This window comes from Lithobates pipiens, unplaced genomic scaffold (assembly GCF_037356315.1).
Source record: "Lithobates pipiens isolate NorthernLeopardFrog02 unplaced genomic scaffold, aLitPip1_a1.2 Scaffold_8, whole genome shotgun sequence".
NCBI lineage: Eukaryota > Metazoa > Chordata > Amphibia > Anura > Ranidae > Lithobates > Lithobates pipiens.
This window is the reverse complement of record NW_027507903.1, coordinates 136,262,023-136,406,201: the sequence shown is the minus strand read 5'-3', so window position 1 is coordinate 136,406,201 and position 144,179 is coordinate 136,262,023. Positions and strand designations below refer to the sequence as shown.

General features: G+C 42.0%; 2 protein-coding genes and 1 pseudogene across 4 annotated transcripts; 2 read left to right on the top strand and 1 right to left on the bottom strand.

Annotated features, from left to right (window-relative positions):
- The first annotated feature begins 33,104 nt into the window (after positions 1 to 33,104).
- Positions 33,105 to 43,494, top strand: LOC143960908 (uncharacterized). The gene is made up of 3 exons (XM_077469924.1): positions 33,105 to 33,426; positions 37,857 to 37,940; positions 41,998 to 43,494. Exons 1-3 carry the CDS (start codon positions 33,111 to 33,113, stop codon positions 42,018 to 42,020), a joined length of 423 nt encoding a protein of 140 aa, XP_077326050.1. The 5' UTR covers positions 33,105 to 33,110; the 3' UTR covers positions 42,021 to 43,494.
- A 32,696-nt stretch (positions 43,495 to 76,190) lies between these two features.
- On the top strand, positions 76,191 to 136,121 carry LOC143962635 (NACHT, LRR and PYD domains-containing protein 1 homolog). Of its 3 annotated transcripts, XM_077471963.1 has the most exons (10): positions 76,200 to 76,275; positions 77,980 to 78,092; positions 91,493 to 91,571; positions 107,345 to 107,680; positions 108,166 to 108,282; positions 112,528 to 112,563; positions 114,706 to 116,401; positions 118,523 to 118,609; positions 123,097 to 123,288; positions 130,579 to 136,121. In XM_077471963.1, the coding sequence occupies exons 3-10, from the start codon at positions 91,505 to 91,507 to the stop codon at positions 130,883 to 130,885; spliced, it is 2,838 nt and encodes a 945-aa protein (XP_077328089.1). In that variant the 5' UTR covers positions 76,200 to 76,275; positions 77,980 to 78,092; positions 91,493 to 91,504; the 3' UTR covers positions 130,886 to 136,121. The 3 variants fall into 3 exon arrangements, with proteins under 3 accessions (XP_077328088.1, XP_077328089.1, XP_077328090.1); XM_077471962.1 differs by lacking the exon at positions 77,980 to 78,092 and having other exon boundaries at positions 76,191 to 76,275; XM_077471964.1 differs by lacking the exon at positions 77,980 to 78,092 and having other exon boundaries at positions 76,242 to 76,270.
- Positions 136,122 to 141,799: 5,678 nt separating this feature from the next.
- On the bottom strand, positions 141,800 to 141,994 carry LOC143964701 (small nucleolar RNA U3; annotated as a pseudogene).
- Positions 141,995 to 144,179: the final 2,185 nt, after the last annotated feature.

The window sequence follows — 144,179 nt, the reverse complement described above, 5'->3', positions numbered from 1 at the left end:
AGGGGGAGGATAGCGTGGACAGAGGGAGGGGGAGAGCATAGAAGTGGGGGGAAAGGAGAGAGTGGATAGAGGGGAGGATAGCCTGGACAGTAGGAGGGGGGAGAGGTGAGAGTGGACAGAGGGATGTAGGTAGAAAAGACAGAGGGGGAGAGGACAGAGGGAGAGAGAGGATGGGGCAAGTGAGGAAAGAAGAGAAAAGGGGGTGAAGCAAATAATGGAGGGATGGAAGGGGGGAGATAGGAGGGTTAGAGGGCAGAGGGAGGGGGTAGAGGGAACATGGGGGGTAGAAGGAGGAGAGGGGCTGAGATGTGGTAATTGGGATATGTGGAAACAGTGTATATATCAGGGTGTTCAGGGCTCCTCCTCACACTGCAAAGCCATCCAGACACGATATACTGAGAGTGGGACTGATACACTATGCTCCCTCCTCCAGCCTCACACTAAGTTAGTTGTTCGTCCTCCACAGACATGCTGGACATTGTAGTCCCACTCCCACAATGGGGCACACGGACACGGCAATCCCGCCCAGCCTCCGCCTCTATCACACACAGCTGGGCCCTCCACTCACCGAGCATGTATGTCTTCCAGGGCTGCTCCAGAGTCCTGCTACACCCGTCCGCAGGTCCTGTTCTCCTGTACCAGCACTTGATGTGATATGTCGGGCTGAGGTGACTCCGTCTGACAGGAGACTTTGTCAGATAATGGGCAGCCCACTGCAGCGATCTCACACCATGTTCAGTGCTGTGCTGTCAGTAATGTTGTGGTTCTCGTGGTTGGCTGGGGCATAGGACCCAGGGACAATGCGGGTTCACTGGCTGCCCATGCTACCCCAGTGCTCTCCCTCCTCCGGTAGGCAAAATAGGCAGCCTGCGAGGCCCCTTTGAGCGCGAGGCCTCAGGAAACCGCCTAATTTGCCTAATTAAAGAGCCGCCTCTGGGCCTGAATATGTGAGCAGTGGCATCATTTTCTCTATGGTAGAAAGTTTATCCTAAGAACTGACCACCAAACTTTAACTTCCTTGCTGTCAGCATTGGGTTGCCATCTAGATAAAGAAAGCCCCATGGACGTGGTATATCTGGATTTTGCAAAAGCATTTGGCACAGTTCCCCATAAACATTTACTGTACAAAATAAGGTCCGGTGTCATAGACCATAGGGTGAGTACATGGATTGAAAATCTCTTTTCCTCTAGACTTAAAGAGTGCCCACTTGTCCTCTGTGTTGACCTTAAAGTGAATAACTCAACACCAAGTTCACTGTATAGACCATATATCTGTACATGATCATATCCCCCTCAATCTCCTCTTCTCAAGAGAGAATAAATTCAGTTCCTCTAATCTTTCCTCATAGCTGAGTTCCTCCATGCCTCGTATCAGTTTGGTTGTCCTTCTCTGCAAACTTCTCCAGTTCCCCCATATCCTATTTGAGAACTGGTGCCCAAAACTGAACTGCATATACCAGATGAGGTCTTACTAATGATTTGTGCAGGGGCCAAATGATATCACTCTCTCTGGAGTCCATACCTCTCTTAACCTCCCTGGCGGTATGATTCAGTCTGGAATTAGGTGCTGAAAGTGGTACAATTATTTTGCATGGAAATCTGGCGTTTTATTTTGTAGTCCTGTAATTCTTAGGAATAACGCTCTTAAATCTCTTCAAACCAGAGTCTAGCAGACATCCCGGGTATGATAAAGTTTATAATATAATAAAGAATAATAAAAACTATTCAATAATGTAATCAAATCCTAAAACACTGAAAAAGGGACACTTTTTGGTTGCTATGGACAATCTCCAAATTCCAGGCAGAAAAAACAGTATTTATAATATAAAAGTGCATGCAGGACATTGCACAGACCACTAGGGACAAAGGGGTGTGTAATTTTTTAATACAGTACTGTAATCTGTAAGATTACAGTGCTGTGTGTGTTTTGTGTGTTTTTACTTTTTTGAATTTACCGCCGTTCTCCGCTCCCGTGCGCCGTAACGTCGCAGGGAACGGAGCTTGGCGGCATTCGGCACTGTGAATCGAGCGGAGGACAGCTCGATCACACAGCGCGGCGGACATCACTGGATCCAGGGGACAAGGTAAGTAAGTCTCCCTGTGTCCTCCCCTGCATCCAGCGAAGCGATCCCGAGTCTGGCTCAGGGTTACCGCTTCTATCAGTAAATTCCCAACCCGAGCCAGACTCGGGATTACCGCTAGGGAGGTTAATACAAGAAAGGACTTTGCTTTCTTTGGAAACTGCATGCTATTATTGAGCCTATGATCTACCAAACCCCCAGATCCTTCTCCACTAGGGATAAGCCGAACACCCCCCTGTTCGGTTCGCAGCAGAGCATGCGAACAGGCAAAACATTTGTGCGAACATGCGAACATCGTTAAAGTCTATAGGATACGAACATGAAAAATCAAAAGTGCTCATTTTAAAGGCTTACATGCAAGTTATTGCCATAAAAAGAGTATGGGGACCCGGGTGCGGCCCCAGGGGACATGTATCAATGCAATGCAAAAAAAAGTGATTTTAATAATGCTTAAAGTGAAACAATAAAATTGAGATATTCCTTTAAATATCGTGCCTGGGGGTCACCTTAGTCTGCATGTAAAGTAGCGCATCTTTCCCATGTTCATAACAGTCCCGCAGCAAAATGAAATTTCTAAAGGAAATCATTTCATTTACAACTTTTTGGGTTTCTGGGGACTGAAAACCATCCCTTGAAGTTTGCTGTGTGTTATCCTCTACGTCCATGCTGACACAATCCTCCTCCTCTTCTTCCTTTGTGTTTGGCGGCCCCTGCAGGAATGCTATCTGGATAAAGGGGGCCATGAGAGGAAAGGAAGTCCTCTTCCACCTGCTGTTCTGCCTCAAGTGCCCTGTCCATAATTTAATGAAGCGTGTGCTCCAGCAGGAAGACTAGAGGGACAGTGTAACTGATGCATACATTGTTGCTGCTCACCATTCTTGTGGAGAGGAGAGTGCATGCATCCTTGATCAGTAGCCACTGGCGTTACGAAAAGAAGCCAAGCTCCCCTGACCCTGTCCTGGCGCCTTACTTGCACAGGGACTCTTGGATGGCAGAGCCTGAGATAGGAGCACACATGCTCCAAATGTGCGCAGTGCCCGCTGACCCTGTACCCAGAAGTGACATCATCTCAGAGTATCTCTGTGTACCATTTACAGCTGATCTTCCTCCCAGCTTTCCGGAAGCGATGGGAGCCAACAGTGTGGCCGGATCACGGACAGCCACAACCGGACAGTGACACCAGGCAGGATCCTGGGACAGTGCGGATGATCTCTCTCTATAATGCTGGAATTTATCACTCATTGGTGAGTGCTTCTATATTTATTTTTAGTAATTAAAATGTCTACTGCTACACTTATAAGGCACTGCTTTTTGTTCCTTTCTATGTTCCAGATTCTCTTCTAGCTTTATTAGCTTGCACCCTTCCAAGGACAGCATACTTACTATCCTTACATGGAATCATTGTTATGGACTTAATTCATTGCCCCTAAGTGACCGTATCCCAATCCCCTGTCTAGCCATATCCAGAGTGCGCCATATCACCCCATTGTTTGTATGTACTCATTGATGGCCCACTGCTGCTGCAGCATTGCCATATATATATATATATATATTTATTTATTTACTCTGCATTCAGTGTAGCCTATATATACAGTGCATTTGGTGGTGTATAGTATATAATATAAAGTCTAGTGTGTGTGTGTGTGTATGTATGTATGTATGTATATATATATATATATATATATATATATATATATATATATATATATATATATATATATATATATATTAACCACTTGAGGACCGCCTCACGCTGATACACGTCGGCAGAATGGCACGGCTGGGCACAAGCATGTACAGGTATGTTGCCCTTTAGGAGGCCAGCACACTTGCGACTCTATCTTGAGCTCCATGACCGCGCCCGCGGGACCCATGGACCCGATCGCCGCTGGTGTCCTGTGATCGGGTCACAGAGCTGAAGAATGGGGAGAGGTAAGTGTAAACAAACCTCTCCCTGTGCTTCCTAATGAGCCTGTCACTGATCGTCTGTTCCCTGTCATAGGGAACGACGATCAGTGATGTCACACGCCAAGCCACGCCCCCCCTACAGTAATAAACACACATTAGGTCACACATAACTCCTTCACTGCCCCTAGGGTTAACCCCTTCATTGCCAGTGACATTTTTACAGTAATCAATGCATTTTTAATCGCACTGATCGCTGTATTAATGCCAATAGTCCCAAAAATGTGTCAAAATTGTCCGACGTGTCCACCATAATGTCGCAGTCACAATAAAAATCGCTGATCGCCGCCACTACTAGTAAAAAAAAATATTAATAAAAATGCCATAAAATGATCCCCTATTTTGTACACGCTATAACTTTTGCGCAAACCAATGAGTAAATGCTTATTGCGATTTTATTTACCAAAAATATGCAGAAGAATACATATCGGCCTAAACTGAGGAAAAATAAAAATAAAAACCGCAGAAGTGATCAAATACCACCAAAAGAAAGCTCTATTTGTGGGAAAAACAGGTCACCAATTTTGTTTGGGAGCCATGTCGCATGACCGCGCAATTGTCAGTTAAATCGACGCAGTGCTGATTCGCAAAAAGGGGCCTGGTCCTTTAGCTGCAAAATGGCCCGGGGCTTAAGTGGTTAATACACCACCTGAAGTGTATTAGAAACTGTACACACTGTATTAGATACTATGTACACCGCCTACACTGCATTAGAAACTGTACAATGGCTGCATTGTATTATATACTGTCTACACCACCTGAAGTGTATTAGATAATGTACAACCTGTATTATATACTGCGTACTTCACCTGGTGTATTAGAAACTGTACACACTGTATGATATACTGTGTACACCGCCTGAACTGTATTAGAAACTGTACAATGGTTGCAGTGTATTATATACTGTGTACATCACCTGAAGTGTATTAGAAACTGTACACACTGTATTACATACTGTGTACACTGGCTGCACTGTATTAGAAACTGTACAACGGCTGCACTGTATTATATACTTGAACATCAAGCTCATCCCTATTCTCCACTATGGATCTTCCCAGTTGTACTCCCTCTAGTATGTATGATGCATAACTTTACATTTATCAACATTAAACATCATCTGCCACATAGTCGCCCAATTAGACAGTGCATTGAGATTGGCTTGAAAATTGGAGACATTCTGTAAGGACGTTATTCCACTGCATAGTTTGGTGTCATCTGCAAAGACTGAAATGGTACTTTTAATCCCAGACCCTATATCATTTATAAACAATATAATATATGATAAAAAATCATAAATTACAGTGCCACATTAACACAAAACAGTGCCCACAGTACCTATCAGTGCCATCTGTCCCCAGTGCTATCTATCAATGCCATCTGTCCCCCATTGCCACATATCTGTGCCAACTGTCCCCAGTGCCACCTATGAGTGCCAGCTATCCCCAGTGCCACCTGTCCCCAGTGCCACCTATCAGTACCATCTGTCCCCAATGCTACCTGTCAGTGCCTTCTTTCCCCAGTGCCACCTATCAGTGCAACCTGTCCCCAGTGCCACCTGTCTCCAGTGCCACCTGTCAGTGTCATGTGCCATCTGTTATCAGTGTCATGTGTCATTAGTGCCGCGTATCAGTGCCATCTGTCGTCAGTGCCACCTGACAGTGTCATGTGCCATCTGTTATAGTGTCACATGTCATCAGTGCCACGTATCAGTGCCACTTGTCATCAGTGCCACATCAGTGTCACGTGTCATCAGAGCCACATGTTAGCGCCATCTGTCATCAGTGCCACGTATTAGTGCCATCTGTCATCAGTGCCACATATTAGTGCCATCTGTCATCAGTGCCACATCAGTGTCATGTGCCATCAGTGCCACGTATCAGTGGCATCTGTCATCAGTGTCACGTGTCATTGTCCTGGTGCTCCAGGGCCTTCAAAAGTGTAATAGGTAGTCAACAAGTTAGATGTGTAATTTATGCTCCTAGAACACGTGATGATGCTCCCTGCATGTTGGGCCTCTCTATGTGGCTAGGCTGTGAAAAAGTCCCACACGTGTGGTATCATAATACTCAAGAGGAGTAGCAGAATGTATTTTGGGGTGTCATTTGTGGTATACACATGCCACGTGAGAGAAATAACCTATTACAATGACAATTTTGTGGAAAAAAAAATATTAATGTTTCAAAGAATTGTGGGAAAAATGACAACATCAAAAACCTCACTCTGCATCTTACTAAATACCTTGGAATGTCTACTTTCAAAAAAGGGGTAATTTGGGGGGTATTTGGACTTTCCTGGCTTGTTCGGGGTGCAAGAATTGAGATCGGCCACCAGTACATCAGGTGTGATAAATTTTTAATGATTTGCACCACAGATTGTAGACTCTCTTTCACAAAGACCAAATAATATCCACTACTTTGGGTTATTTTTACCAAAGATATGTAGCAGTATAAATTGCTGGCAAAATGTATAAAGAGACATTTGTAATTTGCAAAATTTTACCACAGAAACAAAAAAAAATGTGTTTTTTTCAAAATTTTCGGTTTTCTTTCATTTATAGTGCAAAAAATAAAAACCCAGAGGCGTTCAAATGCCATCAAAAGAAAGCTCTATTTGTAGGAAAAAAGCACAGCAAATTCATTTTGGTACAGTATTACATGACTGAGTAATTGTCATTCAAAGTGTGAGAGCACTGAAAGCTGAAAATTGGTCTGGGCAGAAGGGGGGTTTAAGTGCCCAGTAGACAAGTGGTTAAAATATTTTTTATTAAACTCTCCACACTCTCTCTCACTCTTCACAACTATAGAAGTAAAACTAAAGCCCCATACACACTATCAGATTTTCTGCTGATTCTATCCTTCGGATTTACCAAAACCATATAATATGAGGTCAAATCTTAGGAGTTTCAATTTGTATGCAATCAGGCAGGCCGTTGCACTACATCAGGGATATGCAATTAGCGGACCTCCAGCTGTTACAGAACTGCAAGTCCCATGAGGCATAACAAGACTCTGACAGCCACAAGCATGACACCCAGAGGCAGAGCATGATGGGATTTGTCGTTTTTCAAAAGCTGGCTGTCCGCTAATTGCAGATACCTGCACTACATGGTTTTGGTAAATCCGAAGGAAAAAATCAGCAGAAAATCTGATAGTGTGTATGGGGCTTAAAAGGTCTATAGTTACTTGGTAAAGACTTAGTTCCCTTTTTAAATACAGGCAACACATTGGCCCTGCGCCAATCCAGTGGTACTATTCCCGTCATTAACAAGTCTCTAAAAATTAGATACAATGGCTTTGAAATGACAGAGCTAAATGCTTTTAGGATCCATGTGTGGATGCCATCTGGTCCAGGTGCTTTATCATCCTTTATTCTGTCTAAATATTTCTGGACTATATCACCTTTGAGCCACTGTGAATCATTTGGGGTTGTGCCAATACCATCCCCATTATGGTCATGAGCTCCCCCATGCTCCTTTGTATAAACAGAACTGAAGAATTTATTTGCCTTCTCTTTGTCCCCAGTCACCCATTCTAGATTATTTTGCAAAGGGCCTACATGCTCAGACCTGACCTTTTTACTATATTACTATTACTTTTTATTATATTACTATATATTACTATATATTTGAAGAATATACTTGGATGGACTAACTTTTAAAAATGCACATATATCTGTGTATTTTTTTAGTTCTAATTATGATAATAATTATAAATAAATAATAATAATAAATAATTAATTATACAATTACCCTCAGCCCAACCCTTCAGTCTCCTTACATCACTAATTTAGTAACTGACATATCAGTATTGATGTTGCATCACTTCCTCAAACTAAATTTGTTAAAATTGGTCACCCTCACTCTCCCAAAACCAACCAGGCATTGGCCTCCCAAACATCCAAAAATACTACTGGGTCTGCCGCCTCTCCCAAATGGTGGACTGGTTGATTCACATTGCTTTAAGGGACTGGGTGACATTTGAACAGACTTTCATGTAAACCCTCCTTCAAGTCTGGCTGTAGCTACATAAACCCGATATACCACAACTGGTGGATTCACATCCCTTGCTCAAAGCCACCCTGCACTTTTACAAGTCGTTATGTTAAAAATATGCACTAACCATGGAGTATAACCCACTGACCCCCCCATACGCCAAAATTCAGAGTTTCCCCCAGGAAACATGGTGTCTTTTTTGCAAACACGGTGGGCCTCCCTTTTACTGCTAGCTCAGAAATGTCTTTTGCATCCCTCAATACCTCCAGGAGACAGACCGAACCATGTCATTCCCTAGATTGACTTATTTTCAGATATGGCACATTCTTAATGATCCAAACAGGCATATACACAATATCAGATGTTTAACAGAGTTCAAATGGCTAACGCCTCCCCACATCATTTAATATCAAGACTTTTCCCTGCTCATCACTCCAGCAAAGACGCTGAAGTTTGGAATAGGGACTTGGAAACAAACCTTTCGGAAGATGATCCCAAATAAAACATCAATCTTCTGAAGGGCTCCATTAACATGAATATTCTGAAAACAAATTACAAACTACTCAGTTGATGGTATCACACCCAAATACGTCACCACACCAGTGGACCTTCCATACCTGACACCTGCTGGTGCTGCCAGGCTGACCATGGAACTCTATTGCATATTTGGTAGTCCTGCCCCCTGATATGCTCTTACTGGACCCAAAATTCATCTACCAATAGGAAAAATAACAGACCGTGGACTCCCTTTTGACCAAGCCACCTTCTCTTTTCTTCACACTGACTTATCCCCTCTAAATACAAGCATTCTCTCAAAATACACCTACTGAATGCTGCCAAAACGCTTATTCCTAGATTCAGGAAATACTAAAATACAAGAGATAGTTGAAGGTTTCACTGCATAAACCAAGTGAAAGAGATGGAGGAATTAGTGCACATCAGCAGAGAAACCATATCCTCATACACCTTGAATTAAAAGACAAGCTTTTGGAGTTTTTCAAAAGAAAAAAAAACGTGAACACGAAGAACAGAAGCAATTATTGAAGGCCACCACTTCATTAAATGTGTCTGTGCTGAAAACATCATTCTCTCTTAGCTAACCACATCACTAAAGCTAAGAAACCCTTTACTATTGGTGAAGAGTTGATATTGCCTTCTGCTAAGGACATTTGTCATGAAATTTTAGAAAAGGCTGCAGTTCAAAAGGTGGCATGTGTTTCTCTTGATTGAAATAGAAGAGGATATTGAGGCATAATTGTTAGAGAGTACATCGATACCTCGGTTCACAAACATAATTCTTCCACAACTCTGGTTGTGAACCGAATTGGTCGTGTATAGAGGCAAATTTTCCCATAGGGTTCAATGTAAATCAGGTTAATCCGTTCTGAACTTCGTTTGCTTTTGAACCACAAAAAATATGAAACAAAGTACAGTACAATATGAAAAGAGAGAACACTAACGCCGCGTACACAGGACCGGACTTTCCAGCAGACTAGGTCCGACGGAATCAGTCCGTCGGACAATACGAACATGTGTGGGCTAATCCGATCGTTTTTTTTTTTAAATCCGACAGACCTAGAAATATAACATGTTTCATATCTGTCCGACAGACACAATTAATATTGGGAAAACCGTTCGTCTGTATGCTGGTCCGACGGATCAAATACGAGGCAAGGGAAGATATTGGCTACTGGCTATTGAACTTCCTTTTTTAGTCCCGTCTTACATCATCACGTTCAAAACTAACGGACTTTCGAATGGACTTAGTCTGTTTGTGTGTGGCCAAGTCCGTTCGTTCAGAAAGTCCGTCATAACTCCGCCGAAAGTCCGTCGGGAAGACTGTTGGACTTAGTCTGCCAGAAAGTCCAGTTGTGTGTATGTGGCATAACACTAACCTAGCTTGAGACGATTTCTGGTGTGGGGAGGAAGGTGGGTTCTTGTCACCTTCATTACAGATCTGTACATTCTTGTCACCTTCATTACCGCTCTGCACTTTCTTTTCAACAACATGGTTGCTCTGAACAGTCTTGTCACCTTCATTACTGTTCTGCAATTTCTTCTTACCACCATGCTTGCTCTGAATCTTCTTTGGAGCTATACTGGATGTTTGGTACAGTACAGTGTGTGATAAAAAGCACACAAAATAGTGTGCACAGGGACGTACAATACAGTACTGTACATTATGTGCTAAAAAGCACCCTAAAGAGCTTTTCAATACTGTAAGTGTCTTCATAATACACTTTCAGTGTCTCTCTGTGACCAGGATCTCACCTACAGGAAGTCACGACCTCATGTTCGTGAACTGAAGTGGAGTTCGATTACCAAAGCAAATTTTTGTGGACTCTTTTGTTTGTGAACTGAGATGTTCATGAACCGAGGTTTCACTGTATATTTTTCAGGAGGATGTGTATGAGGATATGTTATGTGCACTTTTGTTGACAACCAACAACACAGCTGCAGAACTATTCAAGTCTTTGAATGATTAAGTACCAGAAAAACAGAAATGGTAATTTTTCATTGGTATATGCATGGACTGAGGGGCTGTCATGACTGGACAACTTTCTGGTTTATGACGGACTACTCGGGTCAAGAAGGTCACTTCTGAATGTAAGTCTATGCATTGTGTCCTCCATAGAGAAATCCTGGCTAGATGAAGAATGTCACCTGAACTGAACAACGTTTTGCAAGATGTGATTAAAATGATCAACCACATTAACCTTTTCGCTGCCAGAGCCATGTTTGTGTTTTTTGCACATGTTTAAAAAATAACTTTATGCCTGAAGATAGCTCAAAACACCAAAACATTATATATTTTCTGAAAGCAGGCACCCTATTGAATATAAAAACAAAAAATGCAGCAACAGTCAAAAGTCCTGAAAGTTAATATCTGTCTGCCGACAGAAGATGATAAACTAGTAGATATGAAATCCCATCACCAGCAAAGATGGAAAGGAATAGAATGTACTCGTCACCTCCATGCATAAAGGGGCAAACCTGCTTACCAAAAAATGTTGACACTTAAGTTATAAAGAGTCAACCTTGCATGTAAAAGAAAGCTGAACCCTCCATCAGGCTCCTACCACAAAGACTTTCCCCAGTAATACGAGGACCCAGACTGCCCAATCCTGGAGCCAGAAGCTCGGAGCAACAGCGATGAGAAGTGCACCAGTCAATCTTTCCCTCAAAGGATAAAGAGTATCACAATAGTATAATATTTTTTTTTAAAACCAACTTTAATAAAACTTGAATGCACTTACATTTCAGATGATAAAAGCAAACGTATCTGTGTACAAATAAACCACGGTAGAGGCGTGCCTATGTCGTCCTGTTCCGCCTTACATGTTACCTGATTTGTTCAGACTCTTAGCAGGAAGACATAGCGTAAGCATGCTATTTATGTAGAACGAGCTGGAAATGATCACCCGTAAATACTTACATACTATGATTCCACACACAAGAAAATAACCCATTGCGAGGCACACATGACTCCCTATAAGCCTATAAGGGAGAACAAAAGGACTAAGCTAACTGAAATATTTCAGTAATATAAAAAATAAAAAATAAATAAGTCCAAATTTATTCAGATTTATAAGTGGAGCTATAAACACAACCTCCCAAATAATAAAAATATTACATATTCGTTGTCGTGCATAGTGAAAGCGCCATCTAGTGAACATCACAAATGCATCACATAACAATAATACACTGAACCAACAGTTAAAAGCACAGAACTTATAAAAAAGGGAAATAACTTGGCACATAGCACACTTCCTACAGGAGTAGAAACCTTTAAGGTCACCAAAAAAGGAAATTTTCTTGGGGTTGTCCACAACATTGGGAGCTAGATGTAATCTTAGGGGTGGTACTCCTTGATAGACTACCTGAGGGTTGTCTGTAAGTCTAGGACCTATAATTTTTAAGGACCTTACAGTGTCGGGTAAAAATATGATTAATATCCTGAAATTAGTTAGAATATGTTGAATATGTTGGAATAGAGGAAAAACCAAATTAGTTCATATCCCTCTCAATTTTTGTTCTAGAGAATAAAATAGTGGCAGTTCAAATTTTTTATGTCACACGATATTAGCGCAAAGGTCTAGGGAACACAACATTTCAGTAAAAAAAAACACCAAAATAAATTTTGGGGCATACAAACACAAACTCCCCATATTTTTGGTAAAATATAAAAGGTTGCACTGAGTAAATAGATACCCAACATGTCAAACCTTAAAATTGTGTGTGACAATGAAATAGGCGACTAACTTCTATACCCTCTAGTTTCTACAGGTAACGCTTCAAAAGTCCCCTATAGGTATCAGTTTAGTCTTACGAAAGAGGTATTCAGGTCAGATTTATTGCTCTCACTCTGGCGTGTGTGGCAATATGTATCGTGTATTACAATTAATGGTTTCACATGTAGGAGCGCTTGATGTATGTGTTTACGTTCGTACCTGTGTATATATGGGGGTGGTGGGCCTCAACATTTTTTGGGGAGGATTTTATGTGCTTGAGTATAACTTTCTTTTTTTGCATTTTTTTTCATCACATAGGGGACAAAAAGTCTCCTATGTGGTGCTTTTAGGTGACAGGTTTCCTTTAATGAGACATGCAGGGTCTAAAAGACAGATCGCGATGCAGATCGCGATGCAATACATCCCTTCCCGGTTGAGCTAGCCGAGGATATGGAAAGGCTGACCAGGAAGTGATGTCATAGACGTCACTTTCTGGGTCACAACAAGAAGGGGAGGAGAACAGACGTGTGTATTGAGTTACAAGAGCCGCACCACTATTTTTTTCAGAAAAACAGTCATCACTGGCCACAAATTTTATCGACACAGAATAGGTTGCAAAACTTGCTTACTTGTGTGACATATTATTCAACCTGCTCATCAAACTCAACATGTCTCTTTAGTGGAGAACCACAACTGTGTTCAAGTCGACAGATAAAGTGACTACATTCAAAGCCAAATTGGAATTATGGAGGCAATGAGTGAACATTGGGATTATCATATCCAGGACCTTCTTTCACCCAGCTGGTGTATGATCACTATATCTCAGCTTTCAAAAGAGTTTGTGCATTACTTTCCAACCACAAACGACCCCAGATCTATAAAGGAATGGATCCATGACCCGTTTGTGAATCAGTCAGGTGAATCTACTTTATCTGTGCTAGAAGAGGATCAACTGCTTGAGATTCCAAACGACGATGGCCTTAAAACGACGTCAAATCTCCATAAATTAAAGCCGAGATGGAATATCCTGCAAGTGCCACAAAAGCACTGAAAAGCCTGCTTCCATTTCCAACATCCTATCTTTGTGAAGACAGGTTTTCTCAACACAGGTTTTATTTAAAGAGGAAGTAAACCCTGATGGGTTTTACTTCATCTTTGTTTCCCTGCAAAGGTAAAGCATAATGGGCTACTATGCACTGCATAGTAGCTCATTATGTGACACTTACCTGCAGGAGAAAACTACGATGTCCCCGTCTTCCTCGCTAGCAGCGAGCATCCATTCTTCACCCCTCTTCCTTCCAGGGCTGCGAACTCCGGCTCTGTGACTGGCCGGAGTTGCGTGACATCACTCCCACGCATGTGCGCTGGAGCCGCCAGTCACTGCATGACCCGAGCTAGGAACGGCACAGCGGGCCCTTTCTAACTCCGGCGCATGCACAGAAGAAATTGCCGTACAGCAATTTGCAAATATCTCCTAGACCATGTAGGTCTAGGAGATATTTCAAGCACCTACAGGTAAGCCTTAATCTAGGCTTACCTGTAGGTTAAAGGGGTCTGTAAGGGTTTACAACCACTTAAATCTACTGTCTATAGTGTTCTCTCTGTTTCAAGCTACCTTTTCCTATTCATTCTTCACATGCTACCTAATTGTCACCCTAAACACATTTGGAAAGGAAGAGTGGCCATTTTGATAAGGGCTCCCGGTGTGAAGTAGAATTTCCTGATAGTGACACAACTTGTCTCCTTCTTGTCACCTAAACTTTCCTTTCAGTCAGTGAAGCAGCCAGTCATTGGGAAAGGCTGATATGAACATATGGAGGCTGGAAGTAACAACCAGCTCTGACACTACTTGGAAATGTCAACAATTTTCTTGTCAGGTTAACACAGAAAGTTATTAGAAACTGCTGTATGTCCTGGAACATCTAGGTTTTTATGACAAGGTCTCATTAAATAACAATGCTAAAGTGAACATTTGCCCATTAAAAAGCTCACTGAAGGGGGCGCATGCGCGGAAGCGTCCAAGATGGCCGCATAGACCGGGAGCTCCGCGCCACCCTGGCCTAACGTCCGCCGCCACGACCTTCTGAGCCCTCGTTTCCGCCGGTAAACGGTCGCATCTGATTGGGGAAACCTCAGGCTTCACACGAATGCCCGGCTCTAAGTCCCGTCGGAACCCCAAACCCGCGCTTTCTACAGCGTTAGCGATGTCAGGCCGATCCAAGATGGCCGCCGTTACCTCACAACACACAGCCTGCAATGAGGATTCCATAGCGGGCCAGGACCACACAGCTAAGCACCTCTCTTCAACTTCAAACGGCACAGTGAGTGAAACTCAACCCGGAGCCCCATCCCCAGCATCCACTGACCCCCTCCTGAGACATATTGGGGGGGAAAGTAATCCCTCCACACAGCATATGTTACCTATCAGCTTTGCTCCATGGGACATAGTTCCTAGAGATTCGCCTTCTCCTCCCACTGACTTTGCATCCATGATGAACGCATTCTCTCAAATGTTGTCTAGAGGTTTATCTCAAACTGCTACACAGATCACAGCTTCCATTTATGCTGATCTGCAACAATTAGGAACCAGGATTGATGCAATAGAGCTACAATCGGATCAGTCATGTCTACGTATTAACCAAAATACAGCCAGGATACAAGAACTTCAGGATCATTTAGAAACAGCCACAGCTAAAATTGACGACCTCGAAAATAGGTCAAGGAGATATAATTTCCGTGTCAGAGGCATTCCTGAATCTATCAAGGACACTCATCTCGCTATCCAAGACCTCATCAAAAGTTTAATTCCCACAATTTCACAGGATCGTCTAGAATTAGACAGGGCTCACAGGGCTCTGCAACCTCTTCGCTCAGATTGACTTCCTAGAGACATTATAGTGAAACCTCACTACTACTCAGTGAAAGAAGAGATAATGAGAGTTTCCAGAACCTCAGATTCTCTGACATTTCAGGATCATTCCATACAAATTTTTACCGATTTGTCACCATACACAGTCCAAAAACGACGAGCACTTAAACCACTACTTCAAGTTCTGACGAGCAGAGAAATCCCTTACAGATGGGCCTTTCCTCTCCGCCTGAATTTCTCATATAACAATAAACCATACCACTTCTCGACGTTCCAAGATGGAGAACGACTTCTGCTTCAACTGGGATTGATCAACCAGGAACTTCCTCAGACTTCTACACCGAAAGGAACCTCTTCGTCCAAACGCCCCTCACCGACCAGCCCCTTGACGCAAATATGGCAGAAACAGATGCCCAAGAGATCGAGGGAATCTCCACCAACCTGAATATATACCTAATCTGTCCAATTTTTGTTGAAAAATTGACTTCCTTACGGTTTGTCCTCAGGGCCGAACCTTTACCCGGGCCGGGTTGACCATAGGTCCTGTTTTCCCTGGTAACTTCTCCAGGTGTTTTCCCACAGAAGACATTATTTTTTCACTTTTTTTTGCTTCTAATGTGGAAAATGTAATAATATTTTTCCTTTTTGACATATACTTTTACTGTATTGCCTGTATTAGCCTCCTCTTCCTCTATAATTTTATTATTTATTTCTCTCTCCAACTGACCTTTTGGCTTTATATTTGATGGGTTTTTTTTTTCTTATAATGGCTCTTTTTGCCATTAAGTCATGGTCACACATTTCGTAGAGTAAGAGGGGGGCAGTTGCTCATTATTTATATATCCCCTATGTTTATTTTAGTCTGGGCTCAGATTATTTGTTTTAGTGCCTATGAGATAATCAACCTCTGCGGCGGGGTTGTCCAGGGTGGGTACAATGCACCCCCCTTTTTACTTCGATAGGAGAACTTACTCTCCTACCGGGGTTCTTTACAGCGTCCCTTTTGGGCCGCTTTGGGATTTTTTCCCTTTCTATTTTATTTATTGTATACATTACAAATTTTTTTGTCTTGAATTGTTATTTTATATAATGCATATTCTGATGTACTTCTATTTTATTTCCTCTTTTTCTAACTCTATTCTCTCCTTACCTTCTTCTTTCTCCCTTCCATCCTCCCTTTCTTACCCTTCCCAGTCTAACCACATCCTCCTTCCCATATCCCTTGTACAGGATCAGGGCCTGGTTGGATTCTCCTCGTTTTTTTCTCACAAGCATATCTTCAGAAGAACAGGTGTCATCTCCTATCTGCCAGGGATCACTACAAAGACAGGTACTCCTTTTGCACATAGCATGAATTTTTCCATGCTCTTCCTATGACCTCTACCTCACCGGTACAATCCAATCTCCGTATAATGTCCAATAATGTTCAAGGCCTTAATTCCCCAGTGAAAAGGCGTAAAATCATGCAACAATTTCATGCCCACAAAGCTGATGTTATCATGATGCAGGAGACGCACTTCCCCATTTCTTATAACCCCATTTTCCTACACAAAAACTTTTCTCAATTTTATCTGGCTAATGCTTCAAATAAAACAAGAGGGGTTGCGATTTGCTTTGCCAACAAAATTCATTTTCAACATTCCAAAACGATTAGAGACCCAGAAGGCCGTTACATCCTGGTCTCTGGGACAATTAATACAGTAACATACACGTTTGTTTCCTACTATGCTCCAAACTCCCGCCAGGACCATTTTTTTGAAAAGACTCTCATGACGCTGAAATCCCATCTGAAGGGAATTATTATCCTGGCGGGAGATTCGAACATCCCATTTGACCTTTCCTCAGACAGATCTAACCCTACGAAACCAATGCCCAAAAGACCTCCTAAATGCAGTCTTAGGGTTGCACATTCCATCCAATCAGCAGGCCTGATAAACATATGGAGAGAAATGAATCCCCGATCCAAAGACTACACTCACTTTTCTATCCCTCATAATACATTAACCAGAATAGACCATATCTTTATTCCTCCACAATTCATCTCTTTGGTTGAATCCTCAAAAATTTATGATTCCTCTCTCTCTGACCATTCCATCGTTTTATTAATTATTCGAGGGGGAGGAGGAGATAAACGACCGTTCCAATGGCGGCTTAATGAGTCTCTACTAAACAATCAAGCTCACTGTGCGGTATTAGAATCAGCCCTTTCGGACTACTTTACAGACAATAATACAGATTCAATTTCGCCAGGCTCCCTGTGGGCGGCACACAAGGCGGTCATGCGGGGTAAAATAATTCAACTCTCAGCCCGTCTCAAAAAGGAACACTCCACAGAGCTTATACGACTCAAAGAGGAATTCCGATCACTTAGCAAAAGTCACAAACGACATCCTACCCCAGATAGCCTGGCTGAACTTGATAGGGCACGCATTGCACTTAATCTTTTACTCACCACCTCTGCGGAAAAACATCTGCGATGGACAGGAGCTCGCTTCTATTATCAAAAAGATAAAGATGTGCCAAACTCGCGAGTAAATTATGTTCTCGAACTCGCACCTTGGTCTTCCCCAAAATTAGACAATCTTCGGGTACCCTTACACAAAATCCGGTAGAAATATTGAAATCATTTCATGATTTTTATAAAAACCTCTACACTGAGACAACTCATACACATTCCAAAGCTAGGAAGCAGTTCCTGGATCACCTCGATTTACCATACATACATCAAACTCATAAAGATCTAATGGATGAATCCTTCTCCCCTGCCGAAATACTTGACGTCATAAAAGCCCTTAAATCAGAATCTGCACCAGGCCCCGACGGTTTCCCAGTTAGATATTATAAGACTTTTGGATCAAAATTAGCTCCCTACATGGCCCGGTTCTTTAATTCTCTCTGGGATGGAGCCCCCCTCCCGAATGATTCTAATACCGCATTTATCTCTGTTATTCCGAAACCTGGTAAAGATACTTGTGAAGTGGGAAATTACAGACCCATTTCGCTGATCAATAATGATCTTAAAATTATGACTAAGATATTAGCCAACAGAATGTCCAGTTTTATATCTAACTATATCCATAAGGATCAGGTGGGCTTCATCCCGGGGAGACAGGGAGCGGATCAGGTGAGAAGGGCAATTGACTTAATATCACTCTTGAAATCGCAATGGGACGGGGGCCCGGCACAAGAAGGCCTTCTGCTGTCTTTGGACTTGCAGAAGGCATTTGATACTGTTTCATGGCCATATCTGTTTGAAATTCTCACCAGATGGGGTTTCGGAGCAAATTTTTTGAACATTATACAATCCCTATATTCAACCCCCTCTGCTCAAGTACGTCTATTAGGCCATCTCTCTCAACCATTAGATATCTGTAGAGGTACTAGACAGGGTTGTCCCTTGTCACTGTTAATCTTTACTATAGCTATAGAAACCCTAGCCATCGCCATTAGAGCAGATATAAATATTAAAGGTGTTCGCTGTGGTTTAGAAGAGCATAAATGTGCTCTCTTTGCTGATGATATGCTTATATTTCTGACCTCGCCCCTAATCTCCACCCCCAACTTACTTCATCTTCTTCGGGACTTTGGAACTATTTCAGGTCTCCAAGTTAATACCTCAAAGTCAGTTGCTCTCAATATTTCAGTTCCCTCATTAACTATCTCCCGACTTACGCCCTTTTTTCCCTTCTCCTGGGCTTCAGATAGGATTCCCTATTTGGGTATTTCTCTCACCAAATGTGTCAGTACCTTATACAATGCTAATTATCCACCCGCCTTCAGATCTTTAGAAGCAGATCTTACTAAATGGTCTAAAGAAGGATTGTCTTGGCTGGGCAGGCTCAATGCAGTTAAGATGAACTTATTTCCTCGAATTTTGTATTTATTTAGAGCCCTCCCCATACCTATTAAAAAGTCGACCCTCAATAAATTCCAATCAAAAGTGGTTGGATTTGTCTGGGGAAAACAGGGACATAGACTAGCGCGTGACATCCTGTTCCGCCGGACAAACCAAGGTGGCTTAGGTCTTCCTAACCTCTTTTTATATTATCAAGCAGCACAACTAGCACAATTTTCAGCAATATATTCTAAAACCAATAGTCCAGATTGGGTTTCTATTGAGAACCAGGCAGTAACTGACTACACATTAGATCATCTACTATGGAGACCAACGAAGCAAAGACCTACCATATTGTCTCCCACGCTTTCTCAATCCCTAGCACTATGTGATAGACTATACAAAAGCGAACACCTGATTTCCCCACTGAAACCTCTCGTTCATTTATTTCATAATCCTGATTTTCCTCCTGGTCTGAACATCCAAGATTTTCAATGGTGGTTGAACAAGGGCCTTTTCAGAATTGGACATTTCATTACACCAAATGGACCCATTTCAATGGGCCACTGCTACTCCAAACTAGAGATGCCCGATTCAGAACAATTGAGACTCTCTCAGATTAAACGTTTTATACAATCTCTTGAACTTGATAAATCAAATAGTTACCAGGTTACGATTTACAAGCAATGGTGCTTAAAACAAGGCCTCCGCAAAGGAGGTATTTCCCTCATCTACTCGTCCCTGGCAGATAGGAATGATAAACCGACATATGCTCGTTCTTGGGAAGAAGACTTGGACATCCAACTAGATACGGAAATGTGGTTTCAAGTTTTTAGACGATCATCTAAAGGTATTTTGAATATTTCCTTAATCGAAGCTAATGTCAAAATTCTAACGAAATGGTATTATGTTCCTGTGAGACTTTCAAAGATGTACCCAGAGATTTCACCGCTCTGTTTCAGAGGATGTGGTCATTTAGGTACTATGTTACATATTTGGTGGACGTGTCCCCGCATACGAAACTTTTGGAATAACTTTATTCATCTAGTACGGAAGGTCACGAAAGCCCCAATTCCACTAGATCCTTCATATATCCTTCTGAACCGCAGGTTACATAATACCCCTAAACATACTCTACAACTAATCTTTTTTATGTGCTTGGGAGCCAAGATTTCTTTAGCAAAAGCTTGGAAAACTTCTAGAGTTTCTCTCGGGGCTACCAGGCTCCTGGATTATGGTTTAGGAACAAATAGTAGCTAAATTACGGAATACCACACAACAATTTGAATTGATATGGGATCCATGGGCCCAACACATCAAAGTACAATTGTTTCCAGGACACCTTCTGTCTTAAATTTTACATGGATGGAGCCAGGACCCTGAATCCTGTACAACCCTCCCTTCCTTACCCTCCCTCTTCTCTCCTGAATACACTTTCTTTTTTTCCTTTTTTTTGCTTTTCTTTACGCAGGATTTCTCATATTTAGTTATTGATCCGATGTTACCTTATTCTACTGCATTAATCCTCAGTTAATCTTTGTGGTTCTGACCGGAGTTTACTAGTTCTAAAGAGATTATTTGGTATAGACTTGGGAACTCTAAGGTTTGACCGTTCGCTTCCCTCCGGGGAGCACAAATTCTGGGTGCTGTCCGGGGGTTTGAAGGGACGGAGGTGGGGGGTTCTTCGGCGGGAATTCCCCGAGCTATCCCACTCCACAGTGTGAGCCCATTGGGGTGGAGTGGTGATCTCGGGGGTTTCTGTAGAAGTTGCCGCTACGTCTACGAATTAAATCTTCTACCCCCCCCCCAGTCAAGCTTTAATTAAGTTTTTGTTTTTTTTTCCTTTTCTTTTCTCTATGTATATATATATATATATATATATATATATATATATATTTTTTTTTTTTCCTTATTTATATATTATTAATATAAATTTCATATTTGTATTTTACGAAGTCTCTTAATGAATAGATAACAAACATACGGAGAGCAGACTGGACTATAGCGATTTCGTGAAGGTCTTATTTACTTACTCCTAGGCTGTCTGCCTTATAGAAGTTTTTATGGAAATTTATTTTCCATATAATGCTTTTCGTTTTTTTTTTTTTTTTTTTTTTTTTTTTAGAGGTTGTAAATCTAAAAGAAGTGCATCCTTACTTTCCAAGTCTTTCATGTCATATAATAGTCCCAGATATAATTGTATAAGATACCTTGTATAACTTGTCTTTTACTGATTGATGAATCCTGCCTTATTTAAACTTTATGTCTTTTCTGTTATGTTTTTGCTTTACATCTATTTTTTGATGATACATGATGTATTTATCTAAGATTTAAATTCAATAAAAATTTTGAAAGAAAAAAAAAAGCTCACTGAATATCAGGCATTCTCATGAGCATTCCACTTGCTCTCCCAGTTATCTCATTTAGACAGGTGAATGCATATCTATTGATTGAATGTACAAATTCTGAGGAGTGACTGTGGTCTGTTTAAAATATTTTTTTTTTTAGGTTTCTAACAAAATGGGTGTCATTTATGTTCAGTGTCTCATAGGAGGATCATTTTGGATTAGTCAGTGAGGTCACTGCAGTAAGGTTTTCTTGGGCGGTCCTTAAAAGGTGGTGCAGATTAAAAGGCCACACCATTCAACCTTACAGTTTCATTACTGCAGAACTGGATCTGAATTTGTATGGACTATTTGGCAATGAAGATTACATGCTTCTTCACAACGTTCACTCTGCTGTGGATTGCATTACATATTGGTACGTTTTTAGTATAATTCTTAAAACTTAGGCTATCACTAACGCAAGCGGTGGCAGTATATAGGTTATGACTTACATTTCCATAGGCTATATTCCATCATTAAAGAAAATCAGTTTTTTACATGCATGGTGCTGTTTTTTCCAATGCTTTCTAGAACTCTGGCTATCATTTGAACTTTGTGTGTGTGTGTGTGTGTATCTATGTGTATGTGTGTGTTTATGTGTATTTATATATATATATATATATATATATATACTGTATATGCATTTATGTTTAAAGTATTTCAAATTGTCAATTATTATAGCATTATTATTCAGGATTTGTATTGTGCCAACAGCTCACGCTGCACTTTATAATATAAAGGGGGACAGTACAGTTACTCTACAATTGAAGACAAGAGGTTTGGCAGGACCCTGCTCATGAGCCATGAGAGCTTATAATCATATTGGGAGGTCACATGGTACAAAAGGTAATAATTGTGTGGGATGAGTTGATTAAAACCTAGAAGTTGATTGGTTACTATGCACAGCTGCACCAGATTCGGTGTGCACCTGTTTAGAACCTCTTAAAGGGCCAGGAGGCAGCAGTTGGAAGGGGTTAATCACTATACTCTTAAAATAATCATGAACTGAAAAAATATGAGGTCTACTGTTTCTGACCTCTCCTTTTTTAAATGGTAGTTGTCTGGCTGTACTTGCCCAAAGCCTTGAATACTTTCCTAGAAAAAGTATGTAGATTAGCAGTTCTGACATCATTAGCTTCAAAAGGCCATATATTTATGAAATGGGGCATTTCTAATACTATTTTTTTTTTTTACATGGGCCTTTATAAAACATGACTGGGAGTATTGTCTTACAGCTAAACATTTACTTGTTTTAGAATGAGTGACAGTAAAATGTTGATAATGTTGAAAATGTTGATAAAACGCACCAATCCAAACTGAATTGCCTATACAATTTTTACATAAAGACACACTCACATCTGATAGATAATCTGTACAAAAAGTTATTGTTTGGATCACTAAACAAAATTGGGTATCAGTTATTTTTGTTTTTTCTAGATCAGTTTTTATATTACTAAAGCTCGCCGCCTCCAAAGCTGCATGGTTTTTAGTGCAACTTTGGAGTCTGACTTTGAAGTGACTTTGATAAGACTTTTACTCTCTCTGGCATTGAAGCTGTGTCCAGGTCAGATCAAAGTAGTGCAGGAATCTTTTCTGAGGTCATAGCGACTTCAGTAGTGTCAATTGGAACGGCTCTCATAGAGACACATGGCATTTCACATGTCTTGCGACTTTGGGTCTCACACGTCGGATCCTAAGTCACAAGAATGTGAACTGAGGATAAGGTTTGCGGAGCAGCTTTCCAACAGAATTTATCAGTAATCAGTTACAAGAAGAAGATTGTTGTTGTTGAATGTTGTAGTTGAATGTTGTAGTAATTGCTCTAGAGAGATTTCAAAATGTAAACATCATTAATTTTATTGGAATACTTCCAATATGACTGTTCTTACATCTTGAAGAAATTTTTGTTCTGCTTTAAATTACTAGGTCTATCCATAGCAGCTTCCCAGCAGAGTTCATCATCAGTAGTCACTGTAACAAGAGGAAACCGTGTTGTGCTGAATTGCTCTATAGATATTTCAAAACTTAAACGCTATTCTTTGTACTGGTATATTTACAATAAAAAAGGACACCAAATAGAACAATTACATTGCTCACAAAACTCTTCAACACATTGCAATTTTAAAAACTTTCCACTGGTGATTGAAAAAACTAAAATTGCTGACAATGGAGTTTACAACTGTTCCATCACAAGAACTCTACCACCTCCTACAAAGATTTTTTTTGGTCCTTCAATTCAGATCTGTGTTCAAGGTAAGATAATGGGTGCCTATATGTGTAAGGGGTGTTGTTAATCTTAGGGGTTGTTGTCAATTGCTTTCGCCGGCCCGCTCTGTGATTGTTATATTTCCCCAATCAAGAGAGAAGGTGCATTTTGTGTGTTGGTTCAGTTGAGAGGAAACCTAAAGGTAAGAGGTTATGTCTTAAATATCACTAGAGCAGAAGCTGGCAATAGGTCAGTTGCAACCTAGCTATTGATTGTGGCCATGTGATGGATAGTGTCACGCACCTAGTAGTTGTGCCTGGAATGCAGGGAGCGGCCCCTCGTATCCCCTGGCTAATGAACCCCTGGAGATGGAGACAGGTATTCAAAAGTTCAGGGGGCACAAGTGCCTGGTGGATAAGACCGGTCCGGATAAACAGCAGGGCACCGACAGCGAGTAGGTAGAGCTGATGGTACTTGACTGTAGCAGGCAGGCACAAGTGGGCAGACTGGCAGGCAGGTGGACGTCAGGAAATACAGGAACCCCAACAGGTAAGCAGGAACAGCAGGGTCAGGTGCAGGCCGGGTCAGCAGGAATCGATCAGCAAGGTACAAGAGGATGAGGCAGAGACGTGGTCAGACAAGCAGAGGTCGTAGGCAGGCAGCAACGGATCAGGGTCAAGGAACAAGCCGGGTATCAGGAACCAAGGTAACAGGTACAGGTACAGGAAGCAAGGTCACGGACACGCTGTAGACTGGACAGCACGGATGGAAGGGAGCAAGTGCCTTAAGAAGACCTTAGGGCGCCAAAACGGTCGTACGACGGGTCAGCGCGCCCCCGCGAGTAGACGTGCGCCCGTTCGTGACCCCACGTGCGTGCGTGCGCTCGTTCATGTTGACGTGAGTGCGTTCATTCGCTTTAGCGCGCGTCAAGGGGAAACGACGGGTTCTCCACGACAGGTTTCTACGGGTAAGTCTCCTGTGTACGGCCGAAACGCCAGAGTGATCGTGACAGATAGATTATTTCTCTGTCGTGCCAAACCTCCATCAAAAGTGCTCTCCCCACATATGCAGAGAAGCACTAGGAAGCAGAATCCTGTTCTGCTACACTAGTCCCTGTGATGCTCCTCTCGTGACCATCACATTTTGTTGCATGTCATGTTGCACAGTGAAAAAGTGGATAGGCGAGGACTAACGTGGCAGAACAGGTAGCTATGTCCCACCACCGCTTCCCTGCACTGTGCTGCAAATGGGGGTAAGAATAAGAAAGCATTTCAGACAGGAGACATGATGATGACACTGGTGGGACATAATGGTCATACTGGGGATACATAATGTTATGATTGGGGGGACATAAGGGAGGCACTGGGGTGAAAAGGTGGTACTGGGAGGACATAATAGCGGCACCAAAGGTACTTACTAATACTATAAGAAAGACCAACACTATAATGAGGAGCAGAATAATGGAGGTATTATGATGCAGGTTCACTAGCTACCAGTGTAAGAGGGGATGTTACTGGGGCTCCTGACTGGCAACTAATGTAAGAAGGGATGTTAATATGGCTTTCCTCTGACCACCAATGTAAGGACAGCATTACTTATCACCCTATCATCCCAGACAACACCCACTTGAATTTAGTTCAAAAGATGCTCTTGCCTCCCCCACCCCAGTGATTCTTGGTTACCTTCATGTTTTCAGTGTAGATCTCCACCTCTCTGGGGTTGTCTACCCCTGCTCTAGAGAGCTGGTGATGGACAAGCTGCCATGTCACAAGGTGAGTATGTCACTGTTGGCTTTATTCCTACCGGAGCTAATTATCTGAGGTGAAGAAGAAAAATCATTGAGCCTACATGTGAAGTAAAAGTTAAAAAAGCATTCCTGTGCAAACTTTAATAATGATGTCAAATTGATCCAAAAACACCATAAAAGAACATCTGGTTTTAAGGTTACTTAAGGAGTGGAAGGGACTGGCACATACTACAGAGAGGTTGAGAGTGCAAAGATGGTCAGGATAAGCAGCTGGGACCTGAAAACCTGAGTGCCATGATTGGTAACAATGACGTTTAAAAATGTCCTCTCTTCAGAGCTTTACCATCACCTACAAAGTTATTTTGGTTAGTTAATTCAGCTAATTGTCCAAAGTAATAAAGAATAGTCATGCAGATTTGAGAGCTCCCATTTTTTTTTCATTTTATAATCTTTTTTGTTTCTACCACCATGCCACCTCCTTCAAATGGATAACTTGAGTAGTGTACATAATTATTTGACCTTCACAAAATATTGTTGTACTATTATAAACACAAAAACTGAAATTATTGCATGGATTATGTCTACTTTAGTACATGCACAGAAATTGATAGTAGTTTGCAGAACAAATGGTTGTTTCTCAAATATAATTGTTCTACAGGTGTATGTAGGGGTTTTGGGAAGTTGTGATCATGTTTTTTCTCATGTTTTTTTTAAAACAAGACATGGGGCTGTATTTAAGTACAATATATTTATACATAGTTATATATACAGTTGATATAAAATGTCTACACACCCCTGTTAAAAAGTCAGATTGTTGTGATGTAAAAAATGAGACAACGATAAATAATTTCAGAACTTTTTCCAACTTTAATATAACCTATAAACTGTGCAACTCAATAAAAAAAAAACTGAAATATTTTATGTGTTCAGAATAAGGCAATACCATTCAAACGTATGTTAAATAGGAGTCAGTACACACCTGCCTTCATTTAAAGTGCCTCTAATTAACCCCAAATAAAGTTCAGCTGTTCTAGTAGGTCTTTCCTGACATTTTCTTAGTCGTATCCTACAGCAAAAGCTATGGTTCGCAGAGAGCTTCCAAAACAGCAGAGGGATCTCATTGTTAAAGAGGATGTAAACCCTGATGGGTTTACTTCCTCTTTGATTCCCTGCAAAGGTAAAGCATAATGGACTTCTATGCATCGCATAATAGTCCATTATGTGTCACTTACCTGACACAGGAGCCAGCAAAGTCACTGCTGTCCCCTGTAGTCCAGAGCATCCATCTTCTTGGTGGGTCTCGCTGCTCCGCCGCTGTCATTCGACGAAGCCGCAATGAAGTCACTCCCGCGCATGCGCACGGGAGCCGCCACTCATGGCATATCGCCATTGACAGCGGCGCGCTCAGTGCATACGCCGTAGACCAGCGGTGCCTGTCTTTTGGCAAATATCTCCTAAACCGTGTAGGTTTAGGAGATATTTCTTGGACCTACAGGTAAGCCTTAATCTAGGCTTACCTGTAGGTCAAAGTTGATTGTAAGGGTTTACAACCACTTTAAAAGGTATCAGTCAGGAGAAGAATACAAAAGAATTTACAAGGCATTAGATATACCATTGAACACATTGAAGACAGTCATCATCAAGTGGAGAAAATATGGCACAACAGTGACATTACCAAAAACTGGACATCCCTCCAAAATTTATGAAAAGTCAAGAAGAAAACTGATCAGGGAGGCTGCCAAGAGGTCTACAGCAACCATAAAGGAGCTGCAGGAATATCTGGCAAGTACTGGCTGTGTGGTGACAACAATCTCCTGTATTCTTCATATATCTGGGTTATGGGGTAGAATGGCAAGATGAAAGCCTTTTCTTACGAAGAAAAACATCCAAGCCCATATAAATTTTGCAAAACCACATCTTAAGTCTCCCAAAAGCACATGGGAAAAGGTGTTATGGTCTGATGAAACCAAGGTTGAACTTTTTGGGCATAATTCCAAAAGATATGTTTTGCGCACACGAATGAACATGTGATGCATGGTGGTGGCAGCATCATGCTTTGGTGCTGTTTCGCTTCAGCTGGAACAGGGGCCTTAGTCAAGGTAGAGGGAATTATGAACAGTTTCAAATACTAGTCAATATTGGCACAAAACCTTCAGGCTTCTGCTAGAAAGCTGAACATGAAGAGGAACTTCATGTTTCAGCATGACAACGACCCAAAGCATAATTTCAAATCAACAAAGGAATGGCTTCACCAGAATAAGATTAAAGTTTTGGAATGGCCCAGCCAGAGCCGAGATCTGAATACGATTGAAAATCTGTGGGGTGATCTGAAGAGGGCTTTGCACAGGAGATGCCCTCGCAATCTGACAGATTTGGAATGTTTTTGCAAAGAAGAGTGTTTTTGCAGAGTGTCAAAATGTGCCATGCTGATAGACTAATACCCAAAAGACTGAGTGTTGTAATAAAATCAAAATGTGCTTCAACAAAGTATTAGTTTAGGGTGTGCACACTTATGCCATCTTTTTTTTTTTTTTTTTTACTTCCCTCCAACTCCAGGGGGCGGGGCTGAGTCCTGCATTTGGCGTCTATGGACGCCGAATGCTGGACTCGGGAGCGCACCCACAAGGTAAACCCCCGGGAGAGCGCTTCTCCCAGGTGGTTGTGTGATGTGAGGAGGAGCCGAGAGAGACGCAGAGGGACCCCAGAAGACCAGGATCGGGGCCACTCTGTGCAAAACAAGCTGCACAGTGGAGGAAAGTATGACATGTTTGTTATTAAAAAATAAAAATAAAATTACCTTTAGTGTCACTTTAACCACTTCAGCCCCGGAAGGATTTTCCCCTTTAATGACCAGGCCATTTCTTGCGATACGGCACTGTGTTGCTTTAACTGACAATTGCACGATCGTGCGATGCTGTAACCAAACAAAACTTAATTTTTTCCCCACAAATAGACTTTTTTTTGGTGGTATTTGATTAACTCTGTGGTTTTTATTTTTTTACGCTATAAAAAAATAATGTATTCATCAGTTTAGGCCAATCTATATTCTTCTACATATTTTTAGTAAAAATCGCAATAGGCGTATATTGACTGGTTTGCGCAAAAGTAATAGCGTCTACAAAATAGTGGATAGATTTATGGCATTTTTATTATTATTATTTTTTTTACTAGTAAAGGCAGTGATCTGTGATTTTTAGCAGGACTGCGACATTGTGGCAGACAGATTGGACACTTGCCACTTTTTTGGGACCTTTGACAGATCACCATTCTGACAGGAGACACGACAGAGATCTACTGTTCCCAGTGATCAGGAACAGTGATCTCTGTCATATTCCTGCCAGCCCATCCCCTCTACAGTTAGAACACGTTGAGGGAGACATTTATACAGCGATCAGTGATATAAATAGCCACTGATTACTGTATAAATGTCTCCCTCAGCGTGTTCTAACTGTAGAGGGGATTGGCTGGCAGGAATATAACAGAGATCACTGTTCCTGATCACTGGGAACAGTAGATCTCTGTTATGTCTCCTGTCAGAATGGTGATCTGCCTTGTTTACAAAGACAGATCCCCATTCTGCCTCTGTATACCGCGATCGAGGGTCACTGGCGAACACCGAGTCTGCGCGAACCATGGGCATGCTTCCATAGCGTGAAGCCCGGTGCCCATCTGCTATCGCTCCTGCACGAGCCGCCGTACAGCTACGGCGATTTGTGCAGGAGAGCTGACCCATATAACGTCAGCAGCTGGTCAGCAAGCGGTTAAAGGTGGAAAAAGTTCTGAAATGATTTATCATTGTGGAATTTTTTTTTACAAAGTTACCTTGTAAAGAGGTCCAAACCTACTACAATGCTTTTGTAAAAACCAAGATCACCATTCACACTCTGAGTTTCCTAATGAACATTGTGACTAGACCCCATTATTATATTGAATATTGTGACTGAAATCCTACTCATTTTAGTAATTTACTAACAGAAAATATAGCAGTTACAATATTTGAAAATAGCGAAGTTCTATAACAATGAGAGACAGAGAGCATTTTGTAAACCTTAGGGCTTATTTAATATAATACTAATTTCTGCTCTTCCCCCACTGGAAGCTAGTGATGAGCCAAATGTACCTGGGTTCGGTTTGAGTAGGGGTCAGCCAACATGGCTAAAGTTTGGGAGCTTAACTCAAATCCCTTAGTCAATGGGAGTCGAATGGTAAAAAAGTTCTGGCCATTTTCTGGGTTAATAGGCAAGGGATTATCAAACAAATGTTGTCATCAAGAAATCAAAAATGAGTCTCCCCCCAAAAAAATACCAAATTCTTACTGAAGCATGCAGCCTTGCAGGCCAGTAAAGGGAGAAAATCATCTGTCCCCCAACCTTAACCATACCAGTCCACATACCCTAAACACAAGGGAGGCATCTTGTCCCCATGTTGATGAGGACTATTCCCCACAACCCTGGCTTAGTGGTTGTAGGGTCTGTGGGAAGGGGCTTATCGGAATCAGGCAATTGGCATCATGATACACATGGATCTGCATCACTGGACAACATGATTAATGATGCATATACATTGTGCAGCTTTTCTTTTTTTTTTCTTTTCAATAAAGTAAAAAACTGTGTTTGTAATTGTGTTTACTGTTTACATTTTTTTATGAATGAGTAAGGCTATGTACCCCTTTCTCATTCACATGGAGGGACCAGTATTTGCATGCCACCTTATTGTTAAAAGGGGCATCCAGATTCTGTTAAGCCAACCACCAGGCAAGGGTTGTTGGTAAGAGGCTCTTGTCCTCGTCAACTTCAGCAAGTCCCCCACCCCAGCAAGCCCCCCCCCATGTTAAAGACACATGACTGGTATAGCCTGACAGGCTGCATGCTCAGATAGAGGTCTGGTATGGAATATTGGGATGCTTCTTTGTTTACATGAATCTTCATAAATTGCAGACCCTTATCCTATATGAGGGTCTAATATAGATGTTAATGGGACACAAGAAAAATGTCAGGATTTTCCCCTCAAATTCTCTATCAGATCCTTTGGGTGTGGAATGGATTTCAAGAGCCTACCCTTTGCAAAAATCAAGAAAAAGAGCATGAGGCCCTCCCAAAAATACATACCAGAACCTTTTCTGAGCATGCAGCCTGGCAGGCCAAGAGAGGGGTTGATGAACAAGCGCCCCCACTTTCTGAATCATGTCAGGCCACATGTTGGGTTCCTGGCCAAGGCGAGAAAAGCACCTTGTCCCCATGTTATTGAGGACGCTTCCCAAATAACCCTGGCCCAGTGGTTGAGGGGGTCTGTGGGGAAGGACATTATCAGAATCTGGAGGTGATCTTCAATAATAAGGTGGCCAGAATGGTGTAAAAGTAAGGGGATCCCATGCTGTCAATGACCATATATGGTCATGTCCATCTATTGTCAATTATGTCACCTGTGAGACTCTGTCCCTAGCAATCATTGGATTCAGACCTGTGTCTATGGGTGTCTTTTTTTTTCATTTAGGCGGTGGGCCTTGGGCATCGTAATTGACGTGAATCTACATTGCTAGGTTACATGATTAACCTCCCTGGCGGTATGATTATTTCAGATTTTTGGTGCTGAAAGCGGTACAATTATTTTGTATGTAAATTTGCCATTTTATATTGTAGGCCTGTAATTCTTAGGAATAACTCACCTAACTCTGCCCAAACCAGAATCTAGTAGACATCCCGGGTATGATAAAGTTTGAAAAAGGAATCGTAAATTATAATATAATACATAACTATAAATAATTATAACAAATCATAATAATAAAAATTATTCAATAATGTAATCAAATCAAAAACACTGACATTTGCTCAGTTGCAGAATTGTCACTGTCATTAGATTTAGTGTTTGATGATGAATTTCACCACAAATCATTATCGCACAATTCTGCAAGTTATTCTAATTTATTATCTGTTTTCTAGCTGGTCTAAAACCACTTTTGACATAAAGGGACACTTTTCGGTTGCTATGGACAATCTCCAAATTCCAAAAAACAGTATTTAATATACATACAAGTGCATGCAGGGCACTGGACAGACCACTAGGGACAAAGGGGATGTGTAATTTTTTTATACAGTACTGTAATCTGTAAGATTACAGTGTACTGTATATGTACTGTGTTTTTACTTTTTTGAATTTGGCGTCGTTCTTCGTCCCCATGTGTTGCAACGCTCGCAGGGGACAGAGCCCGGCGGAACTCGCCACTGTGTGAATCGAGTGAGGAGACAGTTCGCACACACTGCGGGGAGACATCGCAGGATCCAGGGGACAAGGTAAGTAAATTTCCCTGTATCCTACGATGCGAACCCGAGTCTGTTACCGCTAATTCTACTGAAATTCCACCCCGGGCCAGACTTGGGAATAGAGCCAGGGAGGTTAATAATGGATGTACATCAAGGTAATTTTTTTTTCTTTTTAATAAAAGGCAAAAACTGTGCTTTCATTTTTATTTACTGTTTACATTTTTTTTGCAACTGACTATGGGTACTATGTCCCCTTCCAGATTCTGATAACCCCCCACAACCAACCACCAGGCCATGGTTGTGAGGAAGAGGTTTTCATCAGCATTGGGATAAGATGCTTTGCCAGAGGGGTCCCTTCTAGCAAGGTACCCTGCCCCTGTTAAGGTCATGTGGCCTGGTATGGTCTCCTCCACAGCCATCTGGACCCCGGGAGACACACTGGACTGTGGCAGCCTTTGGGGATGATGATTCCTTAACACAATACATGTGTTCTGCCTATATCCTGTAAGTGCGATGTATTTTGTGCAATAAAATGTGTTACTAATACTACACTTAGATGCGCCTCCCTCTCCCTTCCTTTTCTGACATTTTCTAAAGAAGTTTTAGACATGGCTGACACCTAAAACCATATGTTGTGTGCCTGGTTGTTTCTACTTTTAATACTGTATCTATATGTAACTAAAATTTGCTAAATAAAAGCTATTTATATATTGTGGTAAACTGTGGATATGGATTTGGTCTTTATATTGTGTACTTGCTTAGACAACTGATTCCAAGCATGGGCCTATTCGAATTCTGAAGGCCACACTTTGTATTACCAAATATATTATATATTTTTGACTGAGTACTGGAAATGTTTATTTCTAAGTTACCGGGTGCTGGAAATGTTGTGGCCTGTTCTTAAGGTGGTTACATCGTATACACTGCACTGAAACACATTTGTAACTGCCTAAGTAGAAATAGGATATTTATTATTGGTTCACTCACCTTCATTTTACATTGTTATCCCACATAGTGTGACAGATTTTTTGTATGAATTATGAAGTAGAAATATAGCAAACTTGAGTTTAATTCACATTTTCAGTGAAATTAAGAAGAAATCATATTATATATTCTCTTTTATGTATTTGGATGTTTGAAAAGAACAATGACTGGCTTTACCTACACAATGCTTACACATATAGCTTCCTATATATCAGAATGAACAGCATCAGTGGGAATCTAGATTGATATGATTTAGAATTGACGCAAGCTGCCTCTTGCTTTGTTTACGTTCCCTGTTTTTGTAGGTTCATTCTTATATGTATGTATGAGATACTCATTTAGAGAAATCCTGAATATGGTGAATTACTTTGTACTTGTAAGAAATAAAAATTGCTCTTACAAAAAAATGTACAGAATCACATATTACTAATCACAACAGCCAGAGAGCTTTATATGAGACATTTTGATAGATAAATATGTCTATAATGCGATTGCATAAAAAAAAAAAATAATAACATTATTGTATTTTTTCTATTTATATTTAGCTTCTCCAAAAATGCTGGTTAAATATTTTCAGAATGGTAAACATGAAGTTACTGTAGTTTGCATTCTGCTTGAATTTTATCCAGAAGATGTGAGAGTAGAGTTGACTATGACTTGTGGAGAAGTTCTGAAGCTGTTGAACAACTTTACCCTTGTAAGAAATGCAGACGGATCTTTTGATGCTACCCACAAGTTCTGGGTGAATATTACCAGCTGTTCCAATAATTCATTAATCACTTGTGAGGCTAATCATGTAACTGGCGTGGTCAAAAATTCAACTAATCTCATCCCAAAAATCTGGCAACATTACCCTACACTCACAAGTACAGGTAATGTATCCCAAGTAATATATGTAACAACTCTTTTTTATATCATATTTGGATTGGTCTAATCTGAAGTGGATGAGCATACAATTAGAATTTTTATTTACTTTTCAAAAAGTTTTTTACTAGCTGGCTTGTTAAACTCATAACACTGGTGAATTCAAACATTTAAATATTCTCTTTAGTTCTTCACAACCTCACTTTACGCCTACAAGTGATGGTAAAGCATTACAGGAATCCCATATTTTTTAACATTTTATAACTTTCCTTCTCTAGTTTAAAAATGTACAAATGAGTTATTTGATTAAACTGCCATCGGATACAACCTCATTCATTTGAATCCATGTGAGTGTTTCAATACAACAATCTCAGTGATGTACCAAGGAATTGTAGTATACCATCTATCTACCTAAAGTGGTATTAAACACAAAACTAAAACCTGCCAGGTGCATTAAGTGCTCCTGATCTTTGATAGCTACTTGTCTTATTCCAGCATCCTGGTTTTGGCTGTGATACATTCTCACTGTCTGTTTGTCCACCTGCAAAGTGTTTTGCTGTGGCCGGTTTCTGGATGGAGACCAGGCCTGACTTAAGCCACCCAAGCCTGCAGTCTTATGCTTCTGATAGCATGTGTAATACATGCTCAAGCTCCCTGTCTGTCTGTCCTGCTCTGCTGTTTGGATTTCCCTGTTTATGACCTTGGATTGGATATCGACTATTCTCTGAACTCTGGCTGCCTTTTGACTGGATTGGACCCTGACTACTCTGGACCTTGCCTGCTTTATACCTGGACTGTCATTGAACCACCCTGCCTATCTTCAAACCACAAATACCTGTTTGCTTTTCTCAGTTTGCACCTGCCCCAGAGAGGTTGCCAGACACTAAAGCATTGTGTATAAGTCCTGGGGGCAACCGAGTACCAGTAGGCCTCCTTCCCTTATGGAAAAAAAAAAAAAGAAAGCAAAGGAAGAGGCGACTCTGGGTGTAGAGATAACACACTTTAATTAAAAAAACGCATTTATTTCAGGCAACTCACATTTTGGATGTGGTCTATGAGCATTCAGTCACTTTAAAAGCTGAGCATGGATGTGGTCATCTAGTAGTCCATCAAGCTGAGGCACTGTAGCCGCTAGTGGCCAGGAAGTGGCACAGACGCGGAGAGAGATGACATCATGAGGTGGGTGCGACCGGTTTCGTGAGCGTACAGGCTGAGGTTGTTTGACAGCCGCGCTCCTTCATCAAGAGCATCCTTGATGAAGGAGCGCGGCTGTCAAACAACCTCAGCCTGTACGCTCACGAAACCGGTCGCACCCACCTCATGATGTCATCTCTCTCCGCGTCTGTGCCACTTCCTGGCCACTAGCGGCTACAGTGCCTCAGCTTGATGGACTACTAGATGACCACATCCATGCTCAGCTTTTAAAGTGACTGAATGCTCATAGACCACATCCAAAATGTGAGTTGCCTGAAATAAATGCGTTTTTTTAATTAAAGTGTGTTATCTCTACACCCAGAGGCGCCTCTTCCTTTGCTTTTTTTCACAGACTTTGGAACATGGTTTCTGTCCTTCACTGATGGCAGCCCTGGATATGGAGCTCCTGGTTTTAAATGCTTTCCTTTGTTCTACTGGACAGTAGCTTTTATATTTATAACCATACGGATCTTTTCATAATATGGACTCTCATTCATTTAATTGGATCTTTGGTTTCAATTGGTGAGAGACTGGTGGACATTGGGAAAAACTTTGACCCTGTTTTTGCGCATTTACTTGTGTATTGTACTCCTTCCCTTATGGGAAAGGGGGCTGCTATAGGTGAAGAATACAGAAGCCAGCTAAAGTGTCAGACTACCTGTGTTAGGGTTACGCGTGACAAAAACAAAAATGTGATGTATTGCAGCTTACCAATTATTCGATGTGGTGGCACTATTAGTTTTAATTTTTATGCTTTTTTACCTCTATTTTCCCCTGGTGATCAGGCCTGGAACACACTTCCTGTACTAGAATGCCCCCACTCTGAATGAAGGAGCACCGGTGGCCGATTCTGACAGCAGCATTGTTATTCTGGAGGAGGGGAGTGTTAAAGCAGATTTAGCTGCATTAACATATTAAAGCCAAACTCCAGTTAATACTTTATTTTCTGTTACAGCTACAATTCTTGCATTTGGGATACAGATTTTACATAAATAAATAAACACTGATCATTTTAAGCCCTGCTTTAAGCAGCCTCAGTGTTAAATGGTCTGGCTCATCCCTATAACTGTAAAAGACTTACTGGCTGGACCACAAGAGGAAATAGAAGAAAGAAAGCCTAAAAAATGAAACTGTCACAGCCATCACATCTAAGGATTGGTAAGCTGCAATATAATAAATGTTCGCGTTTCGGTTTATTACTGCTTTAAATAGCAAAAATGGGTCTAGTCATATATGCTTGTACTGTATATCATAATGTTTTAATGAAGTTGATTATTTGATTTCAGTTGTACAGATATTTTACAACCATTTTCTCTCCTTAAGATTTAGGTTTGCATTTATTTAATTTAAATGGATATTAAAACTAAACTTCAGACAACTCTTTTTTACTTTTGGATGGAGATGGGTGCAGGAGGAAGTGCCAAGAAAGCTCCCTATCAGGCTTGGTTCACACTGCTGTGACTTCAAAGTCACGCAACTTCAAAGCTGTAATCCCAGCGTGACTTCGGCACGACTGGCATATGACTTCTTTAACATACATCAATGCAACTCATGCTGAAGTCCCACCAAAGAAGTGCAGGAACCTTTTTTCTAAGTCGGAGCGACTCAAGTCCAGTGGTTCCATCGCACTTAATGGGTCGCGATTTGTCATGCCACTTGTGCTCTCAAAGTGTGAGCGCATGTTGCACCAGTATGAGCTAGGCCTCAGGGATTGGTCCTGTTGGAAAATGTTCCCGTTCTGGCTCTCGTGCCCGCCGATCATGGGTGGCTGCTGTGGCTCTTAAAGGAGCCATGTTCGGGTGCGTTGTTTCGCAGGAACGAACCACTTTGCCAACGCCAATGTGCGTCAGCTGTTCGGCAAGTGGTTAAGTTGCTGCCTCTTTTTGGAAATATCTTTTCTGTATATATATATATATATATATATATATATATATATGTATATATGTAGCACTGACCCCCGAAGGAGCTGCTGGTTTTATTGGGCTTACCGTTACCTCCTTGTTTGCTTCTCCGTCTAGGGATTCCCGTGGTAGATGGCCCAAAGAATGTGGAAACTGACCCTGAATCTTCTTTTGGGTTATTTATTTGTAACAGAAACAGACTCTTTCAATACTTTCTTGTTTTTAGTGTGACATGCCATTTACAGGTATATAACAGCTTCATTGTTAAAACAAGGGTTGTAAGGACACATAAGGACAATTAAAATATACAGTGAAACTATTAGTTTGTAAAAAAAATTACAGTAGTCCGGATCCTATATTTGTAACACACAAAGCCAAAATTAAAAGAGAGCGAGATAGAGAAAAAAAATCAAAAAGCCAAGTGGATGTAGGGAAGCAATCCTAATGTGGGTGGGATGAGGAAATGTGGAGGTATAATAAGTAGAAGAAATAACTCAAAGTAAAGATTGAGGAGAAAAAAAAGAAAAGACTTGGAATGCATAAGAACAGAGGGGAAGGTAAGCTGAGATGATTATTTTGAAATCGGAAGCAAATACACAACTCAAATAGGTATACTCTCCTATTTTTTATTGTAATACTGTTTGTAATATAAAAAATATACCATTTAGATAAGAACAACTATAAGGCCGCGTACACACGCGGGTACTGTTCGCCCAACTTTGTCCGTCAAACAGTTTCGGCAAACAGTCCGCTCAAAATTAGCATGGACGGACATGGCCACACACGACGTACGAACAGTTTGCTGAAACCGTGCGCGATGACGTGAACGGCACGTACGACGGGACGAAAAATACGACGTCCTATACACTGCATTATAACTTTCGGCGTGTAAATCCTTTCTGAGCATGCGCGGAACTTAGTTTGACGAACAAGCCTACACACGAGGGGACTGTTCGCTGAAACCAAGTTTCAGCGGACAGTTTTACGGAAATTCCGAAAAACTTTGTTCGTCAGACTGTCCGCTGAAACTGTCTGCTGAAAGCCCACACACGAGCGGACTGTCCGCTGAAACACTGTTCAGCGGACAAAGTTGGGCGAACAGTCCGCCCGTGTGTACGCGGCCTAAGGGTTACAGTTTTCAACTTTTCAAGCAGGAACATAGCCAACATATCTGATGATAACTTGATTAAAGATGAGAGATTTCATCTCAGTGGATTTTTAAAACAACATCCAACAAGACTAGTTTTTCATAAAGGTCTCTGTTCTATTATTAGATACTACCAGCTTTTTCGCCAGCATAATTGCATTCATGACAATTTCAAGTTCTCTGTTTATTTCTACAGGTATCTCCCAAACCACTATACTGATAATAAAATCCTCATTGATGATTCTTCTTTTCATCGTTTTTGTGGCAGCTATTACAGTTAGTAAGTATTGACACTTTTGTTTCCAATTGACCTTTTTTTGACTGTGCTTACAGTTAGAGGGTATAAAACTCAAGAAGAAACATGGCCAAAGCTCTTTTGGTCATACTTCTCCTGTGGGTCACAGGGGTGCACTTAGTTCTGCCCTCCTGTGACCCAGATTCATCTGATAGCTAAATGTTTTCCCTTATCATTTCTTCTTCTTCGCTGTTATTACCATTACTTGCAATTATCGACTGTCAAAATGACAGCCGGGAATTGCTATGTATAATATTTAAAAAGCAACTTTCAAAATACAGATGCTCCTGTGTAAAATATAGTCTGCAAGTGTTCTTGAATACTACAGAGTAATAATATATTTATACATTGTATTTACTATTTTATTGATAAGTAGAAAAGGTGTGAACTTTGGTCTTTATATGAACATAGGTAAATAAATCTTAAAAAAAAGTAAAACAAATTGTATTCCTTTTCACCCTAAAGCTCAGGGCACACAATGAGATTATCGGATGAATGATTGTAAGTTTTTATTTTTGCATGCTAATCTCAGATCGAATCTGAAGAGTTTACTCTAAGTCACGAAAATTCTCGTACGACAGAATAAAAATTAGAAAGTGATGTCATGTGTTGTAATACATTTGTATTAAAAATTGCATTTTCAAATCACAGCTGTACTGATTAACTAGTTGCCGCCCATCAAATGACGGCGGGGCAGTGCAGTTCTCATATGACGGTGTCCCAGAATGGCCGCTCTTGTGCGCCTGCGGGGGCATGCAGCGCGGCGATCACAGTCGCGCCATGTTGCTAGGACAGGGCATGACCCCGATCTCTGTTAACATGTGATAGGCCGTGTCCAATCACAGCCGATCACATGTAAACATGGAGATGCCGGTAATCAACGTCAAAACAGCGACAGTGACGGTGGGGCGGTGCGGCTCTTGTTCTGGGACACCGTCATATAACGGCGTCCCAGAACGACCACTCTTGTCCTAGCACCATGTTGCTAGGACATGGCACCACCCCGATCTCTGTTAACATGTGATCGGCTGTGTCCACGCAGGGGGACATCTAGGCATGTAATCAGGGCACTGATCAATAGTGCCCTGATTACAATATAGATCCAGCAATGTCATCAATCAGTGCCCACCATTTCCCACCAGTGCCAGCAATCAGTGCCCACCAGTGCCAGCAATCAGTGCCCACCACTGCCCACAAGTGCCACCAACCAGTGCCCATTAGCGATGCCAGTCATTGCTGGCTATCAGTGCTGCCTATCAGTGCTGCCCATCAATGCCCATCACTGCTGTCGATCAGTGCCCATCAGTATCACCCATCAGTGTCACATATCAGTGCCCATCAGTACCGCCTATCCGTGCCACCTATCAGTGCCCACCAGTGCCACCTATCAGTGCCCACCAGTGCCACCTATTAGTGCCCATCAGTGCCACTTAACAGTGCCCATCAGTGCTGCCTATCAGTGCCCATCAGTGCCACATATCAGTGCCACCTATCAGTGCCCATCAGTATCACCCATCAGTGTCACATATCAGTGCCCATCAGTACCGCCTATCCGTGCCACCTATCAGTGCCCACCAGTGCCACCTATCAGTGCCCACCAGTGCCACCTATTAGTGCCCATCAGTGCCACTTAACAGTGCCCATCAGTGCTGCCTATCAGTGCCCATCAGTGCCACATATCAGTGCCACCTATCAGTGCCCATAAGTGAGGCATATTAGTGCCTCCTCATCAGTGCCACCTAGTCAGTGCCAATAAGTGCCACCTCATCAATGCCCACCAGTTCAGCCTATCAGTGCCCATCAGTGCAGCTTCATCAGCGCACATCAGTGAAGGAGAAAAATTACTTAGTTGCAAAATTTACTGACAGAAACTTAGTAAAAAAAAAAAAAAAAACAGCAGTGATTAAATAACCACCAAAAGAAAGCTCTATTTGTGTGAAGAAAATAATAAAAAATTTGTTTGGGTACAGTGTAGCATGACACTGTGAATTGTCATTCAAAGTGCGACAACACTGAAAGCTAAAAAATGACCTGGGCAGGAAGGGGGTGTAAGTGCCCTGTAACCAAGTGGTTAAACGAAAACAAAATTTCATGCATGTCCGATCAAATAATATCGGATGAACTGTCCTGATTGGCTCTCGAAAGATCTGTACTAACGATTTGATTATCGTACAATTGCTTCGAAAGCGGTATTTTTTGCATGATTTTCTGATCGTGTGTGCATAGTGAATGCCTTTCTCCACTTTTTCCCTTAAATTTTGTTTAAAATTTTTTTTTTAATATATATATATTTACGTTTTGTTATTTGTTTAGAGTTGCATAAAAATATTGCCAAAAGAAAGCCAAGGTTGTCCCCATTTAATGCAACCAGTACACCAAAGACTACTAGCTGCATTAACTTACATTTTAGGTTTTGAGTTTAGATACACTTCAATGGCTACTGCACAGTAATAGAGAGAGGATAGTCAGCAGCACTGCACAAAATAACTTGGGGTTTTCTGCAACCTAGAACATTTAAATTGCTAACTAAATAAGCAATAAAACCAAACTAATTAGAACAACTGCAAAAAATTGTATTCCCAAGTATAAAAACTATTTTTTTATTTAGTATGGGAATGTTACATGTAGTAGGGCAGTAGTATATATTTTTTATTTATTATGACAATGCTACAAGCTTTTTCACAGTAGAGCTGCACGATTAATCATTAAGAATCAAAATTGCGATTCTTTTCCCTTCCCGATCTTCAAAACAGCATGTCACGATTTTTTCTAACAAGTGCAGAGAGTTCTCTCAGCTGAAAGCAAAAAATCCAGGCAACCTGACAAGTTTTATCACAACATCCTGAATAATGTAAACAAAGTAAATTTTCTTCTTAGATCAAAAGAATTAACTTCTGTGTGTAGGTGAGCGAAGTTTATCCACTTAAACACTTATTAAAGTCAAGCTGAACTTGAAAATGATCTCTAAACATTTTTTTCTGGCACTTGCTGCTTACAAGTTAAAATCAATATTTATTGATAGAAAATTACTCAGAACATTATACATATATATTTTTTAGCAGAGACCCCAGAGAATAAAATGGTGGTTGTTGCAATATTTTGTGCCCCACTGTATTTGCGCAGCGGTCTTTCAAATGCATTTACATGTGACACGTCACTGATCTCTGCTCCCGATCACAGGGAGCAGAGATCAGTGACACTGTCACTAGGCAGAATGGGGAAATGCTTGTTTACATCAAGTACACGGGACCCATGATCTGACTCACGGAGGTCCCGGAGGTGCACACGCGATGGCATGGCAGCAAATTTAAAGGGATGTACAGGTATTACATTTGCCCAGCCATGTCGACGTACATCGGGAACCGGTTAAAGACAACAAAATCTACTTTTGTTTCTCCTTCCACTAAGGTTAGATCCAGGACTGTGAATAAAATATTCTTATAGCTTTGGAAGAGGTGTTTTTTAGTATGCCATGCTTCAGACGTCTCGCCTCACAGCCCTGCCTTCACCATTCGTCCTTCCGTACCTGGCCTCCATCTGTTGTTTAATATATCTGGTACTTTGGAGCTGCTCCTTCTCCAATCTCTTCTCAGGTTCACTTTTTAAGCCCAGGTTCGCACTAAGCTGCAGGAATGAAGCCGTGTGAGTTCAGCTGAACTTTTACGATTTCACTCCCGCATATCAGTCACGATTTTGGACGCGATTTCAGAGATATCTGTGCAGGTTTCTGTACAGATGTCAATGTAAATCGCAGCCCGAAATCGCAAAAAGTAGTACAGAAACGACTTTTTGAAATGCAACGTCGCACCGATAAGGATGGTCCCATTGCCGGCAACTGCCGCTGATTTGACATTTCAAATCATACCAATGGGAACCAGGGCAGTCTAGGTTATGTATTTTCTTTACTGTTTTCATTGTTTCACTTGTGGTTTATTCATTTTTATTAATTTATCAGGATTACATATGATATTGTTGCTTGATAAATTTGTTAATTTTATTACACAATAATTAGGTAAAGCCAGTTGTTCATTTTTCTCTACAGCTCATATTTGGATTGTACGATAAATTATAGACATTCCAGGCATCAAGTCTATGGAAGATACTGTTCCGAAAACTGGTTTCTAATGTTTACAATAATAAACCTTGTGCATTTGTATTTCCAGAAATATTTATACTAGCTTTATTTGTTTTATTTGCTTATGCTTATGTGTATTTCAAATTACTGTTCATTGTTCTAATTGTTTTTCACTTCATGTTGGTGATTTCAAAACATTATTAATCAGAGAAAAAATGTGTATACAGGCTTATACAGTTAAGCACTGCAGAGGTCAATGTCTTATGGAAAGTGCAGTAATCCATATCAAATAATTAGATTCCGGTTAAAGTAGACCTGAACTCTAAAGTTGAGTAGAGTGATCCATTAGGCAGACATTGAAGAGAAGAGGAGATGTGCTGTACTCCAGCAGACAAGAACTCCAGCAGGAATGAGCTTTCCTGCTTGTGTTTTTAAAAGCGTGATTTAGACGTGTTTCTGTGTGTCACGCAAAGTGCAGCCTATTCCCTCCAATGGGCTGCTCTATACGCATTTGTCGTCCAAAAGAAGCTCCTGCCCATGATTCCAAATCGCCTAATGAAAACGGGGGCCTTATATAATAATAATAATTTAAGACTAAGGCTGGGTCACACTATTAAGAATTGGATGCGGCTTTCCCTGCATCCAATTCACATGACAGGAAATTGTGACCTGCCCACTATGGAGCTTGTTCACACATCTGCGGGGCGTCTTTGGGTCAATTTCAGGGCTTAATTCAGGAAAAAATGTGTCCCTGAAATGGAGAACAGGGATGCACCAGACCACTGCTGCGAGCCACATCCGTCTGAAGTGTGAACCAAGCTTAAATGTTTACAGTAGATTCTTACAAAATGCCCAGTTGTAACTGTTTTTTTTTAAGTAAACCTAAAAAGTGAGTGAAATATGAGGGCTGCAATTACTGGCCTTCCAATAAAAATGCTAGTTTCTTGGAACACTTGACCTTGTTTCTGTTCATCCTTTTCTGCACTTCACAATTTTACCCAGTTACTTTTCCTTATATTGTCTCTATTTTGCCCTTAGTTACATAGGTGGTCATTTCTCATATTATTTTTTAAGGAAATAACAAAGCTATTGGTAATATTCACATGCATATGGTTTATTTGCAGCATATTTGAAGAGGCAGTTCACACAAATTCAAAGTCGCCCCACACAGCACGACCTCAGTGCGGCTTGTAAACGACTTCTGTAATAGAAGTCAATGCAAGACGCTCTGAAGTCACCCAAAAGTAGTGCAGGAACCTTTTTCTAAGTCAGAGCGACTTGAGTTGCTCCTATTAGAACGGTTCCATTGCAGTTTATGGAGCATGACTTGTTGCCCCTGTGTGAACCAGGGCTCAGGGTTTTTTTCCTTGATTGCTATATATTGCTGTATTTGGTAATGCCTATCTATGTAGTTTCTGTTTGCACATCAGTATATATGTTTGCACTGTACCATATTGTTATATGTGTCTGATACTATAAGGGGGGGGGGGGGGGGTATGTTTTCCTAATCAGGGGAACCTATTATCCAACTATTTGCTATAAGAAGTTTATAGTTATAATGAATGTGTTTTATAAAATATTTAAAAATGATCAGGTTTGCATTAAATGTGTTGTATTAAACATGATATTTTGACCACTCCAGTAGTTGTTGTGGACTTCATTGCTGGGTATTTTCATTCTGCTTTTTTTTCTTTATATATGATCCAGTAAAGGCAGTCCCCAAGTTACAAACATCCAACTTAGGCTGCTTTCACACTGGGGCGGGAGCGGCGTCGGCGGTAAAGCGCCGCTATTTTTAGCGGCGCTTTACCGTCGTTTTAGCGGCGGTCTGCGGGCACTAGCCGGCGGTATTGCCGCGGTATCCCATTGATTTCAATGGGTAGGAGTGGTTTAGGAGCGGTGAATACACCGCTCCTTCACCGCTCCAAAGATGCGGCTAGCAGGACTTTTTTCACCATCCTACCAGAGCATCGCGCCAGTGTGAAAGCCCTCCGGCTTTCACACTAGAGGGAAAGGGGCCGGTTTTTTTCAGGCGCTACACAGGCGCTATTTTTAGCACTGTAACGCCTGAATACCGCCCCAGTGTGAAAGCAGCCTTACACATGATTCATATTTAAGAACGGAGGTAGTGCCATATCGCGCTGGTCCTGGAAACCGCCAGGCGGCCATAATTTTTGGGCTGGAGTTACACTTAAAAAAATGTACCTGTTCCAACTTACATACAAAATCAACTCAAGAACAAATGTACAGAACCTTCTTGTTTGTAACCCGGGGACTGCCTGTAGATATATAACAGGTAGAATGCTTATTATGACTCCATTGTACATTCCTTTTAAAGATGGCATGAAATATCATAGTACTGTAATAGAAATTGTACAGACTTCCTTATTTATAAACTGATCCAAGATTAAAAAGAAACTTGAAACAAGTACTGACTAAAGATTTTTTAGCTGAAAAACTGTTTATGGACTGTCATCACTTCGAGCTCAGGTGGCTCTCCTGCACAGGATCGCGTGACTAGTACACGATCCTGCACTTCCGGGTCTGGGGTGCACATAATCGCCCCCGGCGACCTGCTTCCACTGATTAGACACAGCAGGAGCCGATCTTTGGGTACCGCAAACTCGATCTCCACTGGCACCTGCCAATCATTAGGCAGAGAGCCAGAACGGCGATTTGTCTATGTAAGCAAAGGAGAGAGAGAGGGGGTGGGGGCGAACCACAGCTCCGTTTCTGAATGGATAACGGAGCTGCAGCTCTGCTCAGGTGCCCCCATAGCAAGCTGCTTGCTGTGAGGGCACTCAACAAGAGGGAGGAGCCAGCAGCTCCAGCCAGGGACTTGAGAAGAGGAGGATCGGGGCTGCCCTGGGCAAAACCACTGCATAGAGCAGCTAAGTATAACATGTTTGTTATTTTAATAGAAAAATCCAGAGCCTTTACAATCACTTTAAAGAGGAGCTGCACAAAAAAAAAAAAATATTAAAAGCCAGCAGCTACTAATATTGCAGCTGCTGACTTTTAATAATATCACACTTACCTGTCCCAGGTTCCAGCGATGTCGGCGGCAGATGACGAGCGATCGCTCGTCTCGCTGCAGCCACCGCCGCCATCCTCTGTCAGGGAATCGGGAAGTGAAGCAAGAGGGCTTCACTGCCCGGTTCCCTACTGCGCATGCGCGAGTCGCGCTGCGCTGGTTCCCTGCTGTGTCTCTGGGAACTGTGTGTTTCCCAGAACACAACGGGGGGCGGAGCCATGCGGCGGTGGGCGGAGCCATGCGGCGGTCTGGCCGGAAGTGGGTGCAGTTACCTGGATTATCCAGGTAACTGCACCCCCTCCCCCCCGAAAGGTGCCGATTGTGGCACCGGAGGGGGGGAGGGATAATACTAGCGGAACTTCCCCTTTAGGGTGAAGAACCGCTTTAAGTGTTCACTCGTGCGAGGGCCGTGTTTGCCTGCATGGGATGCACAGGTGTTCAATGCATCCCTGTGCAGTCATTTCCATTCCACAAGGACATAGCCGGTGTTATCCATTGGCCATCTTTTTATTTTTGTTTATGCCAATAAAGAGAGAGGGCCCGCCCAGCTTTCCACCGGCCAGCCCCCTTTTGCTATTTAGAGGACAGGCTATGGTGAGTTTGTTTGCTGGAGCCCAGACACCTTGCTGGATGTCTGCAGACCTTCCTTTGGTGGGGTTTGGACACCCATGTATGGGATTATCATTGACTCTCTCATCTTTAGACTTTCTGTTTGAATGTGATACTTGTTTTGGTCCTTACTGGTTCTTTGAAATCTCTGGAGTGATCATTACTTTATAATTTTTCTGGCATCTAATGACAAAAAGAATTTATATATCTGGTGTGACTATCAGCTTTTTTCCAGATGAATAAGTGCATGTCATGAAGCTAGGTTGCCGTTTATGGTCTCCCCTTAGCCTCAATGCAACCAATGTACCCAAAACGTATGTCCAGTCAGATGTGGAGACCGAAGACTTGAAGAAGCCGTTTATACCGCAAAACATATAGGCAAGCTCTATGCTAAATCAGACAGTTCTTCTTACATTTGATTTAATATATGTGGGCTTGTTGATGCCCTATGGATGTTATTTCCTGTTTTAAGCAACTTTTTTGTACTAATAAAAATAGCCTATTTTGATACATTTGTGTATATTTTATGGGATTACATATATCTAGAGACCACCGAGTGCCCATTTTCTATGTTCTCTTTTACGTTGACTTCCGGGTTGGTGTTCTCTCAATATAAGGCCGCGTACACACGGGCGGATTATCTGTCCAACTTAGTCCGCTGAACAGTGTTTCAGCGGACAATCTGCTCGTGTGTGGGCTTCAGCGGACTTTTTCAGCGGACAGTCTGACGAACAAAGTCTTACGGAATTTCCGTAAGACAGTCCGTTCAAACTTGGTTTTGTCCGTCCAAACTTGGTTTCAGCGGACAGTCCGCTCGTGTGTAGGCAAGTTGGACGGACTAAGTATGGCGCATGCTCAGAAAGGGTTTACACGGCCGAAGGTTGCATTGCAGTGTATAGGACGTCGTTTTTCTAGTCCCGTCGTACGTGCTGTACACGTCATCACGCACGCTTTCAGCGGACTGTCTGCTCATCGTGTGTGGTCAAGTCCGTTCATGCAAATTTTGAACGGACTGTCTGTCGGATTGTCTGCCGAACTTAGTTGGGCAGACAATCCGCCCGTGTGTACGCGGCCTAAGGCTGTTTTAGAATCTCAATTATGTCCTTTTTTCATACCATAATCACCTACATTTTCTTCATTTTCATTAATGTCAACTCCTTTTCTGCACGGACACAGCCACTGCTCCCAATTTGACATCTGTGCGGGTGCGGGTACATGGCCATGAACTCACACCTTCTACTTCAAATTGTTTCCTAATGAACATAACATATCTATATCATCAAAAACAGCTGTGAGATCACACGTCGGTCACTGTTACAGTTTATTTTAATAGACAACAGACTGATGCTGTTTTGACTGGAATGCATGTACAATATCTCACAAAAGTGAGTACACCCCTCACATTTTTGTAAGTATTTTATTATATCTTTTGAAAACACTAAAGAAATGATACTTTGCTACCATGTAAAGTAGTTAGGGTACAGCTTGTATAACAGTGTAAATTTTCTGTCCCCTCAAAATAACTCAACAAAACAGCCATTAACGTCTAAACCGCTGGCAAAAAGTGTGAGTACACCCCTAAGTAAAAATGTTCAAAATAGGCCCAATTAGCCATTTTCCCTCCCCGGTGTCATGTGACTCGTTATTATTACAAGGTCTCAGGGGTGAATGGGGAGCAGGTGTGTTAAATTTGCTGTTATCACTCTCACTCTCTCATACTGGTCACTGGAAGTTCAACATGGCACCTCATAGCAAAGAACTCTCTGGGGATCTGAAAAAAAGAATTGTTGCTGTACATAAAGACGGCCTAGGCCAGTGATGGCGAACTTTGGCACCCCAGATGTTTTGGAACTACATTTCCCATGATGCTCAACTACACTGCAGAGTGCAGGAGCATCATGGGAAATGTAGTTCTGAAACATCTGGGGTGCCGAGGTTCGCCATCACTGGCCTAGGCTATAAGTAGATTGCCAAGACCCTGACACTGAGCCGCGGCAAGTGGCCAAGACCATACAGAGGTTTAATAGGACAGGTTCCACTCAGAACAGGCCTCACCATGATCGACCAAAGAAGTTGAGTGCACTTGAGTGCTCAGCGTCATATGCAGAGGTTGTCTTTGGGAAATAGACGTGCTGCAGAGGTTAAAGGGGGGGGGGGGGGGGGGTCAGCTTGTCACTGCTGAACCATACACTGCACACTGCATCAAATTGGTCTGCATGGCTGTGGTCCCAAAAGGAAGCCTCTTCTAAAGATGATGCAAAAGAAAGCCCACAAACAGTTTGCTGAAGACAAACATACTAAGGACATGGATTACTGGAACTATGTCCTGTGGTCTGATAAGACTAAGATAAACTTAATTCATTCAGATGGTATCAAGCATGCGTGGGGGCAACCAGGGGAGGAGTAAAAGTGTGTTCTGCCCACAGTCAAGCACGATAGTGGGAGTGTCATCGTCTGGAGCTGCATGAGTGCTGCCGGCACTGGGGAGCTACAGTTCATTGAAGAACCATGGATGCAAACATGTACTGGGACATACTGAAGCAGAGCATGATCCTCTCCCTTCAGAGACTGGGCAGCAGGGCAGTATTACAACATGATAATGACCACAAACACACCTCCAAGACGACCACTGCCTTGCTAAATAAGCTGAGGGTAAAGGTGATGGACTGGCCAAGCATGTCTCCAAACCTAAACTCTATTGAGCATCTGTGGGGCATCCTGAAAACGGAAGGTGGAGGAGCACAAGGTCTCTAACATCCACCAGCTCCCTGATGTCATCATGGAGGAGTGGAAAAGGACTCCAGTGGCAACCTGTGAAGCTCTAGTGAACTCCATGCCCAAGAGGGTTAAGGCAGTGCTGGAAAATAATGGTGGCCACACAAATTATTGACACTTTGGGTCCAATTTCGACATTTTCATGTAGGGGTGTATTTACTTTTGTTGCCAGTGGTTTAGACATTAATGGCTGTGTTGAGTTATTTTGAGGGGACAGCAAATTTACACTGTTATACAAGCTGTACACTCACTACTTTACATTGTAGCAAAGTGTCATTTCTTCAGTGTTGTCACATGAAAAGATATAATAAACTTTTTGCAAAAATGTGAGGGGTGTACTCACTTTTGTGAGATTCTGTATTAGTTTACATTACCACCAAATCCACACAGCAAGTTCACACACATATATATTTAGGTCATATCATTTTAATAAATGAGTAATTCCGGTTTGTACATATTCCTAGTCTTAAATAGGTTAACCATGGTCAAAAAGTAGGCCACAGAGAAGTGAAACGTGCAAATTGACCATTCACAAAGTAAATATTTTTATATTAGGATAGACCTAAGTTGTCAGTTTAGGTCTATATGAACACTAGCTGAAAGAAAGATGTCTGTGTTGTGTCACCAATTTTGATCTGAACTATATAGTTGTATATAAAATGCAGTACATACCTATCAAAAAGTGTTTCCCAGTGCTAAATCTTTCATCTAGTTATTAAATGACCGCATTTGTAAATTTTAAAAGCCAATATAAGGAAATAGTAGTGGTAAAAAAAGCACTTGTGGGTTTAACCCATCTTTTTAATAAAAGGTATAATTTACCTTTAAGCCCTTGTACACACAGTCGAACATTCCGACCACAAAATCCGTCAGATTTTTTCAGACGGATTTTGTCCGAAACTGGTGTTGCATACACACGGTAGGACAAAGTTATCGTAAAATCCGATCGTTCAGAACGTGATGACGTTTGTTCGTTACAATGGGACTACATTCAGGCTAGTAGCCAATAGCTTTGGTCTTGTAATTTGATCTGAGCATGCGTGGCACTTTGTCCGATCGGAATTCTCTACAAACGATTGGACAAAGTCTGATCGGATCATGTTGTCGGAAAATTTTATATCCAGCTCTCAAACCTTGTTGGTTGGACATTCCGACGGAAAAAGGCCAATGGAGCCCACATACGGTCGGATTATCTGACAACACGGTCCGATCGGACATTTACCGTCGGAATGTCCGACCGTGTGTACAAGGGCTAAGAGATGTGTGGCAAGGGGTGTATCCTATACCTACATACTTTTGCTAATAGGTGTCCTTCATTTCCATCTGAGAAAGTTGGGCGGTATACAGTTCTTTGTCACACTATTGCTTATTAACCACTTAACAACCGCCCATAGTCGATTAAGGGCTTCAGGGCGGTTGTTTAACTCTGAGAGGCCGTTAATTAACGGCCTCCCAGAATTCTGCTCTCGCGCGCCCCCTGGGGCACGCACATGAGAGTATCCGTGATAGCATCACGGATCATCGCGACCATTTATCACGTGATCGCTCCGTCAAATGACGGAGTGATCACTTGTAAACAAACCGGCGTCATGTTATGACGCCGGTTCCTCCCTCCCCTCTCTGTACCGATCAGTACAGTGGAGGGCGAAGAGATCGGTGTCAGCAGTGCTGTGGGCTGCATCTGCAGTGCCCACATCGCTGCTCACCGAATTTAACCCCTCAATACCCTGGCAATACTCTGCAATACCCTGCCAATACTCTGCAATACCAGCCAATACTCTGCAATACCAGCCAATACTCTCCAATACCCTGCCAATACTCTCCAATACCCGCCAATACTCTGCAATACCCCGCCAATACTCTGCAATACTAGACAATACTCTGCAATACCCGCCAATACTCTGCAATACCCGCCAATACTCTGCAATACTAGCCAATGCTCTGCAATACCCGCCAATACTCTGCAATACCCGCCAATACTCTGCAATACTAGCCAATGCTCTGCAATACCCGCCAATACTCTGCAATACCAGCCAATACCCGCCAATACTCTGCAATACCAGCCAATACCCGCCAATACTCTGCAATACCCACCAATACTCTGCAATACCCTGCCAATACTCTGCAATACCCCGCCAATACTCTGCAATACCCTGCCATAAATTGCCATACCCAGCCATACTTGGAGATACCCTGCAATACCCAGTCATACACAGAGATACCCAGCCATACTCGGAGATACCCAGCCATACTCGGTGATACCCTGCAATACCCAGCCATTGACGCCCCCCCCCCCCCCCCGACGCCCTCCGGTGCTTCTACCAACTCGCCAATACGATCAAAGCCAGAATCTTTTTATTTATTTTTTAATTTTTATTTCAGGCTTCCCAGCCTAGAGGTGAGATGTGGGGTCTTATTGACCCCATATCTCACTGTAAAGAGGACCTGTCACCCCATATTCCTATTACAAGGGATGTTTACATTCCTTGTAATAGGAATAAAAGTGATCAAAAATTTATTTTTGGGGAAAAAAAGTCAAACTAAAATAAATAAAGTAAAATGAACAATAAAAAAATAAAATAAAATTTAAAGCGCCCCTTTCCCCATGTGCTCACATGCAGATGCGAATGCATACGTAAGCCTCGCCCACATATGAAAACGGTGTTTAAACCACACATGTGAGGTATCGCCATGAACGTTAGAGCGAGAGAAATAATTCTAGCCCTAGACCTCCTCTGTAACTCAAAACATGTAACCAGTAAAAACAATTTAAAGCGTCGCCTATGGGGATTTTTAAGTAGCGACCTTTGGCGACATTCCACGGGCATGTGCAATTTTGAAGAGTGACATGTTAGGTATCTATTTACTCAGCATAACTTCATCTTTCACTTCATGCAAAAATTGGGCTAACTTTACTGTTTTTTTTTTAAGCACAAAACTGTTTTTTTTCCCCAAAATAACACGATCGAAAAATTGCTGCGCAAATACCGTGTGAGATAAAAATTTGCAACGACCACCATTGTATTCTCCAGGGTCTTTGCTAAAAAAATATATATAATGTTTTGGGGTTCTATGTAATTTTCTAGCAAATAAATGATGATTTTTACATGTAGAAGAGAAATGTCAGAATTGTCCTGGGTGCTCCAGAACGCCTGATGGCGCTCCCTGCATTTTGGGCCTCTGTATGTGGCCACGCTGTGTAAAAATCTCACACATGTGGTATCGCCGTACTCGAGAATAATAGCAGAATGTGTTTTGGGGTGCAATTTGTGGTATGCATATGCTGTGTGTGAGAAATAAACTGATAATATGAAAATTTTGTGAAAAAAAAAAAAAGGAAAAAAAAATCTTGATTTTGCAAAGAATTGTGGGAAAAAATGACAACTTAAAAAAACTCATCATGTCTCTTACTAAATACCTTGGAGTGTCTTCTTTCCAAAAAGGGGTCATTTGGGGGGTATTTGTAATTTTATGGCATGTTAGGGTCTCAAGAATTGAAATAGGCCGTCAGTACTTCAGGTGTGATCAATTTTGAGATATTGGCACCATAGCTTGTGGACTCTATAATTTTCACAAAGACCAAATAATATCCACCAAAAATTCATTTTTTTACAGAATTTTCGGTCTTTTTTATAGCACAAAAAATAAAAAGAGAGGTGATTAAATACCACCAAAAGAAAGCTCTATTTGTGTGAAAAAAAGGACAAAAATTTCATATGGGTCCAGTGTTGCATGACTGAGTAATTGTCATTCAAAATGTGGGAGCACCAAAAGCTGAAAAGTGGTCTGGTTATTAAGGGGGTTTAAGTGCCCAGTGGTCAAGTGGTTAAATTCCCATTATAATTTTACATGAGAAAAATGTTGGCCTGTCTTAAGCTGGGTACACACTACAGCTCCAGTCAGGAGCCAGTGTACTAACCATGCAAGGTTCCAATTTAGATGCCATGCCCAAACGATCTGCATCTAGTGTGAATCCAGGCGAAATTGCAGCAAAAGGTTTATTATTTTTTGAGCTGCACACCCCTGTGGATACCTTCCTCGTAACAACAGTACAGTCTACATGCATTATATGGCCCCCTTGTGGCCCAGTGTGGAGATCACTGCTTCCTAGGTGGCTGTGGCTGTAGCTGAGGACCCCCTGGTGGCTGGGAACGAAAGTGGAGGTGGTCTGCCTGGTTTGATGTGCCTATTTTTCTACACTTGAAGGTGAGAGTTCTGAGAGCCTTTAGCCCCTGGATTTTATAAAACTGCTTTTACCTGCATTTTCACTACTGGTGCCAGTGAATTAGACGTTGACATCCACCATATGGACTTCTGTATTTTGCTGGCTTTCTATATACTTTAAGTTTTGGGTTTACATTTATTTATATTTTATTAGCACTTAGCACTTCATATAGGACTTTTGACAGATTTGCGCAGGACTCACTGTTCACTTTTATTTTTGTTAGATAGTTTGTGTATGCTATCAGGTTCAGCTGCATTTCTAGCACCTTATTGTGCACTTTTGTTTATGACCCATTGTATGCATTTTTTTATATTGATTTTTATATACACTGATTTTTTATGAAGAGGTATATTCACCCTGCTTATTAGTTTTACCTGTTAAATAGTAGCGCGAAGGCCCTTTTCACTATTAACCATGCAAGGTTAGTCCAAGGATCTCCCCCATTGAGCTGTTGTATTCTGAACACTCTGATCAGTGCTCTCATCCATTGGCTGGGAGCGCTGATCGGGAGTCGGTCAGCTGCTGGTTTTCCAGCATGCACGTCCGACATACACACGGGCAGAATGTCGGCCGTTTTTTTTTTCACCGGCAAATTTCTCCTGACTTTCTGCCTTTGCGCACAGGGCTTTGGAGGCATTAGCACAGTCAATAATGTCCAGTCTGTAAAGCTGATTTACTAAAAGGAGTAATACACTAGTAAATTTTGAAACGGAAATTTGTACAGAGGTGTACTAAGTAGGGGGCGGAGGGTGCGGGCCGCCCCGGGTACTACACACTGGGGGGGGTGTCAGGCCAGCACTCCCCTCCACGATTATTGCTGTGGCAGCGCTCCGGGATAGCACAGTGACAGGCGCAGGGAGAGGAGAGGCAAGCTTATCTATCTAGTTGTGATGCAAGGGGGAGGGGGTGTGCGGGGGGTGCAGGGTGACACAGGTTCTTCTTCCATCCCCTCCTCTCACAGCCGCGGGCTGTCTGTCTGTGCGATCACGGATGTCACACAGGCAGGCACAGCCGAGCAGCTGCCTCCCCCTCCTCTCTGTTTATGTGTAAGGGGATCTACTGACTCAGATCCCCACCCAGTGCTGAGCATGTGCTGCCGCGCTGATCTGAGGTACTGAAAGGGGGGGCTAGACTGAAGAGGGGGCATCACTGAAGAGGGGGGGCTAGACTGAAGGGGGGGCTAGACTGAAGAGGGGGGCTAGACTGAAGGGGGGCTGCACTGAATGGGGGCTACACTGAAGAGGGGGGCTAGACTGAAGAGGGGGCTGCACTGAATGGGGGGCTACACTGAAGAGGGGGGCTGCACTGAACGGGGGCTACACTGAACGGGGGGGGGCTGCACTGAACAGGGGGCTACACTGAAGAGGGGGGCTGCACTGAATGGGGGGCTGCACTGAACGGGGGCTACACTGAAAGGGGGCTGCACTGAATGGGGGCTACACTGAAGGGAGTCTGCACTGAATGGGGGCTACACTGAATGGGGGGTCTGCACTGAAGGGGGGGTCTGTGTAACATGCAGGGGGTCCAGAGCTGCAGGGTGCTGTGTAATGTAAAGGGGTCCAGAGCATCAGGGTGTTGTGTAATGTAAAGGGGCCAAGAGGCGCAGGGGGCTGTGTAATGTAAAGGGGTCAAGAGATGCAGGGTGTTGTGTAATGTAAAGGGGTCCAGAGGTACAGGGTCTTGTGTAATGTAAAGGGGTCCAGAGGGGCAGGGTGTTGTGTAATGTAAAGGGGTCCAGAGGTTCAGGGTCTTGTGTAATGTAAAGGGATCCAGAGGGGCAGGGTGTTGTGTAATGTAAAGGGGTCCAGAGGTGCAGGGTGCTGTGTAATGTAAAGGGGTCCAGAGCTACAGGATGATGTGTAATGTAAACGGGGGCTGAACGGGGGCTACACTGAAGAGGGGGGCTGCACTGAATGGGGGCTACACTGAATGGGGGGGCTGCACTGAACGGGGGGCTACACTGAAGAGGGGGGCTGCACTGAATGGGGGCTACACTGAAGGGAGTCTGCACTGAATGGAGGCTACACTGAATGGGGGTCTGCACTGAAGGGGGGTCTGTGTAACATGCAGGGGGTCCAGAGCTGCAGGGTGCTGTGTAATGTAAAGGGGTCCAGAGGATCAGGGTGTTGTGTAATGTAAAGGGGCCAAGAGACGCAGGGGGCTGTGTAATGTAAAGGGGTCAAGAGATGCAGGGTGTTGTGTAATGTAAAGGGGTCCAGAGGTACAGGGTCTTGTGTAATGTAAAGGGGTCCAGAGGGGCAGAGTGTTGTGTAATGTAAAGGGGTCCAGAGGTTCAGGGTCTTGTGTAATGTAAAGGGGTCCAGAGGGGCAGGGTGTTGTGTAATGTAAAGAGGTCCAGAGGTTCAGGGTCTTGTGTAATGTAAAGGGGTCCAGAGGGGCAGGGTGTTGTGTAATGTAAAGGGGTCCAGAGGTGCTGTGTAATGTAAAGGGGTCCAGAGCTACAGGATGATGTGTAATGTAAACGGGGGCTGAACGGGGGCTACACTGAAGAGGGGGGCTGCACTGAACAGGGGCTACACTGAACGGGGGCTACACTAAACGGGGGGGCTACACTGAAGAGGGGGGCTGCACTGAACGGGGGGGGGGGTGCACTGAATGGGGGGCTACACTGAAGAGGGGGGCTGCACTGAATGGGGGCTACACTGAAGGGAGTCTGCACTGAATGGGGGCTACACTGATTGGGGGGTCTGCACTGAAGGGGCGGTCTGTGTAACATGCAGGGGGTCCAGAGCTGCAGGGTGCTGTGTAATGTAAAGGGATCCAGAGGATCAGGGTGTTGTGTAATGTAAAGGGGCCAAGAGGTGCAGGGGGCTGTGTAATGTAAAGGGGTCAAGAGATGCAGGGTGTTGTGTAATGTAAAGGGGTCCAGAGGTACAGGGTCTTGTGTAATGTAAAGGGGTCCAGAGGGGCAGGGTGTTGTGTAATGTAAAAGGGTCCAGAGGTTCAGGGTCTTGTGTAATGTAAAGGGGTCCAGAGGGGCAGGGTGTTGTGTAATGTAAAGGGGTCCAGAGGTTCAGGGTCTTGTGTAATGTAAAGGGGTCCAGAGGGGCAGGGTGTTGTGTAATGTAAAGGGGTCCAGAGGTTCAGGGTCTTGTGTAATGTAAAGGGGTCCAGAGGGGCAGGGTGTTGTGTAATGTAAAGGGGTCCAGAGGTGCAGGGTGCTGTGTAATGTAAAGGGGTCCAGGGGTTCAGGGTGCTATGTAATGTAAAGAGGTCCAGGAGGGCAGGGTGCTATGTAATGTAAAGGGGTCCCAAGGTGCAGGGTGCTGTGTAATGTAAAGGGGTTCAGAGGTGCAGGGTGCTGTGTAATGTAAAGGGGTCCAGAGGTTCAGGGTGCTATGTAATGTAAAGGGGTCCAGAAGGGCAGGGTGCTATGTAATCTAAAGGGGCCCAGAGCTGCAGGGTGTTGTGTAATGTAAAGGGGCCCAGAGATGCAGGGTGCTGTGTAATGTAAAGGGGCCCAGAGATGCAGGGTGCTTTGTAATGTAAAGGGGTCCAGAGGTGCAGTTGTGGAGAGAGGGTACACAGTAGTGACAAAGAGAAATTGAAGGATGCAGGGGGCACAGTGGGGCATTTTTTAAATTTTAATGGGGGGGGGTGCCAGATATAGGATCCGCCCCGGGTGCCAAATGCTCCAGGTATGCCCCTGTCCCAGTATATTAGACAGTTTGATGACTGTCATTTGAAATTTGGAATTTGCTTTTAACATTCAATTTTGGAATGAATCTAATTTCCCGATCGAAAATCATATACTCCATCCTGCTCCTTCAAATTTTGTCACTGTTGTCGAAAATAAACATCCATTTTTGTTTTTTAATATGTGGGCTTTTTTCGCTTATATCACAAAAAATAAAAAACCCAGTGGTGATCAAATACCAACAAAAAAGCTCTATTTATATGAAAAAAATATACAATTATAATTTGGGTACAGTATTGCGTGATGACACAATTACCAGTTAAAGGAGCACAGTGCTAAATGAAGAGGGAAAAAACTTTCGGAGCTGAGGTGGTAAAAGGAGAAGTTTGGGACTAGAAATGAACAAAGATATATACTCACCTCCATGCTGCAGCATTAGTCTGATGCTACAGCTATCCCCTGCCAGCTCCAAAGCCCTGTACACACGATCAGAAAATCGTATGAAAAATATCACCTTGAGGCTGGGTTCACACTGCTGCGGGGGGAGATCCGGATGTGATTCGCACAGCAAATCACATCCGATCTCCGTAGCACTGCGAGTTCAGCCATACAGATAGTATGGCTGAACTCGCAGCTGTCCCGCAGCAAACTCGCACAGGACCCTTTTTTGGGTCCGCAACGGAATCGGATCGCATGGGGGTTCACACCATGCGATCCGATTCCTGTGCGAGTCGGCAGATCGCACTGCGATATGCCGACGGATCTGGGGGTGTCATTAACATAACATTGACACCCCCAGCCGTCCGCATAGGGCAGTGTGAACTGCCGGCGGGAGGTGAGCGATGCGGGAAAACGCCGCGGATTCGCGGCGTTCCCGCATCGCAATAGTGTGAACCTAGCCTCAAAGCGATTGTAGGATAATAGGATTGTTAGTACAGAGCTTTCGAGAGCCAATCATGAGAGTTCATCCAATATTATTCTATCGGACATGCACAAATTTTTTTTTCGTACGATGCCAGATCGAACGATTTTCATTTAATCAGTACAGCTGTCCTTTAAAAATGCAATACAAATGCATTACAACACATGACATCACTTCAGAATTTTTATTCAGATGTATGAGAATTTTTGTTTAGTAAACTCTTCAGATTCGATCTGAGATTAGCATGCAAAAAAAAAAACGGACGATCATTCATCCAATGAGCTCACCATGTGTTCCGGACATGACCGCGGATCACTCGGTTCTCAGTGTGCTTGGAGAGCAGGGATCGTCAGTCCAGGTCTCTGCTCTGCCTCTCGATTGCTCAATGGAGTGCCAGACTGGGCGCAACTGGCTCCGGCTCTCAGATGCTCCCTGAGAGACTGGGCCAGCTGCCAGTCAGGTTCTGGTTGGATCCTGACAATATAGTCAGGATCCTTCCATAACCTGGAGCAGTTCTATGACATCAGTCAACAGCGGGCTTCAAAATGTGACTTTTCTTTACTCCCAAGAGCAAGAGACCTAAGACCCCTTGCACACGGACACCTAAAAACACCACATTTTTAGGTATTTAGGCATTTTTTTATTTATCTATATGCAATGAAATGTAAAATGTAAACTTGTGCTGCATAAAGCTCAGTAAAAAAATACAAAAATCTGCTTTGTTGGACATCATTTTACACACGTATATGCACAAATATGTGTATATATACACATATAGATAGTATGACAGCCCCAAAAATTCACCAAGATACCATCGTCCCAAAAAGTATATATAGAAAACTAAGCATAGAGCTCAGAACATCAAGGAAAGACAACTCAACGAGAGTATTTCCTAGTAGTTCAGTGGGAACAGGGACTATTGCGGTATCGTATACTTAATCAGAAAAATTCAGTAAAATTCAATCATATTTTATTATAAATTAATCCACAACAGTAGATAACAAACAAACAATTATACAAAACATAAATTCAATTCAATAAAGGACCGAATCAGCTCAAAAAGGATTATAACATTGTTTCCAAACAAAGAGGTTTTGTTACGGAAATGCAGAATTGACGTATAAATCCGACCGGTTTCGCAGTACTAGAAACGCCGCTTCATCAGGGAACGTCACTTTACAAATCTAATATGTACAGAGAAATTTGATTTTTAATACATACAATACATGAAAACTTTTTATCACCATAATACAGATTATACACAAAATACGGTCAAAAGACAGGATTAATACAAACGTAATAAACACAACAGTAGATCATGACTCACCCCTGGAATTCCCAACCCCTCAACAACCAAGCGACCGACTTCGAGACACCCTCAGATCAGGGTGCCCCCCCTGGGGGCGGACATGGGGGGTATGTAAATAGGTAGAGGGACACTGAAACAGCGAGTGAAAGGACTAGGAGGAAATAGATAAAAATAGTCCATTTTAAAAAAATGCACAATATATAAAAGAGGAGATCTGAGACCATGGACAGAAAAATGTTTAAGAATTACACTGTTTAGTAGATAGATAGATAGATAGAATCTATCACACCAAAGAAAGCACCCAGTGGTCCATGGTCTATGCTGCTAGGTGTGACTAAAAAAAGGCATGGCCATTAAACAAAACATACCCCCACTCTTATCTGGTTACTGGACAATCAGTTGTCAAGTAAAGATCCTGGCAGGTCTTCAATAAACAGTGCCAACAGGTTCAAATGGTGAGTTTCCTGGTTATCAGTTTAAAGATAAATATATAGGGATAGATCAGCAAGGAACACCACTATAGCCTGGCCAATTCTAATTCTGTGTGAAGGAATAGCCGATTGGGAAGCCGGCCTCCCGCGTCCTTAACAATCATGAGTCATCATCTGTCAGCGGGCTTCCCCACTGACAGATGAATGTAAAGAAAAGAAGGCCGGCATTTGCCCGGCAATAGAAAAATGCCTGGCAATAGAAAAATTTTAAAAATAATAAGGGCATAGGGTCCCCCCCAGTCCTTACCAGGCACTTCGGTTCTGGTATGGATTTTTAAGGGAACTCCACGCACAAAAAAAACAAAAAAACAAAATCCATACCAGACTCTTATCCGAACATGCAGCCTGGCTGGATACTTGGATTCCAGGCCACATGCCCTCAACATGGGTGAGTGGGTGCATGTGGCGGGGGGGCTCTGCTCCCCCCACCTCAAAACACCTTGTCCCCATGTTGATGGGGACAAGGGCCTCTTTCCGACTACCATGGACTGTGGCTGTCTGCGTCTGCGGGTGGGGGGCTTAATAGCCCACTTTAATAGGGGTCACATGTGATGTCAGAAGGGGGCGGTTCCACTTGGTGATGTAACTGGGTGGCCCCACCCTTGCCTATAAAACAGCTGTCAAACATGGAGATAGCTCATAAGTTGGGAGACCTCTTAGGAGGCGAAGCGTCTTTTCAATTTTTTTCTATTTTTCGGGCAGCGTGATTGTCGGTGGATGGACATCGAGGGACACTGTTTTTTTCTTTAAGGATTTGTCAAATACTGTTCATTGTTTTTCTTACTTTTTGACACTTTTTGTGGTGAATGGGTACAATACCCATTCACATGGGGGGGGGGTCAGGATCTGGGGGTTCCCTTGTTAAAGGGGGCTTCTAAGTTCCGATAAGCCCCCCACCTGCAGACTCCAACAACCACAGCCCACAGTTGTATAGAAGAGGCCCTTGTCCCCATGTTGAGGGCCTGTGGCCTGGTATGGTTCAGGAGGGGGGTGGCGCTTGCTCGCCCCCCCCTTTTCCTGACCATCCAGGCTGCATACTCGGATAAGGGTCTGGTATGGAATTTGGGGGGGACCCCACGCCGTTGTTTTTTTACATTTTGGCGTGGGCTTCCCCTTAAAATCCATACCAGACCCATAGAGCCTGGTATGGACTTGGGAGGGGGACCAAATGTCATTTTATTTTTTTTATTCTATTGCATTCATCTGTCAGCGGGGAAGCCAGCTGACAGGTGATGACTCATGGTTGTTAAGAATGCGGGTGGCTGGCCTCCAGGCCCTTGGCTAACACCCAGCTATTTCTTCACACAGAATTCGTTTTTCGACCGATTTAAATTCTAATTGTTGTGAAAAGTTGGAATTCGCAAGAAAACAAATAAACAAAACAAATAACAGATTTCAGTGAAATTAGTTACTACGTGTTACTATTTCATTCAGAGATTCGGATACATCCGAATCTCCGAATAACCAAAAATGTATCCGAAAGAAATTTATTTCTTTCAGAGTTTGGAAAATAGATAAAAAAATTCAGGTGAATTTTGTAGCAAATTTTACTGAAGCCAATCAGAGTGCTATCTCCCCAACTCCCACAACCTACCACTGCATAAGTAAGATAAACTTTATCTTATATTTAGTCAGTTTAACCACTTGCTTAACGGGCACTTAAACCCCCTTCCTGCCCAGACCAATTTTCTGCTTTCGCCACTGTCGCACTTTGAATGACAATTGCGCAGTCATACAACACTGTACCCAAATACAATTTTTATAATTTTTTCACACAAATAGAGCTTTCTTTTGGTGGTATTTAATCACTGCATGGTGGACACTGGTAGGTGACATGGTGGGCACTGGTAGCTGGCACTGGTGGGCACAGATGAGGCAGCCACAGCTCTCTGTGTGAGGGGCCGATGTCTTTCTGAAAGAAGCCGGCGATCAGCTTTTTTGTTCCCCCTCACGCTGACATTACAGGCTAAAAATACAGATTATTGATCTTCTGTTTACATCACGTGATTAGCTGTCATTGGCAAACCGCAGGCCTGCGCTGTAGCTGTCTTGGAGCTATAGCATGGGCAGGAAGCAGTTAAACCGGAACTTTACCCATAACAACTTGATAAAAAAACAAAAACAAACCTCTCTTTAGCAAGAAACATACATTCCACATTAATAATTATGCAACCAAAACTAGTGTGTGCTGTAAATTGCCTCCAGCATTGCTCCTGTTTCTTCTTGCTGGAGGCTACCATTTTACTGAATCCCAGCGGAAGAGGAACTAAACCCATCAATGTAATGGGTTCAAAAAACAGTTACATTCTTGGAATGCAGGAATTTCTAACTGTCAAATTTGCTTGTGTCCTCAACCAAACTGTCAAACCATGAAATGACTGGTGTCATAACTGGTCACATGTGCAGCACCATGGCAGTTGTGGAACAAACAAAAGCAGCTTCCTTGGATATAAAATAAAAGAAGGGCTTAATTCAGCTTTAAGGCTGTTAGCAGATTGGTCTCAACAAACTCAGCAGTGCCTAAAAATGGAGAGCAACTGAGCATGTGCAGAGCAGGGTGAGACAGTGTATTACTGCATTTAAACAGCATAGACACTTATTTTTAATGTTTTACATAGCTATACCTGCAAAAGAGGCCAGCCTGAAGTCATCTAGCAGGACTTAAAGTTCCAGGCAGGAGGAAGGACTCAAGGGTTTAAGAAAATATCTCTTGGTTGGCTTAACGGCCTTACACTAAAACATACTGCTTGAGTCATGTACAGACTCTGGATAGATCTGGAGATCATGTGTATAATGCCTCGTACACTCGATCAGACTTTCCAACAACAAAACCGTGGATTTTTGCACGAAGGTTGTTGGCTCAAACTTGTCTTGCATACACACGGTCACTCAAATGTTGGGCAACAATTATGAACATAGTGATGTACAAGACGTACAGCAAGCCGATAAAAAGGAAGTTCAATAGTCATGCACCACCCTTTGGGCTCCTTCTGCTAATTTTGTGTTTGGTGAGCATTGATTCCGAGCATGTGTGAACTTTTGTGTGACAGACTTGTGTACACACGATCGGACATATAGCAATGTGGTGTGACCAAATCCCCATCATTTTTGAAAATGTTTAGGTGTTTTAAATAGCCTTGCAGGAGGTAAATGTCTTTTTTGCATGTGTGCGCTATAATATTTTGCTCTGTTGTATGGTCTTATGGCTGCACCATCTTTAACCACCTCCCGCCCGCCCTATAGCCGAATGACGGCCGTAGAGCAGGCGGGTTCCTTCGCTTGGCCGTCCCTGGACATCCTTGTGTTTACTTCCGCAATGCGCGCCGCCGGGGGCGCGCATCGCGGAAGTTTTGTATTCGCCGTGTCTCCCGGAGACAGGCAAACATAGATCGCCGTGAACGGCCAATCAAAGCGGCCGTTCACAGCGCGATCGCAGCTGCCAATGGGAGATGATCTCAAATGTAAACATATGAGATCATCTCCCATTGCCGTGTCTCTCCCTCCTCACACAGAGACAGCGTGTGAGGAGAGAGAGGATCTGTGAGTGATACATTGTTACACTGTCAGCCCCAGTGCCAACTGTCAGCCCCAGTGCCATCTGTCAGCCCCAGTGCCATCTGTCAGCTCCAGTGCCAGTGCCATCTGTCAGCCCAGTGCCATCTGTCAGCCCAGTGCCATCTGCCAGTAGTGCCAGTGCCGCCAGTGCCACCTGCCAGCGCCAGTGCCACCTGCCAGTGCCAGTGCCACCTGCCAGTGCCAGTGCCACCTGCCAGCGCCAGTGCCACCTGCCAGCGCCAGTGCCATCCGTCAGCCCCAGTGCCGTCAGCCCCAGTGCCGTCAGCGCCAGTGCCGCCAGTGCCAGTGCCGCCAGTGCCAGTGCCACCTGCCAGTGCCAGTGCCACCTGCCAGCACCAGTGCCACCTGCCAGTGCCATCTGTCAGCCCCAGTGCCGTCAGCCCCAGTGCCGCCAGTGCCACGTGCCAGTGCCACGTGCCAGTGCCACCTGCCAGTGCCACCTGCCAGTGCCAGTGCCACCTGCCAGCGCCAGTGCCACCTGCCAGCGCCAGTGCCATCCTTCAGCCCCAGTGCCGTCGGTGCCAGTGCCGCCAGTGCCACTTGCCAGTGCCAGTGCCACCTGCCAGCGCCAGTGCCACCTGCCAGCCCCAGTGCCATCCTTCAGCCCCAGTGCCGTCAGCCCCAGTGCCGTCAGTGCCAGTGCCGCCAGTGCCAGTGCCACCTGCCAGTGCCACCTGCCAGCGCCAGTGCCATCTGCCAGCCGCAGTGCCATCTGCCAGCCCCATTTGCCAGAGCAATTAGCCAGAGCAAATAGCCAGCACCATCTGCCAGTGCCAGTGCCATCTGCCAGTGCCAGCCCCAGTGCCATCTGTCAGCGACATCTGCCAGCGACATCTGTCAGCGACATCTGCCAGCGACATCTGTCAGCCCCATCTGTCAGCCCCATCTGCCTCCAGTGCCATCTGCCTCCAGTGCCATCTGCCTCCAGTGCCATGTGTCAGTGCCACGTGTCGTCAGTGCCACGTGTTGTCAGTGCCACGTGTCGTGAGTGCCACCTGCCACGTCAGTGTCACCTGTGATCAGCGTCACCTGTCAGTGTCACCTGCCACATCAGCGTCACCTGTCAGTGTCATCTGCCAAATCAGCGTCACCTGTCAGTGTCATCTGCCAGATCAGCGTCACCTGTCAGTGCCATTTGTGATAAATAAAAATGTCACAAAGATTGTATTCAGCTGAGGAGGCATATGATATTCTTGCAGCCGACGAGAGCAACGGGGAGGTTTCCGCTTCGGATTCCTCCTCATATTCAGATTGTGACTCTGACATGGACTACGAGCCTGTCCTCAGCAGCGGTACCATGACAGCCTCAGAGGAGGAAGATGATAGTCCGCCCTTCAGGCGAAGGCGCACTGGTGAGGAGGCGGTACCATCCACCAGCACCGCAGAGCCACCCACCGGCAACCCAGTGCCATCCACCGGCACCACAGTACCTCGGCAAAGGCCACGTACAAGTGGGGTGTCAACTCGGCCCCAAAGGGTTAGGTCCCATGCCAGCCTTCCCTATTCCCTCCAGAACCCCTTGTGGCTTCCTCCTAACTCAGGAGAAGCTAACGTTCCCCCTTTCACTGCCAACCCAGGAGTCCAGGTGGACACACACAATTTTTCCCTGATGGACTTTTTCCACCTAATTTTTACAGAGGACATGCTTGAATCCATTGTGGTCCAGTCCAACCTATATGCCCAACAATTTATTGAAAGCAACCCAACGTCCTCTTATGCCCGTCCCTACAAGTGGAGAGCCCTAACAGTGGAGGAGTTTAACATTTTTTTGGGCCTCACATTTTGTATGGGACTAAACAATAAAAATGAAATATGTGCATATTGGTCATCCCGTCCCATCTATCACATGCCCATCTTTTCCTCAATAATGTCCCGGACCAGATATCTAATGATAATGAGATTCCTACACTTTAACGACAATACCCAGTGCCTTCCCCGGAATGACCCAAATTTTGATAAACTTTACAAAATTCGGCTGCTAATAAATAATTTTTCTGAGATCTTCCCCCAGTTGTTTACCCCAGACCAACACATATGTATGGATGAGTCCCTGATCAAATTTTCTGGCAGGCTGGGCCTAAAGCAATTTATTCCCTCCAAAAGGGCCCGCTATGGGGTGAAAATGTATAAATTGTATGATCGAGCCACAGGGTATACATATTCCTTCATGGTATACAAAGGGAAGGACACCCAGCTACATCCCCCTAATTGCCCCGAATACATCGGATCGTGTGGGAAAGTTGTTTGGGAACTCATAAACCCACTCCTGGAGAAAGGCTACCATCTGTATGTGGACAATTTTTATACCAGTTTACCCCTGTTCCGCAACCTCCATAGAAAGCAAACTCCAGCATGTGGCACCGTAAGAACGAACCGGAAGGGCTTTCCCCAAAGCCTCGTCAACAAAAGGCTAAGAAAAGGCGAAGCGGCGAGTTTACGGAACGAGGAAATTTTGGCTGTGAAGTGGAGGGACAGAAGGGATGTCTACATGCTTTCTTCGATCCACAACAACACTTTTGTTGAGATCACCAGGAGGGATGGCCCAATACAAAAACCCACTTGTATCCATGAGTACAACATGTTCATGGGGGGTGTCGACTTGAACGACCAGATGCTCGAACCCTATCTTGCCACGAGAAGAACATACAAGTGGTATAAAAAAATTTCAATTTATTTCTTTAATTTGGCCATATACAACACATATGTAATTTATCGTAAATCCACAGAAAGACCCATACCCTTCCTTGGCTACCAGGAGGAAATCACCACTGCCCTTATATACCCCAACGGCCCACCACAAAACATTCGATCCGATGTAATTAGCAGACTCTCTGAACGCCACTTTCCTGATAAAATCCCTCCCAGACCAACAGGCCGAAGACATCAGAAAAAATGTCGGGTGTGCAGCAAAGGAGGATTGAGAAGAGACACCACTTATCATTGTGCCCAATGCCCTTCCCAACCAGGCCTCTGCATAGGTGACTGTTTCCGCCGTTACCATACTTCAGTGAATTATTAGTGAAGTATGGTAACCATAACCCTCACTTCCTGCCATTTACCTTCAAACCCCTTATGCCTCTGCTTGCTCTGTAACTGACCCTGGCTTGTTATTCGACCACGCTTCTGCCTACTGATTCTGTTTATGCCTCTGCCTGATCTGGAACTGACCCTGGACTGTTATTCGACCATGCTTCTGCCTTCTGATTCTGTACATACCTCTGCCTGATCTGGAACTGACCCTGGACTGTTTGACCATGCCTTTTGCCTGCCTCTTGGACTGATCTTGTACCCTCTCAGTGGACTAGTGGGATTCATAACAGGGGTCTCACATATGTGAGGGGCTCCAGAATAGTTTTTTTGGATGAAGAAGACAATTTCCTTTGTTTTCTCATTCCTAGATTAGGGTCTGGAGACTCGGAGGCTTCAAAGAGATTTGGATGGGAGAAGCCTCTACCCCTATCCCCATTCTGTCCTGAACAAGGCCCTACTTCTGCCTGCTGCCTGTAGGACCTATACCATCATGCCTCTGCCTGTCGCATGAACTGACCACACCACATGGATGGACCATGTTCCTGCCTACTACCAGGACCAATATTTTGGCAATGCTGACGATCTCTGCCTGCACTGACCTTGGACTGTATATGGACAGTATCCCTGCCTGCTGCCAATATTGACTATGGACAGTATACCTGCCTGTTGCCTGGAAAATTGTGTTCACTTTTGCTGACCAAGTCCCTGCCTGCTGCCTGGACCAGTGCTATCATCCTGTGGACAACTGCGCTGCTAAAACCACAGGTAATCTTTTGTTTACTCTTTTCTCAGCAGAATGTATTTTGGGGTGTAATTCTTGGTATGTGCATGCTATGTGTCCCTGGAACACCTAATGGTGTTCCTTGCATGTTGGGCCTCTGTATGTGGCCAAGCTGTGTAAAAGTCTCACATATTTGGTATTGCCATACTCAGGAGGAGTAGCAGAATGTATTTTGGGGTGTCATTTTTGCTATGTACATGCTATGTGTTGGAAATATCTTATAAATTGACAACTTTGCGTAAAAAAAAATGCGTTTTAATTTTTTTCCACATTTTCCTGAAACTTCTGGAAAAAAATAAACCATTTAAAAGACTCAATATGCCTCATAGATTATACATTGGGGTGTTAGCTTTCCAAAATGGGTTCACTTTGTGGGCATTTCCATTGTCCTGGTGCTCCAGGGCCTTCAAAAATGTAATAGGTGGTTGAGAAATGAGATGTGTAATTTATGCTCCTAGAACGCCTAATGGTGCTATTTCAATATTGGGCCTCTGTATGTGGCCAGGCTGTGTAAAAGTCTCACACATTTGGTATTGTTATACTCAGGAGGAGTAGTAGAACATATTTTGGGGTGTCATTTTTTCTATGTACATGCTATGTGTTGGAAATATCTTATAAATGGACAACTTTGCGTAAAAAAAAATGCGTTTTCATTTTTTTTCCACATTTTCCCAAAACTTCTGGAAAAAAAATGAACCATTCAAACGACTCAATATGCCTCATAGATTATACGTTGGGGTGTTAGCTTTCCAAAATGGGGTCACTTTGTGGACATTTCCATTGTCCTGGTGCTCCAGGGCCTTCAAAACTGTAATAGGTGGTTGAGAAATAAGATGTGTAATTTATGCTCCTAGAACGCCTGATGGTGCTATTTCAATATTGGGCCTCTGTATGTGGCCAGGCTGTGTAAAAGTCTCACACATTTGGTATCGTTATACTCAGGAGGAGTAGTAGAACGTATTTTGGGGTGTCATTTTTGCTATGTACATGCTATGTGTTGGAAATATCTTATAAATGGACAACTTTGCGTAAAAAAAATGCGTTTTCATTTTTTTTCCACATTTTCCAAAAACTTCTGGAAAAAAATGAACCATTCAAACGACTCAATATGCCTCATAGATTATACGTTGGGGTGTTAGCTTTCCAAAATGGGGTCACTTTGTGGGCATTTCCATTGTCCTGGTGCTCCAGGGCCTTCAAAACTGTAATAGGTGGTTGAGAAATAAGATGTGTAATTTATGCTCCTAGAACGCCTGATGGTGCTATTTCAATATTGGGCCTCTGTATGTGGCCAGGCTGTGTAAAAGTCTCACACATTTGGTATCGTTATACTCAGGAGGAGTAGTAGAACGTATTTTGGGGTGTCATTTTTGCTATGTACATGCTATGTGTTGGAAATATCTTATAAATGGACAACTTTGCGTAAAAAAAATGCGTTTTCATTTTTTTTCCACATTTTCCAAAAACTTCTGGAAAAAAAATGAACCATTCAAACGACTCAATATGCCTCATGGATTATACGTTGGGGTGTTAGCTTTCCAAAATGGGGTCACTTTGTGGGCATTTCCATTGTCCTGGTGCTCCAGGGTCTTCAAAACTGTAATAGGTGGTTGAGAAATGAAATGTGTAATTTATGCTCCTAGAACGCCTGATGGTGCTATTTCAATATTGGGCCTCTGTATGTGGCCAGGCTGTGTAAAAGTCTCACACATTTGGTATCGTAATACTCAGAAGGAGTAGCAGAACATATTTTGGGGTGTCATTTGTGGTATACACATGCCATGTGAGAGAAATAACCTATTACATTGAAAATTTTGTGAGAAAAAAAAAAAAAATCTTCATTTTGCAAAGAATTGTGGGAAAAAGATGACAACATCAAAAACCTCACCATGCATCTTAGTAAATACCTTGGAATGTCTACTTTCAAAAAAGGGGTAATTTGGGGGGTATTTGTACTTTCCTGACTTGTTCGGGTCGCAAGAAATGAGATAGGCCACCAGTACATCAGGTGTGATCAATTTTTTATGATTCGCACCACAGCTTGTAGACTCTCTAACTTTCACAAAGACCAAATAATATCCACTAATTTGGGTTATTTTTTACCAAAGATATGTAGCAGTATAAATTGTGGCCAAAATTTATGAAAAAATAATTATAATTTGCAAAATTTTATCACAGAAACAAAGAAATATGCGTTTTTTTTTCAAAATTTTCGGTCTTTTTTCAATTATAGCGCAAAAAATAAAAACCCCAGAGGTGATCAAATACCACCAAAAGAAAGCTCTATTTGTGGGAAAAAAAGGACACAAAATTCATTTGGGTACAGTGTTGTGCCAGCCCCAGTGCCATCTGTCAGCGACATCTGCCAGCGACATCTGTCAGCGACATCTGCCAGCGACATCTGTCAGCCCCATCTGTCAGCCCCATCTGCCTCCAGTGCCATCTGCCTCCAGTGCCATCTGCCTCCAGTGCCATGTGTCAGTGCCACGTGTCGTCAGTGCCACGTGTTGTCAGTGCCACGTGTCGTGAGTGCCACCTGCCACGTCAGTGTCACCTGTGATCAGCGTCACCTGTCAGTGTCACCTGCCACATCAGCGTCACCTGTCAGTGTCATCTGCCAAATCAGCGTCACCTGTCAGTGTCATCTGCCAGATCAGCGTCACCTGTCAGTGCCATTTGTGATAAATAAAAATGTCACAAAGATTGTATTCAGCTGAGGAGGCATATGATATTCTTGCAGCCGACGAGAGCAACGGGGAGGTTTCCGCTTCGGATTCCTCCTCATATTCAGATTGTGACTCTGACATGGACTACGAGCCTGTCCTCAGCAGCGGTACCATGACAGCCTCAGAGGAGGAAGATGATAGTCCGCCCTTCAGGCGAAGGCGCACTGGTGAGGAGGCGGTACCATCCACCAGCACCGCAGAGCCACCCACCGGCAACCCAGTGCCATCCACCGGCACCACAGTACCTCGGCAAAGGCCACGTACAAGTGGGGTGTCAACTCGGCCCCAAAGGGTTAGGTCCCATGCCAGCCTTCCCTATTCCCTCCAGAACCCCTTGTGGCTTCCTCCTAACTCAGGAGAAGCTAACGTTCCCCCTTTCACTGCCAACCCAGGAGTCCAGGTGGACACACACAATTTTTCCCTGATGGACTTTTTCCACCTAATTTTTACAGAGGACATGCTTGAATCCATTGTGGTCCAGTCCAACCTATATGCCCAACAATTTATTGAAAGCAACCCAACGTCCTCTTATGCCCGTCCCTACAAGTGGAGAGCCCTAACAGTGGAGGAGTTTAACATTTTTTTGGGCCTCACATTTTGTATGGGACTAAACAATAAAAATGAAATATGTGCATATTGGTCATCCCGTCCCATCTATCACATGCCCATCTTTTCCTCAATAATGTCCCGGACCAGATATCTAATGATAATGAGATTCCTACACTTTAACGACAATACCCAGTGCCTTCCCCGGAATGACCCAAATTTTGATAAACTTTACAAAATTCGGCTGCTAATAAATAATTTTTCTGAGATCTTCCCCCAGTTGTTTACCCCAGACCAACACATATGTATGGATGAGTCCCTGATCAAATTTTCTGGCAGGCTGGGCCTAAAGCAATTTATTCCCTCCAAAAGGGCCCGCTATGGGGTGAAAATGTATAAATTGTATGATCGAGCCACAGGGTATACATATTCCTTCATGGTATACAAAGGGAAGGACACCCAGCTACATCCCCCTAATTGCCCCGAATACATCGGATCGTGTGGGAAAGTTGTTTGGGAACTCATAAACCCACTCCTGGAGAAAGGCTACCATCTGTATGTGGACAATTTTTATACCAGTTTACCCCTGTTCCGCAACCTCCATAGAAAGCAAACTCCAGCATGTGGCACCGTAAGAACGAACCGGAAGGGCTTTCCCCAAAGCCTCGTCAACAAAAGGCTAAGAAAAGGCGAAGCGGCGAGTTTACGGAACGAGGAAATTTTGGCTGTGAAGTGGAGGGACAGAAGGGATGTCTACATGCTTTCTTCGATCCACAACAACACTTTTGTTGAGATCACCAGGAGGGATGGCCCAATACAAAAACCCACTTGTATCCATGAGTACAACATGTTCATGGGGGGTGTCGACTTGAACGACCAGATGCTCGAACCCTATCTTGCCACGAGAAGAACATACAAGTGGTATAAAAAAATTTCAATTTATTTCTTTAATTTGGCCATATACAACACATATGTAATTTATCGTAAATCCACAGAAAGACCCATACCCTTCCTTGGCTACCAGGAGGAAATCACCACTGCCCTTATATACCCCAACGGCCCACCACAAAACATTCGATCCGATGTAATTAGCAGACTCTCTGAACGCCACTTTCCTGATAAAATCCCTCCCAGACCAACAGGCCGAAGACATCAGAAAAAATGTCGGGTGTGCAGCAAAGGAGGATTGAGAAGAGACACCACTTATCATTGTGCCCAATGCCCTTCCCAACCAGGCCTCTGCATAGGTGACTGTTTCCGCCGTTACCATACTTCAGTGAATTATTAGTGAAGTATGGTAACCATAACCCTCACTTCCTGCCATTTACCTTCAAACCCCTTATGCCTCTGCTTGCTCTGTAACTGACCCTGGCTTGTTATTCGACCACGCTTCTGCCTACTGATTCTGTTTATGCCTCTGCCTGATCTGGAACTGACCCTGGACTGTTATTCGACCATGCTTCTGCCTTCTGATTCTGTACATACCTCTGCCTGATCTGGAACTGACCCTGGACTGTTTGACCATGCCTTTTGCCTGCCTCTTGGACTGATCTTGTACCCTCTCAGTGGACTAGTGGGATTCATAACAGGGGTCTCACATATGTGAGGGGCTCCAGAATAGTTTTTTTGGATGAAGAAGACAATTTCCTTTGTTTTCTCATTCCTAGATTAGGGTCTGGAGACTCGGAGGCTTCAAAGAGATTTGGATGGGAGAAGCCTCTACCCCTATCCCCATTCTGTCCTGAACAAGGCCCTACTTCTGCCTGCTGCCTGTAGGACCTATACCATCATGCCTCTGCCTGTCGCATGAACTGACCACACCACATGGATGGACCATGTTCCTGCCTACTACCAGGACCAATATTTTGGCAATGCTGACGATCTCTGCCTGCACTGACCTTGGACTGTATATGGACAGTATCCCTGCCTGCTGCCAATATTGACTATGGACAGTATACCTGCCTGTTGCCTGGAAAATTGTGTTCACTTTTGCTGACCAAGTCCCTGCCTGCTGCCTGGACCAGTGCTATCATCCTGTGGACAACTGCGCTGCTAAAACCACAGGTAATCTTTTGTTTACTCTTTTCTCAGCAGAATGTATTTTGGGGTGTAATTCTTGGTATGTGCATGCTATGTGTCCCTGGAACACCTAATGGTGTTCCTTGCATGTTGGGCCTCTGTATGTGGCCAAGCTGTGTAAAAGTCTCACATATTTGGTATTGCCATACTCAGGAGGAGTAGCAGAATGTATTTTGGGGTGTCATTTTTGCTATGTACATGCTATGTGTTGGAAATATCTTATAAATTGACAACTTTGCGTAAAAAAAAATGCGTTTTAATTTTTTTCCACATTTTCCTGAAACTTCTGGAAAAAAATAAACCATTTAAAAGACTCAATATGCCTCATAGATTATACATTGGGGTGTTAGCTTTCCAAAATGGGTTCACTTTGTGGGCATTTCCATTGTCCTGGTGCTCCAGGGCCTTCAAAAATGTAATAGGTGGTTGAGAAATGAGATGTGTAATTTATGCTCCTAGAACGCCTAATGGTGCTATTTCAATATTGGGCCTCTGTATGTGGCCAGGCTGTGTAAAAGTCTCACACATTTGGTATTGTTATACTCAGGAGGAGTAGTAGAACATATTTTGGGGTGTCATTTTTTCTATGTACATGCTATGTGTTGGAAATATCTTATAAATGGACAACTTTGCGTAAAAAAAAATGCGTTTTCATTTTTTTTCCACATTTTCCCAAAACTTCTGGAAAAAAAATGAACCATTCAAACGACTCAATATGCCTCATAGATTATACGTTGGGGTGTTAGCTTTCCAAAATGGGGTCACTTTGTGGACATTTCCATTGTCCTGGTGCTCCAGGGCCTTCAAAACTGTAATAGGTGGTTGAGAAATAAGATGTGTAATTTATGCTCCTAGAACGCCTGATGGTGCTATTTCAATATTGGGCCTCTGTATGTGGCCAGGCTGTGTAAAAGTCTCACACATTTGGTATCGTTATACTCAGGAGGAGTAGTAGAACGTATTTTGGGGTGTCATTTTTGCTATGTACATGCTATGTGTTGGAAATATCTTATAAATGGACAACTTTGCGTAAAAAAAATGCGTTTTCATTTTTTTTCCACATTTTCCAAAAACTTCTGGAAAAAAATGAACCATTCAAACGACTCAATATGCCTCATAGATTATACGTTGGGGTGTTAGCTTTCCAAAATGGGGTCACTTTGTGGGCATTTCCATTGTCCTGGTGCTCCAGGGCCTTCAAAACTGTAATAGGTGGTTGAGAAATAAGATGTGTAATTTATGCTCCTAGAACGCCTGATGGTGCTATTTCAATATTGGGCCTCTGTATGTGGCCAGGCTGTGTAAAAGTCTCACACATTTGGTATCGTTATACTCAGGAGGAGTAGTAGAACGTATTTTGGGGTGTCATTTTTGCTATGTACATGCTATGTGTTGGAAATATCTTATAAATGGACAACTTTGCGTAAAAAAAATGCGTTTTCATTTTTTTTCCACATTTTCCAAAAACTTCTGGAAAAAAAATGAACCATTCAAACGACTCAATATGCCTCATGGATTATACGTTGGGGTGTTAGCTTTCCAAAATGGGGTCACTTTGTGGGCATTTCCATTGTCCTGGTGCTCCAGGGTCTTCAAAACTGTAATAGGTGGTTGAGAAATGAAATGTGTAATTTATGCTCCTAGAACGCCTGATGGTGCTATTTCAATATTGGGCCTCTGTATGTGGCCAGGCTGTGTAAAAGTCTCACACATTTGGTATCGTAATACTCAGAAGGAGTAGCAGAACATATTTTGGGGTGTCATTTGTGGTATACACATGCCATGTGAGAGAAATAACCTATTACATTGAAAATTTTGTGAGAAAAAAAAAAAAAATCTTCATTTTGCAAAGAATTGTGGGAAAAAGATGACAACATCAAAAACCTCACCATGCATCTTAGTAAATACCTTGGAATGTCTACTTTCAAAAAAGGGGTAATTTGGGGGGTATTTGTACTTTCCTGACTTGTTCGGGTCGCAAGAAATGAGATAGGCCACCAGTACATCAGGTGTGATCAATTTTTTATGATTCGCACCACAGCTTGTAGACTCTCTAACTTTCACAAAGACCAAATAATATCCACTAATTTGGGTTATTTTTTACCAAAGATATGTAGCAGTATAAATTGTGGCCAAAATTTATGAAAAAATAATTATAATTTGCAAAATTTTATCACAGAAACAAAGAAATATGCGTTTTTTTTTCAAAATTTTCGGTCTTTTTTCAATTATAGCGCAAAAAATAAAAACCCCAGAGGTGATCAAATACCACCAAAAGAAAGCTCTATTTGTGGGAAAAAAAGGACACAAAATTCATTTGGGTACAGTGTTGTATGACTGAGTAATTGTCATTCAAAATGTGAGAGCACCAAAAGCTGAAAATTGGTCTGGTCAGGAAGGGTGTTTAAGTGCCCAGTAAGCAAGTGGTTAATGCATCTTTTAGGGTTTGCCCCCCAAATATCATGTTTCCCTATTGTATGGATTCTGACCAAATCCTTTTGGGCAGGAGCACCCCACTCCCTAACCAGTGCCTCTCATTAGTGTCCACCTGTGTCATAAGTGGAGTCCTTTAGTTCTCCCATATAGAGGAGTGTATGGCTCCCATGGTTAACAGAAGCAGGATCTCATATTCTATGGATAGCATAGGATGCACTAATCATGGGGTACTTTGTCACAGTAAGTGGGCTTAAAGCGGTGTTCCAGCCTCAATTTTAGCACTGTAGCTGCTGACTTTTAATGAGGACACTTACCTGTCCAGGGAGCCCACGGTGTTGGCCCCCGAAACGATCTGTCCATGGGATCGGGTGTCTGCGCCGCCATCATAACGAAGGGAAACAGGCAGTGGAGCCTTGTGGCTTCATTACCCGTTTCCCACTGCACATGCGTGAGTCACGTGATGCTTTGTGAATGGCCCTGTTGATTTCTGGGACACACACATGTCCCAGAAGACAACGGGGCAGCTCGCCGAAGAGGCGGAAGTGAAGGAACAGCTGAATAGGAAGAGGCAGATTAGGAAGACTGCCTAGCAACAGGAGTTTCTAGTAAGTAAAATAAAACATTTTTCAAATTTTTTTTAGATTTTTTTTGAGAATATTAATGTCATTTTTTATTTTATGGTGGCCGCTTTAAGCACCCTATAGCAATATGGTGTGACCAAATCCCCATATTTTTTGACAATGCTTTTTGAAAATGTTTAGGTGTTTTAAATAGCATTGCAGGAGGTAAATGTCTCTTTTGCATGTGTGCGCTGTAATATTTTGTTCTACTAACGAGTCACATGACACCGGGGAGGGGAAATGGCTAATTGGACCCAATTTGGACATTTTCACTTAGGGGTGTACTCACCTTTGCTGCCAGCGGTTTCAACATTAATGGCTTGTGTGTTGAACACTCACTACTTTACATTGTAGCAAAGTGTAATTCCCTCATTGTTGTCACATGAAAAGATATAATAAAATATTTACAAAAATGTCCACTCACTTTTGTGAGATACTGTATATATATATATATATATATATATATATATATATATATATATATATATATATATATATATATATATATAGGTTTTGGGTTTAATACTGCTTTAAATCGCACACACTCTAAAACTGAACCACTTCCTGCCCGCCGTTTATAAATGTCCTCAGAGGGGAAGGGTGATATCTTGGTCATCGTTGCAGCTGCAGCTATGATCAAGATATAATTCTCTTGGGCCAGCGATCTGCACAAAGTAAAAGTAATCCGAGCAGCTAACAAGCCACTGGATTTTTTTAACAGGTGACAGAAAATCTATCAAAGGTGTATTTTTAAATAAAAAATTGCATTTGAAAAAACGCTGTGCAAATATCGTGTGACATATAAATATACAATCCTCATCATTGTAATCTACAAGGCCTCTGCTAAAAAAAAAAAAAAAAAATACAATATTTGGGAGTTCTAATTTGTTTTCTAGCAAACAATTATGTTTGTTTACATGTGGGTGAGGAATGTCAGAATTGCCCTGGACTGGAAGTGGTTAAATGAAAACAACCCTCCATCAATAAGAACAGAAACAAGCAGCAAAGGGGATGTTTGTCTAAGGGCTAGCAATACAATTTGTTGCTGACATATACAGTAGTTATTTTACACACACTGACTCTATTGGCAGCCCTCAGTCCTTCCATTTATAGGAAAAGATATCCAGCCTCGCATTACTGTCTGTTTGGGTCTGCTGACCGGGCCAAAAGGATCCATAGGGTACTATGGGTGGAGGCTAAAATTTGTCTACTGTAAATCCATCTAAATTATGTCTGTTGTTTGCATCCTGGAAAATCTCCTCCTTGTTACATACTTGGTTTAAAAGAAGGAAGTACCTCATAAAATCTACGTGAACTTTGGTTTATGGTTAAATGATTTTCGCTGGTGTTTTTTCTTCATAATAAACAACTTGACTTCCTTCTCATATAGTCAGGACATTTCTGCATCTGATCTAATAAGGAGGTGCTGTAAGTATAAGAAAATTGGAGTAAACTTTGTTTCATATTGTTTCTGTATGTAAGTGGCCATATTTTAAGCAAAGGTTGTTTTCGGAAGTAGAGACTGTGCTTAATTATTTCTTAGTATTGTTTCTTAGTATTATTTCTCAGTAGTAGGCTGATAAACTACAGGAATTATTTTCAGACCTAGGATCCTATGCTTGCTTTAAATGTCCAATTTGGAGGAACCTACTATTATGTTTTTAAATTCCCGCAAACCTGATTGTGTAGTTAAAGTGAACCTGAATATATATATATATATATATATATATATATATATATATATATATATATATATATATATATATATATATATATATATATATATATATATATTCAATAGGTCAGCCCCTGCAAGATACTCATTGTTCCTAAAATCTTAATCTTGTTAACTTTTTTTATTTTCTGCAAGAACACAATGGTGAACATTGTCTGCTTCTGTAGAAAAAGGAAACATTTAATATTCTGATGTTCTACAAAATAACCAATCGCAATCAAAGTGTATTTTCTGCATCAGTTGTGAAACTATCAAGAAGAAACGAATTGGCTTTTATCTTTCACTTTTATAGAATATCCCCATTTACAGTTATAAACTATAACGTTTTGAATCAATTGGTTTATTTCCCATGTAATAGGGGGGATTTACTAAAACTGGAGAACACAGAATCTGGTGCAGTTGTGCATTGTAACCGATCAGCTTCTAAGTTTTGGCTCTTGCTCACACTGAAAATCCTTTCAAACCCGCATTTCAGTGAGAGTTTGGGGGCAATTTAAAAGACATCTGTGCAGGTTCATGCACAGATGTCTATTGCCCCCGAACTCACCAAAAGTAGTGCAAGAAGTACTTTTGGAAATCGGTGCGGTGCAGCGCAGCAAAGTCTGCATCACACCGATTGGGACAGTGCCATTGCCGGCAATTTGATTTGGCATGCAATTTGACATCAAATTGCATGCCAAATCGCAGCGAATTGCCGGCAATGGCACTGTCCCAATCGGTGTGATGCAGACTTTGCTGCACTGCACCGATTTCCAAAAGTACTTCTTGCACTACTATTGGTGAGTCAAATCGCGCAGATGTGAACGGGGGCTTATTGTCAAAGCTTGATTGAACAAGCTGAAGTTAGAAGCTGATTGGTTACTATGTACTATGTACAGCTGCACCATATTCTGTGTGCTCTGGTTTTATTAAATCTCCCCCTGAGTGGTTTGTGTGTCCAGTCATGTTTGTGAGCAGTGCTTTGGTACATAAATACAATTATTAGACCATAGAAGTCTCAGTTTTTACACGTTCCTTACATTAACTTTAAGGAGGAACTGTAGCCTTTCTGATTACATCCCTAACACATTTTTATAAAAAAAAAAAGGAGATTTAGAAAAACAAGGGTGGGATTTACAGCCCACTGACACATTTTTGAATTGTCATCTGAAATGTTGAATATGCCAAGGTAGGGTAGGTGTGGAGTAGTGCCACAGCATCTGCCCTTGTCTGATATACTGGGGCAGTGCAAAGGCAATAGGCTAAATTTATTAAAGGGGTTGTAAAGCTTTGTTTTTTATTTTTTTAAATAGGTTCCTTTAAGCTAGTGCATTGTTGGTTCACTTACCTTTTCCTTTGATTTCCCTTCTAAATTTTTTTTTCTTTGTCTGAATTTTTCACTTCCTGTTTCTCCTCAGTAAACTTCACACCATCATCCGAGCGGTGTTTAGCCAGCCAGAACAGCTTACTGAACAGCTTACTGAGGAGGAACAGGAAGTGAGAAATTCAGACAAAGAAAACAAAGAAAAAGGTGAACCAATAATGCACTAGCTTAAAGGAACCAATTTAGAAAATAAAAAAACCAACCTTTACAACCCCTTTAAACCATATTTCATGTGTCATTTAGCATAGCAACATTATTTTCGAAAGACGTGAGTGTTATTTGCTGATAATAATGGTTGTTATGGCAAATAACAGTCACTATAGCTTAGATATGTAGAAAGCATTGTGCAAAGGTATATAAAATATCAGCCAATTTTGCATATGTGAATTATCTCTGGAAATTGCAATTATGAGTACGATTAACCACTTACAGACCGGACCATTTTGCTGGTCAAAGACCAGACCACTTTTTGCGATTTGGCACTGTGTCGCTTTAACTGACAATTGCGCGGTCGTGCGACGTGGCTCCCAAACAAAATTGACGTCCTTTTTTTCCCACAAATAGAGCTTTCATTTGGTGGTATTTGATCACCTCTGCGGTTTTTATTTTTTGCGCTATAAACAAAAATAAAGCGACAATTTTGAAAAAAAATCATTATTTTTTGCTTTATGTTATAATAAATATCCCCCAAAAATATATAAAAAAACATTTTTTCCCTCAGTTTAGGCCGATACGTATTCTTCTACATATTTTTGGTAAAAAAAATCCTAATAAGCGATTATTGATTGGTTTGCGCAAAAGTTATAGCGTTTACAAAATAGGGGATAGTTTTATGGCATTTTTATTAATATTTTTTTTTTTTACTAGTAATGGCGGCGATCAGCGATTTTTATTGTGACTGCGACATTATGGCGGACATATCGGACATTTTTGACACATTTTTGGGACCATTGTCATTTCTACCGCAATCACTGCTATATAAATGCAGTGATTCCTGTGTAAATGACACTGGCAGTGAAGGGGTTAACCAGTGGGTGGCAGTGTAGGGGTTAAGTGTTCCTAGGGGTGTGTTACTAACTGTTGGGGGCTGGGCTTTAATTTAGTGAACACGGATCTCTGCTCCAATAACATGGAGCAGAGATCAGCGTCACTAGTTGCTAGGCAGAATGGAGAAATGCTGTTTACAATGGAATTTCTTCATTCGGCCCCTCCGTGAGACGATCGCGGGTATGCCCGCGGCGATCGAGTCCACGGGTCCCGCGACCGGACTCACGGGGGTCCCGACCAGCGCGGGAGCGCGCCGGCGGCGGCACAGTCCCGATGGCAGGGCGCCAAATTTAAAGGGATGTACAGGTACGCCCATTTGCCTGCCCGTGCCATTCTGCCGACGTACTTCGGCGTGCGCTGGTCGGCAACTGGTTAAATACGATTAAAAGAGAAGAATGGCCAACTAACAGGACCTGTGACCCAGAGTCAGTTTGGTAGCAAATATATGAGTATGTGAGAGAACCACCGTTCCAGGTAAGTCCACAAATCCAAGAAAACAGCTCCTCCAGGAATGGAGAAGCCCAGGTGCAGGCACGGCATATACTTGTTACATATAATTAAAGAACTCTGGATGGCCGCACTCCAAGATAAATTCAAATGCCTTTTATTCGTGAAGCAGAATCACACAAAAGTGGGTCCCATCAAAGCAACAAATCTAACGCGTATATATATCTAACAATAGCTAACACTAGCTATGAGTAAGCACTCTTGGTAGTGTGAAACGCGTTAGCTATTGTTGCTTTGGTGTGACCCACTTTTGTGTGATTCTGCTTCACGAATAAAAAGGCATTTAAATTTATCTTGGAGTGCGGCCATCCAGGGTTATTCAATTATTTGTAACAAATATATGAGTATGGATGTTTATTTTTTTTCATAAACTCCTTTAACCACCTCAAGACTGGACTGTTTGGCTCTTTTCCTGCCTAGGCCATTTTCAGGTTTTAGCACTGTTACTATTTGAATGACAGTTACTCTGTCATGCAACACTGTACCCAAATTAAATTTTTATCATTCTTGAGACAAATATAACTTTCTTTTGGTGTTATTCACTATGCTTTTTGTTTTTTGCTATATAAACAAAAAAAAATTATAACATTTTGCAAATAAATAATCTTTTTTCATAAATTTAGGTCAAAATGTATTATGCTATATTTCTTTGGTAAAATTATCCAAAGTTACACAGTTACATAGTTGGCAAGGTTGAAAAAAAGACACAAGCCCATCAATTCCAACCTGCATGTGCACACTTTTATGTCAGTATTACGCTATATCCCTGTATGTTGTGGTCCTTCAGGTGCCTATATAATAGGTTTTTGAAATTATCTATGCTCTCTGCTGAAACTACTGCTTGTGGAAGAGGATTCCACATTCTTACCGCTCTTACTGTAAAGAACCCTCCACACAGTCGCTTTTCCTCTAATTTTAGTGAATGGCCGTGAGTCTGTTTAAATGCCCTTTCATGGAAAAATGTTATCGCTATTGTGGGGTCACCAGTATGGCATATGTACATTGAAATCATATCCCCTCTCAAGCACCTCTCCCCCAGAGAGAATAAGTTCAGTGATAGTAATCTTTCCTCATAATTAATGTCCTCCAGTCCCTTTATTAGCTTTGTTACCCTTCTCTGTACTCTCTCCATTACCAGCACATTCTTCATGAGGACTGGTGCCCAGAACTGGACGGCATACTCCAGGTGCGGCCAGAAAAAAGTCTTGTAGATTGGGAGAATTATAGTTTTATCTCTGGAGTTAATTTCCTTTTTAATACATGCCAATATTCTATGGGCTTTGTTTGCAGCAGCCTGGCATTGCATGCCATTGCTGAGCCTGTCATCTGCTAAGACCCTCAGGTCCTTTTCCATCCTAAATTCCCCCAGAGTTTCTCCCCCTAGTGCAGGCATGTCCAAAGTCCGGCCCGCGCGCCAGTTACGGCCCGCGGTCCGGTTTTGAACGGCCCGCCTGGTCTTTCTCAATTTATTGTGCTGCGGGATCAGGGCTGTCAGATGAGCCCAATCCCCAGCACTGTGAGAAGCTCCGTGAGCTTCAAAAGTGAAAGTAAAGTGCAGAGGATTGTGCTGTGCTCTCTGCTTCCCCCTACAGTGCAGTACCCGACTGAATGAGGAAGCTGCAAAGGTATTGTACTATGCTACAAGCTAGATTAGTGTTAAAAAGGCCTTTATTCATGTGTGTGTATGTATGTATGTATGTGTATGGATGTGTCTGTATTTGTGTGCATGTATGTCTGTATGTGTGTGTGTATGTGCACATGTGTCTGTATGTGTGTACGCACATGTGTCTGTATGTGTGTGTGTGCACATGTGTCTGTATGTGTGTGTGCACATGTGTCTGTATGTGTGTGTGCACATGTGTCTGTATGTGTGTGTGTGTGTGCACATGTGTCTGTATGTGTGTGTGTGTGTGTGCACATGTGTCTGTATGTGTGTGTGCACATGTGTCTGTATGTGTGTGTGCACATGTGTCTATGTGTGTGCACATGTGTCTGTATGTGTGTGTGCACATGTGTCTGTATGTGTGTGTGTGCACATGTGTCTGTATGTGTGTGTGTGTGTGTGTGCACATGTGTCTGTATGTGTGTGTGTGTGTGTGTGTGTGCACATGTGTCTGTATGTATGTGTGTGTGCACATGTGTCTGTATGTGTGTGTGTGCACATGTGTCTGTATGTGTGTGTGTGCACATGTGTCTGTATGTATGTGTGTGTGTGCGCACATGTGTCTGTATGTGTGTGTGTGCACATGTGTCTGTATGTGTGTGTGTGCACATGTGTCTGTATGTGTGTGTGTGCACATGTGTGTGTGTGTGCACATGTGTCTGTATGTGTGTGTGTGTGCACATGTGTCTGTATGTGTGTGTGTGCGTGTGCGCACATGTGTCTGTGTGTGTATGTGTGTGTGTGTGTGCACATGTGTCTGTGTGTGTTTTTTTTTTTTTTATTGCACTGCACCAAAAGCACCCTACATTTTCCAATGTGTGGGGTACCATTAAGAATTAACGGTGCCCCCTAAAGTGCAGAGCATTCGTCTGTGTGTTGGGAACGAGTGCGACAAAGGCAAGAGAATTCTTGTTGGGCTGTGTATTAGTGCTCGGATGGACACAATGTTCAATGGTTCAAAGAATGTCAGGCAAAATGGTCGGCCCTCAGGCATGTTCACTTCATCAAATCTGGCCCACTTTGAAAAAAGTTTGGACACCCCTAGGGCCTAGTGAGTAGATTGCATTCATGTTTTTGACACCTAAATGCATTATTTTACCTTTTTCTACATTAAACCTCATTTGCCATGCAGTTGCCTATCCCATTAATCCAAATCATTGTTTAATATTTAGTCTGTTTGAAAGTTATAGTGTCTGCAAAGTATGGCATACATATATTTGAAGATTGATCAGTCCTAATGTACTGACTCATTTATTCAGGCCTTACAATGCAAGGACAGTACAAATATGCCCCAAATAACCCATTTCTGAAAAGTAGACAGTCCAAAGTATTTAGTAAGAGGCATGGAGAGTTTTTTGAAGTTGCTATTTTTTGTTACAATTGTTTGGAAAATTAAGTAATTAAATAAAAAAAAATTGTTGTCATTTTAATAGGCAAACTTACAATATAACCCCTTCCTGAGTATGGGAATACCACTGTGTGAGACAACCACACAGAGAGGTTCAAAATCCAAGGAGCATCTTTAGGCATTCCTGGGCTTAAATTAAACATCTAATATCCTGACTACCTATTACATTTGTGGAGGCCCTGGAGCACCAGGACAGTAAAAACACCCACAAATTACTCCATTTTGGAAAGCAAACACCTCGAGGTTATATTTTAAAAGGCATAGTGAGTCTTTTGAAACTTTAATTTTTGACACAAGTTTTTGGAAAATACAGGATAGAAAATGAAAATACATTTATTGTATACCAAGTTGTCAACTAATAGGATATTAACACACATCATATACATACTTAAAATTACACCCCAAAACACATTCTGTTTCTTCTTCTGAGAATTGTGACACCACATGTGTGTGACTTTCTCACAGTCTGGCCACATAGGGGGCTCACAATTCAAGGAGCACGTTGAGGAATTGTAGGAGCATACTGGGAATTATGCATCTAGTTTTCTGACATTTTTGGAGGCCCTGACGCACCAGGACATTCGAAACACCCACATTTTGAAGCGTAAATGCCCCAAGGTATTTTTAGAAGGTATGGTAAGTCTTTTGATGACTTTATTTTCTACCCACACGTTTTTAAAAATGCAGAAAAGAATTAAAATTATTTTTTAAAAGAAAGATATAAATATAATAAGATATTTTTTACACACAGCATGGGCATACTTAGAATTTCACTCGAAATACATTCTCCTACTATTCCAGAGTATGGGGATACCACACGTGTAAAACTTTTTCACTGTCTGGACTGTACCAGACATTGCATCCTGTATATAACACATCAACCGATTATGTCAAAACCAATGCACTGTAATGGTTTCCCCTGAATGACTGGTCAGGGAATATAGCTTAGTATAACATTACCTAAAGCAGTCCCTGTTCCCATAAGCCAAGCAAGCCTAGGCTATTGGTACATGTTTGCTCCTAGGTATGCCATGCTCAGTGGCCATAAAGTACAGGAGGCTAAAGAAAGGAAGAACAAAAGAGTTACAGAGGTTCCAGGAGTGCAGTTGTCAGCAGGGGATGCCTCGCAAGAACATAGTCAGCAAGATGTGTGGATGGGCCAGTTCAGGCCACAGGCAGAGACATGGTCAGCAAACAGGCAAAGGATTGGACCAGTTAGCAGGCAGAAACATAGTCAATAAATAGGCCACGTTCAGTACAGGCAACACTGCACTGGTGTGGTGGTGATCAGGAACACTATTGCTGGCTCCAATGTCCTGGTGACAGTGGGACTTGTGTAGTGGCGATCGAAAACACCAAAGCTGGCTTAAACGTGTCTTGTGACACTGAGGACTTGTGTGGCAGCAATCAGGACACTGCTGTTGACTTACACTAGTCTGGTGATACTGGAACTGGTGTAGCAACAATTAAGGAAGCCATTGCTGGCTTACACTGGTGTGGTGACACTTCTACTGGTGTGGCAGTGATAAGGAACACTGCTGATGGCATACACTGGTCTGATGACACTGGGACTGGTGTGATCAGGAAAACTGTTGCTACAATGGTTTAGTGTGATGTCAGTCAGGATTATAGTTACACTAGTCTGACTACATGTTGGCTGGTGTGGTGTTGATCGTGGTGGTGAACAAGTCCTTATTGTGACACTATGACTGATGTAGTGGTGATTAGGTACACTGACTGGTGTGGCCATGATAAGGAATACTGACTGGCAGCACTGGTCTGGTGATATTTTACCACTGTGTTGGTGATTATAGACAATGTCTAGTGGCAGTGACATACAATGATATCAGAGCAGCCAGCAATTGCACATGATTATTATAGTGACATTGCACTTGCTCCGGTGACAGTATGATTTCTTATACAGTCATGATCGCTGTATAAGTGATCATGTCTTTCACTGAAATTTTACTGACATTTTTCAAATAAAATAAGAGAGATAAAAAATCGGTACAGAAACAAAGTGTAACCATAAAGTATCAATACCCCTTATACAAATATTGCTCCCAAAATACAAGGAAAGAACGGCAGCAGTCTTATACTATAAACAGACATGGTTAGACTTACAGAGCATCAGAGGGGGGAAACAGGGAACTCAGTGGTTTTAAGCTGCAGCACGTAGAACCTTCACAGTTCTAGGAATCAGGAGGTCATTTAAGAAGATGGGAAGTGGTCCATCCAGGGTTGCCAAGTCCGTTGGAATTTGTCATACTTGTCCTCAAGGATCGCCATCAATCTTTCATTAATAAGCGTGCTGTGAACCCGGTTTTTAACCTCTTTAAAGCTAAGAAGTGTTTTTTGCGATAATTTCTAAATGTGTTTGCCATCATTCAATTCAATGCCATTTTTTTTACTGCTGTGATAGCTATGATTGGCAGGTATCACATGGTATAGGGCTGCTGTGATTAGTACCATACCATGCAATCGTTGTGACCATTCACAGAGATTACACAGTAGTTAACAGCGAATGACAGCTTTGTTTACTACTGCTGACTCTGATTGCAGTGATTGATCACAGCAATCATATGGTTTTGGGCCAAACACTGTGGCCCTTTACCCAGCTATATACAGCCAAGCAGGACAAGTATTCTTCTGGGAGGACATACTAGTAAAATCTTGTGTGACCTTGGGGCCACACAGTGGTGTGATCTGTGACTGTCTAAGGCCACGCACAAGTGTCTGTTCTGGGGGGATGTATGGGTACATCTCCTGAGAATGATACTTGTCCTGCCCGGCTGTATATATGCAGTGGCTGGGTGGGAAGTTGTTCATACATGTCCATATTTTATTTTATATACAGTCAAATCCTAGTAGCAGATAGAGTGATCACAAAGTGTGACTTGTTTTCCTATTCTCATGCACAGTTGATAAATCAACCTGCTAAGGTGGTCACAGGATTATGAAAGCAAACTGTAAAATGTCAGAAGGGCACCAATTTTGCCTTTATCTAGCTCAAACTTTTTTTTTTAAACGGGGTTAGTGCCAGGGAAGGTTAGAATCTGTCAGGTTTTTATTGCAGTCACTGGCAATAATGGGAAGATATTCCCTTACTTTCTGTTTTGATAACAACAATGTTGTCAACAGGACAGGAAGTGAGGTGACATCTCTCTAAAGGCAAAAAAAAACAAAAACATTATTTTGTCCTAGGGAAAATTCTTTTAGCTTTTAAAAATATATTTTAGTGCCAGTGTCATCAGACCAGTGTATGTCAACAACAGTGTTCTTTATCGCCACTACACAAGTCCCGGTGTCACCAGACCAGTGTAAGCCAGAAACAGTGTTCCTGATTGCTGCTACACCAGTCCTAATGTTGTTAGACCAGTGTAAGCTAGCAACAGTGTTCCCTGATCACTGCTACACCAGTGCCAGTGTTACCAGACCAGTTCAGGCATCAATAGTGTTCCTGATAGCTATCCACGCGAGTGCCAGTGTCACCATAGCCAGGCCAGCCATCAACAGTGTTCCTGATAGCTAACCACACCAGTACCAGTGTCTCCAGAGCCAGTGCAGCCATTAACAATGTCCCTGATCGACACCACATAAGTACAGTGTCACCAGTGCCAGTTCAACCAGTAACAGTGTTCTTGATTACCGCCACACTAGTGCAATGCCTGCCACCGGTACTGACCTTGGCCTGTTTATTGACCATGTTTTTGTTTGCTGTCTGAACCAATGCTTTGGCTGTTTGCTGATCATGTCTCTGCTTGTAGCCAGAATTACCCATTTTTCCCATGTTGCACTCACTAAATTCCTGTGAGACATGAGTCTCATCCATTGCCTGCACTCCTGGAACCACAGGAGCTCTTTTGTTCTTTCTTTCTTCAGCCTCCTGTACTTCACCTGACTTGTGACCATGGCATTCCTGGAGGTAGCCACGTACCAGTAGCCACGTCACTTCCGCACAGTATTGTTTATATATTTATAGTACTGATTACGATCCCCCGGAAGTGACGAGGCTTTATCGCGCCACTTCCTCAGATGACAATGTGCGTTCCAATGCATAATAGTGTAAAGGTGGTAAGAAGGATTGTAAAAGATTTTAGCATATATGTTTGGCGGCCACTTATATACTTATTTCCTATCTACAGAATAATTTGTGCCACGAGCACTGTTGTGGGTTGTACCGACATATAATGAAATAGAGGTGTGGAATGCAAGCCTGGCGGCCATTTTGGCCCTAAAAAAACGGAAGTGACACATGGTGACACATGAGGATAGAATCTTGCTTAATGGGCTTATGTGGGTATAAAAGTAAGTCTGGCTGCAGTGGATGGGCACCCCGGACGATGTCTATGAGGACAAAACGCGTCGGGAGGACTCCACTGCCGCCATTTTTTATTGAAAATGCTTGTTAAACGACATAAATGTGAGTTTGTTACTACATTTTTTTAAATAAATTTTAATTTTAAGTGGAATTACGCTATATGGCCTTATCTCTCCATTCTATGTGTTCATCACTCTGAGTTGGGCCTCTATGTAATTGGAGAAAACCTATGGTTACCATTTGTGTTTGGGAAAGACTGCCCTGTCGCCTTTGATATTTCAGCACCTGCGAGTTTGAGTCCCTACAGTTACTATAAGAGCGTGTACGACCCTTGGAATATACATTCTTTTGGGTCATATACATTCGGTAAGCCTGCATCTGCTGAGGGGGTGGTTTTGGCACATGGGTGTTCGCATGTCATCCTTCTAGGATTGGACGGTTTACTTGAAACTTAACTACGCACATGGGACTTGAATATTTTCTTTCAAGAAAAGAGACTTAATAATTATAATTTTCTTTTTATGTTCACTGTTTTTATTTTTATATACATGTGGATACATATAAACACAATTTCACATGAAATTGGTATAAGAATATTTTTTGGTGTTTATTAGTATAATACTTACCATAGGTATCACGAGAATTTACGTGGTCATATATGTGGATGTTATACAGTTTTCACAAAATTTGCACAATATTTTCTTAGCGCTACACTTCTTTACAAAAGGTAGCCAGGTACCAGTAGACCAGGCTTGCTTGGCTTATAGCAACAGGGACTGCTATATTTGACGCTATATTCCCTGACCACTCGTACAGAATCGACTATTATAATACACTGTTTTGGAAACAATTGGTTGATTTGTGTGATACACAAGATACGTCAAACATGTAAAAAGTGCTTTTCATTTTCTTTCAGAATTTTCCAAAAATTTGTGAGAAAAAAATGAAGTCTTCAAAAGACTCCTCATGCCTTTTAAAAATACCTTGGAGTGCTTACTTTAAAATGTGGTCATTCTGTGGGTGTTTCTACTGTCCTGGTGCTCCAGAGCCTCCAAAAATGTGATAGGTAGTCAGAAGATTAGATGCATAATTTTAGCTTCTAGAAAGCATTAAGGTTTCCTTGGATTTTGAACCTCTTTGCCCTTGTGCACACGGTCGGAGAATCCGTCGGAATGTGTCCTATCGGACCGTGTCGTCGGATAATCCGACTGTGTGTGGTATGCATCGGACTGATTCCGTCAGAATATCCGTCGGACCCAATTTTCCAACATGTTGGAAATATTTCCCGACCAACTGGGCCGATCGGACATACTCCGATCATGTGTAGAGAATTTTGATTGGACCAAGTGCCACGCATGCTCAGATCAAATTCCTACATCAAAGGAATATATTCAGGCTACCAGCCTGAATATAGTCCCATCGTAACGAAATTACGTCATCACGTTCTGAAAGATCGGATTTTTTGCCAACTTTGTCCGACCGTGTGTATGCAACAGTTTCGGACAAGATCCAATGGACAAAATCCGACGGGCAAAATCCGACGGATTTGGTTGTCGAAATCTCCTACCGTGTGTACAGGGGCTAAGTGTGGTTAGGCTGTGAAACATGTGGTATCAATATACTCAGGAGGAATAGGGTTTGCTTTTGGGGTGTAATTAAGTATGCTTATGATGCGTGTTAGAAACATCTTAGTAATAATCGACCTTGTGTAAAAAAAATAATTTTTATTTTTATTCCGCATTTTTCAAAAACTTGTGGCAAAAAAAGACTTACTATCTCTCTCACAGGATACCTTGAGGTGGTTGCTTTCTAAAATGTGGTCATTTGCGAGTGTTTCTCCTGTTATGGCACTTCATGGGCTCAATAACTATTATGGGATAGTCAGGAAATTAGATGCATAATTTATTCTCCTTGGATTTTGGGCCCCTCTATGCTTGCAGGCTGTGAAAAAGTCCTACATGTGTTGGTATCCGCATACTCGTGAGGAGTAACAAAAAATGTGTTGTGGTGTAATTGTAAGTGTGCTGGGCAATATCCCTTGCTCCCTATCCTGTATGTGGGGATCCGTGGGGCACGCCGTCCGCCCTGGCAGTGTTTACTTACTTGCCAGGATGGATGGCGCACTCCACAGATCCCCACATACAGGACAGGGAGCAATGGATATTACCCAGTACACTTTTTTCCCCTTATCTGAAGGATTGTAAACAGGCCTGACCTGGCCTATACTGGGAGACCATTCTATGATCAAGCAAGTTTCTACTACCAGCTCAACAAGCCTATTGTGTGGGGAAAGGCATATTGTATCTTCTGTGGAGCATTATAGGTTGAAAGGAGGCTAGACCAGACCTCCCTCTACGCCACTTATTGACAGCGACAATTCAGTCTCTGCCTGAATACTTGTACACCTGGGGCCTGCACTCTGCACGATTCATTTTATGCCGAAACATAAATTATCCTATATAAATATCCCTGACGAAAGGGCTTGCTAACCAGCTTCTTGTAAAGCATAATCCAGGAAAGTTTGTTTTTGGGAGCCACTATTTGAACAACTGGAGATTTTCAAGGCTTTAGCAAACCTTATTTTTGCTGCCAAAAACATGAATAATATTAAGGTCTGAGTGTGTCTGGGGATATCTGTTATTGGCTCATTCAGGAGTGCTGTTTTTGCGTATTTGGATATGTATTTGTTACAGATTAACCACTTCAGCCTTGGAAGGTTTTACCCTTTTAATGACCAGACCATTTTTGCGATACGGCACTGCATTATTTTTAACTAACAATTGCGCAGTCGTGCAACGCTGTACCCAAATAAAATCAATGTCCTTTTTTTTCCCTCGGTGGTATTTGATCACCTCTGCGTTTTTTATTTTTTGCGATATAAACAAAAAAGAGTGACAATTTTGCAAAAAAATGTAAAAAATGTTTTACTTTCTACTATAAATCACATCCAATAAAAAATGTAAAAAATCTAATTTCTTCATCAATGGATTCTGCTACATATGTTTGATAAAAAAATAAAAAAAAGACAAGCCTATATTGATTTGTTTGCATAAAAGTTATCATCTCCATAAACTATGGGAAATTTTTATGCCATTTTTATTTATTATTTTTTTTTACTAGTAATGCCGGCGATCATCGATTTTGACAAGATTTTTTCTTCCATCTCAGGTGATTTTTTTCAATTGAGATGCTATTTTTTTAGAGTGCTGCCCAGTTGGTGATAGGGGAGATATCTGAGGGATCATTATGTTAAAAAAAAAATATTTTACTTGCAGTTCAACATCAAAACACGTGGAAGGGTTACTCAAAAGAGATTAATTCGATTTTAATTAGAAGGGCCCTGTGCGCTTGCAGAGAGAGGGGAAGATTGCCAGAAGAAGTAAATGGTCAGACCAGGCCACGTTTACAAGCCTACTAAATCAGAATACTAGAACACTGAAGAAGGTGGTGAAGAGGTGGTCAATATGGGAATAGGCCCCATGCGCATTTGAATAGTGGGTATAATCTTTTTTGGATGCATTCAGATATTAACTAGGTCATGGTGCTAAATCATTTTTGCTAACTTGGTTCCTATCTTGGGAAAATGGTTCCTATCTTGCGACACTGGAGTCTAGGGGACTTTATGACCTATTCCTGGAAAGTTGATTTCCAGGAATAGGTCATAAAATAGGGTCCAGAAGAAATGGGGAAAAGTCACACCACTGCTTCCCTGGGGACCCCTACAGAATCTGTGGAGGAACATTGTTCCTCTCAGTCTCCACTCTGCTCAGTGGTACAACAACACACTGCCACCTATAGACTGGAGGATAAACTACACCTGGCAACAAGCTGCTGATCAAGATTTTTTTCCAACAAACCTGTTCAACAGAAGCCAATCATTAAACCAGCTTCTGAAAAGTGGGAGCAGCCAACTGAAATGTGGCTGGTCCCTGTTGAACATGCTGAATTTCAATCCACATATATCAAGATTCAGTCAGCCTACCAGGACGGACCTATACTCTTTCAATTTCTGAGGCAGTGTTGATACCTTTATATTGCCATCAACATAATGTCTGTACACCCCCACACAATAAATCCAATACTAAATATACAGCCCTAACCAGCGGTATAAAAACGCATTTCTGCTACACAAACATGAACATCCTGGAGGTAGACCACAGTAGCAAATAATAGCTACCAAAATTATTTACAAGAATTATACTTACAAAAATCTGTTCAAAGTATTCACTGAAACTGAAAATTACATGGTTTTATAATGTATTTACCACGGGCATAGTGTGAAGGACAAAGTGTAACATGAGTTATTGCTGTGAACTTTGATTTATTGCCATTATTAGTTTCATTATGCAAAACATTTAACCAATTATGTGTTGTAGATGTGAACATATTTATTTCAGTGAGGCAACAATAAAACACCAACCCTTATTGCAGGACTGCTCCTCCTAGTTACATAGTTAACAAGATCATTGTTTGTTTGTTTTTTTCACATTAATCAGTGTTGTTATTACTTGAAAACGTATTTTCTTAAAAATAAATTGGGTCACTCTATTGCTATAGGATAACTGTAATCATACTGAATTTCATGCATCTTTCATCCTCAGGTGATATTTAAGATGTTATCCGGACATCTTGGAAATTGGAATTCAGTGGTCCTCTGTATAATATGGATAACAGTGCCAGGTATGTTTTTTTTTTTTAATGTTATTTGACTTTCATTTTACTTTTTTTGAGGAACTGAAAAGGCTGCTAGAAAGCAGAAGGTCTTGGGAGAGGGGAAGAGAATGGTTTCATTGGTATTTTGAGACGAGGTTGGTGTAACTTAGGGTAGAGTTATGTATGGCTTTGTAGGTTGCCATTGGTATTTTTAATTTTATTGGGTGAGCAGAAGCTAATGACAGACATGAATAGCAGACACCAAACAGTTGGTAAGGTGGATGAGTCTGGCAGCAGCATTTATGCTGTACTGAAGGTGAGATAGATTATGTAAAGGTAGATGAACAAGGAAGAGATTGCAATAGTTGAGGCAGGAGATAACCAGGGAGTGAATTAGTAACTTTGTGGTATCATTGGGTAAGAAGGGGCAAATCATGGAGATCTTATGAACATTGAGGCAGCATGATTTGGATAGTGATTGGATGTGGGGTCAAGAGGAGAATTCATAATCAGGGAATACACTAGCATCCCGCCATGCAGGGATGATGGATTGATAGTTGTATTATTGATTTTTATGGAGAAGTCAGGGATTGGGCACGGTGGGTGGGGAGGGGACTTGGGGGGGCTGGGAATATTATCAGCTCAGATATGGAAAGATGGAGTTGAGAAAGTGTTAATACCTCCATACCAGTAGATTCATTAGTATATTCGTGATGTGTGACTAGACTGATGGGGTGGGCTGAGATGTAGAAAGATAGATTTGGGTGTCGTCAGCATCAAATTGGTATCAAGTTGGTACCCTCAAGTTGTAAAATGCTGCCTAAACTGTTGGCGCTATATAAAAATCCTGCATAATAATAATAATATCAGAAGCCATGGAAGGCTATCCAGCTGACCCAAGGAGGTATTGTAGATAGAGTTTAGAAGAGATCCAAGGATGGAACCTTGGGGGCCCCTGACAGAAAGAATGTGTGGTATAGGTGCAGTGAGATAAGTAACAGTTATTCTGCGTACACACGTAGCAGGCTATCCTGCGGACTTAGTCTGGCGGACTTTCCGCCGGACTTTCCCGAACGAGCTACCTGCCCACACACGGTACTTTTGCGGCGGACTAATACGGAGTACTAAGTCCGCCGGACTATACGCCATACTTTTGAAATGAACGGACACGCGGAGAAATGTCCGCTCATTTTGAGCGCGTCTCCAGGTAGCCGGGGCCAGCGAAGGAGGCGTTGCTGGACCCGTCACCTGGTATGGAGTTAAAGGGGAATCCCTACACCGGAAAATCGGCGTGGGGGTCCCCCCCGGTTCCATATCAGAGCCTTATCCGAGCACGCTACCTGGCCGGCCAGGAAAGGGGGTGGGGACGAGCGAGCCATACCAGGCCTCGTGCCCTCAACATGGGGGGTGCCTCACGGATTCTGATAAGCCCCCCGCCCACAGACCCTGACAACCAAAGGCCAGGGTTGTCGGGAAGAGACCCTTGTCCTCATCAACATGGGGACAAGATGCTTTGGGGTGGCATGTTGAGGGCACGCGGCCTGGTACGGCTCAGGAGGGGGGGGGCGCTCGCTTGTCCCCACCTCCTTTCCTGGCCGGCCGGGTAGCATGCTCGGATAAGGGTCTAAAAGGGACCTAGGGGGGGACCCCCACGCCGATTTTTCAGCGTATCGATTCCCCTTTAACTCCATACCAGGTGACGGGCCCAGCGACGCCTCCTTCGCTGGCCCTGGCTACCTGGAGACACGCTCAAGATGAGCGGACTTTTCTCCGGGCGGGAAAAGTCAGTTCATTTCAAAAGTACGGCAGACTGGCACACACACGGCCGGATTGTCCGCCGAAATGCGAGTCCGGCGGACAGATTGGAGTGCAAAAATACTTTCTTAGTCCGCCGGACTTTTGGGTAAAAAAAGTCCGCCGGAGCCCACACACGGGGGGATTGTCCGGCGGACTTGAGTCCGCCGGTCTTTTCCACCGGATTGTTTGATCGTGTGTATGAGGCAGAAGACTAACAAACAGCAAAGTCATGAAGGCCAAGGAAACAGAGTTTTTGAGGAGGAGGGGGTGGTCAACTGTATCAAGTGCAGCAAAGAGGTCTATGAGTAAGTGTGCAGAGTAGTGACCACTGGTTTTAGGAGTTTGTAAATTGTTAGTGAGTTTTAGGAGAGCAGTTTATGTGGAGTCTTGAAAATGAAATCCAGACTGAGGGTAGGTTCACAGCACCACCAAATCCCTCTGCTCCCCTTTAGTTTTCCCACTTTTTTGATCTGATGTACAGACTGATATAAAAATATAAAATGGAACTATCAAATGCATGGCATTATACTGAACATCTCCTCCAACGTCCAACTGATTGCATTTGTTATTTGCAAAGTAAGTATGATGGGAATTTGTGAAAAAAGCACTTATGGGTTTAACCAATCATTATTATCATATCATATGCTCCTGTTAGGTACAGCGCTAGAAACCCATCCAATTTCTCTAAATAAACGTAATCATCACCCCATTAACAATATTGGCAACAATAAACCCTAAATGTAAACATTAAATTGCTATAAATTGACTGTGCAAATACTCCAGCTGAAAGTGCAATAATACCCCTTGTTGTGCAATCCTTTAATTGCAGTAGTGCTTCTTTTGTCACAATATATAATCCACTCCAATGCACAGTTCACATCACTCAGTCCTTGGTAACTCCAACCTTCTATGATACACTTTATGCAATCCCACAGTGTATACATATTTGTGCTTAAAACAACCAAATATTATGCTCACCTTCTTGGATGAAAAAAAAAAAAGAAGGTCTAAATATACTCTTGTGCCCAAAATCCACCTCCCAGACACAACAAGTAGATCCACAGTGCTTTCCATCATGTGATAGTTTATTTAAAAACATAAAAATAATTAAAACCAAATAAATCTCATTATACAGTGTGCCTTATCCTGCCTCTCATACTCATACACTCATACTCATACTCATACACTGAGTTTAGGTGATGTTGCTACTGTGTCTTCAAACACACGTCCTACCTCATCCTACATGTGTGATGATGCCATTTTGATAGACTTTTGTCAAGGGCACACACTCTAGTGATGCTTCAGCCATACTTATTGTGTTTATATGTACAGGCTCTCCCCACTTAAAGACCAGGTTGTAATTTGCAAGTACAGAACACAAAGGAAAATTTCTGTACTGTACTGTACAATACAATGATGTACAGCACGTCATTTGGGTGGGGAGAGCTGGTCATAAGTCTGAGCGGTCGTTAAACAGGTAAGTCGTAAAAACAAAGAGTATCTGTATTGGAAAGTGTTACTAATATTTTTCTCAGTAGTTAAAAAGCTCTATACAGAACACCCTAATATCAATATAATAATTAACATTACACAATTTAAATCATATCTGTTCTCTTGTCCAATATTTTTTCTGTCTTTCTAAATTGTAGACCTGTTGGATCTTTGTTTTAATACATAGATAAAAATTAGGACACATTCAGGGTGTTCAATAAAGCACTATTGACTGTTTTCTGCCTCTATTAATGCACTTAATGTAAAAAAAAATTACTTCCAGTTTGTGGATTACAAAACTGGAGGTAATTAAGACCAAATCTAACTTGGTATACAGAGACGGACAAAGGGCCCTGTTCCAGTATGCATTGTAGCAGAGCGGCATATTTTGTCGCCACAACCTTCTTTCTTTTCAGTGGTTATTATTGAGGCTATTGACCTCCTAGCAACTAGTGATGCTGCAGCGGGTGAAGCCTGATGGGGAAGCTGAAGTACTAATTCCACAGCAGGTCCACTCTCGCCTGCAGTGGGCAGATTCTATGGCCAATAGAAGGCTGTCTATTGGCTAAAGATCTTAATATTGTAGTCTTTTTTACTAGGGTTCTGGTTGTTTATCCTACATATTGCAGGCCACAAGGGCACTGTGGTATGTATATCACCCCCCTCCCACCGTGTTACAGGAGATGGAATCCCTTATGAGATACCTTTTATTCGTTGTAGATATTGTAAAAGTTTATTTTTGTTTTGCAGTTTTGCATAACATCTGCTGTTTTTAATATGGGGGCTTTCACATATTTGTATGAAGTTTGATTTGTCAGATACTATAGATTATTTAATATGAACCAATGTTTGTTAACAATTTTGTTATATTGTACACTGTAGTCCATAACTAGTGCCAGTCCAATGTCATTGTTTTTATTGTTTTGTTTTACTTTATCCTGAATCAGTGTCTGTATAATCCATGTATCTTTCAAATTGTCCTACCTATGAACTCATTTGTATAGCCTTTCTAAATGAACCTTTTCCCCCAGTACCTGTGATTGTTTTATATAATCTTCATCCACTAATCTCATGAATTTAATTTTGGAGATATTAATCAGCCATGGGAATGATTGATGTCCATCTGGATATGCGATACTAACAGTTACCTTATCAGTAGATAGATGGTGCTGGTCTAACGCATAGAAATCACATGATAAGAATAGCACTGAGGGCAGTAATATAAGAAATACTGTATATCAGGAGGGAAATGGGGTGGAGGACTTAATGTTAATGTATTCGTTTTCAGTTTTCAGTTTTCAATCTAATGTGAGTTTGTCACTTTACAGTTTGTTTTTGTGAAGCAGATAGTCACCATGTGAACAATACACATATACAAAAGCAGAGCTGCTGTTAGACATCATGTGGCCCCATACAGCCTACCTGACAGAGCCCCCCTAAAAAAATATCAAAACAATATTTTTGCTAAAAATACACAAAAATCATTATTAGCAGACACAAACACAACATAACTTACAAACTTATGGGGGAACAGAAGGGTCATTTTCTATATGGGAAATCTATTCAGTTGAAAACTCAGCGCCACATACCTGGGTAGAAATATGCACAAAGCAAAAAAAGTTTGGACTTTAAAGGTGCGGAAAACCTCCTTAACTAGTTATATACCATGTAAAATTATAACATACCTTTATTGAATTTGTTAAAATGTGTCTCAAGAAACATAAGATGCTTAGGTATAACATAATGTAACATAATCTAACTACTAGACCCCATACATTCCCCCTAGTCTCCAAAAGGTAATGAACACTTTGGTATCTGATCAGATATAACATGGATATCAAAATCGAATCAGTCAGAGGAAATGGAACCAAGGAGACAACGTCAACCCAACACAATTCTCTTTTTTGGCTTCTTCAGTTTTTTTTTTGGAAGGCAGATGGGTATAATAGAGATGCTGTAAAAGAACTAGACAAACATAATATACATTCATAGATATACAAATGTATTTATTGAAAATCAGGCCATGCATTTAATGTAAACACTTACATTTAATATATATAGATTCTGGGGTGCCCTCCCCAAAAAAAGGGCAGAAACGCACTTCCACCAAGGCACTATATGTGAATCAGGTGTCCATCCAATAGCAAACGGGCATGCAGATAAACCCAAATGAGGGGAGACCCTCACCAAAATGAGCCAAGAGAAGGTCCAATGCATAAGGAAAGACAATTTTTCAAATGCCATTCAATATTCAAGAACAGGCACTAAAAATAAAAAAAAATTGAGTAAAAGTGGAATGAACCACCATAATATTCTTTCTTCCATAAAGATAGAAGGAAAGCCACTGGGCAAACTTATAACCAAACATACCTAACAAGCAGTGTCAGTTCAATCTAAGGATACTAGGCTAAGGTAAACTTCGATGACCAGGATGATAAGCACGGTATACAGATCTGGAATAACATAAAGAGTTATACTTATTTAAATTCCAGGATAACCGGTTTAACCATATCAGCTTAATGAAGCAATAAATGCCATAAAACATACCTTGTTTTCCTGCAAAGATATTCCTTTTGTTCTGTTCCAAATGAAAACCTGACTATGTCATAGAGAAGTGCCCCAAAACAAACATCCACATCTGACAGCACTCAAAACCTCCTTTAAATAGTGTGAGAATGGTGCCAAAATTGCCCTCCTATGATGCCAGCACTCAGCTGATTCAGCTGTGGAGCTGGCACTGCCAAATATGCTACCGTGCATGCACCAAATTTTCACGCATGCGTGGTAATGGTGGGACGTACAGCCGAAGCCTGACAGTGTACCGAAGACATCCCCCATTGCACCATTAGGGCAAATGGAGGGGTTTGGTCACCGGGGCATGTAATGCCTCCACGTCCCACCACAAGCCCAAATCTAGGTCAGTTAAAGCCATATACAATTAGAGAATCTAACAACACAGAAATCCTATGCATGTAGGTGGAAATATTGCCATCTACTGGTCCAATATATAATTCCACTGTCCATCATGACCACATAAATGGTTACTCATGATTGTCATCTTGTGTCAACATTCCAGGACATCAAGAAAAAACTATATATTGTTCATAATCTCACAGAAATCGATTATTCTAATGTATACATATTAAATCATATACAAACAGGAAAAAGAATAGTAAATAGAAGAATATTTGACCATTCATAAAAAGCATAAAAACCATCATCACCTTGAAATAAATATTGAATTTAAGGTAGGAATATCCCACCCCAAATCATTCATCTATATCAATCGTTACCTTACCAAAAGATAGAGAAAACAATGGGCTCACATATTCAATGGTCCTCCCTCTATGGCTAACTCTGAGCCCTCCAATCATAGGTAAAGAATGGAGGGTAACAGAATTTGAGAGGGACCCCTCAAGTGGGAGCCCACCACTCTACCCACAAAGCATAATAGACACAAACACCAGTATACCAGTATTCACTTACATTGTAAAGAGTGTGTTCCCAGATTTTTTAAGTTTTAATAGACCCAAGGATCCATTGTATGACCCTCATTCTGAATAAGTGTAGAGCATTGTCGCATGTTATAAAGAACCATAAATATGTGAACATCAATCATCCACATAGAATGTAATTACCAGTTCAAAGTGAGAAAAAAAACAAAATAAAATGCATCTGTAGGGGAACAGGAGGGTACAGTAAGGGGGGGGGGGCAGGATGGCATAAAACAGGGGGGGCGGCAGGCCACAATATGGGGGGGCAGGATCGTACTGGGCTAAATATACAAATGGAATGACAACTACCCCTCTGCCTTCCCCTCCAGAGTTTCTGTCTCTCTTCTGGTACTTTACAGGGGTTAAGGAAGAACCCGGAGGCAAAGCATGTTACTACTACTGCTGCTTGTGTGGGTGGGATGTGTACCTCACCAATCACATGAGATGAATAGAGGAGGAGGATAAGCAGGGATTGGCGCAGTACACATCCTGCCCACACAAGCAGCAGCTGTAATAACATGTTCCGCCTCAAGGTTCTTTCATATCCCCTGAAAAAAATGAGGGGGGTGGATGGAGATGGGAAACATGGGGTAGGGGAGAAAGAGGAAGGGGGGAAAAGCAGAGGTGGGCAGGAGATAGGGGATGTGTAGAGAACTGGAGTGAGACTGGGGGAATCCTGGTCTGCATAGGGATAAAAAAAAGGTGGAGGATTTGTGCTGGCATGAGGGAAAGGGAAAGGGAGGAGAGGCATATGGATTAGTGTCAAGGGGAATGGAAAGGGATGGTCAGGGATGGGCATTCAGAATACTGTTGGCTGGTGAGGAATAGCCATGGTATAATAAAAGCAAATAGACTGTCTGGCAGTGAGGGGGAGAGATCTCAATGAACTAGTAAAGAGAAAGTGTTGAGGGGGTGTGAAGGATGGGGGATTCCAGCCATTTGCAGTGTTTGCGCATAGGGGGGAGAACATACCTGTGTGAAGGTGAAGTGTCTGCAGAGAAGATGACTGGGAGGGGGGAGGGGAGTGAGGGAACTAGTGAGGGACTATTAAAGGGAAAGTGTCAGGAAAATTATTTCTGGACAGCTGAAGAAGAGGCCGCAAATTAGCAAGGCTGCTAGATATTTGTAAACCGGCTGGTAGAAGGAAGAGAGAGATAACAAAGATCTAGGAGAGAGGCAGAGTGACAGGCAGAGATAGACCTGTGTGAGGATTAGGTCTATCTTTGCCTGTCAAGGGGAGCAGGATGGGATAGTGGCTGAGGCAGGCAGGGAGGGAGAAAGACAGCTGGACATGAGGTAGATGAACTGAACTGACCTGTAGCAAAAGAGCTGGCCAAAGGTGACTACCAACAGCTGCTACCCCAGCCCTCGATCACCCCTATAGGGATCTAACTGTGACCGGGGGGGGGGGGGGGTAGGTGAGTGTGAGTATATTTGGTGTATGATAGGATAGGTTGGTGTATATTTTTGTAAGGATGAGACCACCTTAAAAGTTTTGGATTTGAGAACCTAGGTGCGATATTTGATGTCAATCATCAAGAGCCATATAGGGGTGCTTTCCTTTTGTAGGAAGCCAAGTAGGCCAATTTGCGTAAGTCAGGGTAGAGCAAAATAATCAGTTAAAGATGTGATTATGTGGGGTATAATGGTGGGAGGGGGAGAGAGGAAGGGAAAGAAGGGGGGCAGAGGTCTGTGTTGGGAACAATGGATGCAGAGAACAATGTCACTAGGTTGTGGAGGAGGTGTTATTATGTGGGCTGATATTCTGTGTAGATTCTTGAAAATGTGTCCAGCATGCCCAAGTTTTCGTGTACTTTGTTGGGTTGTCTTTGGCTTGGTGTATAAGATTTTCAATTTCTGCTATTCTATCCACCCTATGGAGCCATTCTGTAATAGTGGGAGGAGAGGTGCTTCTCCAGTGAACCGGGATGCAATGGTTGGCCGCATTAATGAGATGTAGAGCTAGGGATTTTTTATAAGATGATATAGGGAGGGAGGTGTGATGGAGTAAAAATTGTGCAGGTTTAAGATTGACAATAATGTGCCTTGGGCAGAATTACATCACCAGCAAAGGGGGGGGAGACTAGGATGAAACTTGTTGATCTTGTCAGGTGTTCTGTACCATTGTGAGAATATCTTGTATCTACTTTCTTGAGTAGAAACATTGATGGAGCCTTTGTGGATGTGGCTATTTATGCGTTCCCACTCCCCTTTCGTAAAGTCTATATGTAGGTCAGATTCCCATTGTCTGACAATTTTGTCTTCTTTGATGATATGGTTTGAGAAAAGGGGCGCATAGATAGTTGAGATTAAGTGTCTGTGGGTTTCTCCGCTATTGTATAGGAGTTTGAAGGGTGTGTACTCTCTTTGCCAAAGAGTGTAGCATTTGGAGTCATGAAAAAAGTGCAGAAGTTGTAGTAATTTAAAGAAAGGAATGTTATGGTCAGGGAATTTAGCAGACATAGCTGGGTGCGAAGGAAGTTTGTTGTTCTGGAAAAATTGTTGAGCTCTTATTTGGGTTCCATGTGGTGTTTTAGGTGAGATGTGTAAAGACAGGCCCGGTGAAAACTCAGGGTTATCATCTATAGGAGTCATGGGTCCAGGTGCAGGTTGCCAGTTTAGTTTTTTGCATGTCGTTCTAAAGAGTGACAGGGTAGCATTAATTAGTGGGTGTGAGGAGAATGTTTTGGGCATGTGAGAGTGGTAAATCCACGGAAAGCTGGGTAGTGGAGTTTGTGTAAATGAGTTTTCAAGCTGAATCCAATCTTTATTTTGCCCATGTACATGCCAATCAACTATTCTGGTCAAATGACATGCCCAATTATATTTTTGGATGTCTGGAAGGCCAAGACCCCCTTGTAGTTTGGGGAGTATCAGTCTTTCCCAACTGAGTCTGGGCATTTTGAAGGACCAGATGAGGTTCCTACACATGCGTTTGTATGACAAAAAGAAGGAAGAGGGGCGCGCAATGGGGATAGCTTGAAAGAGATAGAGAAGTCTGGGCATTACATTAATTTTCAAGATTGCTGTTCTACCGAACCATGAAAAAGGTCCTGAATGCCATTTGTGAAGGTCTCCTTGGATATTTTGGAGAACAGGTTGGGGGTTTTGGTAGAATAGATCGGCCAGTTTGGTGGGAATCTTGATACCCAAATAGGTGATGGAATGTGGTTCCCAGCAAAAAGGGAAATTATTTGCGCATTATGTATTGAGTGAAGCTGGGAGGGTGATATTTAGGGCTTTAGATTTTGAGAAGTTTATTTGTAGGTGTGAGTGAGTGTTTTAAAAAGTGAAAACTCTTTGAGTAGGTTAGGGATGGTGGTTATAGGGTCTGTTAGAAAGAGTAGGATATCATCTGCGTATGCTGCTATTTTATATTTTTTATTTTTGATCTCGACTCCTTTGATATCTGGATCGTCTCTTAGCTTGCGAAGGAGAGGTTCCATGGTAAGACAGGGACAAAACCAACTTGGTCCAGTGAAATTAATTTTGGGAGTAAGGGAAGGATGCAATTTGCCAGAGCTTTGGTGTAGAGCTTCACATCTACTGTATGTTAAGGAGTGATATGGGACTATAGTTAGAGACTATTGAGATGTCTTTGTCTGGTTTTGGGATAAGGGTGATGTGGGCTTCTAGGATGTCTTTGTTAGCCACACTGGAGGGGGCTAGGTTATTAAACGCTTGAACAAGTTGGTTGATGAGCGTGTCGGGGAAGGATTTGTAATATCTGGTGGTCAAGCCCTCCGGACCCGGACTCTTTCGAATGCTTCAGTGCTAACAGGGTTTCTTCTACTGAGAGTGTGAGAGCTAAACCAGTTGAATCTTCAATAGTGAGCGGGGATGGGGAGTATTGTTGTAGGAATTTCTGAATTGCCATCCTCCTGTCATTTGGGTCAGTTGTTTGTTGTGAAGTAGAGAGATTATGCAATTTAGAGAAATAATTCACAAATTGGTCGGCAATGCCTTCTGGTTAGCTAGGTTGTTACCTGCAGGGTCTTTAATTGTGTGGATGGTGTGTGCCGCTTTCTTGACCTGCAAGGCTCTGGCTAACAGTCTCCCAGATTTGTTGCCAAGTTAATAGAATACTTTCTGGGTTAGGGTGTATTTATGTTTTAGTGTTTTATGTAATTCTCCTAATAGTTCTTCCCTGGTTTGTGTCAGTTCAGTTAGGGCGGTAGTCGCCAAGGATGCTTTGTCCAGGCTAATTTTTAGCTTTTAGCACTGTCATATTTTAAATGACAATTGCGTGGTCATGCAACGCAGTACTCATATGAAATTTTTATCATTTTTTTCCCCACAGATAAAGCTTTCTTTTGGTGATAAATAATCACTACTTTTTGATATTTTTATTAACTTTTTTATTATTTTGCTAAATAAAAAAATAAAAAAAAGACCCAATTTCATTTCTGTTAACACATTTTGCAAATAAATAATCTCCATAAATTTAAAGGACAAAATGTATGCTGCTACATTTCTTCGGTGAAAATAACACAAATCAGTGTTTATTATTCTAGTCTTATTACTACTAGTCTGTAGGAAAGTTATTCCTATTGCTATATATATATATATATATATATGAAAATTGATCAATCCTGATACAGTGGTGTGAAAAAGTGTTTGCCCCCTTCCTCATTTCCTGTTCCTTTGCATGTTTGTCACACTTAAGTGTTTCGGAACATCAAACCAATTTAAACAATAGTCAAGGACAACACAAGTAAACACAAAATGCAATTTGTAAATGAAGGTGTTTATTATTAAAGGTGAAAAAAAATCCAAACCATCATGGCCCTGTGTGAAAAAGTGATTGCCCCCCTTGTTAAAACATACTATAACTGTGGTTGTCCACACCTGAGTTCAATTTCTCTAGCCACACCCAGGCCTGATTATTGCCACACCTGTTCACAATCAAGGCATCACTTAAATAGGAGCTGCTTGACACAGTAAGGTCCACCAGAAGATCCTTAAAAGCTACACATCATGCCGAGACCCAAAGAAATTCAGGAACAATTGAGAAAGAAAGTAATTGAGATCTATCAGTCTGGAAAGGGTTATAAAGCCATTTCCAAAGCTTTGGGAATCCAGTGAACCACAGTGAGAGCCATTATCCACAAATGGCGAAGACATGGAACAGTGGTGGTGAACCTGTGAACCGCCCAAAATTACCCCAAGAGCGCAGCGACGACTCATCCAAGAGGTCACAAAAGACCCCACAACAACGTCCAAGGAACTGCAGGCCTCACTTGCCTCAGTTAAGGTCAGCGTTCATGCCTCCACCATCAGGAAAAGACTGGGCAAAAATGGCCTGCATGGCAGAGTTCCAAGGAGAAAACCACTGCTGCGCAAAAAGAACATCAAAGCTCGTCTCAATTTCTCCACAACACATCTTGATGATCCCCAAGACTTTTGGGACAACATTCTGTGGACCGATGAGACAAAAGTGGAACTCTTTGGAAGGTGTGTGTCCAAGTATATCTGGCGTAGAAGGAACACTGCATTTCATAAAAAGAACATTATACCAACAGTAAAATATGGTGGTGGTAGTGTGATGGTCTGGGGCTGTTTTGCTGCTTCAGGACCTGGAAGACTTGCCGTGATAAAAGGAACTATGAATTCTGCTGTCTACCAAGAGATCCTGAAGGAGAATGTCCGACCATCTGTTCGTGTACTCAAGCTGAAACGAACTTGGGTTCTGCAGCAGGACAATGATCCTAAACACACCAGCAAGTCCACCACCGAATGGCTGAAGAAAAGCAAAATGAAGACTTTGGAGTGGCCTAGCCAAAGTCCTGACCTGAATCCTATTGAGATGTTGTGGTATGACCTTAAAAAGGCCGTTCATGCTCGAAAACCCTCTAATGTAACTGAATTAGGACAATTCTGCAAAGATGAGTGGGCCAAAATTCCTCCAGGACGCTGTAAAAGCCTCATTGCACGTTATCGCAAATGCTTGGTTGCAGTTGTTGCTGCTAAGGGTGGCCCAACCAGTTATTAGGTTTAGGGGGCAATCACTTTTTCACACAGGGCCATGATGGTTTGGATTTTTTTTCACCTTTAATAATAAACACCTTCATTTACAAATTGCATTTTGTGTTTACTTGTGTTGTCCTTGACTATTGTTTAAATTGGTTTGATGTTCTGAAACACTTAAGTGTGACAAACATGCAAAGGAACAGGAAATGAGGAAGGGGGCAAACACTTTTTCACACCACTGTATACTGATGGCCTATCTCATTTCTTGAGGCCCAAAAATGCCAGGATAGTGCAAACAACCCTTTTTGGAAAGCAGACAGTCCAAAGTATTTAGTAAGAGGCATGGTGAGTTTTTCGAAGTTGTAATTTTTCGAAAAACGAAGAAATGAAAAACTCTTTGTGGGGTAAACCTTTGTCGATAGCCTTCCCAGAAGAGTTGAAGCTGTTATAGCTGCAAAAGGTGGGCCAACTCAATATTGAACCCTACGGACTAAGACTGGGATGCCATTAAAGTTCATATGTATGTAAAGGCAGGCGTCTTTTGACAATATAGTGTATATAGTAGGTGCTGCCTAATTACCATTACAGAACTGTAACATGGCATTTCAGCTTAAAACATTATTTCTACAATTCTTTAGTACTTCTGTAGCGGATGACATTTGGGATCAAATGCCACACGCGTTGTAAATTTAGTTTTTGACCTCAGGACAATAAAGGTTCTGAGGGTTAATTATTGTAGGTAGGCCTAGCACCAGTCTGGCCAGGCTGTGTTTAGAAGTTCTGCCTGGTCATGTGAATGGTGAGGTGCTCATGACAGGCTAGAACCAAGTCTGGTTGGATGCTTGGGTATCGGCCCTCTCTGAGCCAATCAGCGGCAGTGCCGGGGCCCACTGAGGAGTCTGGGAGGGGGTGCTTAAACAGGTGTGGGTCACATGTTCAGGTTTCCGGAGTTGTTCGTGAGACCCGTGTGGTCTGTTCTGGTTCCAGGACCGGGGTAGCCCTGTGAGGGGTCCCGGTCATGGGGTGTTCGACATCCCGCAACATGTTCCTGTCAGTGGTCCCTGATAGACCTGCTTGTCTAGGGTAGGGATGCGTCTGTTCCGGAGTCCCGGAACTGGGCTGGTCCGAGGCACTGTAACTGATTCAAAGTGTCCGGGTGTGCTCTCAGCTTGGAGGGACACCACAGCTCGTGGAAGTGACCGGGGGAGGACTCTTCAGAGGAGGGCCGTCAAGCGGCATCCTGAGAAGTGCCTGGTTACTGAGTTGGGAAGGACATTGACAAATTCACACTTTCCAGTACCACAAAGGAAGCGGGAAACGTTCCAGGTACAGTTGGAAAAAGTTTCCTGTATACTCTCAGTTGATTGTTCAAGTTTTGAGTCAACATGCTGACTGCCATGATCTCTGGCTAGAGATCTGTTCAGCCTTGAAGTACCCAGCTGCGAGTGGCTACTCTCTGGGTGGAAATAGAGACTTTGCTAAACCTGCAGTTCAAGGTGCCTGAGTTCTTCACTCGTGCCCTCTGTTCCCTAAGAGACTGTGTTTGTGAAAGTTCTACTGCAAAATAAACCTTTTTGAGTCAGTGTACAAGTCGTTGGGTATCAACCCTGGGAACCCCTAGACGTGGAGGAGCAGGCCAGGAGAAGGTAACCGGTAAGCCCAACAAATCAAGGCCACACATCAAAGGTTGTGGCCGCTACACTTCTATGCGCCATCCTTTTGAAACCAAGTAATCTCAGAGTTTGAAAATAAAATAAGTGGCTGGAAAATATGTATCCAAGAATTTGATCTAACACACCCAAAAGTATATTTCAAAAACAAGAAAGAATAAAAGAAAATGATGCCTTAGCTGAGGTAGCAGTGAAAATGAGAGGTGATGAACAAGAGACCACATTTTTTTAATATAAAAAAAAAAAAAAAAAAAAAAAACAGTGAGAAACAGTGAGATTTTGTCAGCAGGTCCTGGCCAATGATTTATGGCTGAGACCTGCTGATGGGCTGTGTCCAATCACAGCAGAGTCCTCTGTGTTCAAACACACAGGGCTCTGTACACAGAGCACTGATCTGGCTGTTTCTTCTTCCTGCAAATCAGGGAGAAACAACTGCCAGATTTGTTAATAAAAGCAGCACATATTACACTTGTTAGGCCAAAGGTGTGCGCAGCCTATTGTATTACGGTGTGCACCCCAAAGCTCAAACACACGAGTGCATGTATATATATATATATATATATATATATATATATATATATATATATATACCCCTTCGCAGTCATTAGTACAGTGACAGTGCACGATGGATGTCAGTGTCTGTTAGTGTACCTCCCAGCGTGGGTCTGTTACCACCAGATTTCCAGCCACACTATTACAGTTCTAGTATAAGTTGCTGACATTACCAGTATAGCATCACAGCTGCACAAATTCCAGTATATATACCATAGTTTGTAGATGCTATAACTTTCACACAAACCAATTAATTTACATTAATTGGGATTTTTTTTAAACCAAAAGACATGTAGCAGAATACAATGTGGCCTAAATTTATGAAGAAATATGATTTTTTTTTGTATTGGATATGATTTATAACAGCAAGTTGAAAACAAAATTTTTTTATAAAACTTTTCGGTCTTTTTTCGTTTATATAATTAAAAAATCAAAAACACAATGGTGATCAAATACCACCAAAAGAAAGCTCTAATTGTGTGAAAAAAATTATATAAATTAATTTGTGTATAGTGTTGTATGACTACGCAATTGCCAGTTAATAAAATAAAGCCACACCAAACCACATGATACTGTGGCACCATGCTGTTTGGTGTCAGCAAGCATGAAGCATTTGCTAAGTGTTTTTAGGGCACCATTAAAAATTGATAGCATCCATGCACATCTAGCAAATACAGCATAGTCCTGTGTAGTGTGAGAAATGTTCCTTTCCCATTCTGGTTTGAACAGGCCTTACAGCAATTTCTTTAAAAAAAGCAAAATAAATAGAAATCAGAGTCAGGTATACATAAGTCCAATTCTTTTAATTCATGTTTGCTTTACCCAGGCTACAGTTCATTTGTGGTGATGACCGGGACTGTTGGAGAAGACATGCTTCTACCCTGTATTGTTAATTATAAAAATACATTTCATCTAAAAGATCTGATTGTGAACTGGCAGACAGAGAACGATGCTGTGGTTCACAGCTTTCACTATGAAAAGGATCAACCAAAATATCAAGCAACTGAATTCAAAGAGCGAACACAAATGTTTCCAGCGGAATTCTACAAAGGAAATTTGTCTCTCTTATTAACGAGATTACGTAAATCTGATGCTGGGAAATATGTCTGCTATGTAGATTTAAACCATATACAAACGACATGGGTTGAACTTATTATTCAAGGTACGTCTTTGATAGGTTATTATTATTATTATTATTATTATTATTCACGATTTATATAACGCCAGCAGTTTGCACAGCACTTTAAAATGTAGAAGGGGGACAGCACAATCACAGTACAGTTCAATACAGAAGGGACAGGAGGGCCCTACTCGTAGAACTTACATTCTAAAGGGAGGGGGTGGAGGTACAAAAGGTAATAGATGCAGGGAATGATTTGATGGGGGTAGCTCGGGGACAGTTGTTAGGTAGGTTTGGGATAGGCTTTCCTGAATAAGTGAGTTTTCAGTGATCTCCTAAAGATGGACAGGTTAGGGGCTGATAGATAACTTGAACAATGTATCATTTTGGACATTTGAGTGTCTGTACATGTGTATAAACAGCATCGCATCAACAGTCAAATACATTATCAGAAATAAAAACACACTTTTATTTTTGTGAATCTAGACTCGGTATAAAGGGTCTGATTTATTTTTTCTTTTCTATAGACAAACAAAAAATTCAAAGAATATACTTTTGGACAATGGGAGCAGCACTGATACCACTGATGACATTTATTTGGATCCTCTGTAACAGAAAGAAGCCGAGAACAAGAATATCAGATGGTAAGATAAATAAATAACAATGCAATGTACATAAACTGCAAGGGCTATGTCTGCTATTTTTCATCTATAGCACCAGTTGTTTTCTTAACTGTTTGGGATCTCCTACACTCTAATAACAAGGTCTCTGGTGTCCTTTGCTCCCTCTCACTGACCACATTGCCCTGGCATCCTCTTCTCTTGCTCACATGACCCTCTGTGTCCTCTTCTCTTGCTCCTGCTCACTGTCTGATCACACAGCCCTCGGCATCTCAATACTTCACCACTAAGGATGAGCCGAACACCCCCTGGTTCGGTTCGCACCAGAACCTGTGAACAGACCTAAACTTTGTGTGAACTTTTAAACCCTATTAAAGTCTATGGGACTCGAACGTTCAAAATCAAAAGTGCTAATTTTAAAGGCTAATATGCAAGTTATTGTCATAAAAAGTGTTTGGGGACCTGGGTCCTGCCCCAGGGGACGTGTATCAATGCAAAAAAAAGTTTTAAAAACGTCAGTTTTTTCAGGGGGAAGTGATTTTAATAATGCTTAAAGTGAAAATATAAAAGTGTAATATTCCTTTAAATTTCGTACCTGGGGGGTGTCTATAGTATGCCTGTAAAGGGGCCCATGCTTAGAACTGTCCCGGCACAAAGTGACACTTCTTAGCTGAGGAGGGCAGGGCCATCCGCCACCTGACCCCGCCCCCTCTGACGCAAGGGGAAAGCCGGGCTTCCCCAGTGACACACTGGTGACTCCGCCCCCTCTGATGTAACGTAGGTTTGCTTTACATTTTTTTTTTGTGGAAAAAATACACTTTTTTGAATTGAAAAATAAGACAACAGTAAAATTATCCCATTTTTTTATATTGTGAAAGATGATGTTACTGATACTATTGATACCCAACATGTTTTGCCCGTTTGTGGAATGGGGACAAACTTTTATCCTTAAAAATCTCCATATGCAATGTTTAAAAAATTCTACAGGTTGCATGTTTTGAGTTACAGAGGAGGTCTGGGGCTAAAAGTATTGCTCTTGTTCTAACAATCGCGGTGATACATCACGTGTGGTTTAAACACCATTTTCATATGTGGGTACTACTCATATATGCGTTTGTTTCTGCACATGAGTTCGGCGAGACGCATAAAAAAAAAATTCTTATTTATTTTACTTATTTTTTATTTTTACACAGTTTTTTTTTTTTTTAAATTGTGTCACTTTTATTCCTATTACAAGAAATATAAACATCCCTTGTAATAGAAAAAAAGCATGACAGGACCTCTTAAATATGAAATCTGGGGTCAAAAAGACCTCAGATCTCATATTTACACTAAAATACAATAAAAAAATGTCCCTTTAGGAGCTATGGATGGAAGGGACATTTTGACGTTGCTTTCGTCCTGCAATCGTATGGAGCCGAGCGGGGGCCATCTTCCCCGCACTCAGCTCCTTGCCAAGTAGATGAGAGGACATGATCGCCACCAGCTCCGGTAAGCAGCGGAGGGCACCAGAGAGCAGTGGGAGGGGGGCCTCTCCCATCACCAATAAAAGGTAATCCACCACTAAGACCACTTTTTTCTGAAAGCGGACCGCCCACTGAAGAAGTGGATACCAGGGTTATGGCAGCTAGCTGTTGCCATAACATCAGTATTCCACTTCAAAGTGCCGCCGTATAATGATGGTGGGCGGTCCATAAGTGGCTAAAAAAGAAATATAGCGCTAGTAGTAGTATACCCCCATAGAAGCCGCTGGGTATAAAGGCTCCTCTGTTCTTTACCTCAACCTCTAAGATCTTTGGCCATTCTGACACTAGGTTGAGTGTACAGAGCATTCAATATCACAGAAAATCACTTAAAGAAATACTTAGTACACAGTAGTAGTACAACATTAAAGAAAACAGGCACCAAACCAGTTAGTAAAGGCAAACGTAATATATTGTCACATGATACATGAAGTAGGCATAGAAATGGATTAACAATGGTAATAATACAATTTGATTACAGATTGATTAGGATTAAGGACTAGCCATAAGATACACTTGACATCCACATCAGCATATACTTTAGAAAGGTCACCTAAAGTTCAGCAGTGGACAGTAATAAAGCTTGATTTATCGAAAACAAAAACTATACTGCCAAAGTGCATTGGATGTGCACTGTCCATAGAAATGAAGAAAAGGGGAGAAGGGGACAAAGGGGGCTTCCAGGATGGTTTTACTGGATGGGCAATCTTTATGTTGTTCTTCTGCTGGCTATCTTTGGGGCCATTAAAGAAGCGTTGGTGCACCTAAAAACAGTTTTAGTAAACTAACATGCCGTTTCTAATTACAGTAACTGTCCCATATAGGTGTGGTACAATCGTAGTACAGATGCAGTAAAGGTGCAGTGAAAATGCAGTAAAGGTGCGGTATATGTAATGTCATGCCTCGGGTAACTCAGTCCCTGTTAAAAGTGAGAAAAATGGGCTTTGGGCAGTCTTACCAGTCCTTGTGGGGCAGCTGTAGAAGAGGACCCCTCAGTCTCTTCACAGAATACCACTGGTGATCAGCAGTGGGAAGTAGAAGGTGAGAGGATGCCCTGTTCTCCCTGCAGCAACAGTGCAGATGTGATCGCTGTGGTCTGTGCTGTGCTGCCCTGGATGTCTCCTCCCCCAGGTCAGTCTCTGGTTACTCACCCCATGGATGAACTGTGTGCACTAGGACCAAAGTGCACAACCCAGTTCCTGCACTGAATAGAGGAAGAGAGTTCCAGTGCAGTCTGGCAAAAACTGCTCCACCACTCCCCTTCCTCCTCAATGTCCTATGGGAACTATATTGTAAGGTCGATACGTCCCATTCAGTGATTGATGTCCCAGACTACAATTCCTATGATCCTCATTGTTCTGCACAGAAATCCATATGATTTCCCAACTATAATTCTCCCTTTGCTTACTGGAGGGGATAGTGCAACACAACATTCAGCATAACAGCAGAAAGTGAAAGTAAACGGATTTGTAAAGCTGGAAATGTCTCCTTCTATAATATGTTTCTATAGTTCAGCACCTGGCTACAGAAATAGGGAAAGCAAAGGTAAACATGACGTATGCTGACTTGGGAAAATCTTCTATAAAATAAAATCTATTATAAAAAAACAACATTTTACAGTACATTTCCATAGATGACATATTAAAATGCTACCATGAATTCTATCTCAGAGGTTAGGAATATTATCATTAAAACACTGTTTCTATGCATAAATATGATTATTGCTTGATTTTTTAAACTTATGTACATTGTATTTAGGCCTTTAGGCCTCGTTCATATTGGGGTGAAAACAGTTGATTGAGCTGCATTTTACCTTCCAACTACCCACCTAAAAGACATCATACAGTCACTCACGGTCTTACAGTGACAAAGCAACAAAGCATTGCATTTGCGGTAAAATTATACTCCATGTAGTGTTTGTTGGGCAGTAATGCTGCAAGAACCATTCAAATGGATAGGACGGTGCTGCAAACAGGAACCAATCGCTTGGCTTGAGGTTGCACCTCCATATTTACATAGGGAATCCTAGATCGCCTGTCAAAAAAAAAGCACTCAGGAAGGGGCAGTAGTACCTCAAAAATGCCAAGCAGCGGCTTCTCTCTGGACCTCTGAAAAGCGATTTACCACAGATAACTTTTCAGAGGGGTGGTAGAGAGTGCTGCAGGTGTGAACAAGGGCTTAAATTTGAACTCCAAGTGGATATTAAAAGCACCATGCAGTTATCTGTTAAAAATAATTACAATTATTTTTGAAGGCTACCAGTATAGGTACCCGGATGTCTCTTGATGGCAACGTAGGCTTTTTTTTATCTCCCGCACGGCAGCACTCAGACTGTGAGTGTTTATAAGTCTACTGCTGCTCCTTCACCATCCAATCACAGGCTGAGGAGGTGAGCTAGTTGCATTGCTTACTAGCAGTGGAGAAAGCTAAGGTCACAGTTCTGGCTGTATGACTCAACAACGCGGCCTATGTACAATTGTACATCTTACAACTGGATGGAGAAAATTACAAATCTTTTGGCATGTAGAACAGTTCCCATTTGTGTATTCCAATTGTAAATTTAGCAATTTGCCTGGAGTTCAACAACATACACATAACTACTTGTAAAATATTTATCCTTTTATATATCAGTAAATGGCAAGGTCCACTATTTTCTGATAATGGTTATCTTCAACTTTTCACTTGAACAAGAAGTTACCTAATATATGAACATATTTTACATACAGAAAATGCTTTATTTTCACAGATATTGAGCATTTACTGCCTGCAGGATCGCTATTTGGTAAGAATATTGTATTTTATTCTATTCTTTACACATTTCTACACACATACGTTAATGCTTGCTGCATCACACTTAAACACCTATGCCCACACAACACCTACTGAATGTTGTTCATTTGAATGTACTGAGATTTAATTCTGAATTCATTGACAGCACAGTACACCTAAGTGCATTACATGTTTTGGCAGCACATTAGTGTTAATAGATTTAAAGTCCACCCTAACACTAAAATTCCTGTATCTACAGACATTCTTAATCTAACATTAACCTACCTAGCCCTGTAAAGAAGAAATCAGTATACATACATTTTTCGAAGCCGATCTAGCATTGGAAGCTCTGCAGAGGACACAACTAACAACTGCTGTGAAATGAATGGGTAGTGACCTCACCCATAGACTTACTATGGGGCTTTTGTTGTCAGCTGTGTCCTCTGCACCCACCTCCACAGCGAAGCCGCAGCTGACAGCTCAGTGTGGGATCGGGTCAGCTCGGCCTAACAGAAGGTATGTGTACTGATTTCTTCTTTACAGGGTTAGATAGGTTAGTGTTAGATGGTGGATGTCTGTAGATGCAGGGATTTTAGTGTAAGGTGGACTTCTATTTTCAGAAAACATGCTACAGTCATGTGCAATCCAATATATTAAATAAGCTTTGAGCAGAGATAACTTTTCTTGAAAACTGCAGAAGTTATTTTGAATGGTGACCATATGTTACAAGCCAGACAATAGAGATATAGGCAAATTTCACCATTGACTACCTCCTTGGATTCGTTTTTGTTGGTCACTGAGTCCACCGACAAAGTTATTAAAGACAAACAGGGGCTTTTAGAAGGTGTGGAGTGGTTGGGCAAGTAAATCTACAGGACTAAAATTTTGCATCAGCTGCAAATCTTGTAATCCCAAAGTCTGTAACAAGTTTACTTTAAAGTGGTTGTAAACCTCAGACATGAAATATGAACAAAGCACACCCTTCTCTGCTGCATACTTGTCTTTGTCAAAAGCACTGAGTGTGATTTATTTCTGCTGCCTCATTCCTCTGTTGTATGCATGAGTTGCTTTGACAGCTTTTCCTGACTCCAATACATAATTAGTAATGGGGGTGGAGAGCTCCCGCACACAGCTGTGCATGTTGCCTGTGTACTGTGTGGGTGTGGGGTGGGGGGGTCAATGCTCAAGAGCTCTCCACGCTGACTTCTGCAGTGTGAGACTTCAGATCCCCACCCCCTGCTTTTCAAAGCTGAGAAATCACATGTAAAATGTGTGTTTTAGAACACTGGACAGGAAAGATGACTTCAGATAAACAGATACAACTTATGTAGAAGGACTTGTTTTATTTCTGTATGTAACCTGAAGCTAGTCACATCTATGGATATATGTAAGGGTTTTTAACCACTAAGTCTAAGACTAAGTCTAAGCCTAGGCAATTAGATCTCATCAGCTTAACTGGTTACTGACAATCGTGTTCTTAGGAGCACACTGATTACAGTGAGCTGTGAGGTGACTGCCAACAAGTAATATTATTTCCTATTAGCAAAGACTTTGAATGGATTTTCTAGATTGAGCCTTTTTGAGACCATCCACACACATTTCAGTTGACTTTAAAGTCAAACGTATTAAATAAGTAGTCATTAATGGCATCTGTACTTAAACCTTTACATGCCAAATCAGGTGGAAGCATGACTTAGCAGACACATGTATATTGCCTGTCATATCTACTTATCCATCTGCAGAGACATAACCTCAAAATAGCGGAATATGCCTTTCACTAGTAGGTAATTGCAAATCATTTAATATATTGAATACTGTTTTAATAAATATTTGTATACAGCAATGTGCATAGCCAATTAATTAATGTGACATTATATGTTTGGCTGTGCCATATGACACTAGCTGAAGGGAATGCTGGGGGTGTAATATGTACATGCAGCTATTGACTAGTTCAAAGCAAATAGGTTTTTGCCTAGACATGTAATAGTACCTGGCTCCACGACTGAATAAAGTATTATTGTGAGTTGAACAAAAGATAAAATAAGCTTCTTTTCTGGCATTGGTGCTCTTGACCATTATTAAACTGGCCTTCCAAATAAGCAAAATCCCAAGTTTTCTGGCTATTACTGATTGTCTGTGTTTTTTTTTTTTACAGATTTTATTGAGCGTTACAGACAAAGAATGAAGGAATTATACTTGTCTTCTGAACCACTAAGCAGTTGTATACGCAGAACCCTTTTGATTCCAGAATGGAGGACACAGCACCTAACACCAAAATGTACAATAACAAATGCTAAGGAATCAGACGCAATATCATCTGAACAGTTGTTCACCAAGGACTCCAAGAAATTGACCTCTAGGAGAATGCTCCTGGCAGGAGAAGCTGGAATAGGGAAGAGCAGCTTCTCTGAAGGTCTTCAGAAAAAATGGGCTCTGAGGCACCAGGAAATTATCTACGACTGTGTGATCTATTTCACTTTTGCTGAGCTTAAGTCAATCACAACGCCAATAAGCCTGCGACAGCTTCTGATCTATAAATGTAAAGAGGTGATGCCTGTTCTACAACAGCTTTTTGAACCAGGGAGGCTTCTTATTATATTTGATGGAATGGATGAATTTAAAATAAAAGAAGAAATTACGTTCCCCGGGGCCAGCATCAACATTGACTCTCAACTTCCAATAGAAGATCTAATTTTGAGTATTTTATCCAAAGTTCTTCTACCTAACACAGATATCTTGGTTACTTCACGCTTAACTAGTGTAAATCTGGCCATCATAAAGGAGTATTTTGAAAGAACATTTATAATAAAAGAATTTTCAGATGAAGAAATCAAAGAATTTTGCCAGAAATCTTGTTCAGGGGATGATATCTCCCAAATTATTTGCCAGTTTATAGATGAACACAACTTGTCCAGTCTGGCTTCCATCCCTCTTCTCAGCGGTGCATTGTGTGAACTGTCAAAAAACCGTGGTTTATCATATTATAAAGAAAAATTGAGTACCCGCAGTGAGATGATGGTGTCACTTCTTAAGCTATGCCTACAAAATGTCCTGTCATGTGACCTTGAGGAGCCATGTTGTGCCGCAGGAGTAAATGTTCCTGACAGATTAAGAGACGTTGTTAAGCAAGTAGCTTTCCTGTCCTATAACAACCTTGTTAATGGCAGAGAAGAAATTTGGGTTCAGAATCTGTGTGTGTCCTGTGTGCATACCCAACAACTACTGCAGGAATTATGTGTGTTTTTTTTCAAGAGGCTACCTATCGGTGATGTTCTTCAGTATAGGCATGCTAGCATTAGGGATATGTTTGCTGCATTACATTGTGTTTGGGAAGTCCATAACACTGGAGGGGCAAAGGAATGTGTGGATTGCTTAGATTTTTGGGTCTCAGGAACTCTTCCTAGTGAACAAAGTACCATCTCTGTTTTGCAGATCATTCCTTCAAAACACAGTGCTGAATTTCATAACTTCATCAGTTTTTTCATGGGTTTTATGAATTACAAAGACATTGACAGCCTCACTAAGGAAAAAAGAGAGTTAAATGGCTATGAAGTACTTATTTTACAAACCTATTTCGAAAACTGGCTTAGAAAAGAGCCTACTGGGGCAGAGCTTCTAAAACTTTTCCATTGTATTTCTGAAATACACAATGATTCAGTTACTCAACATCTTTCCAGCATGTTTACAATTGTTGATTTATTTGATACACCACTAAATGCTCTGGATATTAGAGCGATACAATACAGTTTGGAGAAGTGCAGGTTAAAGAAACTTAACTTATCCTTGTGTGACCTCCGAGATGAAAACCTTCAGCGTTTAGAGAACATCATCAGGAATTCAACTCAGGTCCTGTAAGTATATGGATTACAAATCATCAAAATATAAAGTAAGCTAAATTTTTATATTGTATTATGTTTATTATTAGTACTAGATTGGGCTAGACTCCAGTGCAGAGGGACTTTGAAAGAGGGCATTTGAGAGTTAACTTTCATTCAAACAAGTTATCATCAATTGTCCAGCAGATTCAAGCTTGTCTTGCAATTATAAGTGGATGTCATTTACAATAAAACTTGATTCTTAGGCCGCGTACACACGCGCGGACTGTTCGCCCAACTTTGTCCGTCCAACAGTTTCGGCAAACAGTCCGCTCAAACTTAGCATGGACGGACATGGCCACACACGACGGACGAACAGTTTGCTGAAACCGTGCGCGATGACGTGAACGGCACGTACGACGGGACGAAAAATACGACGTCCTATACACTGCAATGCAACCTTCCGACGTGGAAATCCTTTCTGAGCATGCGCGAGACTTAGTTGGCTGAACAAGCCTACACACGAGCGAACAGTCCGCTGAAACCTTGTTTCAGCGGACAGTTTTTCGGAATTTCCGTAAGACCTTGTTCGGCCAACTGTCCGCTGAAACTGTCCGCTGAAGCCCCACACACGAGCGGACTGTCCGCCCAAACACTGTTCAGCGGACAAGGTTGGGCGAACAGTCCGCGCGTGTGTACGCGGCCTTACTTGTGTCTGCCTACAGTCCTGCCACCTGACTGCAAAATGTTTGTAAGCATCTGTGATGGTTTTATCATTGCAATTGCAATGATAACACTTTTTACAGACACAATTGTAAAAATTGGGCCAAGCCATATTTTATACTGGTATAGAATTACTTCTTTTTTTCTTATAGAATTATTGATAATTTTTATTCAATTAACATCAATAGGAACATCAAATCTGCTCACTCAGGGGCTTAAATTAATTGTAGCGATAAATACAAAGAAAGTGCCAAGAAAATAGGAAGCAAAAACAAAGACTAAACCTAACAGGTGTAAACAAATGAATAAAGAGGTTCAGCTCGGATCCACATGAACAGCAACATCAGACAAGCAAAACTTCTTAACAGTAGTGCAGTATGGCATATATGCCCAAAAAGTGAAAAAAAGATGTAGGAACCCTATAGGAAAGAATGGTTGGTCAGAAACACCCAATGCTGGCTGGGGGAAGTGAAGGGAAGATTATAACTGAACTCCTGAAAAGTTGAATGCACAGATAAAAAACATATATGTTTAATGCTTTAGTAAATTTGATCAGTCAAGTTATGTATACCCATCTGCCACATTGCACAGCCAGGAAGATCTTGTTGCTATTATTCTGTATGGTTCAGCTATACTGCTACTTGAGTCACCTGGCTGCTGGTGAAGTAGTGGAATATCAGGGCATGTCAGGTGTGTAGCAGAATTTCGGTGTCCAGTTTGCATTACTCCTGTGGCTACTGATCCCAGCATCACCTCTTAAGGCACTACCAACCTGCCTGGCTGCAGATGCCTCTTTCACTAGCCCTCCAAGCTAACTTCTTATCACAGTCCTCCAAACTGACACTCACTCCTCCACCCGGGTGATTCTCAGGAGATCTCCCAGATGTGCTGACCTGCTCCCACTGTCCTCTCCTTGCTCCTGTGCCTCCAGGAAGAGCTCCCTCCATGTGTTTTGGTAGGGTCCTTCCAGCCCCAAACCCCAGCCCCCCCCCCAGACTACAGTGCACCCTCTAAGGCCACCAACAGCCTCCTCAGCACTCCATCTCCATCTTCCACCTAACTGCCCCTGCTGGCATGGCCCATGCCTATTTATGAGGTGAACCTGCCTTCTGCCAGCCTTTTGCTGGGGACTGGTCGAGGCCCTCATAATTATGCATGGCAGCCCCTCCTACCTCCCACCCTCCAGCTCTGGAAGTTTTTCCTGGCTTTTACAGATTATTCCTCCAGTTACTGTTCTGTCCTCTAGTATGGCAGAGTCTGTACCTTGAAAATGATATTGTTCAAATGTACTGTAACCATATAAGCAGGAACACTTTTGGAGTCTGTTTACTTTTAAGCCCTTTTATTTCTATATAAAAAAAGATGAGTGATTGTTTTTTTATGAGATTATACTATTTAAAAAAAAAAATAAATAGCCTTTTTTGGTTATCTTAGATTAACCTCAAATATGCTTACTTCAAAATCTGGAAAAACCATAAGGAATATTCTCGAACATCCAGAATGTGCCATAACAGAACTTTTGTAAGTAACACTTTCCCCTCATCTATTAATAATGTAATAATCAATGTTTATTGACATTTCAAGTTGTTTTCTAATATTTTTATTGATACTTTTTTTCAATTATCTTTGTAGCAACTTAACAGGAGAAACAAATGCAAGTTCTATATATAAAATCCTTGTTCCTTAGTAGTGGTCTGACAAGCAGACCTGATTGGATCACCCATGTGAAAGGTGCCTTAAAGTAAACTAAAAGCAATTTTTAAAATAATTTTGGATAGAGTGTTAGCTCTTGTACACACGGTCGGAGAATCCGTCGGAATGTGTCCTATCGGACCGTGTTGTCGGATAATCCGACTGTGTGTGGTATGCATCGGACTGATTCCGTCAGAATATCCGTCGGACCCAATTTTCCAACTTGTTGGAAATATTTCCCGACCAACTGGCACGATCGGACATACTCCGATCATGTGTAGAGAATTTTGATCGGACCAAGTGCCACGCATGCTGAGATCAAATTCCTACATCAAAGCTATTGGCTACTAGCATGAATGTAGTCCCATCGTAACGAAATTACGTCATCACGTTCTGAAAGATCGGATTTTTCGACAACTTTGTCCGGCCGTGTGTATGCAACAGTTTTCGGATAAGATCCGACGGACAAAATCCGACGGATTTGGTTGTCGAAATCTCCGACCGTGTGTACAGGGGCTTAGAGGGACTAGAACATCCGTCCAGTTTTTATTGCTGGCTGTGCTCCCATTAAGGAGATTCACCGTGTCTATTAGTCCTGTTTACCAATATCATTGAAAGTGACAGTAAAAGAAAATCCCAAATTTCGAGTTGATATCTGAACACTAATAGAGGGGATAGCTTCCAATGGGGACACTAGCTCTGATGACCCTCACTTTTGAGCGGGTAAATGGAATCGCCATTTATTTATCAAACATTTAGTTATGATTATCAAAAACATGTATTCTGATTAAGCAGAGGTATTTGTTGCAAATGTCCAGGATGTATGTAAAAGCTGTCTTGGCTGTGTCCAAGGGCCATTCACACCTCCAGCTGTGAAAAGTTATTTTCCCAGAGAATTCTGGAAGTGATGTCTAGGTGCTAAGTGACCATCTGTTTATCAATGTAAAACACCAACAAATTGCATAGGCCTACAAAGAGGCTCACAAGGTACCCCCACCCCCTTTAGAATGTATAAATGTTTTTAGGCTCCCAGCCTCAAAGAACAATTACATCACAATGTACTGTACTGTATACGTTTGCTCCTCTGCCTATGGCTAAAAATATAGGCTTGAATATGAAATACATCTTTTTGAATGTGGTTCAGCAGTCAACATGTTATTGGAATCCCCTAAGTTCTGAGATTTCCCTATCACTTTGTAGGGATTTCCTCTCACTTTCTTTTTTGGCTATTGGACAGAAATTGAAATTTTCAGAATGGAACATAGAGGGCAAAAGAAACCTGACAGTGGTTGTAACCCTCCCTTTTTTTTTTTAAGTTTGCACTACCTTAAGCTTATTTATTTATAGTTTATTCTCATGTAAACACAGAGGTCGTAGTTTACATGAAAATTAGGGCCCGTTCACATTTGCCTTGGTCTCCGAAGAGCAATCTATGTTCAGAGTGCTCTTCAGAGAGCATTTTACAGGCAGTGAAGAGTCGTTATTTCATGTCCTTACAGTCTGCTTTAACTCCTTGAACGCTGCAGTAGTGCTCCACAACCATGTGCAATGCATGCATTTACTTGAATAGCTTATGCTCTGCGGATGCTACACGTGCAGAAAACAAAAGGGGAAATAATTTCTGCAAAAGTTGCAGTTTTAAAAAGAAAGGTCATTTTTAATAATATTATGACCGCTTTCACCAAAAGTCCTGCATGCTACATCTTTGGTGTGGTTTCAGAAAATGCACCAAAAATGCAGGAATGTAATAAAAAGTCTAAGGGAAACTGGGTAACCTGCATGAACACTGCAGGTACACTGCGCTGCATCAGCACTCTGGCCAAACTGTACCATGGCAGTTTGAAAGCAGCATAAATTACAAAATGGCAATTGTATATGCTATAGCAACATTTTTTATTTGCTATATTTTGTTTTCATGAAAGTGGAGTTACCCTTTAAAGGAGTTGTAAAGGCAGAAGGTTTTTTTTATCTTAATTCACATCTTTTGTGTGCAGCAGCAACCCCAGTACCCACCTAATTACTTACCTGAGCCCCATCTCTCTCCAGCGATGTCCACAAATGTCTAAGCCGTCCAAGACACTCCTCCGGATTGGCTGAGAAACAGCAGCGACGTCCTTGTCTCCCGTGGCTGCCAATCAAAGTCAGTCAGCCTATCAGGGGAGAGAGGGGGCGGGACCAGGTCGGGGCTCTGTGTCCGAATGGACACATGGAGCTGTGACTCGGCTCCAGTGTCCCCATAGGAAGCTGCTGACTGTGGGGGCACTTGATAGGAGGGAGAGGCCAGGAAAAGCAAAGAGGGATCCGAGAAGAGGAGGATCCGGGCTGCTCTGTGCAAAACCAATTGGTTTGTTAACAAGACTTTACAATCACTTTAACCCTTTCTCTACCAGATCTGTAAGGCATACAGACCTACAGCACTACTTTCAACTGGCCAGGTCCATATGTCATGCGGACCTGTATTCCTCCTTGTGCTATAAGCTCATGGTCACTTAAGTGACCATGCAGTTATAGTAGAATTGTTCAGCAGACACCACTGAACAAACTGATAGCTCTGATCAGTGGCTGATAAGCCCCTGGTCAGAATTATTTATCGAAAAATTTGACCCCCCCATCCCTGCCGCTGCATCTCTGCACTGCACTCGCACTGATGCTCTCTGATTGCTGTCAGGATGGAGAGTGAGGGAGGGGGCTGGTAAACATGTGTTTTACCAGCCCCCTTCCTTTCCTTAAGGAATGCAGTCAGTGATCAGGACAGATCGCTTCTGTATTCATTCATCACTGGTACATAGTAAACTGTGTTTACTATGGTTCAGTTTTTGAATGAAACATAGTAAACACTCTGTACTATGTTTCATTTTGTGAATGAATAGGAGTCTCTTTACAGACTCCTATTCATTCATTTACAATGCTGTGCAGGCTGCAGAGAAAGCTCTGAAAGCCATATGTGAAAAATTAAAACCTCCAGATTTTTAGAGAAATGTTCAGTTTTCATCATTTCACAAACAGGTGCAATTTAAGATTGACAAATATTTGTTATTTATTAACTCAATACAGGTTAAGCTTTTAGCGTGTCTTTAGCAAAAATATCAATTTGATAAACATTTGCGCAAATATTGATAGGCCTTAAAAATCAGTAGCACCTTCTTTTTACTCTACTGGTCATGTGCTTTCAGAAAATATATGGTTTGAGGGGTCTTTTACAAACTCTGAAAGCTGTAAGTGAAAAATGAAACCTCCAGATTTTTGGAGACATTTTTTTATTTTCATTTTTGCGTAGGTTAGCATTTTACCATTTCCCAAAAAAGGCGCAATTTAAAATGGACAAATATTTGTCATTATTTCAATCAATACTGGTTAACCTGTTATATTTAGTAGGGATTTTGTAAAATTTGCTGTGTTTGTATCTGCCAATAATGATTTTAGTGTATTTTTAGCAAAAATATAGAGTTGATAAACATTTGCACAAATATCGTGGGACCTTAAAAATCAGTAGCATCAGTAGCATCTTGCTTTTACATCTACTGGTGATGTGCTTTCAGAAAATATATGATTTAGAGATTCTTTTACAAAATCTGAAGGCTGTAAGGGAAAAATAAAAAACAATGGAAAAATTGCAAAAATTGTCTGGCCACTTAAGTTTAAAAGTGGAGTGCAGGGCCTGGAAGGGAAGGGGTTAAGCTGTAATTATGTGCATGTGAACGGTATATGTAGGGAAGTGAGACCTGTCTAAGATATCCCTGGTATCCGTGAAAATCTTTTACCTGTCTGATTGGGGGTCCAAGGAGTATGAATTCATTGCTTGGATCGTGGAGTCACACATTACATACAAGCTTAAAAAGACCTGTAGGGGTCTTTATCTGAGGCGAGAGGCTGGGGCAAACCACTGGCGCACTTTGGATGGCGGAAGTTGTTTTTGATCATAAGCACCTTCATTTATGAACTTTTTCTGATTTGAGCACTTTATTTTATATTGCATTGTCACCTTAAACACTGTAGCACCTTAATGGTGCGTGAAGATTGCGTTATTGGATGTTTATCTTCAGCACTGCCACTTTTATATTTTGCACTTTATGATTAATTGAAGATTCATTTGATGTTATTGCTCATTGAATGAGTGCCTCATCCACCTATATATAAGCTGTAATTGTGTTATTAACATATTTTCTTTTTCATTTTGTAAACTTCTCTGACTAATTGTAATGTGCAAAAATCCACAAACAAATCAGTAATCATGGGACAATGTATTTCATTTGTCCTCTATGTGACCACAGATTTAATTAAACAAAAACTTACAAAATCTTCTTTTGGACTTTCAGTCTACCAATAAACCAACTTGGTGAGCAGCAAAAAAATGAACTTGGTCCAAATGGTGTGCAGCAAATTTGGGTGGCTTTTGAAAAGAACACATCAGTGGAAACATTAAACTTACGTGACAATTATATACAAGATCCTGGAACTGAAAATATGATTTCCAGCTTGGCACAGAACAAGACTCTTAAAAAACTCATGTGAGTATTTGGTTTAATATATATATTTTTTATTACTATTATTTATTTTTTATTGTATCAAAATATCGACACACAGAATTTTCCTTAAATTCAGAAAAAATAAGAATATTATTTAAATATATTTTCAGAAACTGTTTAATAAAGTATGGGATCCTTGGATCAGATACTTAACCAACAATCCCAGAACAATCACTAACCAAGACCTTTCCTGAGTGCCATAATTAGGAGCGTGGAGTTCTCTCCCCCCTCCCCATCCCCTCTCCCTCTGTCCCCCTGTCCTCCTCCCCAGTCTTGCCTTATAGTCCCACTGATCCCCTTTTCCTTTCCTTTTTTATCACTCTGTCCTTTTCTTTTCTTTTCTTTGAGACTCTGGTATAGAGGAGTCGGAGTTGCGCCTCTCCATGATATGGAGGACGGCCTCCCCGAAGTTAGTGTGGAGGCGGGTGTCTCCTGAAAGGGAGGACGTACTCTGAGCCCTATCATGAGAAATTGATGTAGGGATACAGAGTATGGTCTAATGAGTAAGGTGGAGGATCCACCATATAGTTTGCTATAAATCAATGTAAACAATGCAGACAAGGCAACGTTGATAATAGAACCATTGATAAATGGCCTTGAATTAGTGAGAGGTAATTGTTCATGCCTATACTATATGTTAGACGGACTATAAAAACTGTACACTTTATTGCAATAAGGCAAAGGTCTTTATTGTCAAAAAACTGAATAAAAATGATGGAAACATAAATAAATTTTCAACCCCATCGCCCCCCCCTAATCCCTGTCCCCACCCCCAATTTTTTTTTCTCTAATTTTCCTTTTGTTTCATTTCAACCAGTGTCCCCTCACCTAGCAGTTTGTAGCCTCAACATATCTCCGCTGTTTCTTAAACATCTTCCAATTTTTCCTTTTATTTGTAAATCCCTCCATATCTTCTTCCTTGCTGTATCTCAAATATTCCATGTTGTATGTCTCCTCCGTTCCACTGATCCAATCCCTTATTTTGGGGCTTTCTATTTCTTGCCAATTTTTAGGTATCAAACTTTTTGCAGCATTCATCATGTGAGGTATCACTGAGTGTCTATATTGCCTTATTGGAATTTCCAGCCCGTGGAACAGACACATCCACGGCTCTTTATGTATTATGATGTTAGTAATTTGTCTCGTCCCATTGTGCATTTCGAAGGGTAGGGAAGCAATTCCATTGATGTTTACGGTTGCCGTTGGATGTTTATATAGTACTTTGATCCATTGAATCATCCTTGAGTCTATTCCCATATTTTCCAACGTATTCATCATAAATCACCAGTCCACTCTGTCGAATGCCTTTTTGGAGTCTGTCGACAAAAGTAGACCTGAGTTAGTTCCCTTTCTGATTTTCTGAAGTAAGAGCAATGTTCTCACACGTTGTCTCTCCCTTCTCTTCTTGGGATAAAACCTGCCTGGGCAGCGTGGACCAGGTCGGTCATTAGGTCTTTCATCCTTGTGGACAAAACTTTCTTGAATAATTTTGTATCTGTGTTCAGAGATATTAGTACTATCTTCCCCTCCTTCAGAATGATTGTTATCGAGGCCAGTAAGGCTTCCCTACTCATCTCATACCTTGTTCCCAAACCATTCATATATAGGTATAGTTTTGGTGTTAAGATTTCTTAGAATTTTTTTAGATAGTAAGTTGTGAACCCGTCTAGACCTGGGCTTTTTCCTCCTCTATTATAGGTGTCTCTAGGGAAGATACTCCAGTGTCTTCGGTCTCCACTCTGCTTTGTTCACCTCCTCTTCATTCCTTCTGTTTCAGGGGAGGGTGAGGGGGTGGGCCGGTCAGGACACAGTTCGGGTGCGATCCACTGGCTCGCCTTCAGATGCTAGAGCTCCTATTCCTTGGCCGGCATATGGCCTATGCTGGGGAACGTCCCCTCGGCAGGATCCAGTCCTGTCATATGTCGATCCAAGAGGCTGTTATGCAGGGAGCCACCGCAGCTTTTCACACCGCGGGTCTCCTGCGGGTCTCCCCAGAGTGCCTTCTACACGCTCCCGCTCAGCGCCATGATCAGGCCCCTCCCCCCAACAAGGAAGCGTCACATCCTATAGTATTTGGTTTAATATTTGATTTCCTTAAAGTGATAATAAAACTTAGTAGTAAAGTTAAAGTGGTTGTAAAGTCTAAAGCCCTATACACACTATCAGATTTTCTGATGATTTTTGTCTTCAGATTTACCAAAACCATGTAGTGCAATGGCCTGCCTGATTGCATACAACTTGAAACTCCTAAGGTTTGACCTCATATTATATGGTTTTGGTGAATCTGAAGGGAAAAATGGGGGGGGGGGATAGCTCAAGTTACACTCTGCAAAGCTCGGTGAGGAGAGGTCTGAGAGCTCATTGAAGGGAAGGGACACACCCCCTTCACATAGCACACAGGAACAGAGTTGAGCCTGTCAATCAACTGAAGGTCCCTTCCCTATCACCAATTTTATCTTGGTGTCGAGAAAATTTGTCAGAAGTGATTCAAGCTGATAGCAGAGCAATGAGGGAGCAGACAGAATTGTAACTTAGTGCACTTAATTGAGAAAAATACACAATAAAGAGGGATATACTTTGTGTACATTTAATGTCTGAGGTTTACAACCATTTTAACAAAAAAAAATGTCCCTCTGCAGATTACTGCAGGTTAATGCCATAATTGGTAGCACATTATGACAGCCTTATCTCACAAACGAAGCCATCCAGCGACATGCTGTCACCACTCCTGTTGCTTCCATCATCACCTGGTCTTCCTTTCCGGGTTTGTGCTCTCCAAACGTTTGAATGACCAGACCACAATTATGACACTCCCCCAAAAACTGACAATGCCAAAGGTATCCCTGTCCTCCTTCATTCAGATTGGAGACACTCTAAGGCCGCGTACACACGAGAGGATTGTCCGTCCAACTTAGTCCACTGAAACGTGTTTCAGCGGACAATCCACTCGTGTGTGGGCTTCAGCGGACTTTTTCAGCGGACAGTCTGGCGGACTAAGTCTTTCGGAATTTCCGTAATATTGTCCGTCCAAACTTGGTTTCAGCGGACAATCCGCTCGTGAGTAGGCTAGTTCGACGGACTAAGTATGGCGCATGCTCAGAAAGGATTTACACGGCCGAAGGTTGCATTGCAGTGTATTGGACGTCGAATTTCTAGTCCCGTCGTACGTGCCGTACACGTCATCGCGCAAGCTTTCGGCGGACTGTCTATTCATCGTGTGTGGTCAAGTCCGTTCATTCGAAAGTAGGACGGACTATCTGTCGGATTGTCTGACGAACTTAGTTGGCCAGACAATCCGCCCGTGTGTACGCGGCCTAATACAGGAGGTGTGTTACTAGCATACTAGCATAATATGACAGACTTACCTAAAAAATTGATCCCTCCAGTGGTGTGCTGTCACCGCTGACAGGGATTCTATCTTCATCCAGTCATCCTGCCAGGTTCACGGGTTCTGAACGTTAGAATGAGCGATCTGTGATGATGTCATGCAAGTGCATGTGCACGGGAGTCATGGGCATGGCACAGTTCTCTCAATGGACGTCATCGGCTGCTACGTGGTGCACATTTACGAGATGTTCACTTTATCTACAGATAAGCCTTATTATAAGCATACCTGTAGGTACAAGATAAAAACTTTTTTATTTTCTATCTCTAAGGTGAAAAACACACCGCATTTAGGCCCCTTACACACTTGTGTGACTTGTCCTGTGACTTGGGAATGCAAAGTCACGTGACAAGTACCCCATGATTTCCAATGAGTACCATTTATATCTGTGTGACTTTAAGCCACAGCGACTTCAAAGTAGTCCCTGAACTACTTTGGTCCAACTTTGATGCAACTTGAGCTCCATAGACCTCAAGATTACGCAGGTATTGCTTCAAGTCGTGTCAAAGTTGTGTCTAAGTCGTGCTACTTTTAGTTCATACAAGTGGCCTTTACTAAAGCATATCTCAACCCTAAAAAATAAATGTAATATATTGCAGCTCAGCAGTCCTTAAATGTGGTGGTTTAATTTGTCTTTTTTTTTTTCCAGGCCTTTTCCTTTTGTTTTTGTCTGGTAATGGTGCTGATAACACGCGTTTCTCTATTGTATCAAATAAAGCAGAGTTCCACCCAAAAATTGAACTTCTGCTTATCCACTCCCCCCCGGTGTCACATTTAACACCTTTCAGGGGGAGGGGGAGCAGGTACTTGTCTAATACAGGTATTTTCTCCCACTTCCTGCAAATCTGCTGTGATCTACGCCTTGTCTGGCCCCTTCTCCCACCCACCCACTGTCTTTTGGGAGACACATAGGTCTCAGAAGACAGCAGGGACCAGTCAGGACGCGCAGCGCAACTCGTGCATGCACAGTAGGGAACCAGGCTGTGAAGCCGCAAGGCTTTACTTCCTGATTACTTTACTCAAGATGCTGGCATCTCCACCTGGGTGGCAAGGGACGAGTGAGCTTCGGGTGAGGACATCGCGGGCGCCCTGGACAGGTAAGTGTCCTTATTTTGAAATAATTTTGACGAGGTTGCTAAACTACCTGCTGGATCCTGTTCCCTCGCAAATGCTACGTTCACCCTCTGGCTCTATGCTACACTCTCTAACCCACATCTTCAAACTCTCCCTCTCTTCTGGCATCTTCTCCAACTCTCTAAAACATGCACTTGTCAGACCCATACTTAAATAGCCCTCACTGGATCCATCCAATCTTAATAACCTATGCCCCATCTCCTTGCTACCCTTCTTATACAGACTCCTTGAATGTCTGGTCTACAACCAACTGAGCATCCACCTAGCTGATAATAGCCTTCTTGATCCCCTTCAGACTAGATTTCATCCTCAACACTCCACAGAAACTGCTCTCCTAAAACTAACAAACGATCTACTGACAGCCAAAACAAATCTACATTATTCTGTACGCCTGCTCCTGGACCTCTCTGCTGCCTTTGATATGGTTGACCACTCCCTCCTTAAAAAAAAAACTCCTTTGGTCTCCATGACTGTACTCTTCGCTGGTTCTCTTCCTACTTATGCAACCACACCTTTAGCGTTTCTTACAACTTTACTTCCTCCTCTCCTCTTCCTTTCTCTGTTGGGGTCACCCAAGTTTCTGTTCTTGGACCTCTCCTATTTTCAATCTACACCTCCTCCCTGGGTCAGCTGAGAGCCTCCCATGGCTTCCAATACCACCTCTACGCTGACGACGCACAAATCTATTTCTCTACCCCTCAGCTCACTCACCTCTGTCTCCTCGCGTATCACTGATTTACTATCAGATATATCAGTCTGGATGTCACACCACTTCCTCAATCTCAATCTATCCAAAACCAAATTTATAACCCCCCCCCCCCCATGCCCTTTTCTCTTCCCCTGATCTCTGTCAAAATCGATGGCACAACTATAAACCCAGATACGCACAACTTACAATCACTGTCCAAATCTTGCCACCTCAACATCTCCAAAATACGCCCCTTTCTAACAACAAAGCTCTTAATCCACTCCCTGGTCATCTCTCGCCTCGACTACTGCAAATCCCTTCTCATTGGCTTACCTCTACATACTGTAGTCTATCACCTCTTCAATCAATCATGAATGCTGCTGCCAGACTCATCCACCTTACATCGCTCTGTGTCTGCTACCCCTCTCTGTCAATCCCTCTACTGGCTTCCGCTCACCCAACAAATTAAATTCAAGATACTAACAACTACTTAGCCATCAACAATTTAGCCCCTGCTACATCACTAGCCTAGTCTCTAAATACCAACCTACTTCTCTTCGTTCCTCTCAAGACCTTCTGCTCTGAAGCTCCCTCATCACCTCCTCCCATGCTCGCTTCCAGTACTATTCCAAAGCCTCTCCAATCCTATGGAATGCTTTACCTCAATCTGTCCGCTTATCTCCTACTCTATTAGCTTTTAGATGATCCCTGAAAACCCTTCTCTTCAGAGAAGCCTACCCTACCCACACCTCAATCTGTCCGCTTATCTCCTACTCTATTAGCTTTTAGATGATCCCTGAAAACCCTTCTCTTCAGAGAAGCCTACCCTACCCACACCTAACAACTGTATTTTCATTTTCTCCATCAACTTACCCCCCACAGTTATTACCTTTTGTTCCAATTGACCCTCCCTTCTAGCGAGCAGGGCCCTCTGATCCCTCCTGTATTGATTTATATTGCAAGTGTACTGTCTGCCCTCATGTTGTAAAGCGCTGCGCAAACTGCTGGCGCTATATAAATCCTGTATAATAATAATAATAATTTTAAAAGTTAGCAGCTACAGTATTTGTAGCTGCTGTCTTATAAAGTGGTTGTAAAGTAAATTTTTTGACTTTTACCTACAGGAAAGCCTATAATAAGGCTTACCTGTAGGTAAACAAAATATCTCCTAAACCTGTATGGTTTAGGAGATATTCCCCTCGCAATGCGTCACTGACTGCAGCGGTGCATGCGCACAGGGGATTCTTGGCTGGAAGCCCGGCAGACGCCGGACACTGCCGGGAAAAAATCTCCTGCGCGCAAGCCAGGGAGTGATGATATCATGGCTCCGGCCACTCACAGCGCCGGAGCCGCGATACCTGGAAGAAACGCAGAGGGAACATGTCAGCTCCCTCGACGTGGATCAGGCCAGATGTCGGGGCCTCGTTCTAAGGTAAATATTTCATAATGAGCTAGTATGCAGTGCATACTAGCTCATTATGCCTTTTCCTTTGCAGGTGAGTAAAAAAAAAAAAAAAATTCAGTGGGTTTACAACCGCTTTAATTTTTTTTTTTGCCGGAACTCCTATTTAAGCTACAATATATAAAATGTTTGTTTTTGGGATTAAATTTAAATAAAGCACCACTAATTCCATAAAATTCTACCAATTCCACTGAAAAAATAAAACAAACTAGTGGGACAAGTTTTAATACACACCAATTTTTAGGTACTTTTCTAATTTCATTGCTGTTTATTCTATCTGTATTATGTTGGGCCTTTGTCTTAGCATCTGTTGTGAAATCCTGAGCTAAAAAATATCTGAAAGGGTTAGTTCACCCTTACTGACTTTTAGCATGAACCTGTCTGTGCAATATACAGCATCCTCAAAACATTAGCATGCAGTACAGTTTTGGAAAATAATGCTTACTCTTTCATCTGCTCCTTCCATTCCATTGCCCTCCCCTCTCTGTCCTGCAGAGATCGCAGTAATACTGTCTTGTGGCAACAGTCAGTAAAGGTGAACTAACCCTTTACAGCAGTATCCCAATATTAGAATATTATTAATATTTTGGTGTTTGTCTCTAGATTATGCATGAATGCATTCACTGAACATGGAATGAAGAACATAGCAGAATTAATGAACACAAAGAAAAACCTGACCGTTGTCATGAAATTTACAGAGGATGAAGAATTCTTCTCCTTTGTGCAGGATAATTTTGGAAATCTTCAATCTTACAAATGGAAGCGATACCCCAAGGCATGGGTTCTTCACATCCTTACTCTCTTACAAAACAACCTGACCGATGAAGATCACCAGAATGAAGAAGTGACTCAATTAAAGCAAAACATACGAACAATTCTGAATGTAATCACCTGTGAAAATTATCAGTAGCAAGGCTAGGATTCTTTATATCAACCCCTCTAGAGTGGAGATTAGCCTCCTCGTCATAAACATTTGTAACTGAACTCACTTACTATCATGTTCCAATGTGAGTGTATATTTGTCATTGTTTACAATGACCACATCAAAACCACTTTAAGATGGAATTCCAGTCAAAATGTAAAATTTGCCCATGATTAGTATGTTAAATATGTCATTGTCATATGTCATATGTCAGTCATTGTAAGGCTGGAATGCTCACTGCAGTGTATACACCAATACATGACACACAGTGCAATGTATACACCAACACATGACACACACACACACACTGCAAGGAGGAATCCAGTGCATTATATTGCAGCCTTTATGTTACGCACTACAGTGTTGGATCACATGTAGTTCTCTGCTTGTCAAGCATTACACTCACACTAAAATGTTGGATCATCTGGAGTGCTCTGCTTGTCCAGCGTTACACTCACACTACAATATTGGATGATGTGGAGTTCTCTGTTTGACATGCATTGCACGCACACTTATCAAGAATATCTTGGTATATTTTCCCATTCATCCTTCAACGATATAAAGTTTGCCAGTACCATATGCTGAAAAACAGCCCCACACTATGGTGTTCCCACCTCCAAATGTCATTGTTGGTATGGTGTTTTTGGGGTGATGTGCAATGCCATTTGACTTCCAAACAAGGTGTGTATTATGGCATTCAAATAATTTAACTTTGGTCTCATCTGACCAGACTATATTTTCCCAGTATTTCATAGGCTTGTCTAAATGGTTTGCAGCAAACTTTAAATTAGCTTAAACATGCTTTTTCTTCAGCAATGGAGTCTTGCATGGTGAGTGTGCATACAGGCCAAGGCGGTTCAATGCATTACTTATTATTTTCTTTGAAACAATTGTACCTGCTATCCCGGGTCTTTCTGAAGCTCTCCACTGCTCTGTCGGAAATCTTGCCTTTATGCGTGAAATTATGTTCTTTATACTTCCGGATTATGGCCCCAACAGTGCTAACTGGAACATTCGGACGTTTAGAAATCCTTCTGTAACCAATGCCATCAGTATGTTTTGCAACAATAAGGTTGTGAAGATCTTGGGAGAGCTCTTTACATTTACCCATCACGAGATGTTTCTTGTGTGACACCTTAGTAATGGACCTTTTTATAGGCTATCAGTTGAGACTGAACCAACTGATATTAATTTGCACTGAAAAGGGGAGAGATTGCTTTCTAATTACTGATAGATTTCATCTGGTGTCTTGGCTTTCCATGCCTTTTTGCACCTCCCTTTCTTCATGCGTTCAATACTTTTTCCCTATGTCATTCATTTTTATTACACATAGCTTTGTTTCTGAACTTATTTGTTTTACGTGTGGTGAAAATTTCAGTCAGTAGCACCTTTAGAAATATATTTACCTATAAAAAATGGTGACATGTTCAATACTTATTTTACCCGCTGTATTTAGAGTTATTACAATGAACAATGTTTACCTTAAGGTTCAGATTTTTACATGCTTCGGTTTTGTAATCGTATTAAAAAAAGTGACTCATTGGGGCTGATTTACAAACGCTTTGCGCCATGAGTTGTGGCACATACCGATGTGCAATGGCTGTTTTCGTATTCACAAAGCATTTGCACCTGTAACACAGAGCAATTCCCTATTTACTATCAACATGCCGGTGCACGGGAGGCAGTGATTGGTGCACCGTTATAGACCTGGCGCACGCATTATTCAACTCAGAATTAAAAGAAGGTGGAAGTGCCAGTATTATGGGGGCGATGTGTGTGATGTGAGGAAGTATAGTTATAACTGTCCAAGTAACAAATATGCCCAAAATAGAACAAAAAAGTAACTTTCTGTGAACAAGCCTGCTGCGCCTGCAAATACACTTGAAACTGTGCAAAGTCAATTTATGCACTGCGCATGCGCAAGCGCAAGCGGCATTTGTGCATGTTCAAGTGCTTTGGTTCACTGCGCCAGCAAAATCTTAGTAAATGTCAAGCCACGTAGATGCATTTGCATAAGTTGAACAGGCGCACCTCTCAACTTGACTTTTTTTTTTTGCGCTGGTTCACTTTTATGTTTTTTTAAGGCTATTTGCACACAGGTCATGTTAGCATTAAAATAAAAAATGCGTGGGGGTCCCTTAAAATCCATACCAGGCCCTTCAGGTCTGGTATGGATATTAAGGGGAACCCTGCGCCATAAAAAAATGGCATGGGGGTCCCCCTCAAAATCCATACCAGGCCCTTCAGGTCTGGCATGGATTTTAAGGGGAACCCTGTGCCAAAAAAATGGCGTGGGGGTCCCCGTCAAAATCCATACCAGACCCTTATCCGAGCAAGCAACCTGGCAGGCCGCAGGAAAAGAGGGGGGGACGAGAGAGCACCCCCCTCCTGAACCATACCAGGCCACATGCCCTCAACATTGGGAGGCTGCTTTGGGGGTAGCCCCCCAAAGCACCTTGTCCCCATGTTGATGAGGACAAGGGCCTCATCCCCACAACCCTGGCCGGTGGTTGTGGGGGTCTGCGGGTGGGGGGCTTATCGGAATCTGGAAGCCCCCTTTAGCAAGGGGACTCCCAGATCCCGGCCTCCCCCCGTGTGAAATGGTAAGGGGGTACCCCTACCATTTTACCAAAAAAGGGACAAAAGTGTTAAAAATGACAAGAGACAGTTTTTGACAATTCCTTTATTAAAGTCTTCTTCTTTCATCTTCTTTCTTCTGGTCTTCTTCCTTCTTCTTTCCTTCATCCTTCGGTTTCTTCCTCCATCTTCTTCTTCCTCGGATCCTCTGCTTCTTGCTCCGGTGTTCTCATCCAGCATCTTCCTCCTCTTCTTCCTCGCTTCATTCTCGGGCTGCTCCGCACAATGGGAGTCTCCCACTGTGTGACAGGGTTGTGGGGATGAGCTCAGGTGCTTAACAACATTTTTTTTGTAGTGTTAGGAAGTTTTCTCCTTAGCGAGACAATGAGGACATCATCTCAATGACCGAGGGGAGTATGTAGCGCCGGTACTCCTAACGAGTACGCGATATGTGTTTAAATTTAGTTTTTGCTCAAAACTGTAGTAAGTTTTGGGGCTAATTGTGCTAAATTGTACTTTGCCATCAGTTTGGCTGGGCTGTATAGAAGTTCTGCCTGGTCATAGGTGGGGTTGTACACCCATGGGAGGCTTTAGAATGCAGTCTGGTTGGATGCATTGGGTACCAATCTCTATCTCGGAGTCAATCAGTGGGCGCATTTGTCTCCCTGCGTAATCCGGGAGAGGGTACTTAAGGTGCCGAAGTCACGTGGTTCTGGGTTCCGGTCCAGAAGTTGTTGCTGACTCCATGGTCCTGGTCCACCTGACCAGCCCCCAGGGGCCCTCATGGCCTGGGGTGTGGATCTATCCATTTTCGAGCCTCAGAACTGGCTAGTTCGAGGTGCAGTAACTGGAAGGAGGATTCTAAGGTGTTCCGGTGCCATCTCGGGTTTGGAGAGGCCCAACAACTCTACACGCGACCAGGGGAGGGCTCTTCAGTAAGAGAGATACGCACAAGGACGGCTGCACGGTAAGAGTCTGGAAGCTGAGCTGATATGGACATTGATTGAATCCACAATTCTTACAGTATCGCTGGACCGGCTGAAAGATTCTGGCACAGTAAGAAAAGTTCCTAATTCTACCCTTCCAGTTGTAACTAAGTTTCCAACCAAGTCTGTGGGAGAGACTTTGAAAAGCTAGAATTACCTGTTGGCTGCTAAAACCAAACTTAAGGATTTATCCGACAGTTAAAGTATCCAGTTGCGAGTGGCTATTCTATGGATTGTGTACAGAGAGAGACTTTTACTGAAGTCAGCAGTTCCAAGCACCTGAGCTAAACTTTAGCCTGATACCCTCTATTCCCAACTTAGACTGAGTTTGTTCAACTGTTTTATGCAAAATAAAAATCCTATCAAGGAATTCAAGTGTTGGTCTCTACAGTTACTGGGTCATCAACCCTGGGAACCCCTAGACAAGAACAACGAGTGTGAGCTGGTGGAGGTAATCGGTAAGCCTAGAAAAATTCAGCAGCTCCTTCGGGGGTTAGTGCTACATATGCATCATTTGTTTATTTACAGGACGTTCAGTTCCCGACTCGTTTATGCCTAAGGATAGGGATGATGATCAGACTGTGATCTCTGAAATAGCAGGCATGCTATCATGGCTGTGGCTCCATCATGGCTCTGGCTGACAGTGCACTGTCACACTGTGTCACATAACATGGCTGCTGGGTGCTGATTTTGTTAACTTAAAATTATGCCAGCAAGAGCCATGATAGAGCCAGAGCCATGATAGAGCCAGAGCCACGATAGAGTGCCTGCTGCCTGTGAGTTATCATAATGCTGATGATCTTAACCAGTTGCCGACTGCCTCATAGCACATCTACTGCTACACTGCAGTCACATGCAGGATCATTTGTAGATATGCGTGATCCTGCATTTCTCTGTATTGGAGCCAATCATTCTGTACACAGGCAGAACGACGGTCTGCCTATGTAAACAAGGCAGATCACCCTTCTGTCAGTATGGAAGACATTGATCCTGACTTGGCTTTCCCTAGTACAATCATGTCCCCCACATTGAGAAAACGCTGGTTAGGCACACATTTAACCCTTTGATCGCCCTAGATGTTAACTTCTTCCCAGTCAGTGTCATTAGTACAATAATATGCACTGATCACTGTATTCGTGTCACTGGTTCCCACAAAGTAATATTGCATTCTCACTATAAGTTGCTGATCTCCGCCAATACTAATAAAAAAAAAAAAATGTCCTCGGATTTCATTTTTTAAAATCTGGTCACCTTAACATAGAGTGCCTTTGATTGGGTGCCCTCCCCAATAATATTATCATTCTCCTTACTAAAACAGCTAAGGTACTTTCAGTATATAGAGTGATTGTGCTGCAATCTTACGCTATGCTGGATGAAGGCAGAAAGTTACACCACAGCTGCCACCTACAGGTAACTTTTAACATTACAGTTAGGGAATATACCTGTCTGGGGAATCTTCCATTATTATTATTACTTAGTAGAGCTGTTGACGATCTCCTCCTTTTGCCACCCACATATAGATTCTCTCAGCTTCCTCTGTAAAGTAATAAAAACACATGGTAGTTTTATCAAATTATGTCAGTAAAAATTGATTGCAACTATTTTGCTTTGACTCAAGTTTTTAAAGTATTACTAAATTAAAGTGTTATATTTACATCATAGATTATTCTGTTTCCTTGTATTTTAAAGAAGCTAACAATGAAATGCATCAATGCAGCTGTCATCATGGTAGCATCGCTATGTAAGCAGTGTATACAAATGATGTAAAAAATTATTGTATATCTTTTAGGAAGTTTTCTCAACATTTAACAACAAATGATTTGAAGCAGCTGATTAACCACTTAAGCTTAAAATTTTACCCCCTCCATGACCAGGCCATTTTTTTAAGTTCCGCACTGTGCTAATTTAACTGGCGAATGCGATGCCATGCAATGCTTTATGCAAACAAAATTTCTTTTTTTTTTTTCACACAAATAGAGCTTTCTTTTGGTGGTATTTGATCACCGCTGGGTTTTAAATTTTTTGCTATATAAAATGAAAAAAGACCTAAAATTTAAAAAAAATATATTTTTTACTTTCTGCAATAAAACATAAAAACATATCCAAAAAAAAGAGTTTCTTAAATTTAGGCCAAAATGTATTCTGCTACATGTTTTTGGTATAAAAAATCCCAATAAGTGTATATTAACCACTTCCCGACCAGCGCACGACGATGTACGTCGACAGAATGGCACGGGCAGGCATATTGGCGTACATGTACGTCCAATCTTCAATGCCGCCCTGCCATCGGGAGCGCGCCGCCGGCGGCGCTCCCGCGCTGGTCGGGACCCCCGTGAGTCCGGTCGCGGGACCCGCGGACTCGATCGCCGCGGGCATACCCGCGATCGTCTCACGGGACGGCTGAATGGAGGAAATGCCGTGTAAACAGCATTTCTCCATTCTGCCTAGCAACTAGTGACGCTGATCTCTGCTCCATGTGATTGGAGCAGAGATCAGTGTTCACTAAATGAAAGCCCAACCCCCCCACAGTTAGTAACACACCCCTAGGAACACTTAACCCCTACACTGCCACCCACTGGTTAACCCCTTCACTGCCAGTGTCATTTACACAGGAATCACTGCATTTATATAGCAGTGATTACTGTATAAATGACAATGGTCCCAAAAATGTGTCAAAAATGTCCGATGTGTCCCCCACAATGTTGCAGTCACAATAAAAATCGCTGATCGCCGCCATTACTAGTAAAAAAAAAATAATAAAAAATTATTAATAAAATTGCTATAAAACTATCCCTATTTTGTAAACGCTATAACTTTTGCGCAAACCAATCAATAATCGCTTATTGCGATTTTTTTTACCAAAAATATGTAGAAGAATACGTATCGGCCTAAACTGAGGGAACAAAAAAAGGTTTTTTTATATATTTTTGGGGGATATGTATTATAACAAAAAGTAAAAAATAATGCGTTTTTTTCAAAATTGTCGCTCTATTTTTGTTTATAGCGCAAAAAATAAAAACCGCAGGGGTGATCAAATACCTCCAAAAGAAAGCTCTATTTGTGGGAAAAAAAGGACGTCTATTTTGTTTGGGAGCCACGTCGCACGACCGCGCAATTGTCAGTTAAAGCGACGCTGTACCAAATCGCAAAAAGTGGTCTGGTCTTTGACCAGCAAAATGGTCCGGTCTGAAAGTGGTTAATTGGTTTGCATGAAACTTTTAGCACCTACAAACAATGCTATAGATAGTGGATTTTTTTCTTTTTTTAAATACTAGTAATGGCAATCAGCAATTTATAGTGGGACTGTGATAGTGCAGCGGACTAACTGACACATACAAATACAGTGATCAGTGCTAATAATAAGTGTTTACTATGTGCTGCTTTTACTAAGAGATGTGATGATTTTTGTTCCCTGCTTTTCTGATCTCATAATTCACTGGCCGGGATCCGCTGATCGGTATGGGCTGGAGCCAGTGACAGCACAGCCAGGTCCACGCATGCGCCCCCCTACCTAGGAAATTCAGAATCTCACAGGCAAGCTACCAGGGATAACTGCAATTTACTTTGCGATCTTGATTTTATATACTTCATAATATTATGTGGTTTTTACAGATTGGATTAATTTTGTTTTGTTTTGAATTTTTCCATTTGAATAAAATTTTCATTTTTTATCTAAAAATGGATTTAAGGGGTATGGTGTCTATGATTATACAGCAGTTTTTTTTTCAGCTTACTCCTCCTGGGACCACCAATGCTTAGGTAGCTGGCCCACAACAGAAGGATTTCACAGGCTTCACCCCAGGTGTCTCTGACTTCCAGTTCTCTCTCTCTCTATTTCCAAAACAATAATACATTTACATTTTTTTACTTCTGATCTCTGCATATATGCAACAGTAATGGAGCCAGGTTCCTTGAATAACGCAGTGGCATGTTTCAACATAAAGATATTGTACCGAAGGAATAGCACCATTTTTGCACCTTTTTGTCAAAAGCTTTACTATTTATCCATCATCCATCTAAAATAGGATGCCAGCCAGGGACGTTGGGCTATGGATAACATTAATGTTGCCCAAACCTTTAATGCCTCCAAATAATACCAGAAATAGGCAGTCAGACTTATTTTCATAAAGGAGTCTACTGTGCTTTCAATGAAGCCCAGGGCAAATTCTCTTCCAATTTTAATACAGACATGCAGAATTCCATTGCTCCAATGAAGCTTTATTTTCCACACAATTGCCTTCCATAGAATTTAAAGTTATTGTAAATGCAACAACTTTTTGATACATAACATACAGGTTTATACTTACCTGCTCTGTGCAATGGAATTGCACAGAGCGGTCCTCTGCTAGGGTCTCCAGGGCTTCTGGCTCCTGCTCCCTGGCGAGTGCCCCCATAATGAGCCGCTTCCTATGGGGGAACTAATGCATACTCACTCCCGAGCCGCTCTGGCTGCATATATTGGCACAAACAGTGGAGCTTGGCCCTGCCCCCTCATCACTGGATTTGATTGACAGCAATGGGAGCCAATAGCTCCTGCTGCCTCAGCAAAGTCTACTAGACCAGAAAGTGAGGGGAGAGAACCTCTGCAAATGTAAACAGCGCTGGATTGAATGAGGGCTTGGGTAAGTGAAAGGGGGGTGGGGTGAGGAGACTCTACTACCTAAATATTTTTTACTTCAGTGTATTTAAAATGTAAAAAATGTTTAGGCCTTCTAATCTAAATCTAAACTTTAATTAAAAAAGAGCAGATACCAGTGAGGCTGTCAGAAATGCAGTTCTGGCTAAAACATTTTGCAGACAACAAGATAGTGTCTCTAAGTTTAGAGGGTTTTGAAGAAGGTTTTCGTTGTGCTACTTGTTAAAATTAAGAAACAGTTGGTACTAGGCAAAATATCAGGACCTTTTAGCTTCCCATCCTTTAATTTGTCCCCTATAGGTGTGGTTCCAAAAAGGTAACCTTGGGCCTTCCAGCTAATATATCACCTTTTCTATACTGATGGTAAGTCCTTGAATGATGAAGTTGACAAGCAGCTTCATGATGAAGTCGACAAGCAGCTTCGGTACTTCAGACAAGAGTTCCAGTATCTTATACTTCATTTGATGACAGATTGTATTAAGGAAATTCAGAGGAGGGTGTCCCCCATTACCTCAATGATTTTTTGTGCATTGGCCTTTCTGATGCAGTCAATTTGGCATTCCTTTAGCACATGAAAAGATGGTTCTTCCTTGTGAATCCCCCAAATTCCTGGGCATTTTGATTTGCATTCGCTGCCCGTGTCATTCCAGAAGCACGTTTTTTGCGGGATGTTTGGCTATGGATTAAAATTGTCCTTCTCCCACATTAGATTGTCCCTTTGAGATACAGGAAGACCTTTTAATCTGGGAAAAATTATTGGATAGTTCCAAGGTGTGAAACATGTGGCAAGAAAATTTTATTGATGATTTTACTTTTTTAAATTAGTAATGAACAGAAAAGAAGTGCACTCACATAGCCACATCTGTAAATTGAGGGAATACACACAAAAAAGGTGTACTATAACAGTAAACCTAGGTCGAACTTTGAAGGCATAGGAGACAACGAAGAGGTATGAAAGTCCGACCTAGTAGCCATCCAAGAAAACTGCTACAAAGTAAAGACGCGCTGGTATAGAACACCATCCCGTCTACACAAATTTTCCCCCTCTATCCTAGATACATGCTGGAGATGTAAGAGTGCAAGGGGCACTATGCTCCACATTTGGTGGGACTGTAGCGCCCTTCAACCATTCTGGCGAGAAGTACATGAGCTTATTGCCCACATTACTACATACAATTTAGACTTTTCTCCAGCACAGTACCTCTTGCACCATACCCGGCTAACCAAATCTGAGTATTTTAAATCCCTGGCCATGCACTTGGTGAATGCGGCGAGACTGTGCATCCCAGTCCATTGGCGATCCACACACACTCCAACGATCGGCGAATGGTTCCTCCGGATCTCAAAAATTGAGGAAATGGAGGAACTTGTCCACATTTCTCAGGAGAGGATCCAAAAGTTCTCCGCAACGTGGGCATGTTGGACTCACTTTAAATCAACACAGCGCTTTCGTGCCTACCCCACCTGAGCGACAAGCGCCATTGAGATGGTTGCAACTGTCCATGCTGAGGTACTTGCCTGAGGCTGTGGCAATGGCCATGGATTCGAAAATCATTTATATTACAATTCTCCCGCACCGTTCCTCTCCCGCCCTCCCCTCACCCTTACCCACCCCTAGTTCCCCCCCCCCCTTTTTTTTTTCTTTTCCCCCTCCCTTGACCTTCTCTGTTTCTCACTCAGACTTTCTCTTTTACCTCTCTTTTTCTTTGCTTTCACTACCTTACTTATTATCTTGCCCCCCCCTCTAACAGGAGAAATCCTTCGGAGTGTACCTTCAAGAGCTAGAGGGCCTTTTGATTATATTGCCGCTTTTTACTGATTTTGTGTTATGCAGTATGATCTCCAGTGAATTTTGACATTGCTCAATATCTGTACTACTTAGCAAAGTTCTGGAGTCTTACAGTCGTCTCCATGTGTTACATTATGTGGCTGTATACCATGTTCACTTTAACCATCAATAAAAAAAAAATTTATTATGAAAAAAAAAAAAAAAGAAAGTCCGACCTAGGTTTACTGTTATAGTTCACCTTTTTTTTGTGTATTTACTTTAAAATTCTTTACAGATGCCTATGGTTCAATCAGATTTGGTGTCTTTTGGAATGGCCACTGGTGCACCATAGTGCCTTGAATCTTGGAGGTCAGAATATTTTAGTAAAAACTTAGTCCTTTTGAAATTATTTACAATTCTTTCAACTGGGCAGAATGGTTTAGCAACAAAGAATTATATTAAGAAGGGGTTCTTTTTGCCATAAACTGTCTTTTTTCTAAATTAGGCTTTGTAATAAAATTGTTATGCTGCAATTAATTTAATACTATATAAAATGTAACATTTAGCTAAAAGCAAAATATTTTCCCAGTATATATAGCGATGATGTGGACTCTTTCTTGCATTCAGTGGACCAGGGTTCAGGAAGTAGCAACACAGGCATATGTGGAGAGTGCCCAATGCCAGGAATTAATTTGGGACTGAATGAATATGGGATTAGTCCACCAGTTTTTAAGAAGCTCTGTTTGTTCTAAAACTTGGGAAACATAAATTTCCTGGTTTAAATGGACACATTTTTGTTCAAAATTTAGCCTGGATTACTTTTCTGCAAACCATTACATTGCATTATGCTTTGTCACCTTCCTATATCATCGAGGCTCAAGTACAGCATTTATAAACAGGACTCCTTTTTATTTTTTTATTAAATAAAAAAAAAACCCACTCTGAATGAGCTCCCTCCTGCCATATTCACATCTAGAAAGATGACCAAGTCATCAAATGGGGGCAGCGCCTGCATAGAGCAGCACTGCCAACAGGAGCCCTAAAATTCATCATTGTGGAGGTTGAGTATGGACACTTTCAAGTACATTTCTCTCTTTGAATCCTACAGAAATGATCCCTGAAAGTATAGTTCTAAGAAAATCCTTAAAGGGATGCATAGGAAATTTCAAGACGTATATCTGTAGCTTTGTTACTTCAGTTAAAAGGTGTCTTATGTGATGTTTGCTTTTCTTCACTTTCCTTTTTCAGGGCTTGTTGAAATGGTGAGATCACTGCTACCATGCGTGCATGTGATGTATCCCAGAGTCTGAAGATATTGCTTGTTTTTCCAAAAATGATCTGGTGGGTGGTGATTCTTGGGTAGGTCTGCAAACACTTCTCAGTTCTTTTATTTTTCAGTATTGAGAGTTAAAGAATTTTTGGATATCAGGCCTACCTCTTCAGGATCCCTTTTACTTCACATTGATTTGTTTCCTGTTAATGGATTCCAGGTCCAGGTTGGGATCAGCTTTCCAATATTTTGCCTATTCCTTTTCTGGGGCAGTCACATCAGCTAATACTTTGGGCATCTCTTCAGAGGTCATTAGATAAATTGGAAGATGGGAAAGTGATAGGTTCAGATTATATATTCAACCATCCTTTTTAATTTTTTTATTTTATAATAGTTTTTTTCGGTCCATCAAAAATTATTTGTCATTGGCCACTTCTTTGCCTTTTGGTCCAGGAAGCATGTATCTGCTTTTCAATATTAGAAAGACTTATCATTAGACCGTTCTTGTTTCCAAATTCATTCATTTATTTAGGGTTAGATGGCTAAAGTGGAGGAACCCTAAGGATCATATTTTGCATTTATATTGTGAATGGCCGTCTCCGAATATTGTTGTTTTACAAGCAGTCGGGAATGGTATTGGGAAAATAAGAATTCTTGATCTATTACTTGAGATAAAGAATGATATATTTTTCTTTAAGTTCTTGTTTCCTCATTCTTGCCTAATCTTTTCACAAATTATTCCTAGAATGTTATGGTAACCAGCTGGTGACCATTCCCAAAAATATGCTATCATAGGGTGATTTTGCATATAGACATTATGAGTTGGAAGGCTTTTTGTCAAGAACGCCCTGTAACTAGGCAGATGCACATGCGCAGGCGCGCTCTTGTAGGTGACAGCTGAGCTTGATCACATTGTCCTAAAAATGCAAACTGTAAACAGCAATGTCATCAGTATATCTAATAGTACATTTAATGAACAGCTAACATAAACACATAATCATCCCACAATAGTTTAGTAACGAAATGAAGTGGACATAATGCTAGCAGACAGACAGAAACAATAGGTGACTCAATTATATAAGAAAGATGTCCCAAACAGAGGGGGGCAAGAAAAGTGAGGCTCACTGAGGCCGCGTACACACGCGGGGACTGTTCGCCCAACTTTGTCCGCTGAACAGTGTTTCGGCGGACAGTCCGCCCGTGTGTGGGCTTTCAGCGGACAGTTTCAGCGAACAGTTTGCTGAACAAGGTTTTTCGGAATTTCCGAAAAACTGTCCGCTGAAACTTGGTTTCAGCGAACAGTCCCCTCGTGTGTAGGCTTGTTCGTCAAACTAAGTTCCGCGCATGCTCAGAAAGGATTTACACGCCGAAAGTTGTAATGCAGTGTATAGGACGTTGTATTTTCCGTCCCGTCGTACGTGCCGTTCACGTCATCGTGCACGGTTTCAGCAAACTGTTCGTTCGTCGTGTGTGGGCAAGTCCGTCCATGCTAATTTTGAGCGGACTGTTTGCTGAAACTGTTTGACGGACAAAGTTGAGCGAACAGTCCCCGCGTGTGTACGCGGCCTGAGAAGCAAATCACATGAAATCTCTAATCATAATTGCTATTTATATAAAAATATAGTGTAAATATAAAGGTACAAAGAGTCACACGAACACACATGTGGGTGGAATGAAGCAACCACTGTCTTGATCACACATATAAAATGTTACCAACTGGTCTAAATAAATCAGTCGGAACAAGCACAGACAAGGGGAGACACAAAACAACATAAATACAATAGACACAAAACAACGTCCGGACGCCGAAAAGATTGGTGCCAGTCTAACCCGTGCACTACCGTGGATCACCAGCAATTGCTGAATCTAACGGCAGGGCTGACAGGGGCTCGAGCCAACAAGAGACGGAAAAGGCAGGGAAATCAGCATGAGTTGGTGTGTAATAAGCACAGAAATAATTCCATTATTTGTCCATGAGGTGGCACTGTGTATAGGCTGCAACAGCTGCTCTGATAAAACTGAAGTAAACTTCACACATTAAAGAG

What these genes read in the sequence shown, in the direction of transcription:
- LOC143960908 (XM_077469924.1), top strand. Translation starts at nt 33,111, where the DNA reads ATGCTGGTTAAATATTTTCAGAATGGTAAACATGAAGTTACTGTAGTT. An exon ending in CCCTACACTCACAAGTACAG is followed by an intron (nt 33,427 to 37,856) that starts GTAATGTATCCC and finishes TTATTTCTACAG; the next exon opens with GTATCTCCCAAACCACTATA. An exon ending in TGTGGCAGCTATTACAGTTA is followed by an intron (nt 37,941 to 41,997) that starts GTAAGTATTGAC and finishes TTTTCTCTACAG; the next exon opens with CTCATATTTGGATTGTACGA.
- LOC143962635 (XM_077471962.1), top strand. Translation starts at nt 91,505, where the DNA reads ATGTTATCCGGACATCTTGGAAATTGGAATTCAGTGGTCCTCTGTATA. An exon ending in GGTTGAACTTATTATTCAAG is followed by an intron (nt 107,681 to 108,165) that starts GTACGTCTTTGA and finishes TCTTTTCTATAG; the next exon opens with ACAAACAAAAAATTCAAAGA. An exon ending in GCCTGCAGGATCGCTATTTG is followed by an intron (nt 112,564 to 114,705) that starts GTAAGAATATTG and finishes TTTTTTTTACAG; the next exon opens with ATTTTATTGAGCGTTACAGA.